We start from the raw sequence: 106,133 nt of genomic DNA on the forward strand, positions 1-106,133 counted from the left end.
GTGGGCCTGATAGGGCCCGCTCTACCCTCGGCAAACATTTTCCTTTGGGTGATGAAGCGTCTCGACAGGAATCTTGGATCGATATTCAAGCAAGTGGACCTAATAGGGCCCGCTCTGCCCTTGGCAAACTTGTTCCTTTGGGTGACGAAGCGTCTCGACAGGAATCTGGACCTGCGCACGGCCATGCCGAACATTCTGCCTCATCGCCGAGCTCAACACTCCCCGGATCGCACAAAATTCAGTCTCCTACCAAAAGGAACCGGGTGCCGCGGTCAAACGAGCAGAAAGACGATGAGACGCGATCCCGGGCAGGGGGACCACTTGACCCAATGCATTCATCAAAGGTATCAAAATCTCAGCTGGCTCAGGCTTCACCCGATGATGCAATATCATCACCCACTCGATCACCCACTCGATCACCCACTCGATCACCCACTCGATCACCCACTCGAGATGGTGCTGTACGCAGGAGCGCACGAATACAGCTTCCCAAGAAGCTACATTGATACTAGAGTGGATGTCAATGCTTGGAGACGTACCGGAAGAATGGGCAGAGCGGGTAAAAGTAATTGTTAGCGAATGCAGAGATCAGATTGAAGGAGGCTCAATTTTATATTGGCTGTTTGAATTGCACTTCGACGGTGAGAGAAAGGCAGACTTTGCCGAGGAAGACATGGATCGGTTGGGCGATCTGTTGACTAGCATGATGGGTTATCGGCATTGATCGGTTGGGAACTCGGGACATTGTGAAGCACGAGTGGTTTCTGAATAACTCTTTGGCCAGTGGTCAATAAAGATAATGTTTGATATTGTCAGTCCGCTTGCGTGGCTGTGTGTTCCAAAAGAAAGCCCAATCTCAGCCGTGTGACCAAAATTGGGTAACATCTCAATGGGGTTGGCGAGTCTGCCGTCAGCTCAGGTCTTCGGAGTCAAAGTTGCAGTGTCTCTGGTCAAAATTAATCCAAGGGCTCCAAATTCATATCTTGACGACGAGGGGAGAAGGTCTCCACGATGTGGTGATGCAGCGTGTATAGCTTTCCAAGCATATTTGTCTGGTCTGCACAAGCTCTTGAACCTGGCACATTCACCGACGGAAAAAGTGTAGGGATAGTCTCTTTCGGGGTCTCTCAATGCAGAGCCCATCGGAATTGTTAGACTCGGCGGTTTCGGATCTGTATCGAAGTCGCGGATCCTAGCATGCTTGAGGGGGCTCTTCAAGGATGGGGAAGGCATTGCTGTTGAATATGGCCAGTCCTGCTGATCAGGGACATTGTCACCATTCCAAAAAATTCGTTAGCGGTGATTGTCCATTGTTGATTTCCCCCCAGACAATCATTCTCCAACGCCGTCTCTGCTTGCTCTGCAAATTCATCTGGAGCAGCATTGTGGAATTCATTTTGATCAAACCACTCTGCAGTGTCGAGGGAGTTCCCTCTCTTAAGTAAAAGTCGTCGAGAATCCTGCTCAGTTCTTCAGGCAAACCATGGACCGTGAAATCAAAGGTGAGACTCACTAAGGAGTCCCATAGGGTACAGAGATTGGATTGAAATCTTCGAGGGGTCGAAAGAAAAAAGGGCGACGAGCGGCGCAGATATTAACGGTGTCCCGAGTATCGTGCAAGAAGCGTAAACTGCGCGACTGCGCGACCGCGCGACCGCGCAACCAACACCGGAAGCTTTGGTCCCAAAAAAGAAAGTAGGCCGATTGCGGTGTCTTGGCGGTAAAGGACGCTCTTTTGCTAATTGCGCCGTGGTTGGAAACCCAGTCGAGTGCCAGTCAAGCCTGTCACAAACCCACTCGCAGGCAGTCGCCCTCTCTTCCTCTTCTTCATGAATGCATGTCATTGCCACGGCACGCCTCGATCCTGGTGATAGCTTGCAGTGTCTGGGGCACGACCACCACCACCACCCCGTCTCCAAGCCCAACGAGGCAAGAAGCGAGCATCACCGCAGCCTTTCAGAGGCAGACCGATTCGCGCGTTGTATTGAAGGACCAAGCAATGATAACTCATTGGCCGGAAAGCTGACAATATACCGTACTGTCGGCCCAGCAAGAAGAGAAGGAGATCTGCTCAGGTGGATCTGGAGACGTCCACGATCTCTTGCCACCGCGATATGATACTTTCTTCCAACCGCCAAAGAACGACTGAACAACTGTCCCAGCAGAAAGCCATGTCTTCTGGAGATTCGTTTGAGCTCGAACTGCAGTGAGCCATCGCCGACATTTTTGGTCTCTCCGTGACCCTTCTGACCTCAGATCCAGATACGGAAAGACAGCCATCCGACGATGTTCACCGCGCGGCCCTTCATCCCCCCAAAATCCCCTTTATCCTGTTCCGTCGACATCAACTGCGACGACTCAAGAGCTGGTGCATGTTATTCAGACCAAACCGCGGGAGAATCGTTTGAACACTTCATGCATCCTTAGCACGAGTGTCGCTTTGTCTCTTTGAGATGCGAAATGAAACACTTTCGTCAAATCAAAGCCCGAAACACTAGAACCTCACCACCACACCAAGACGGCACGCTCAATTGCCAAAACGGTAATTGGACAGCTTTTGAGAGACATCAGTCAGAAACTGTCTGAACCCATCCCAACTCGTTGAGTCACAGACCGTTCTCAATCCGCGGCTATGCCGATCAGATCAATCAAAGCACGATTACGAACTGACTCATTTTTGGAAAAAGGGTTTCGCATGAAACTTTGACTTGGCAAAGCCTCACACAAGACACCAAGATCTCGTCCTGCACCACCAGGATGTCCCAGTGTGACAATCAGTCCTCTCCGCTGTCACTTCCGTCACAAGCACATTCTCAGGACTTTTAGAACGTCACTATTTAGTCCAGCGCAGACATTCAGTACAGTTGTGATCTCGTCCACTGCTTCACCAAAGGAAAGCTCGACCATCGACGATATATGGGCCAGGTGGCCGAGCCACTTTTCATTCAGGCTTGTGCCCGATATCGTATAAGTTGCATGCACGCCTCACAAACCCGTGCGGTTGTCCATCTCGACCTCCCTGCCAGTGGAATCTGTCACACGCCTTAGGTCGTCTTGGAATTCCATCGTCCAGGCGCTACATCTTCAGTACAGTCGCATTTCTTCCGTCCATCGTCAACTATACCTGGAAGGTGGTACATGTTCCATGTCAGACGTCGATGCCTCTCCCGAAAGAACCTGACGAATCAGAAAGTGCAAAAAAATGCGGCAGTCTATGTGTCGTCTTTATCAACCGTGAAGACACTGTGCTCGCAAGACATTGTGCTCACAAGACGCCATGCTCCTATGCCAAAATCACCCACTCCAAGCGTCGTTGTCTAGCCAGGCTACACAAATTGATCTGTGGGATGGGACCAGAGTCCAGATGTGGCCTCACCTGTCCGGGAGGACAATGTCACATCACTCTAGTACTATCACTCCCACCTTGGAGCTATACGACAAGGTGCGGAGTGGCGGTAAGCTGCTTAGTCTTATCAAGGGTCTCAGCACGAAGAAAACAATGCCACGAGGCTCACCAGGATAAGGACCCCGACGAGGCGAGCTGATCATACGCCAGAGCACGCAACGAGGCCACGAATGGATTGGGCGAGGGTAAGGATCTGATGGATTGTTTAATCATCGTGTCCCCCCAGGCCGTCGATCCCTCATCTTCGTCCTTCACTTCTCATCTTGCCTCGCCAATTGACAGCGGCTCTTTCAAAACGTCACCTGGAACGCTTACACGGGAGCAGCTGCTCGGCGAGGTTTATCTCATTATCGCGGGTCCTCCCCTGGGAGACTCATGGGTGTCGAATGTTTCGGAGCTCTTTTTTCAGGCGGAACATGGGCCAGCGTGAAATCTCTGACGACGACCTCAAAGGCATGCTCTCGGATGCTCAAGTTCTCGTGGCCGAGCATCGAAGCGAGATTGAAGTATTGAGAGTCTAGCTTCGGACAGCGAACAGGAAAGAGACGACTCTGAGCAACAACCCCCCGCGTCTAAGACAGTGTTATTTCAGGCTGCCGCCAGTGAGGACAGAACAGACACCGAGCCACTCGATCTATGTCGATAAATGAAGGCGTAAGAGGTCGCTCTCGGACGATTTCAAGCGGGACTCGACCGTGCCGTGGAGGCGCAAACTCTCAATCAAGATATTCTTCGCAAGACAAGGCTCGAGCTACTCGAGAAAGAGGAGGTGTTGAAAATGTGAAAGGAAACAGAAGTTTGCGGTAACCATTGAAGATTTCGGCGCGTTTGAAGCAGGCGGCGATGGCTTGCCATCGTTGACCCAACACCCCATGAGAAGGACCAACCAGAGAAAGCCCAATTCTCCCAGCCCGCCATTTGAGCAATTCCACACACTCTCTCAGAGCACGAGGTAACACCGCAGCATGGAATGGCCATTGGGATTTCGGTCATCCAATAAGCTCAAAGTCTTTTGGATTGGCGCTCTCGTCTGCCGGCCGCCAACTCACTTGTCCCAAATGGCCAGCCGCTTTTGCGCCAAAATGCCTTCATGTATGGAGCGCCTCTCGCAAAGGTACCGATCAGTACGTGAACTGGGTCTCTGACCTACGCAGTACCAGTCCTCCTGAAACTGCGTCTCCAAACGACGTCCACCTTGTCCTGCTAATCCTTCGACTCTCACTTCTCTGCTGACTTCCCTAGATCGATACTAGTACACGTGTCTGTCGTGCCGCGCGACCCTTTATCGAATTCCTCGTTTTCTGTCGACACCATACCATACCGATCTCCTGCGCTCTCTCTCGCTCTCTCTCGCTCTCTCTCGCTCTCGCGCGCGCCGTCTCGACCCGCAATGGCCGAGTCGCCTGATCAAATCCCTCCAAATCGTCCGCTTATTCCCCTTGGATCGCTTTTCAGACTTGGACGTGCTAGTCTTTGGGATGGACACTGACAACCGATGGACTCTGGAGAGTCTGGACAAGGCCTTCTCGAAGCAGAAAACGATCCCGCCGCAGTTTTCCTCGACTCTTTCAGTCGAAAAGTTTTCCGTCATGGAGGAAAGGTCATGAAATATGGCAAAGCTGTGAACATTCAAGAGGCGCAAGTACTGCTGTTCATCCGAGAGTCTGGTCTACGTATACCTCTACCGTAGGTTCACACTGCTCGGGAGCGTGGAGATATCGGTTTTATCCAGATGGATTGGGTGGAAGGAGAAACTCTAGAGATTATATGGAGCGACCTCACGAACGAGGAAAAGATCACCTATGCACAGCAATTGAATGAAATCGTGATTCAATTGTGCTCGCTCGAAAGGGAGTTACACCGGATCACTGGAGCAAGACCCGGCAATTGACTCCCGTTGCAATCGGCACAAAGGAGGCCCCTTCTTGACCGAGGCAGCCTTCAACGACTTTTTGCTGAGCAACACCATATCCACCACTCCACCATCTACCGAAAAATGCTGGAAACCCTTCTCTCTGCAATGGAACACAAAATCTTACTCACACGGCGAACTAAAGCCCAACGAAGATCAACGTGAAGGAGGGTCGAGTCGTGTGTATAACCGATCAGGAGAATGTTGGCTAATATCTTGATATACTGGGAATTTTTCCAGTTCTTCAGACCATTGTCCGCCAACTACCGTGACGATGCCGACATAATATTCAATCAACCCTGCCCTGTCGAGCTTATGACAAACCGCTCTTTAGGACACCTGACCCGCCATTGGACTTGAAATCCATCGGAGGCAAGCTCAGCTTGAGCGAAAGCTACAAGACCGTACATGGCTCCCAGAAAAGCGGCGGATACAAGCAACATGGTCAACACGAGCTTCCCGACACTGCCCTTCGTCTTCCGCGTCACAATGACTTCGGCCATCGAGCCGACCGCGTTGGATTTTGGTGTGACTATTGATCCACTGTGCCCCGACCAGACGTCCAATTGCATCTCCGACCCCGGTTTGGCAATTCCACGAATGCGTGCTGTTGTTGATGGGCGTCGCTGTGATTTTGGTGATCACCTGTCGTTTGATTGGGCTATTGGTGGTTGTTCTGACGAGAATCTTCTTGACGAAAGTTCTGCTCTTGGTCGGATTCTCGTTCTGCCGTCTTTCAAACGAAAAAGAGGCCTGCTGTGCCGGCGAGGTGGAGCAGATCACCGGTCCTTCTGCCGCCTTCACTGATGAAGAGAGCGGTGTATCTGGTTTTCTGCAGGTCAACTGGATCCCCTTTATAGAAAATGGTGTGAAGTCGTGGTGCCCATACTCTAATTGGTACAGATGCATCATTGGAAAGCGCAGAGCCAGAATCTCGAAGTCTCTTCCAGTCTCGTTGGATGGTTGAGGGTGAGACTGCTTTGAAGACTTTCCCAGGACGTGACTTGGCCAAGGATTATACCCCATCGTCCGGTCAAGCTCGCAAGGAAGTATGGGTCAGCCGTCAGGACGAGGTCGACGGCGTCAAATCCTCCAATGGACCGTCCACTGCAGGCAGCGGTTGGAGAATCCAACAGTTACCGCCCCATGGAAACCCCCCTGGGTTCGACCTGGGCCACCGTATTATGTAGATACCGTACCACGCACATGCCGTTGTCCGTATCCGTCCAATGCCAACCCCCACATATCACCGACCCCTTCGTCTTGCTTCACATGGGCTTCTGGGCTCTTGGGAAACATAATGGCATTGATCGAATTCGTGATCCTTCAGGACGCCACGATTCCTTAGTGATGAGAGTGTCTTTTGACTTCCCTTGAGACACCGATGCCGCACGCACTATTCTTTCCAAAATTGTGCAGGAACTGAAGGCTGCAGGGGAGCAGGGCTAGATGACATGGCCTACAGGCGTTCAACTAACCACCTATATAAGCCGCGCAGTGACAGGTGATGGGGGGACTCTTGGATTTTTCAAACGAGATTCGGCGCAAGGTCCCCCCTTCACCACATGCTTTCCCAACACAGGCCCGACGCAGGCGGTTCAGAAACCATCGTTGTTAAGGAATTCTCATAGGGCCTGCGGGAGGGCGGGGACTTGGAAGCGAGACAACATTACCTTGCCGTTAATAGAGATGCGGCTGTGCACACACACACACACACACACACCCCTGGTGCCCAGTGGATGTGCGAGCCTGGATAGTACCTAAGTAGGGAGGGGGTCGGCGGTGTGTTTCGCCCGTCTCTTCCAGGACTGCAACTTGATTTCGTGGACAATGTGGGGGGGGAGAAGATGATTCTTTCCACCCCGCGGCCTTTTGGCGTCTTTGAGTTGCCGGCATATAAGTAAAAGGCCCCAATTGAGACTCTCAAATCACAAAAGCGCAGGTGGCAGGCGAGGCAAGATCAGGATCAAGGAGTGGTGGTGGTGGTGGTGGTGGTGGTGGTGGTATCGAGAGGACACTGAAACGATCTGGCTTGGTTTTTGTTTTTGACAACTCGCTTTTTTCTCCTGGTTTAAAAACCATGTCAACCAATCCATCCCTTGTCTCGCCGATGCAGCAGTGCAGCTGGCGTTGAGGACAGGGTGAATGAGTCTCTCCGCGTGCCAACGAGACCCGTTGCCCGACACTCTTAAGTCGGTCCAGAATCTCCTGCTCACGGGCTTCCCAAGCTTGAGTTGAGCGGTGTAGAGTGTAGAGTGCAGATGCGGGACGTTTGGATCGTCGCCAGGATGGGAAATGGCAAGCCTGAAAAGCATGCGAGCGTGTGGAGTTGACTTGGTGGCCGCAGTCGGTGACACTTCTCAAAGGCCGCAGTGCAAAGCATCTCGTGTCGTGCCAACAAGGCAGCCTCGTAGCCTCGTTTTGTTTCCCTCCACGCCTTCATACTGCACCGCAATGCTGTTCTCGACACCGTTGTTTACCACCCAGCTTTTCACATCCTGGATCTAACCCAGCCACGGGCTGCACTTCTACTACAGAAATCTGTGACACTTGGACAGAGCATGGGAATAGAACGACATTACCACGTATCGAGACAAGCAAGAGCGATTTGGATACTTCAAAAAATTTCATTCTCGACATCTGGAATCCTACTTCCTTCGACGTCGAGTCCCAGCACCGGCCGGGCAACCCCCTTCATCCTGTGAGTGCCAGAAGGGGAGTCCCGGCCTCATAGTGTAAACGTTTTCACCCACCCAGGAGGGGAGCAATAGCTATCTAGAACCCACACCCAGCCTACCTACAAGGCTGGGAGAAACCCAAGACCATTCCCGGACAAGGAACAGGACCACTCCTCCGTGGCCTTAACCCTGTAGTCCTTCCAAGGATACAGGGTCAGGGCAGGGATAACAAATCCCGAGGAGCCAGACCACCACCGGTGGCCTTAACCCTGTAGTCCCTCTCCATGGACACAGGGTTAAGGCAGGGATAACAAATCCCGAGGAGGAGCCAGACCACCACCAGTGGCCTTAACCCTGTAGTCCTTCTCGTGGACACAGGGTTAAAGCACAAAACCATCCCAACGAGGGACGGCAGCACCATCGGTGGCTCTGACCCTGTAGCCCTCCTCCGAGGTTGCAGGGCAGGTCACCCATAATATAAGAGCTCAATCAGTTATGGACTTTAACAGTATGGTAAAGTCCATAACTGATTGAGAAAAACAGCTCCGTGTCCCGCGGCAATTTCGACGACTTGAATCGTCGCGGACGCACTGTCCCCCAGACCAGCAAGGATGATCTCGGTCCCGTGCTAACAGTCATTTGTGGACTGTTTGTTGGAGACCTCGATCAACGTGAGAATGCCGAATCGGTGGCGTCGACGATAAGGGGAGATACCGATTCTTCTATCGAGGAAGAAAGGGCCTCCCAGTCGTCTCGACAATTGACACGGTAAGAACGGACGAGTTCTTGATCGTGCATGGAAAAGCCGTGAAGGACATTGTCGGAGCGGGCGGCCAGAGCAAGGCAGACGGGGTTCGAACGGTTGCTTCGTGTCTAGAGACACGACTCACGATGGGGATGCGTGATCACTGTGATGGTTCTCAGCAGACATCCCAGGCCATATTCTGAGCCGGCACTCACAAGCAACTTCCTTGACAGAATCCGTGGACCAATACAGTCCACGTCTGTCTCTCTCTCTATATATATTCTTAAGCATAATGACCAAACAATTCAGCCATGCACTGGAGGGACTAGCGACGAGATCGTCACTCCAGGCGGCATTGCAGCTCCACAACTGATGAATGTATATATGAAGATCACTTGGGTGCTTCACATAACAGACAGAGGCATCTTGAAAAACCCTCTGATGTGGATATTTGGGGAACAATAAGGGTTGCTTTGGCAGCATGACGGAGGCACAACGTCTTCCCATGTCACACGTGTCAAGTGTGACAGGTACAAGGCGCCGACACTGTCAAAGGGAACAGGACCGGAGAGTAGCCCACATGCATACTCCGCCAAACTGAACACCCGGGTTCAATCGCTCGTTCCTGTTCCATATTCAGTGCAGCGAGAAGACGTGACCATGACTTTCATCCAGCATCTTTCCCATGTCACATGCGTCAAGTGTGACAAGCATCAGGCGCCGACAATCCAACAGGAGACAGGACCGGAGAGTAGCCCACATGCATACTCCGCCAAACTGAACCACCTAGGTTCAATCGCTCGTTCCTGTTCCATGTTCACTCTCCAACAGGACACAGGACCGGAGAGTAGCCAACATGCATACTCCGCTAAACTGAACCACCCAGGTTCAATCGCTCGTTCCTGTTCCATGTTCAAGGTAGCAAGAAGACTTAGACTTAACCTCATCCACCCCGACCGCCAGTAAACGGTCAGGAGGATGGAAACCTCATGTACTTGCAGTACACAAGATTGAGTGGTTTCCGCACCGTGACCGAGTCAACATTCGCATTAGTTCCTTCCTGGCCAAGTAGAAGGAGCGAGAGTCTCGGTAACGGTACAGGGAAACCAGTCGTACAGTAGGGTTGGACCATTGTCCTGTAGCATAGGCCATGGTGCAGTGAAACCAAACGTTGTCATCTCCAACACGGCAGATGTCGACAACCGGCCGTGGCGATGACGCGTAGGTGTTTCGGCGCAACCAGGTGAGGAGCCCATTTTGGGGGCATTGCGGGTGTTGGGCGAGGTCAGCCCGGAGGATAGCTGGAAGCAGCTCGGATCGGTGGCAAAAGTTCTTAAAAGGAGGGGCGACCTCGCCCTTTCGTTCGTAGCGTTCGTAGTGGTGCGTCAACCGACGTCGTGGGCTGTCGTGGTGATGCTCGTCCCACGTCCAGCATGGGCGAGGCTGAATGCAATGTCGCCATCCTCTTGGTCTCTTGCGATGCATCGGCATCGACCGGACCTCAAGGAGATGCGCGAACCTTGCTCGTGTACCACGAAGTCAACGGGAGCGGTGGCTCCGTCCGCAGCGCACTGGCTGAGACGTTTTCAGTATTCGTAATTAGCTAATATCTGTGACGGGCGTCAGATTTTTGTAGCACGGCGATATAGAAGCATGTACTCACATTTGACATTCTGGACGTGGGCATACATAGACTTGGAGAACTACTCCAGACATTGTCGGTAGCAAGTCCCAGGCATGGCTTAAGGAGGTTCAGCGGCTGTTGCCCAAGCGTTTGCGGATTGGATCTTTGCTTGTTGAGGGCTCTAGCTATGGAGCCTCACCACCTCCTCTTGATCATCCCCGTTTATGCTCCCGTGGTGTTTCGTCGAGCGAAGGCCCGCCATCATTCGTGGGACATCATCTGAGCCCAATGGGATCGGAACTCGGTCTGCGGTGCAATATGGTCCTCCTTGATTCGGAACGGCCTTCTATAAAGGCCGCCTTGGATGACAGTCATAAGGAGAGCTCAATATCGCTTGAGAGGAGAAGGCAGAACAGAGGATTGTCGTGGGCCGGGTGTTGTCGACGATGTCCCTTGTCAAGGCAGGCAAGACGGAACGCTCGAGGGTGTACCTGGCCACAAGGCACGTCAGTCAAGCAGCTGAGGAGAGATGGAATGTCTTACCACGTAGAACAGCTACCGAGCTTCATCGTCGTCTTCGTCCCCCAAGTCGTGTAGCCCTCGAAAGGGCGGGAGCGCTCCGACCAGAAGGAAATTTGGATGCAGGGGGGAGACAGACACCGGATATATACCTGCCACCCTCTGCCACTCCCTGCGGCACAGGCACGGGGCGAGTCAGCACGAGCGAGCAAGATGCCGCGCTATTGGTTTAAGAGGCTGAACTTATCGCTGGGGCTTTGTCCGCCGCATGTATGCGTTGGCAAGCCTTGATTGCTTGGGATTTGGTTCATAATAGGCAGGAGGATCATGGCGGATCATGCCAAAGCGGCTTAGGGGGTGACCGAAGGAATTTGGCGTGCATCGAATGAGGTGACATGCACGGCACCCACGCGGGATGGGAATCAGAAGGAGACGAGTCAGACACAGAGGGCGTGGGGGATCGACTTAGGTAGTGATAAGGGCGGCCAGCTAGACCTTCGGGGGTGTGGGGGGCCTAGTGCTAGTGGTGCTCTAGTTCAAGTAACCCCCTATTCAGGCTTCGTTAGGGTGTCCAGGCCGCCTCCCATTACTGCCCATCAGTGCCCATCAGTGCCCATCAGTGCCCCCATCAAGGCCCATCACTGCCCATCACTGCCCCTCACCCCAACCAGACACTGTCAGCGAAAGAAGCACCAACTCATCAGTGATAATAAGTCTTGAACACGCCCTGCTCACACCATTTGCGTTGAATCATCCCTACCTTGCCCAACATGACTATCGGCCACAATACATTAAATCACGCTGCATTGGCACAGTCGCTGGGTGGGAGACTGGGTTGACCGTTGGACCCAAGCCCAAAATATGGGCGCCTGCCGCTTTTGCTGAAGCCCAAGACACAAGCCTGGGGACCGAGTAAAGCTGCCAAGCCTGGGCTTTGGTAGGTACTAGGTAAAGCTCCTGCTGGCTGCTCTATCTCGTACGCCTTTCTTCTGCCGTGGGCGTCATGGCATGCCAATCAGAAATGCAGCAGGTGCTTGCGCGAGAAGGTGGCCGAGGCGAGATTGAGGTGAGGCTTACGGGCTTGAGGCAGTCCGCAGCCGCCGATCGAGCGGACTTCAAGGGAAACAAAACCACCTTTACATCGGAAAATCACCCTTGGTCAACCAGGTCAAAGATGTGGTGGATGCGCTGGATCGAAGCCGGGGCGAAGCCTAAAACCATCACTGCTTCAGGGGCATCTCCTCTCCCGGTCTCAGCTGCCGCCTGCCGAGATGGCTGATATTTGCATTGCCGCCCGTCAATTGTCCACCTCTCCAGACGTTCTCCAAGAGAATACGCAGATATGACCTTGCGCTCAGCGAGAATGGGCCGAAAAGGTTGATCCACGATGTGAGCAGGAGGACTCGAGGGCATGCGGCAGAGAAAGAATCCAGTGCCAAATTCCCAGCGGATGTCGCTCCGCCATGCTTTCATCTATACTCTGTCGGGCACTTCTCAGGGTGCTCGGTCTCTTTATATCGTCACAGATTTCGTTGAGGGGGGCGAGCTGTTTGCGCTGCTCCGGAAGTCCATGCTGAGATTTCATAGCCACAATTCTCATCCTCGCGTCGACTGGGCAGTTCTGCTGACGGCGCGTCACATCCATGGCACGACAGCGGTTCCCGAACTCCGTGGCCAAGTACTACGCCGCCGGAGTCTTTCTTGCTATTGAGTATCTACGATCAAAGGATATCATAGACCGCAGCATCAAGCCCGAGAACATGTCATTGGATCAACACGGGCATGTCAAATTGATAGATTTTGGGGAGGCGAAGCATGTACCGAATGGAACAGGGACGCTGTGCGGAACCCTGGAATACATCGCTCCTGAGATTATCGTGAACAGCAATAAGGGGAAATACACAAAGTGTGCGGACTGGTAAGTGGGTGATGGAGAGTTCGACGATTGCTACGTGGGTTTTGACGATACTGACTGGGTTTCTCGATAGGTGGTCGGGGGGGATCTTGATATTCGAAATGCTCTCCGGCCACACTCCTTTCCAAGCAGGAGACGAGGACTCGCCGATGGAGTTCTACGAAAAGCTTCTGGGAGCCCGTTTCAATTATCCACCTTACATCCACCCTGATGTCGAATACCCGATGCATCAAGTGCTCGTCCCGGATCCGGAGTGCCGGCTAGGAAACAAGCCGGGTGACACCGAGGGAATCAAGAAACATAGATGGTTTGCTGAAGATACTTGGGATCGTCTTCTCCGGAAAGACATCGACGGACCATACATACCGCCGATCCAAGGCGAGAAGGGAGATGCCAGTAAGTTTGACAGGTATGATGAAGAGGATTCGGGTGGAGAAGAGGAGGGCGAGGAGTGAGTGGCCCCGTGTGTGAAGTTTGCATGATGGCATGTTATTCTGACTCGAGCCTCACAGATATGGAGATGTCTTTGCCAACTTCTGAGTAGTGCTGGATATGATGGGGCCGTTGCCTTGCCATCTTGTGACGACAGCCCTCTCTCAAGAGCAAAGGATAACCGTGGAACAGGTTGATTGCTGGCCCAAGTATGGCTCACGGCATGTACCGCTTCGAACAGACGGAATGGTCGCGAATTGACCTCTCCCAATGGGGTATCCGCGCGCAAGACAGCAAATACCATTATACTCAGCGGCGAATCTTAGCCTCTCCCAAATCCATTTCCGCTTTCAGACCTGAGCATCCCGCCATTTGACCTGAGCGATGACTGAGCAGGTTTGAGCCGCGGCTGTGCAAACCTGAGGGCCCTAGAGCGACTTTTCTGGTTGACAACGGATTCGCTGATACCACATTGCTGTCGTGGGCCCAGTGACAGGGAAGGTCGACCAAGCCGCAGACGCTCCTCATGAGACAGATGCTGACGGAACAGAATCCGTTCAAAGTTGCCCAGGCAAGAATACCCCAAGATAGGAGCATTGTATTGTGCAAATGATCCTAGTTGACGCCAAAGGTTTGTCTGAGCGAGGCTGGGAGCTTCTCGCAATTGAGGACGCTCTCCGACCGAGCTTTTTTGGCCACTATTCAAGTCAAGGCTTCGAAGCAATTCAACCAATAGTAGGCAGGCCGTGAGAGCCTTCTGACCGGGCCAGCCATCTGCTCTTGAAGCGCGAGGTTGTGCTTGCGGGCGAACTCTAAGACATGGATACCAAGACATGATCTGGAAGCTTGTGAGTGCTTGTTGACGGGAACGCACGGCTGCACGGCTGCGCACACAGAATGGGGTTCGGAACTCGCTAGCTACCGAGCTACAAGTACGTCTCGAGACCGGTTCGCAGGAGATATTGCAAACGTGGCCAAGCTGCTCACAAGCTTCAACGACACACGGAAGGTTGAGCGCAAAGATTCTAGTCTTGGCTCGAGCTCCCCTTTTGGAGGCGAAAGAATCCCTCGAACCTGAAGGAAGCATGAAAACCGTTGATGCACGGCAGTCAGTTGCCTCCGCCCTCGAGGGAGTGATAAACTTGTTCACGGTGCCTTGCGGCACTTAGACCCCAAGAACGACAAGAGGCAGCGCGTATTTTTCAGGGAGGAAAATCCACTGGCAGGAGCCTTGTTGCACCTAGGACATGTTCTTTCAACAAAATGGCGGTGATATTCCATAGTTCTGCCGGCAGAAGAACTTGGTCGTAACACGTCTCCCTTTGCTCCTCTGCGCCTCGGTCAACCCGTCCGCAAAGGTGGCAAACAGGTCGCTGCGGCATATGGGGTCCTTGATCTCTCGCAACTTCTGCACCGCCCACAATGTGTCTTCCTTGCGTATTGACTCGATTGCATACAGAAAGAGCGGACGCAAGTAGCCAGCGCTCAAATGTCCTTGATCATTGTACAGATTCCACTCATCTGCCGCTTCGACCATCTTTCTGATCTCTGCCATGGCCGACTTTGCTTCGGAGGACGCCAGAGGAGGGTCGGACAACGTCCGACCAGTCTCGATGATCTCGGTGTAATACGCGGCGTTGGCAATGCCGATGGCCGTGATCAATGGTCGAGCAATTTCTTCCGCAAAGTATGCGTAAATATCGGTGGGAGCGAGACGGCAGATGTCAGGCCGGTGATGCCATAGCTGGTACAGCCGATTCTTCAGGGATTGCATCTCGAGAGCCACTTCGTCCTGATCCGCCGGGGTGATGCGAGAGCGATGATAGTGGCTGAGCTCTGCCACTTGGGTTGAAATGGTTTCTAGGTGTACGCGGAAGTCGAACAATGGTGCGCCGAGGTATCTCAACAGCGACTCCCGTGGCCTTGGATCGATGTGTGGTGTTGATGGGATCGTGGCATGGTCTGGAAGATTTCGGAGAAGGCTCTCTGAGAGGAGACCAGGATTGCCGCCACGGCGTCCAGATGCATGCAGTAGTCTCAGCCACGCCGATATCCTCAGATCCTGCGGCTCAAGGAGATGGTGAGTCGCCTTCAATTTCTCCACGAAACGCAACGACATCTCCGGGTCTGTCAGTGTCAGGCCCGTCTCGTCGAACACGAGCATCTCAAACAGGCTTAATAGCAAGGCCACATGAAGTGTCTGCGTGACCGGTTCTGCTTCATCACTTAACATGGTCCGAAAAGCAGCCCTAGCTGCATCGTGCAGGCTATAGACCGCTTTCGACACGGGCACCCCCAGTTTCAGCGCCTTGTAGAGTGCCTGCACGGCTAAGATGGCAGCCGCGATCGTCCTGTGATGGTTTCCAAGACGTGTAGTTTGGGTTTTGAATTCTTGCCAGTTCAGATCATCTATCACAGAAATGGTGGCCGCCGAGACATGGCCGACGAAATAGTCGAACGAAGGCTGTGCACAAGCTTCGGTGGCTGCAAGTCGGTCAATGGTGGTGCACAGATAGATGTCCTGCGATGTCATCAGAGACAATGCTTGGGGTGAGTTCAGTATGTCACGATCCAGCGCAGCGATCCCAGGATTTCGCCCAAGCGATGATGCGGGTATGACGGCGGCGTAGTCGGGTAAGGGTGACGATGGTGAGGAGGCTACCGAGTGGCTTGTGCTTGCAGGAGACGCCGCCAGCCCGGGAGTGGGATGTAGAGACAGTGTTGCACAAGTCTGATGAGTTCCATGGTAATGTCGAGGTGTCGAACGAGGCACGTAGGAACACGTTCGCTGGAGCCTCTGACACCGCCGGCATATGGGCTTCTCCTCGTCACATTTCAGCTTGCTCCGTCGGCACGCCAGACATCCTGTGCGAGTACGACCTCTGGCAAGCGTTGGGTGCAATTTTCGGCTCAGTTCACATCTCGTGTCTGTCATGGATACCTAGGTGCCTGGGTACCTTGTAAGTAACGAGTCTGTGGATTGCGATGCTAAGATGAGGCGCCGATATGAGAGCGATGGGCTGTTCATTATTCGCACCTGAACGCTGCGAGATGGAAGGAGACGAAGATGAATTGACGTCGCGAGGTTACCTACCTAGGTAGGTACCCAGCGGGGAATGTCACGTGGCCGATTGGTGTGCGCCGATTGGGCGGGGGAGTTTTGGGTCACATGACACGGGCTTACCTTCTTCCGTCCCGCCATGTGACTGACAGAGATGCCAAGGTTTGTAAAGACCGTCAAGGCTATTACTGACTAACCGTTTGAGGCCTTCGGCCGAATACCTCCGGAACATGACGGTACGCCTCTGTATATTACCTGGTATATTACCTGGTAGTATATAGTCTGACAGTCCCCGGACCTACCTAGTTGAATTCACCGTGTTCCTCCATCGAGTCACATCCGCGTCATGATCTTTGCACGACCAGGTACCAGGTAAGCAGTCGAAGAATAGGTCAAACACCACGCCACACAAATCATCATGACTCTTCCAACGCTCGATTGCATGCCTACTGATCTGCGCCGAGGTAGAATACCTGCTTGAATGCACACATATCATGGAAAGTACAATACTCTGGAGCCCCGAGCTCGACGTCTCTTGGTAACCTCAACAGCCAACCATCAAGATATGATGTGATGCGAGTTTTGTCCTCCAGGCCCAGAAAGCGCAAGCTATATGCAATGCTGATGTGAAAAGAGTATGTCGCATGGCCGGGGTGCTGCATCGCCAGCTCTCCAGCAATCTTGTCTCGCAGGTCTTGCAATCCGGTCTCTTCCTCTTGAGTCTTGGGGGTCATTTTGAGAGCTATACCGTCGTCGAGCGCCTCCCATCCTGCCACACACATCCTATATGGCGGTCGATGCGGAAGTGCAAAGCTCGCCATCCTCTTGCGAACATGGTCGTTGCACGCCTCGAGGCTGCAATCCAAGGACAAATCACCCGGCCACGATTCTCTTTTGCGGATTTGATCAGAGACGCCCTCAAATATCGTCATGTGCCAGCTTGATGCCGGTAGAAAGACAAAGAGGTTGGCAAAATCTTGTTGCTTCACGTCTTCCTCGAAACCCAGCAGTGATCGGTACAGCGGGGCCTGACGGGGCAGATGGCAGATAACGGTATTGCCAGGAAATGGTAGAACAGTGCCATCCGGCTTGAACTTGTGGCCGATCCATCGCGGATAGTCTGCGTGTGGGAAGTCTTGCTTCGGCACTGGCTCAATGCGGTCGTTGCAAGGGGGTTCAGATTCAATGGCGATGCTTCTGAGGGCGGTCCTGATTGACATACTTTCAGTGATTAACGCGGTTCTTGCTGTGCTTAGATCGGCTACTACGCTGAGTACGATCGACGATAATGGCTATGGCAATCTCCCCTTTTTATAGCCACCTGGGCAACTTGCGGCGCCTACGTGGCGCGAGCATGAGACAACAAGCGAATATCCTGCAACCACGGACACTCCCTCGCCATATTGCGAACGCTACCACTGAATAGGGTGAGAGACCATGCCCCAATGCAAAGAGCCCGCTGGCGCTTCCATTTGGGCCAAGCGCACTCCACGCCCGGCTGGAGATAGCTAAGAGATAACGCAAATTAGGTATAGTTTGAATGTCTCGTCTGCAACAAGTCTGGCGTCGCCGCTTAGAGATAACAGACCGGCACGCGATAAGAGGAGACATCTACCACCGAGACTCCGAGTTTCCATCCTTGCACACACTCCAATGGTGGCCTGGATCTCGAGCACGCCTCTTGTATTGGATGTGGAAGGTCGCCGAAGCCTCCTTGGGCTTGAGGTATGATGCTGATGGCCCACAAAGGTATATTAACGTGGCCTTGAGACACCCAGGATTGCAGCTGTCGCGTCAGAGAGCTCAACACGACAAAACCGAGCAGTCGCAATGGAAAAGCAGAGTTGTCATGAGAAGTTTATCGAGCAGGGACAGCCATTGATGGCTGAGGTGGAGGATGCTACAAATCACGAACATGAGCTGAAGCTTCTGGAAGCCGTTCGGCTGTATCCCAAGGCTGTTGCGTGGAGCGTCATGATGTCCACAGCGCTGATCATGGACGGCTACGACCTCAAGGTAAGTCCGAGCCACGCTATCCATGTCTCTTTCTGACTTGTGTGTGCAGTTGATTGGGTCCTTGTTCGCACAACCGGCCTTCAACGAGACATACGGCGAACTGCGACCGAATGGCAAATACGTGATATCTGCACCGTGGCAGTCTGGCCTGAACAATGGCTCGAATGCTGGCCAGATCATTGGGCTCATGCTATCGGGCTATGTGGTCGAGAGGATTGGTTTTCGATTCACCATGATGATTGCGCTTTCCGTCGTCCTACCTCTCATCTTGATCCAATTCTTCGCCTCCAGTCTCGGAGCTCTCGCAGCGGGACAAGTCTTGATCGGTATTCCTCTTGGCATGTTTCAGACCGTCACCTGCGTCTACGCCATTGAAGTCATGCCAACCTGTCTTCGCGCATATCTCACGAGCTACGTCAATTTGTGCTGGCTCTTCGGACAACTGATTGCGAGCGGCGTTCTTCGTGGAACCTTGCAGCTGTCTGCACCTTGGGCATACCGAGCACCATTTGCTGTACAGTTATTTTGGCCACTTCCGCTCCTGATCGGCGCCTTTCTTGCGCCGGAGAGTCCTTGGTGGCTTGTTCGACAACGGCGCATCGATGAAGCCAAGCTTTCAGTAAAACGCCTGACATCAAAGACATCAGTCAACTTCGATCTGGACAAGCATGTGGCCTTGATCCGCGCCACGACCCAACATGAAAGACGACTCAAGGACGAGACGCACTTCGCCACCTGTTTCAAGAGCACCGACCTTCGCAGGACTATCATTGTGATTGGATGCTACTGCATGCAAGTCATTTCGGGTAGTACACTGCGAGCATACGCAACCTACTTCTTCCAGCAAGCTGGGCTGGCCACGAATCAGGCCTTCAATATGTCGATAGTGGTGTACGCTATCGGCATTGCAGGAGTTGTATCTTCGGTAAGTCCAAGATTGTCACGTAAGCGACGACCGACTGACCGGATAGTGGTTTTTCATGTTCCGCGTTGGTAGACGGACGCTCTTTCTGATCGGCCTGAGCTGTTTGGCTGTTGTGTACTGCATCATCGGCGCACTGGGGATTGCTCAAGCTTCGCATCCATCACCTGGGCAAGCTTGGGGCATTGGAGCGCTGCTGCTCTTGTCGTCGTACGTCGCCAATTCGACGATTGGAGCAGTGTCGTACACATTGGTATCGGAGATGCCTTCGTCATTACTGCGCAGCAAGACGGTGGCAATAGCGAGAGGCTGTTACGCGGTCATCAACATTGGTGCTAATGTCATTACACCGTACATGCTCAACTCGACGGCTTGGAACTGGCAGGCTCAGGCCGGCTGGTTCTGGGGAGGTGCTTGTGGGCTCGGCCTGGCTTTCAGCTATTTCGTCATCCCGGAGTCCAAAGACAGGACGATTGCCGAGCTTGATCTGTTGTTCGAGAGGAAGATATCTGCTCGAAAATTCGCGACTACACAGGTATCAGTCGCCGGATTGACAGGGCATCGTGATTAAGTATCCTAGGCTGAGACCAAGAGTTTGGGAATTGTTGCTCATGGACGACATAGGTCAGCATTGCTCGTCAATCGATAAAATTCCTGGGGATGTAGATGGTCATGTATAAACTTTCTACATCTTCGAAGAGAGGCATATCCAAAGTATAGCGTGAGTGTCCAATAATTAATAGCGGAGCCTAGAAATGGGACAAAAGCACGGCTGATGAGAAGGATGATAAGGGGGTGAGCCGCGGCCTGGACAGGCTGAGCAGCTCTCGCTGTGGCTGAGCCGCCGTCCCAAACGGATGCCACGACCGGGCGCTTTGTCGCCGCGGAATACCTCGTACTGCCAGTGCTATATGACCTACCTTGGTAGTGTCTATCAGGTGGGTCATAGCCATGAATATCGCCTACTACGAGGTAGGTAGTATATAGGGCCGAGAGAGACTCCACCCCGATTCCTATCTGCCCATCTGCCCATCCAAACGCCAACTCACTGCAACCTCCCAACGTTCGCACCGCACGAGCTCTACGACATCGACGATGATTCCGATGCCGTCAACGAATGGCTAGAGCTCCTTTTGCCCCGATCCGAATTCCGATGACCTTGCTCAATATCCACAATCGCGTGTTCCATCCCGACCGAAGAGGACCGGTGGCTTCTCCGCCGACTGAAAAAAAGGGACCCTGAAAGATGCACGACGCGGTGACGATCCCGAAGGCGGCACAAAAAAACTGGTGATGGCAGGAGATTCGAGATCTACAGCCACGTTCGTGTGAAAGGGGCCGAGAAGAGGTTCCAGGACGACACAAGTTCCGAGCCTCTTCTTTATTCACGCCCCCATTCTTTCCCGCTTCAGCACCGGGCTTTTCGGAAAGTGGCGCAGTCTCTGTGCTCCGTGGTGGCGGCCGACACCTGCTGGGGAATCAAATGGCTTCATCTGGCGAACGTCATGCCCCTTTTTCTCTCTTGGAAAATCTCAACTCCCGCAGAATCTAGGGCCGCGCCCCCCACGGCTTGCGCACTGTCACAGCCAGCACAGTCTCTCACAAGAGAAGTAGGGCCTTACAAGTGGCGAGAAACAGAATCCGTTGGCATATGCGGGCAGCAGCCCAAGAGAGGTCATGAAGAAGAAGAAAGAAGAAAGATGAACGCAATCTCTAGAGTCCATCCCGGCCCGCGGAAAAGTCCCCGACTAGACAGAAAGTGAGTCGGAACTATCCAAGATCCTCAATCCAATCGATATGAGTCGCGCGCACGACAACTTTGATGATCGGCACAAACTTGACCACACCAATGGGTGGGCGTCATCCCCTTAGAATTATTGAGCGTGGGCCGTGCCGCGACGATTCCTCACTTCGACTCCTTTCATGATGAGGCTTAGAGACTAGAACGCGACCTATCTCTACAGACTTGGCTGTTATAATCCATCCGCAGTGTATGTCGACCAAATAAGATTTGCCAGCATGACTTGGGGGAGAATGCATGTCACATCATTCCAGGCCAACCGCTTTCATCGGGGTTTGCACTCTACGAAAATGAAGACTGGACTCCCCTTGCTCGGCGTTGGCGGCAACTGGACTTTAAAAATGCATGGGAGATGAGATGCGTGTTATCCCGTTGGCCAACAAGTTTCGGGTCCGGAAGTTTTACTGGGGAGCTTCGTGTTATCCCACGAAGCGTCATTTCCTCTCCCTGAATTTCCTGACATCGTGACAGACTGCTCAGTAGCAGTCCCAACAGAATTGCTGGTACCGGAGTAGGTTGAAGATGTTACCGACTGGTGCTTGGGCTCCGGCATTGTTTCGAAATCGAGTGGTTCGGGTTGAGGTGGCTGTCCCCACGTTTTATTGTCGAGCCGAGTGTTTGATTGTGTGGCCTGGAGAGCGGGCTGCTCCGCAACACTGTCCTTCTTATATGACGATGCCGAATAGCCAGGCTGTACCTTGACGATGACGTGGGAGCGGCAATGGGGACGCTCAACGAATCGCCTGATCCTCGAGTCTGGAAACGAGGATCTATTGTTGGTTGTTCAACCGTCACAAAATCAGCGACATGCACACCTGAGCGCCATCTGCAGGGAGGTGCAATCCAGTAGAGATTTCCAAACTCCTCTTCCAGCAAGGCTCCATCCTATTCCGTCAAGCTACCAACCACTTCGACGTCCGAAATTTCCATCCAGAACAAGGGGGTGATGTCTCTGTCGAGATTTTCATATCTGTACAAGCTTCATTATCAATGCCGGCGTAAATTCGTAGCTGGTCGTTGGAGTGAAGGCAATGCCATGCAGCCAAGAGGAGAATTCTCCAACCAGCAGCATGTGACAAGTGTTGCCAGTAAGCATGTTGGGCCCTGCACGAGACTGAGAAAGTCTTCAAGCGCCGAGCCTCTTTCTCTTTCCTTCTCCTTCCTGTACCCATTCGATGATCTGCCGTATATAATGACGTTTGAATGTCGCTCTTGTGTTTTGAGATAAATCTGCTCATTGCCAAGTTCGAGAAGGTGCCGGTTTCCGGGCGAAAACATAGACTGTGGATTGGTTCGCATTTGATCCCAGAGGTAGGCTTCGGTGACAAAAAGATCACACATCTTCCTCTCTCCATCCGTACTCATCCATGACACTGTGAGATCGAAGGGCTTGGGCAAAAGGGCAAAGCCACCGCGATTGGTTCCAAGGCAATGGCGATCGCCGCTCAAAACATCCTCAAGAGGCAGTCGAAAGTCACCTTTAGCCGCTTAAACCTGCTAATTTTCAAGCAGAGCGTTTCCTGCGATACTCGTTGTTCGCATGCCCGCAATCTTTCACCCTGTAGAAACTTGACACCCTGAAACTAGCAGACACCATAACGTTTGTTTGATGGAAATTGAAAGGATACGGTATCTGGATCACAGCGGTGTCAATTCGAAGGGGAGAAGGTTCTGCTACTGCTGGATTTCGATGGAGAGCACATCAGAGGATCGAGGGAAGGACATTGAGGTCTCGGTATCGGGTCATCTTCGAGGGCGTGGACGTCAATCAATCCCACAGCTGACAGACCGGAACTACTCACCTTGAGCCAAGGGAGACCTGACCGATCCGACGGCCAGATGACGTTTTTTGGGAGACGGAACTTGGTTCATTGTGTTCACACGCTCTCGCGATCTCTTGCGCTTCTTCGACAGTACCCGCTAAGGTGTTCGTATAACAACGATTCCTTTGTGAGCGCTGAAACCCAGGACAATTTTGACCATCAAAGAGAGAGAGTGGGTTAAGGCATGGTAGGCTGCAGTGAGTGTCGTTGCACTGCACTGGATGGCTCGAGCTCATCAAAGAAGGTTGCATGTGAATTGCACTGAACGACACGCCTTCGACGCCTGGGAGTGAAACTGCGCGTCAAATATGTTTACTCCACCGAATATATATTCGTTTCTGGGTGTCTGTGTCTCCGTAGCCAAACCTTCTAAATCTTCTCTGTGAAAGAATGTTCATTGTATCTAGGTAACCAAACAACAACACCGTGCCATACAAAAATACCGTCGTTTCAACTCTCATCTTGAGAGACGACAGTGCCAAGATGGATTCACAACTTGGTTCTGCGCCTCGACAGAATGACGCCGAGAATTGCGCTGCGGATCACTCTAACATGAGCGGCGCCTCACCCTCTCAAGGCACGGAAGTGCGCTACAAGTTCGAGCTGCAAGAGCTTGCCACTTACCTCCGAAACAAACCAGACGCCCATAGAGGCCCCGGCGGTGACATCGTCGAATTCTTCCTTCCCACAGAGCAATTCCAACAATTCGAAGAGGAGCTGGAGCGTTGCGGTGAATTCGCGGGAGCGCGTTGCAAGTAAGTTTACGCCACTTGATCCCCTTCGAGGCCTAGCTCACCATGACGATAGATACGACTATTCCTATCCCAGTGAAACGCTGGCACTCAGAATGGGCAGTGACAAACACGAATTTCTCGTTCAATTTCTCAACAGACGTCTGGTGTATTTCCTCGATCGAGCAGAAAACGACCCAAAATCCTCCGTGTCTGAGTTTGCCGCGTCGGTCGCACCTTTCGGCTCTGCTTTCGTTCGATATCCTTCTAAGGATGGCAAGGGCAGTATCAAGCGTGCACCAGATTTGACTTTCAAAAATATCAACAAGCCTCGATACCCAGTTCTGGTTGGTGAAGTCGCATACTCGCAGACAACAGAAGAGCTACACAAACTTGCTCAAGAATACATCGAGAAGACTGAGGGCCATATCCGAACTGTGATCACAATCGACCTCGATTACCCAACAGGTAAAGGGGTATCTCTCTTGGTATGGAGGGCAAAGTTTAGCGAAGACGGGAAGTTCGAAGGGGTAGCCTGCGACGACGCCGTGGTAAGATAATACCCCTTTCGTTCGTGACATTCCTAATTCTACCAACTAGGAAATTCGAACCAAGGATGGTGGAAAGAACCCCAAACGCCAAGCCGGACTTTCACTCTCACTCGAAGACTTTGCTTGCATTGGAGGAGTTGATGAGGATGCGGATCTTCAATCTGTGACCGTTACCGTGTCTACGGACGATCTGTACAAGGCATTGGAAATTGGGGAGAAAGCGGACGAAGCCACAGCCTTGAGGGCTCAATGACGCGAGAATGGAGGCTATCATTCTGCCCCTTTTCAGATTTGCTGGCACGCTGGCTGGTTGTCAATGAGCCCAAAAGCAAGCTATGGCAGCATGAGCCCAATTGTGTATGAGTCCTTCCGTGGAAGAGATACATTCCTGGACACAAATCTTGACGTCGTCGGACAAATTACCGTTTGACAGCAGACTTGCAGGGCAGCAGAATTGCAGGGCAGCAGACTTGCAGGACCAGATAAAACTAGAAATGGCCAAAAAAAAAGATTTCAGTCAACATCCGCCCTTTTTATTGTCTCTCTTGTTTTCGAAGCCGAGTTCCTTATTCCCCCGACCGCGGCGCCACTGAGCGCGCAACGAAAATTCGTTTCCCTTGCAGTAGTAGGTTTCGAGAATCCCTAGAGTCGATTCCTACCTTGTGGGTAAGCTACCAGCTGAGGTGAGGGGCACCGGCAGATTCTGAGGCTGTCATCAATTTGAGATTCCCAAGTCCCTACCTACTTGACAGGACCGACTCGAATTAGCGGGCGATTTATGATGTGACATCGATCTTCAAAATTCTGGCGACGCATTCAGATGCCCCTGTGTGTATTTTGGCCGGCGCTCGGCGGATAATTGCGCTGCGGCTTCTTTGTTGCATCGCTCAACCACATCAACGCGGCTGGAGATATGTGCTGAGCGGCATAACTTAGCGATCGCCAAGAGGACAGTCCACGGTGCGATCGAGCGAGTCTGGCAGTAGCAAGTAGCCTATCCAATTCCCGCTTCCAGACAACGAAGCCTTACCCCGGACGAGCGGCTTGTCTCGACTGACTTCTGGCAAGAGGACGCCAATTCGATAACTCCAACGCCGAGTCGGTCTCCAACGCCCGAGCAGAGACGTCAGCAGGGACAGAAGGAAGGGCAAAACGAAACGTGTCTCCGTCACAGAGCCTCAAAGAGAAGGAACAGTCCGCACAGGATAACCAAAAGAGCAGAGTAGGCTCGAAGAGATTGGTGACACCGAATGGCATCACCAAGGTAAGAAGCCGACATTGGAACCTAGGTCCCCATTCAGGGATCCCGCGATCGGATTGCAAATACACATCATTGCCTCTGGGAAACGAACTTGTTCATCTGTAAGCACCGCCGTCGAGAGAAGAGATTAAAGAGATGGTCGACTGGAGAGATAAATAACGATCCAGGCCTCGACAGATAAAGTAGGGGGAAATGTTTCTGCCATTATTGAAAGACAAGCACTGGGGGACCACATTGCGTACATCGAAGCACTGGGCAAAGAGGCCACCGCAAGTGAACTGAGAGAGACGCAGCTGCGATGGTCGCCGGACGGGAGGCAGATCATTCATTCGGTCTTCGTCGCTCGCACGATGGGATCTTACTAGGTCAGACAAGGGGGGCAGTGTTTGGACATACATACAGCGCGCAGCCACGCAGCAATGATGGGATCGATCGTGAACCCTGTCTCGGTTTCTCTTAACGGTACTGCCCGGTCAATCTCGGTGGTGCCTCTCCATTCTCGCGATTGGGTTGAATCGAGGCCTTCAAAGTGGAGTCTTAGGAGATACTTCATTCTCGGAGAACTATGCGGCAGACACCCAGGGCACCAGCATTTCGCTCTTGCCTGACGAATTAGTTTTGAGCAAGATTTTCTACCAGGGATTGCCACTGGAGTGCACCAGGCCATTCTTGGACCAGCTGGCCCAGCTTTCCTCATTGTCCCAAATTTGCTGACGCTTACCGATCGTCTGAACTTTGAAGGACAATTGCTGATGAACCGCCAAATCCTTCAATATGCCTTCTACTTTTGGACAGCGGTTGTTGGCAGCTTCAAAGATGACCGACCAAGAGAAACCATCCTTCGAAGATCGCGTATGAGCCGACTGTGGAGCGGCTGATTAGTTGGAATTGTGACGCCTGATTGCGACGCCTGGATTGGACTATATTTCTTCCATGAAGGAACGTGCCAGATCTGCACCGAAAAAGTTGAGGCTGATCCCTTCATCATGTACGCTTAGGAGCTTCATCTTCACCGACATAATGCTGCCGAACCTTCTATACCACGGTCAATTGCTCTCGATGAAGTCGGCGGCGGGGGATGAGAGCAATCTTGTTCTTGCTATCCGACATCAACCCACCGCCGAGAGCCTCCAGCACCTGCTTTGGACCCAAAAAGAGTCGATCGCGGCCATGGTCAGAAACCATCTTCACCTGCACAAAGATGACGGCTACGTGGTTCTCCCACCTGACCTCTGGATATAAGGCGGCTTCAACATTTGTGTCCTTGTCGACGGTACAGTTGTTGGTGGCTCGACAGGACTTGTTTTCCGTTGCCCACGCATCACAAGCTAGCTGAAATCCAGTATCCTGGGACAATTGATGAAAAGGTCCGGTGCGAAGTCGCTCCGGATGCATGGATGCAAGAGTACTGTTCCAATATTCGAATACCGAATCTCTATGCCTTCGATTTCATCGACGGTAGTCAAGTTCGTTCTCTGAGCTCTCTGTCACCACCTTTCATTTTCCTATTCCATTGATTCTCTCCTGTTATCGTGACCCAGTTTACCCGCATTGAGCAAGCGCCCCGTCGACAGCCCAACTAGAAGTGATAGCTAGCCCACAGGCTATAACTCGCACATGAGGAACGAAACTACAGCATAGGATTTGCGACGGTTATGTTCGATATATTACCAGCTATCTCGATGCACTGAGAGGTTTCAGGAATGCTAGGATGTTTGTGGCGCTCTGTCCGGGGTTGTTAGCCATTATATCGCCGGAACAACCTTGGGTGTCTCGTTCAGAGAACGTATCGGAATTTGATATGCCCATCACCTTCGTCCTCCAATGAAGTCGAATAGTGTGGATGGGCGATACCCCTCTGTCTGTAATCCAATTCAATTTCTTCCTTCTTCGCATTCGCACGCTTCATCCACAAATACACTGCAAGGGTGTTGATCAAGCTGAAACTAAGAAAGGCCAACATCACTCCATGCCCTTTTAGATACCTTGGGGGGTCGGTGTAGACTTGCGAAGCCGCAATGGAAAAGCACTGAGCAAAAATACCGGCAACTGCCCATGAAGTTGCTCTCTTGGTATACCCACAGCTGTTGGTATTGGCCCAAGAGAACACCAGAATGATGGCTGGGTAGATTCCGCTGAGCACCAGACAGGTGGCAAAAATGCGACCTGCGTTATTTGTGATGGTCATCAGAATAATATAGCCCACAATAGCAAGCACGAGACTCCCGGCAACAAATATGCCTTTGCGCCGAAATCGATCAGACACAAAGTTGACCGTGACCAAAGACACCGTCGCGCAGGCATATGGAATGACTGTAAAGAGCTGAGAATGGACTGGGTGAGACTTTGTTAGCCCAAGGCAGAAACTTGTTCGGAAAATAATCATACCCGCCGAGTAACCAAACGACTTGATGATAGACGGTAGGAAGTTGCCGACTGCAGCAGATCCCATGCCAACGCCACCATAGATGAAAGCCATCATGTACCTGCAAATGGAAATTAGCGTCATGCATGGGCGGACTAAAGGGAATGCCTGTCAAGAATTGGTCTCACGTTTTCGGCTCCTTGAGAGCACGCAGTACATCTGACCACTTGAGTTTTGCTCCTGCCACGTTATAGGCTGTATTTGCGAGTCAATGGTCCGAGTCATTCATTCTTATCGAATCAAATACGTACCACTCGCCCTGGAGACAGCAAGAGCAACTTCATCCTCGGTGAAAAGCCAGTGTTTTTTCTTCAGTCTGTCTGGAAACTGAGGCAGAAGGAACAAGATCAATATGCCCACCGCAATTGAAGGTATTCCTTCGACCAAGAAGAGCCACTGCCACGCAGACATTCCATGCGTGCCATTGAGATCTTTTTGGACACCATAGGCAATTAGGCCGCTGAAGCATCCGCTAATCGTTGAGGTCGAGTAGTAAATCGCTGCTCAAAAGTCTGTTAGCCATGTTCTGTTTGTCAAGAGACTCGGAGAACCATACCCGCCCGGGTAGCTAGCTCATGCCGGCTATACCATAAGCTCAAATAGAGACCGCCTCCCTGGATGAAGGCTTCTCCACAGCCGACCAGCACTCGAAGGGCCATGACAGAGCCGTAGTTCTTCGCCTGAGATAAGCCGCAAACAATCGCACCGAAGAACACGCAGGCTCCTCCGATGGTTCTGTCAGGTCCCCAGGCTCTGAGAGCCAGATTGCCGGCAAGCATGCACGTAAGATAGCCCACATCTACAGCCTGCGTCAGAAAATATCCATCACAACACCCCAATTGAAGTGAAATCTCGTACAGAAGATGGTAAGACAATTATAAAATTGCTTGCTCGTGAGATGGGTGTCCTTGGTGAAGGTCATGATCTTCGCATTGCCGAGATTATTGCGATCCTGAGCATGCTAATTAGCAGTGGACTTCATGTGCAGTCTCCAAAGATAACAAGCCAGCGGCTCACCATGTAGGCGATCAGATAAGTCAGCGACATGATGGGAAGAATGAGAAAGTCCGACTTGAGTTTCAGAGCCCGCTCGGCCTTCTTGTCTACCACCTCGGCATGTTCGTCGAACGAATGCTTGTCGAACGAATGCTTGTCGGTCACCTCGATGTGGAGGTGCTCCTCCGTAACGGTGGCCTTGTTGTCTGTTTTGAGGTCAACGTCCATGACTGTGTGGTGCAAAGAATAGCTGAAAGGACGTGCCGTCCCTTTCATTTATATTGTTCCTTGACGTTTCCACGAATCGGGGCTCCGGAGTCCAGAATCTGGGGAAACAGGCTGGGGAAACAGTCGGGCGTGGGGCGAGAACTAATTCCGACATCGGCTTCCGCCCTCGGGCGAACCAAGTCAAATTCTGTCTGCAGACTTCGTCCGCTCTCTGTCTCAAGTAGCCAACTACTTGTTCGCCCGCACTCGCATCATCGGCTTAGACTGGCTGTTTTACCATGGCTTATGAGACTCAAGCGGTCGTCCGCGAAGACCAATCCGAACCGCCGCCAGTAAGAGACGCCGCTGAAGTGGCCCAGAGGCCGCGGGCGAAACGGAGACGTCGGGTTTGCATTGAGTGCCATCAAGCAAAGGTGAGGCTCACCTCTCCCAGAACGAGAGTCCAGTCGACATCAGTGATTGTGCCGAAGATGCTGTTGGGGATTCGCTCTCACACTGCCCACAGCTACGCTGCGATGCCCCGGTCTTTCCCTGTTCACGTTGTCGGCGACTCAACCTTCGATGTCAAGTTGATCAACACTATCAGCGGTTCAACAAAAATGCGTAGGTATCTCTATCAATAATCATTGAAAAAAAAGAGAGAGAAATCATTCAAGAAAAAGCGAAAGCAAAGGGACCAAAGCCACTAACGGCAAACATAGCAAAATTCAAGAACTCCAGAAGGAACTTCAGCAATTGCGCCAGAGCAGCCAACAGCGCCCATCAGGCACCGCAAGCATCCTCTCACCTGACCCGATTCTCTCAGCACCAGCCTCAACTCCATCAATGCCTTTGGCCGAATGGAGCTTCACTCCCAGAGACCCTATTGGCCGGGGAAGATCTCCACTTGAGAAGGACGACTTGCTCACAGAGCGACCTGACAAGCAACCTACAGTGGATGAGCAAGACTCTCACCTTTTAGATTTCTCATTGTTGAATGCAGACGACCGATCGCAGCCACCTCCCGATCGAGACCGCGCGACACTTGAAAGATCTATCGACACGGTTCGTCTGTCTCCAGACCAAATTGACCATCTCTTCGAACAGTAGGTGGTTCGGCGAGCCAGCCTTCCTGACGTACCAGGCTGATTGTCTGACGGAAAATAGATACTTCTTCCGATATCACAAATATGTTGAGATTCTTGACCCTACTGCCTCACCAGACCGATATTACCAGGAATCCCCCCTACTGTTCTGGACCGTGATTGCAATTTCTGCTCGCCGTTACGCCGAAGATCTGTCCCTACTATCCTCCCTCTCTGCATCGGTAACAGGGTTAATGTGGTCCGTGATCGCAGTCCGTCCTCACTCCTTGGAGACAATCCAGGCTCTTGTCCTGCAAATCACCTGGCCATTGCCGACGTCATCGCCATTCACGGAGAACATTTATATCCTTAGCGGCATAGCAATTCAAGCGGCCATGCAACTAGGTCTTCATCAGCCCGAAATAATCCAAGACTTCTCGAGGACAAAGTCTGTTCTGTCACAACAGGAGATACATGAGCGGATCAATGTCTGGGCAGCTTGCAACATTGCTGCACAAACGTCAGTTTGATTGCCTTGTAGTGACAGAACCTGCAGAGAGCTGATTGTCAGCAGTACTGCTACTAGCCTTGGCTATCAACCCATTCGTCCGTTTGACTGGCTTGTCGACCGATGTTGTCAGGCCAACACCATTTATTCACCGTCCGAGCGTCTCAGACATAGCCTTATGATCCAGAGGTTCTCAAACAAGATCGAGACCCTGATATCCAACAACGTCATGCGTATCCCGACCGATCAACGCGGACATAATCAGTGCACACTGATCAGCATGCTCGAGGGGGATCTGGACGAGCTCAATACGCAGCTTCGACACGAAATAAGTGGTAATGCATTCCTTTTTCCCATCTGACATCTGCTGACTCTGCTGGCCAGCCGATAACGAAGTCTACATCACAGGTGTTCGCCTCCAATTAGGTTTGCTTTGGTTTTTCGAGCAGGTAGGTGGCCGACTACGCCGCGAAGGTCTACTGGCGGCGTTTTCAAGCGCCTTGGATGTCATCTCAAAGATATCCGAGGCCGACAGCACGTCGGACCTGCTTTCCTTCGCACCTGCTCAGATCTACCATCTGTTGAATCTAGCATGCTTCACCATCACCAAGCTGCTCAACTCCGGCCTTGCCCAATACTTGGATTTTGAGGAAGGTAAGCGCTCGTTCAACAGCGCCGTCGCCTGCCTCCGACGCGCATCGGTCGCCAACAACGACGTTCCTGGCAGGTCTACTGAGGTCCTCACCAAGCTGTGGCGAGGAGTGGAGGGAGCCTCGAGTACTGCCCATGGAGAAGAGCCGGTGCTTAGAATTCGAAGCCGAGGAAGTGCCAGCGTGCTTCACGATGAGACGTGGAGGTTCAGAGAACAGTATTTTGGTCAAGCAAATGCATACCCGACCCCGTCGGTGGGAGGAAGTGAAGCAAACCATTCCGCCAGTGAGATGAATATTGGCTGCATCGACGTCGATCTGGGCTGGTCTTGGGGTTTTGACATCGGCACGGCGCAAGATAAATGAGCGAACTATTACCGACCATTCTGGCTCGTCGGTGGATACTGACGCAGATGGGGCCTTGGACTAGGCTCTGAGACCAAACATTGAAAACAATGCGGAAACTGAGTCGATTGAATTGATAACGATCTATCTGGTATATCAGGATTGGTCCCAGAAAAGATTTTGGTTAGTTTAACCGCCTGCAGTCTCCTCATCGTCTACAAGATATGGCTTTCCCACTCTTATTTGACCCTGTCCCCCACTACTTCTCCGTTGTAGATAGGGTGCCGAAATGCTTTACATGACGACGACTGATCCTCCTTTCTGAGGTTCTACGACAATCACTCTAGGGGCTGCAAATGTACATATTCCAGAAATAAACCGTGACGCTGCAGCCCAAGCAGCTGCGCAGCAAGATTGGGATTAACAGTGTATCAACTGACTTTCTGTAAATCTTCGATGATGTTGGGTAGGCACATGCCGTGGGCTCCATCAGTCTACATCAATGAAGCAGCCTTATAGTCGTCGAGGAGCAGAACCTGTCTAATACGAACGAATCCCAGCCCAAGGCTGATCGAGATAGTATGACGAATCCCTGTCCTCAGCTTCCCTCGTGGAAAATCCGTTGCCCAGGTATTGAAACCGGCTAATCGTCCAGTACGAGAACTCGTAATCCTCATATCTTGGATCATCCAGCACATGGAACCAATGAATGCGGCTTCCAGGATGGAGGCCTACGACCGGCCCATCCGTCATGCCGTTCTTATACCAGCTGCGACATTTGGCGGACCACACGGTGCGCTCCATGAACGCGGAGATATGCTCGTTAAAATCCCGAACAGCATCAGCCTTGGGCACGAAGGTCTTGGTGTTCTGAGTCTGCATCTTCTGGAGCATGTTGATCATGTACTTGGCTGCGTGCTCGGCAATGGGCACCACTGAACCGTGACCGATCGGGCAGTTAGGCCCTAGAAAGTCTGTGCGCCGTCAAGGGTCAGTGGCGGGGGGGAAGTCGCTTTGGAAAAGGGGGAGAAAAGAGGACTAGCCCTTACCAAAGTAGTTTGGAAAGAGCTCCACCGCCAGCGAAAGATATGCCTGTGGCAGTCCCTCGGTCCAGTGTTGCTCTAGCGAGACGCCTCCTCTACCCATGATGGGAAATCTCGGGCGGAAAGAGACATCAAAGCCCGTGGCGCATACCAGAGCGTCGAACTCGACGTGTTCCCCGGTCGAAAGGATCATACTTGTCTTGGTGATGCGTTCGATTGCATCTGTCACGATCATCATATTCGGCGCAACCAATGCCTCCAGGTACGCATTGCCCGGGTAGGAGCGACGGCATCCCACAGGAAAATCCGGGATCAGAGTTTTCACCAAGCGCGCGTCCTTCTGGACTCGCATCTCCATCTCGGTTTTTGAAAAGTCTTTTGCTGCGGCCTGCTCGGGCGTGTCCTTCAGGAGCTATTTCAAAAGGTCAAAATTCATCAGAGAGGATAACGAAAATAACCAAATGCTCTCACAATATTGAACCGTCGGTTCAATTCTGACTTCATGTCTTTGCGGTAGTCGAGATATGCCTTGCGGCCTTCGAATAACCACTTTCTCTGAGTCTCATCATCTAATTGATTATAAGACTTTGTCCTGGGATCGAAAGTAGAAGCATTGTCCCCGGTCACAGGTAAAATTGGCCCCTCCTGGACCAGCAAACTTTTGTGCATACCCCGCAGTGATCCAGGTTGGACTGCTGATGAAAGTTATCAGACTCTTCACATCTTTTTTTGTTTGTCGTTAGCAAGCCTCTGAATGAGAGGGTTTTATTACTTACGGGGCTGAAGAGCTGGGATGATCTGTACGCCTGAAGATCCAGATCCAATAACAGCCACAGTGTTTCCCCGCATATCGTACGCAACGTCCCAACATGCCGAATGCATGAGCTTGCCTTCAAAGTCGTGGAGTCCGGCTATGTCAGGCCATTTCCAATGGCTTGATCGTCTGCATCAACTTGTGGAACCCTGCAAAATCGGGGATGTGTTGGGCACGGGCTCACTTGAGAATTCACGGAGCATTGATAAGGGCATGAGACCAATTGTGAAGACGATTGCCATTGACAAGATCCCGAATCTCGATATTCCAGACCCCCGCGGCTTCGTCCCATTCAGCGCCGACTATCGCATGGTTGAGTCTGATGTTTCTGGGCATCGCTAGGATTCAGATACTCACAATTTGGTCCAGTTGGGGTTCGGCGCCCAGCTGAACTGATAGTTTACCGATGGCAAATCGCACGTGCAACCGGGGTATCTAGGAGTCGAAAAGGGGACCACAGTAAGCGAACTCAAGACGGCCCATGAAAATCAATGGCTTTCTGGCAAATGAACTCCAGCATTTTTCTCAACGGACCTGTTTTCAAACCAAGTGCCTCCAAGCTAATTTTCCAAATATAACTATAAAAGTTGTTACTATAGTTGGAACACCATCATATACATCTGGAGGTCATCAATGAAATGGTGCTGCACCTATTTTAAATAAAAGTCCTACCACCTCAGGATTCTTTTCGTAAACCACATACTCGACGTTTTCCATATGAGTGTCAATCTGACGGGCCATGTTCAATCCACTTGCTCCCGCTCCGACCACGACGACGCGAATCGCGCGAGGCTGTCCTAGCGGAGTCTCGGAGATTGTGTATGGCTGTTCTTTCGACCCGTTTGTCGCTGGCTTGTGTATGCCGTTGAAAAGCTGACTCTCATTCATGCCGTCTCCTCGGTGCGTGCTATGCTTTCCTTCATCTCAAAGCAGATTTCGCAACTGTGATGAGGTATTCAACGCCGGCGTGCGTGGTTCATATCAAAACAACAAACCGTTAACATTATACTAACTGACCTGCCCATCCTATAGTACTTGGTATACTTTACGAGGAACATCTGTAGCCTATCACGGTTCACATTCCAACGCCTGGTTGCATATGGTTAAGCCGGATTCCCCACAATTTCCTTCGGCCGAAGGCTTTTCGCTTCTTTTCCGACGCCCGAAATCGGGAGCCGAGATTTTGCCTGGCGAGGCCGCATTCAGTCACACACACCCGCAGCTGATTGAGATTGAGAGTACCGTCTTATGACTGACATGACCGGCGCCCATAATCACCAATCGCCAGATGTTCCGCTCTTGAACTCTGGCACTGACCCTTCTGCCCTGTTCACCTGCAATCCCCTTCGCGAAGCCTCGTGGCTTGGGCCTGTACAGGCTCGGCGCTATGGATCTGTCGCGGTACTGAAAGCCTGCTGGCCTGGCATCGCCATTAGGCGTTATCATTACCACTGCATGATGCGGTCTCAATGCCTAGCAATGCCTGCGCTACAAATGGACGTCGTCCTCCTCGTTGCACCAGGCAACATCCTACCACAAACATTCTACACCAAGGCTACATAGATCCCAGAGGCTTGCACTCTTTAGAAAATTGGCCCAAGATGACTTCTGCTCTTTCGACCTCACATCCTACACGGCCATGATAAGGGTCTGTATGAAAGCGACAACTAATCAACGGCCTCGTGCACTCCGTGAATCCATCTCCGCTTGTGTACTTCCAACAAAAGATGTCCACGCCGCCACCCCTCCCTCAGGCGGTGGTCCTCGGCCATGCCACGGTTGCGAAATCCTCAATATCCTGCAACAACAGCTCAGGGACTTCGGTCGCTGCGAAATGACCCCCCTACAGATATTGCTTCGTTAGTTTACTTTTGGGTTTCTCTTCTTGCACAATCTTCAGTGGCCCCCACTGTGAACAAAACAACTCACCTTCGAATGCGAACGCGAGAATATCAAGTCGCCCGTCGTGGCAACCCAGCTGACCGGCGCCGGCGCCACCTCTTTCGGAAAATACGAGTACCCGAGCGGTTTCGCCAGGTGCCAACGCGGATCCCCATGTCCCCCGGGATTTTCGGGATGTGTTCTCTTTTCAATCGCGTCTCTGTCAGCGCGGTCTCTTGAAAGAAAACCTCTTTTGGCCTCTATCGTACCGCGCGATATGTGTATAGTGATGTCGGTAGAGTCTCCGTCAGCCAGTAGAGTGTGACTGACTCCAATATCGTATCGATCGGAATATCCTCTCCTGACCATTCGAGAAATTTCTCACCGATCCTTTATCCGGTCAGTGAAGGGACTTTTTGCAGGAGAGGTCGAAGTGAAAAGCATACCACGCCAGCATTGCCAAGGGATTGCTCGTAAGGACTAGGGCGATCGTGCTGGGTCTTGTAGCATGAGTAACGGCATATCCTCGCCCAGAATTGTTGAAAACAGCCATGCGCTCCAGACCCTCTCGTTCCGTTTCAGTCAATTGCGTGGAACCTTTCAGCTGAGCGGGTTCGTTCATTGCGCAAAAGTTTACTTGCGCACACAATGGTCAAAAGCCGAATTGCAACGACCTGATGGTAAGACTCACGATGAATTGCTAGAGATTGTAGGCTGTCAGTCTGAGTGAGAACCGTCCCAAAGCATCATCGTTGACAGACCTTTGCAACCTTCATACCTCTTTGCTAGGATTCTTGCAATCTTACTCCCGACATCGCCTCCTTGGGCAATGTATCCGGAGCCGAATCCAAGCTCCTCCATCAAGGAATGCAACAGCTCTGCGGCCTCCAGCAAAGTGAAGTCTCGATCGAGAGGAGGACGTGATGAAAAGCCGTACCCAGGCAGGGATGGCACGATTACATGGTATGGGAGAGTGTCAGGGGTATACTTGCTTTGTAGCAGGGCCAAAATGGGAAGAAATTCAAGAAAGCTCCCTGAGATCTCAACCATTAGATCCATCTTGCCTGGCGCCCCTCTCTCTCGAACGTGAAAATTCGTACCTGGCCACCCGTGCAGCAACAACAGTGGGATTGCATCCGGCTTGTTTGAGAATAGTCCACAGAAATGGACGGTGCTGCAGCTGTCGTGCGCCAGCACCTGAACGGTAAAATGACGGAATTTATTGATTCCTGCCTCACAGCGCCTCCTTTACGTGCAGTCCACAGTTAGTGCCGAGAACCGTTCCAGACACTGGTGAGCGTCCCGATTTGACAAACCAGTCGAAATCCTCCCATTTTCTCTTCGCCTCCAGAAGCCACTGTCGAGACACCCCAAAGGTGCCGCCCTGGAAGGAATTCTCGTATGTTGGACCAGCAATTTTGGAGCACCGGATTAGAGTCTTTAATTCTTCGATGGCGTCGTCTGGGATGTGTATCTCCAAGGGAAGCAACACGCCCCAGTTTGGTCCCGCAGATGCAGAACTAGTCGCTGCTGGCGACATGTTGAACCCTTTGAGGAGCGTGTTCGGACGTGTGTTGATGCTTGACGGTGTACAAGTCCGGACTTTCTCAAATCGGACATCGGCAGAGACGTGTTCTTGTTTTATCCAGGCCTCATCTAGTCCCGTCCGATGGGGCTCTGGGTTTCGACCCACACAGATCCCAAGCCGACAACAAATTGGCCGACTCCGGATTTGCATCTGCAACATTCGTCAACATGACATCTTCACTGCATAACCCGATCAAAGCCCGATCGGCCTCCTCGCTCTCGTTCCAGATACTTCCTTGCTACTTCTGATTTGTATCGAATGGCTTCTGTGTCAAAGGTCCTTGGAGACAGTAACCGAAAGACTATGCATGATGCCGGCTCACGCTCGACCGAGAGTGTTTTTCGTGACAGGAGGTGCAAACGGGATCGGTCTCGATTTCGTGAAGCTCATGTACGATGAGGGAGCCCAAATAGCCGTCGCCGACCTTGCGAACCAGCGGTAAGCTTTCGACGCGTGGGTGACGTCTCTAAAGGAGCCAGAACGCCTGCACTTCCATGCCTCTGACGTGACGCAATGGGAGAGCATGAAATCCGCCTTTGAGATGACGGTGGTAGAGTTCGGCGCAATCAATGTCGTGGTCACCTGTGCAGGAATCATGGAGACAAAAGCTTTCTTCGACGTCCCAGCGACAGACAGCCAGACTGACGAGCCACCCGAAGAGCCTCTGGAAACACTCCGAGTGGTCGACGTCAACCTCAAGGGTACAATCATAGGTACCGTTGTACATCCATGCCGCAACTACCTTCGCGGGGCAGGGTGAGCACGACTAACTTCTCCCCAGCCCTGAAATTGGCATTTAACTTCATGAGATCGAATGCGCCTGATCCCTCGACCGGCTCCCGCGGATCGATCGTCTTCATCACCTCGCTTTCTGGATACTTCGGCGGCACGTCCGTAGTGGGATACGTAGCCTCAAAGCACGGCGTGGTAGGTCTCCTGCGATCTGCGCAAAAGACGGCCGAAGTGCTGGGCCTTCCATTGAACGCCATTGCGCCCATCCTCACCCCAATCCACATCACTCAATCATACACGGAAAAGTGGATGCAGAGGGGTTTACCATACTGCACCGCGTGGAATGTCGCGCTTCCATCGCACAGGTGGCCCAAAGACACCAGCAAATAGGGGCCTGCTTCGTGGTACGGATGCCATCCTTGGTCTCTCCATGCAACTTCTGTAATTATGCTGATGGCGAAACCTGGTAGGTTTTGGGCGAGACAACCAAAGAAATTGAAGGGCCCAGGGAAGAAATATTCTCTGCTTGGATGGGTCCCGAGATAATGGGCTTTATTGATTCGGGAAAGGGATTGTTCCAAGAAATGGGCGAGTATCCTTTGCCAGGTTCTCAGAGGCAACCCTCTTAGATAAAGACTCTTTGAGGACATTGATCAGCTTCACGCCAACATCACGACAGGAGATATATATCTATATCTATATATGTGCGTGTGCGTGTCCTATCTTTTCATACTCCATTGGTATAAGTGCTGGCACCTGCGGCAAGATCAAAATCTACTGCCTCCTGCATTCCACATACTCCGTAGATCTCTCCAGGACTCGGCACACCACCCTCGAGATACTTGATATCTCCAGTCTCCCTGAGCTCCTTGACAGCCTTCGTCACAGCACCGTAGACACTCTGGACAGCCAAGCCCGGGAAGATGATGATCCTGAACCCCATCTCTTGCGCCTCGGCCACTGATATCGACGGGGTGAGCCCACCATGCGCCATGTTCAACAACACCGGCGCCGGGTAGAGATCCTTGCAGACCTGCCTGGCCTCTTCTTTGGATCGGATGCCTTCGAGGAACGCGACATCCGCGCCAACGGCCAATGCTTTCCTGAGCCGATCGACCGCAGCATCATAGCCGAGCAACTGCATGGCATCGGTCCTCGCAATCACGACAATATCTCTTCCTGTTTGAGCTCGCATCTTGACCGCGGCCTTTATGCGGGAAAGGAAGACTTCTTCCTCGACAACCTGCTTGCCACGCAAATGGCCACAACGTTTGTTCATCACCTGGTCCTCCAAGTGCAGTGCTGCTACCCCGCCGGAAATGTAGGCAGAGACGGTTCGACCGACCATGAGTGGCCCTAGGCGGAGGGAAAAACACAAAAATTTGAGCTTGTCTTCTCCTGCTGCTCAGTACCTCTTTGTGATCACTCACCTCCATAGCCAGTGTCTGCATCGGCAATCAGTGGAATGTCCCTGTCGAGACCCGCAATCATCGAAGCATTGTCGCGCATATCGTTCAGCGTGGCGAGGCCTAGGTCGGGCAGTCCCAGACGCGACATTGTGGTCCCAGCACCTGTCTAACAAAAAAGGAAGCATATATTCCTTTAGCCCTGGGGACGAAATACATCAGGATAGTAGATGGTAGTGCCGGATCAAGGATTATAATTTACCATGTAGAGACATTCGAATCCGGCGGCCAGGGCGATGCGTGCTGTAAATCCATCATATACTCCGGGGCAGACAACGATGTGGCTTTCGTCTGTTAACAGTTGCCTCAACCTCGTGACACCGCCGCTGGCGGCTTGAATTTTCGATTTCGGGAACAAGGCTTCGTCTGTTGGCGCCATTCTGGTGTTTCAGTATGGAGCGGAAGAATATCGATCCATCAACGCCGCAACAGGGAGCTGGCATGCAGAACCCCGCCTCGTATAACACGAGAGATTTCCAGGGTTTAAGGCACGATATGCGTAAGCAGTGAAGGGTTTCGTGGACGCGCGGTGATTTTCGGCACCGTTGCAAAGAGTTGATCTTTGCATAGGGCGTCTGCCGATCCGGACCCGATACAATTCCCGAAAGCGGCTTTTGGAAGCGCGCCACCAAACCTCGATCAGGAAGTTGAAGCATTTGGGCGGCCACACCGGGCTTTATTTTGTCTTCAAATCGTGGTATCACTTACCGTACAAAGGCCGCACGACCGACCTGAGAAGAATGTATTCTTGCTGCTAGCGCAACCAGTTTTCGGATCCTCCAAAAAGCCCACCACATGATGGAGAATTCCACCAACAATTCCATACTGGTCTCGATCCCTCCTGGTCTGGAGGCGTGTCCAGTAGCACGGTTCCTGGCCGAGACTTTTAGAATCCTCCGGGGTTCCCGAAAGATAGAAATCAAAGTCACCGATGCTGCAAGCCCGGATGCGCACAAAATTCGTTCCAGGACTATCATCGAGGGCCTCCAAGAGCTGGCCTCAATCTTGGCAATCGCCGGTCATGGCCCGGAATCGGAAATGCTCGAGGTCGTGTTGGAAAGAGGCCTCGAACGCAAGGAACTGGGTGGCCTTGGCCTCAATCGCTCACAAGGACTGGGAGAAGGAGACATCAAGGAGCTTCTTTTTCTGGTCGAGGCATGGTTAGAGTCGCTCAACTCTCGGGAAAGGACGCGCGAAAGCGTTCAGACGCCACTGCAAACACGGCATGCCACTGTCAGGCCAATGACTCTGGCTGAAAAGATTCTTGTTCATCATGTGGCTGGTGGCGGTCCTGGTCGAGGTGTCCGGGAAGGAGACGTGATCACCGTGGCCGTCGATTGGGTGGTGACATCTGAAGCAGGTTGGTTTGTACGTCCCTTACCCCCCCAAACCCGTCTATTCCTTGAAGAAACTCATCGTTGTCTTGGGAAATCAGGCCATGAGTAAGACATTCGACGAAATGAAGGCGACAGAAATCTGGCGGAACGACAGGTTCTGGATTGCTGGCGACCATGTCGTGGATCCTAGGATCAATCACCTGCCCAACGTCAAGGCTCTGATCGAGGCATCGGAAAAGGCGAAGAACGACTTCAAGCTCACCGAGTATCAGGGCATGAATGTAAAATTCCGAGAACTTTCCCTCCTTAAATGCTTTGCTGATGGCGCTAACTCGTGCCTAGTTCACAATCATGCACACCGAGTTTGTGCGAGAGAGAGCAGAGCCAGGGATGATCGTGATTGGTGCTGATTCTCACACATGCTCGGCTGGAGCGGTCGGCTGCCTTGCAATTGGACTGGGAGTGGCCGATGTCATGATTCCTTTGGTGACTGGACAAACTTGGTTTAAGGTCCCTGAGTCGATCCTTATCAACTTTGTTGGTGCGCCGCGGTTCGGGGTCGGCGGCAAGGACGTTATCCTCCATATCCTCGGGGAACTGAAACGCAACACAGTTGCGGCGGACAGAATCGTTGAGTTTTGCGGGCCGGGGGCTCGATTCTTGTCGATCGATGCCAGGTTTGCGATCTGTAACATGTGCACAGTAAGCGTCTAGCGGAAGACATGAAGTTTTGCTGACTCTCTCTCTTTGTAGGAGTTTGGTGCAATCACAGGTGTCTTTGTCCCCGATGAAATCACCTTGGACTATGTTTCTCGACGAAGGAGGAAGAGAAACAAGTCGAACTCGGTGCATTTCCGACCAGATGAGGGAGCTGTTTACTCTGCCAAGTTCGAGATTGATCTCGCTGCCGTACAGCACACCATAGCGCTGTATCCCAGTCCAGACAACGTGGTGCCGATAGGTGAGCGTCGCGACATGGTCTTCGATGGTGTTTTCCTTGGGGCATGCACCACCACTGAGGAAGACCTGGTGCTCGCTGCTCGTGTACTGCAAGCCGGCCTGAGAAGAGGCCTGAAACCTGTCCGTCGTGGCAAAAGGCATGTTGTGCCTGGATCCTTGCCGATCATGGACAAGCTGCAAAGGCTTGGTTTGCTGGAAATTTATGAAGCCGCCGGATTCACGAGAGGCGTACCAGGATGCAGCTTTTGCGTTGGAATGGGCGCTGATAAAGCTGGACCGGGCGAAACCTGGCTCAGTTCACAAAACAGAAACTTTAAAAATCGCATGGGCCCAGGTGAGAGAAGTTTTCCACCCGACTGTGGGAAGTCGTCTCACAGGCATAAAAGGGTCTTTCGGAAACATCACATCAGCCGCGGTGGTGGCAGCATCGTCGTTCAGCATGAGCTTGACTGACCCGGCACCTCTCCTTGACGACATCGAGCGTGGCATGGATCAGGAGGGTCTTCGACGTGTGGAGGGAATGGAGTTTCCAACTGTCATCTACCAAGAACCCTCGGTTGGCCCGACTTGCAACCAAGGAAATGCCGCGAGCTTGAGTGTAAGCCCGGTGGCCAGTTCAGAAGACGAGGTTGAACAGCGGAGCGACGTTGTCAAAAGCCGCATCATCCGGCTGGGGGATTTTGTGGACACTGACGCGGTACGCTTAAAGAAATTTGTGAAAAGGCCCAAATAAACCCGTCCAAGGCTGACTAAAGGTAAAGCTAGCGCCCGCCGAGTACCTGATGAGCGCAAAGGACGACGAGGAGCTTGGAGATCACTGTATGGAGCACACATACCCGGAATTTCGAGACCGGGTTCGCGGCGGGCAGCAAGTTGTGGTTGGTGGCCACGCGTTTGGCTGTGGTTCGTCAAGGGAACAGGCAGTAAGGGCGTTGAAAGGTATTGTTCCTCTTCCACGAAGTGGCCATTTCGGTACTCGGGAAACTAACACCTTCAAGGCCTTGGAGTCCAGGTTGTAATTGCCAGATCCTTCAGCTTCATATATGGCCGCAACCAACCATCTTTGGGGCTGCTCGGAATCACTCTTGCGGACGACACGTTTTACGCCCTGGCAAAAGACAACGAATCGATCGAGGTTGACATAAAACGTCGAGTGGTCAAGGTGTCGGATACGGAATTCCCCTTCGTCTTGACAGACATCGAGTATCAGCTTACCATCAACAAGGGCTTACAAGAGATGTACAAGGTGTACGGGAAGGACATCTGGAAACAGGCCACGGCCGAAGCATCGCCTGCGAGACAAATGAGTGTTTCGATTGGCGTGGAACGAGCATCCAGCCATATTGGTGGCGGAGGAGAAGCTTTGGCATGGTGATGGTTGAAGCTCAGGCCAACCCAACGAAGTATCGTTGGAGAGCTGTGGAAGCGGAATGCGGTCGGCGACGATGAGCATGTTTGGGAGAAACAATGAATGGATGTTGTGGCTCAACTTCGGCGTTGCGGTGGTAACCAACGCGACGCGCTGAGCCATCGCACGCTGCTCGCGTAGGCACGTGACTGCACCCTATGTCATTGCTACTGGAACTGCTCTCGGTAGACCTTCCATATAGTCGGGACCTTTTACAGTGGTCTTGGCAATATCTAGGCATGCCTATAAGGTCGATTTAGTTAAGAGCTCTAAGCAAATTTAGTTAAAGTTTTCGTTAAACGACCCCCCAAGTTCAATGCCCAGAAACAGGCGCCAGAAGCACTGACTGAAGGGGAGATAGAACCATGACAATGCTTTGAAATCCAGATTTCTCCGCATGAGCAGCAACGGTATAGATCACGGTTTTCCTTCAAGCCTATGCTATGATATGCTATGCTACCTCCAACAACACCGAACGGATCTCAACCCAGATGATTACCAAAAATGCTTCAGTTGAAACAGTACTCGTCAAAGCAGGCCGCACACCCGCCTGGCAGTGTCTCGCCACTCTTCTTCATGATTCCACACCCCAGACAAAGCGGCCAGTTTGCCTCGCCACCACAATTGGCAGTCTGAACACCATTCGCAATCATCGCATCAGTTTGATTGGCATAGTATTGAATCTTGGTGGTCGACGTCCCGCTGTCGAAGGTGTAGTTGTAGTTCGGGATAAAGATGATGGTGAGGGTGTCGTTGCTGTTGCATCCAAAGAATGTTGGCCTTTGATTCAGTGACTCTGACACAAATGTGGCGGGAGGGGGAATGACAGGCATTCTGGTCAAGCCCGCGGCTGTAGCAGCTTGGTAGGTGTGATAGATTTCGGAGCCGTTCGGGAAGTTGCCTGCGGTGTCGGCTGAGTTGTCGTTGACGATGAGCACGTCGACGTTCTCTCGGTGGAGGAATGGCCAGATTGGATTTCCTTGAAAAGCGACCCCAACACCACCGTCGACGAGTTCCAACGTGGGTTGTGCCGACACGAGGGATGACGAAGGAAAATTGTGGAATGGATTCGGGTAGAGACCGAATACTCCGCTTTCAGGGACGCCTGGCTGGCCAGGAGCCGCGAGGGCGGCCAAGTCTTCCACCAGAGTATTAGAGCTGGTACCGGTGCTGTTCACTGCCGGAATCGGACTGCATATTGACCCATACACGTTTGAAGACGTGCCAAGCACATAGCCGAGCTGGTCGTAGTTGGTGATGCAGCTGCCGTTTGGCTGACCGTTGGAGAAAGATGTGCCCAGGTATTCGGAGACGACGAACGCATTCACTCCGTCGTCCCAAGAGCCGAACTCGTAGGGGTGGAACTCGTATTGTGTTGCGTTCGCTTGCGGAATGCATACCCCATTGATGGTCCGGTCGGATCCCAGGGACGTTATGAGCGGATAGGGAGCGTTGTGAGACGTGAAATTTGATAATGAAGCGATGCCTGACAATGTGTCCGCCACGCCACCATCTGCCCCATGAAGTAGTGCGTACGAGAGGAGACGGCCCCACGGGTCGATGACGGTTGTTTGAAAGCCAGCTGCACGCTTTGCCTGGATATCAGCTTCCACGGCAGAGTAGATTGGAGCGGCCTGAGGCGAGAGCAGTATCTCAGGAGCCAAGAGACTGTCTTGAATCGTCGTGTTCCAGAGATTCGATTGCAGAGAACTGATGGTTGGGAAGTTGTTGCCAGCGATGGATGACAGTAACCAGGAGCCGCCTGAAAGACCCGCATGGTACGTGAGAGCTTGGTAGATGCCACTGACGCCAGTCTGGTTCGCTTCACGACTGTCAAAGCCTTTGACGATTCCAGCACCGGCAAGCATGGCGCGGTAACCGCCACCACTGGAGGCCAATGCCAGGACGGGTGCTTTTCCTGTACCCGATCCACCCCAGTCACTCCAGCCGCCATGACCGCCCCAACTGCCTTGACCAGCCTCAAAGGACTCGTCTACGTTCTTGAGCCATGTCCCTAGAGCTTGAGAAGCCTTTTGATATCTTTGAGCAATGTAACTCGCCTCGGAATCAGAAATGCCCGTGGCTGTTCGAACAAGTTGTGTTGAAGGGCAGGTTGCTGGGTATGGGGCGTAACCAGAAACAGCTCGTGGTGTCGGTGAAGATGTACTCAGAGCAATGTAGGACAACAAAGAAGCGGCGATTTTCAATGACGACACCATTCTTGCAGCGGTAGCTGGAAACGCACTGGTACTGTCGAGACGTAGCCTGGGGCTCAACGACGAGACGACGACCTTGTTGGACACTGAGATGCTTCCGTACACATGGCGTTACCACAGAGGAAGCCTGAGCTTGAGTTTTTATAAAGCCCTTTACCGCCCTGGCCCTCAGCCGCTCGCGCTACTAGCTTCATGTAGAAGGTGATGGCACTGGTAGAGCTGTGCCAAGGCAAATTGAGGTACGGTAGGCAGCGCGAGGCAGCTAGGACGTACCTGGAGATGCAAACGAAGTGCGGGGGCGAATTGGAGGGCTGAGCAGCACAAGAGCGGTTCCACGCCCAATGATATGAGCGGGGAAAAGCCAACACGCCATTAAACAGGATTCATGACGATATGATGCAGCCAAAAGCGAGGCCTAGGTATATTTGAGGCGTAGCACTCGTAGATTGGTGACGTGGCGCCATGTGTGCGTTGCCTCACCTCCGGAGTGTTGCAATTGCGGCACCCCTTACCGAGTACTCGTGGGAAACAGATATTATACGAGGCTGCCACTTAAAGTTGACGATAAAAGTATGACAGGATGAGCAGTCGGAGATATCATCCGCAATTAGATTGTTGGAGAATAAGCGTGAAGTAGGTAGAAGAGCATGGGCTGGAAAAAAGCTGAGGCGTGGGTAAGCGGAATGCGGAGGCTGGGGCACCCATGGGGGTTTCGCGGCGGGCCGCAAATCTTCCGGGCTCCGAGTACGAGGTACGAGGTACTGAGTGTTATGTCGGAACAAACTTTTTCCAAGCTTCTTCACCTGCACTTTTGGGATCGCCTTGGCAGGTACCGAGTACTGGGTATCAAGGTCAGATAGATATCTACCTAGGTAGTAGAGAGAACGTTCCGAGGATGGGGCGAGATACATTCTCATCACCGCTAGTAGATGGTCGGGGAGCTGTACCTACCACTGGCAGTGACGGCAGAGACGGGGTGCCTGACTGAGGCGGACATTCCAAGGTTCATTTTCAGGCCACCCACTTGAATTCGGCCACTGCAGGGTTTGTGGCGAAGACCTTGAGGCTGATTTGCACTGTTGCCATCTGGATACTTACGCTCCACCGTTTTGAGGTTATCTTGGGCAAATGACCTCCCGTATTATGGGGAGTGACCGTGGCGCCTTCACGTGAGTCGGGGCCAGTGTCGGCACATATACTAATATTTATGCACAACATACGTGCAGCAGCACACGCAGCAAGACGGAATCACAGGATCAACTATGCCAACTACAGTATGATTAGATTACCGAGGCGATGCTGAGTCTACGAATAAGCGTGGGCGAGCAATTGCCTAGGGCTTCGACCCCTTGTAGTCTGCGTTTGGAGGCGCCTATTGTCTACCGTAGCATCTTGCACACCGCTTCGCCGCGCACGGAGGCCCAGGCCACAAGCCGCCCATTTTTCAGCAAACTTGAAAGTGATCCTTTTCATTGCAAGATATCTTGGCGGATTAGGTGTCAACATCTGGGTAAATCGTCATCATCTGATAGCAGTGATGATTATGCAAAGTGTCTCATGGAAGTATTCTTTGGAAAGACTGGTGATACTAATAAAGTGTTGTGTCTGATCTGTGAACCCGATTTGAACTGGGTACCTAGGTAGTGGGGTGTTCCAGGCGCCTTAGGCGAAGTGTAGGGGCCTTGTAGGCCATGTAGGTACCTACCTAGGCACTGCAGTCAACTAACTCTTGGTGGCCTCGGCCCTGGACCCCGGCTGGTCTTCGGCCAGAACGCCCTTGTGGTGCCCCCAGCCACAACATTCTGTCCAATGCCCAGCAGCTGCGTGGTTCTCGCGGCATTCATCCACAACTAATGCCATCCCCAGGCCACGCGCGTGCACCGAAGCAAACCCTCCTCTAATAATCCATCCCCCTATCGACAGCCAAGCGCAGGCACACAGGCAGGCAGAAAGTCGCAAAAGCATCGCTCTCAGCCGTCCTTGGGCGATATCTCCGCCCCTAGAAGCCACCCACAAACCACACCACAAGAGCCTCCCACCCCGTTCACACCATCATATGCCATCTCCGTGCGGTCCACACGGGCACGGTCACGGGTGTGGGCACGGGTGTAACAACAAAGAGTCACCTGGACAGACTCTTGGGATTGCAGTAATGCGGCGATGCAAGGAACCCTTGGGAAATCCTCGCTGGGCCTTGTGGTAGGCGTGCCGAGGTACTACAGCATGTACCTACCTAGGTACCTTAGGCTGGTACGATAGGGAAGGGCAGCACCTGGGACACCAGCCAAGGCCGCGACCTCAGGCTCCCAACGCCCGCAAAGGCCCCAATCCCCCCGCCCTGCCATAGGCGGGTAAGCACCCCCTGCTGCCTCATCAGTCCTTGGAAGGGGGTTGGTCCCTGCCAACACCGCATTCCTTGACAGAGATTGTTTTCTTTTTGCGTGCTGTCTCATCTTGTCCAACATTCAACACTTCTCCATCAGACAGGATTTCCCACGCACTGTTTACAGCAGAAGAGCATGATGTGCGGTGAGTTAACCGGACCCTATACCGCTGACCTCGCCGCCATGTGCCGTGGGCGCCTCCGTCCTCCTTGCTCTTAATCAGGCCCTCACAACCTGCGACGTCGTGACCTCACCTCTCCAAGAAACTCGTCACAGACATTCGGATGCACTGCTTCCAGAACCAGATCAAGTCGGATGAGCTTAGCCTGGGGCAGAGTTCGGCTCTACCACAGGTTTTGGTCTGCGGACTCGAGCCTATCCAAACCTTTTAGACCTTGGCAAAAGCAGGTCCCCTTGGTTCCAGAACACCCTTTTCTTCAAATGCCTCATACTCGTACCGCTTGATCTGTTCTTCATCATCTTTTCGATTCCCGAGCTCTTATTGACGCATATCTCGAACGGTTCAACAAGCAATGGCCTCCTCCGAGAACCCGACATCGAAACAAGGTCAGGGCTTCAGCCAAGACGAGATCGATCGTCCCAAGCGCGGGTCAATCTTCGAGCCACTCCCGGTCTCCGAAAAAAGTACAGTGTTTGCCGCCACCGATCCGGCTTGCGTTGAAGCTCTGGACTTCATCGGCTTCCACCATATCGAGACGGGCGGTTACCATCATCGACAGCCGCCTCACCACCAACCGGCGGCAGATGGACAATCTGGAGGTCGTTCTGGATGACGGAAAAGGACGGCAAAGGTCGCCTTTATTCGCTTGGGCGTTTACCCCATACATCTGACCTTGTTCGGTCGGAATCCTGTTCCTTCATCGTCAGCACTAGCCCATGAAGGCTCTTCTGCAGTGACGGGAACCCGTGCACAAACCAGTGCGGGAAAGATGAGACTGGAGACCTCCTCTTTGATACGGGGCTGTCAGTTACACCACTGCGCGCTTCACATGGATTTGATAGCCGGAGGGAGCCGCACACTAAGCAGGAGAATGGCCCTTTCTGTCAGAAGTCCCACGCGTGGAAAATTGTGTCGGGTATGGGTGTCGGGTCATTCAGTGGAGGAGGTACATAAGGTTGTCTGAGGGTTGAGTGCTTGGTTGGAGAGATCTTGTCCCGACGTATCGACATCTGATGCCGTTTGGAGTGCTCTGTATTGGCTGTGGCGGGTTGCAGCCAGATAGAGGCGTGCGAGCCACGAGGAGGATGTAGAAGCGGACAGCACAACATTTTCAAATGAATATCCCCCTTTTTCGTACAAACCCGCAGTATTATCAGGGAAAAGCTCCATCCTACCGTGTTTCCATCATCCTCCGCCACCTGATTGCCACGTGTTCCCGACCTTTTCGGGCAAACATCAACCTCCGTGATGCCCACCCTTCATAGGAATAATACCTCTCCGGTCGAGAGCGGTGGAAGAAGTCATCAGACGTTACACGGAATGACTTTCGGAATACCCTGTGTGCCCCCAAAGCGTGTCCGCGGCAATGTTTGAGACAGGACGGGCAGAAAACAGAGCCAGGAGGCCGCGACGGCCCATCCGGTCGTGTCTTCAGCCTCGCGAGAGTGAGCTCGTTGGTGATGGCGTCAAAATCGAAAGTGAGGACGGCACAGGTCCGCTATTTGATCAGCCCTGGCCGCCGCTCTCGATCTTCGCAGCAAGGGCTTGTATGCCAAAGCACCAACTGCTTTCTTGTCCTCTTGTTCACGATCCCACGCGGAAGTAATTGTAAAGCGAGAGGCCAGGGGCATTAAACCAATGATGGTGGCGACGTCCTCGCTCTTGATACTGGCAGCTCACAGTCCTTGAAGTAACCTGAAACCCATTGACAGGGAAACACAAGTCCGTCCAAAGTGCATGTCGAGCGAGGCACGGAACGCAGACGCGAAAGTTACACGGCAGCTCGAGGGAGAAGAACGGCTTCGATCTGATCGCCACATCCCTGGCTCGATCGAAAGAAAACGGAGGAGGAGGATCGAGTTCCAAGGCGGAAGGAGTCAGGTCGATATTGGATTGAGGGGCAGCCGGATGCAGGGTCGGAGGGCCTCCAGATCGGCCCAGTCTTGCAACGAGGCCAAGACGGAGAGGTAGCGTTGCTTCCAGATTGTGGAATTCAGGCTGGCAGGGGAGGGGAGTGTGGTCTCGAGGACCTTGTTGATGGCGATGCCGTTCATGAGATTGTTTATCTCAGGGCGAAAAGCGAGCTGGTAAAACTGCGCCTTCATACTAGTTCCGAAACGGCTTAGTGTGCTTGGGGCGCCGAGTAAGCACCTAGTGTTGCACTAACGGCACTAGTAGCATTAGCTTTGAGCTAGTGGAGCTGGCGCAGCTGCCAAGGCAATGTAATGACAAACGCGCTAGCTGTGAAATTCATCATGCTCTGCCAATCGTCTCACAATTCTCCTGAAAGCGCAGAGTTCTCTCCGTCCATCTAGTCAGCCACCTTCAGCAATGTCATCATTCTCGACTTGGGCTGTTATTTCCTCCGATGGCACATCCTAAGGCAAAAGAGAGACGCCGTCCTCCCCAGAGCTTTGCACCAGGGCCCGCTAGATCTGAGCACGTGTCCTCGCTCCCAGCCACAGGGGTTATTGTCCGGGGCTTAGGGAGGACTTCTCGCAGGCGAAGACACAAATGCCACGGATCTATCTACCAGTCTCATAACTGCCTTGATTGCGACGGCTGTAACATGCAGCCACGTTCCGCAAATACTTTCCCCCTCCAGGTGAGATTCTGAGACGCCTATCAAGAGGTCTGCTAGACAGCGGACGAACGCTTCGAAGAGCCCATTCCGCTTGGCTGGTCAGGACAAAAATCAACAGGTGTTAAACAAGATGATACGCGGGAAGTCTGAGAAGAGGGAGCCGCCCTCACCGCCTGACAGCCTTGTGCCCCGTACCTGTTCCTTCCTTCCCATGTCCGCCCACACGATCTCGATAGGAAGCATCGGGGATTTCAGGAGTGATGGTGGTGTGTCGTGACGGTCTCATACTGAACTGGGATAAGGCCGATAGCCATGGGCATCAACTCGTACGGCGGTAGGCACGGTCTCCCACACAACAACCAACACACCAAAGGGCAAAACGTCTGAGTGGCAAGTTGATTGATTGATTGTCTAAGTTAACTACCAGCACTGTTCAAAGAAAAAGAAGGACCCAAGTCCTACCTCCGTCGCACGCCAGCCAATCAGAGCTAAGTCCGCCACCCTGGACAGTGTACAGCCTCACGTGCCAGCCTACCATCCACCAGCCAAGATCTCCCCATTACAATACAACTCGGTCACCGCATCCGACTCTTTCGAGTGTTTTTCCGCAATCTGAATCCGGCGGAGCACGGCCTTCGTTGTCTTCGGCTTACGCGCAGTCGGGAATGGAATCCCGTCTCGGGACTACTCGCAGAACAAACAGAACACTGGATAGAGCAAGTCGCTGCGGCCTCTGTGGCACACTGCAGCTCTACCAGCGACGGGGACGAGATTCACCATCTGATGGGACAGCCGCAGCACTCGATCCCCACACAACTCGGGCAAATCATGGCCACATACCAAATCCAGCTCCAAATAAAGAGTCGTCAGTCTCCAACGCCTTTCAGCTTGCCAGTTTGACGATGTCCTCGTCCTCCCGGGAAGAAAATAGTGACAGGAATACGGAGCGGACATCTCCGGCAGACAAGCGCCGGCGTGGTTCGTGCGCAGCTCAACCTATGGTCCTTGCGCTTACCAGGACTACGGAGAGGCCCGCATAGCACGATTCAGCACACTCTCCGAGCACAGACCTCGAACAGCCGCGAGGATATTCATGTTTTCCTTCTGATTGCCAAAATCATAGGGGCGGAGATCCGCGTTTTGTCGGCTGCCGATTTATCGGAAGCGAAGCCTTCGGCTCCGGTGAGCGCCGGAGGCGAAATTACCGGCTCCGAGTATATTCGGAAATGAGAACTCGGTTCCCCGATTCGGCTCCGCTCCATCTCGCTTCCGGAAATTATCGGTTCCTTCAATTTCATCGGCTCCGTCCATAGTCGGTTCCGGAATTGGAGCCGATTCCCTCGCTTCCGATAGCCATCGGAGCCGACAAAGCGCGGATTTCAGCCCCTGATTCACCACTTCCATGATGCTTCATGGCCTCATTTGCTTGACTGCGAGGGCTAAGATCTGTCAGGATGCAAGAGGGTCTTAGTCTGCGACGCCCGAAGGCAAAAGAGAGAGCACTCGACGAGCTCCCTGGCGACCACGGATGCAGAATCATCTCCTGGCCCAGTGGGCATGATGCCTTGCTCGAGTGCCCCTTTGAGAGAAAAGAGCCAGTGTGAGTATACCGCTGAGTCTGGGGACGCTGCAAGAGCTGTGTGCATCAGGTGCTTGCTGCCTCTTGTCGCTGCTGTGGACAATACTTTCACTTCTTATAATTTGGGCTCCAAAACACCCGGGCGGAGATGTTCGTCATGTATGAAAAACGCATGCTTGACAGCCAGATGCATTTGATCCTTCCTTATGGGTCTTCAGGGAGTGCGTTCTTTCAAGTTTGGTGGCCGCAGGAGTAAGCCGGGGATGCTCAAGTGAACATGTCGGACAGACTAGCAGTGGCAGACCTGACTGCTCTGTAACGAACTCTGTGACCGAAAAAGAAGATGCTGCTTCCCAGCCGATGCATGAGCAAGTGATTGTCCTTTTCTTCGCTCCTCAGAGCGGCGACAGGCCTGTTGATATCCTCTGAACACCGAGAGGAGGCCCGGCGTGGGCCTATCTCGTGGCCTTGCTCGGAATTGACATCTCGAATCATTCGACAAGGCTCTCACCCGAGTCTCATGAAGGCTCGATACGACTACTAGCGATTCAGACTCGCTAGCACCGCGATCACTGGACGCTCTCAGATGTCGCTCTCGGTGGAACATGTGCAAGGTGACAGTCGAGTGGGGTTGCTACTCTGTGGTCCTGGATGACTGGTATTGTGTGATAAAGCGTGAGCTGTCGCTGGGAGTTCAATTTCCCGTGCCCTAGGCAGAATGGACACATTTCACAACAGATACTGTCGTCACTTTTCGTATAGTTCAAAGGCTCGGATATCCGTTTCTCCTTCAGAGAGGACGTCTTGTGCTGGTGGAAGGCGCAATCGATGGCTTTCATACTAGATACGGTCAGTGTTGTTGTTGTCCGAGCTACTCTTGCGGCCTTGTTCGCTGATAAGATTTCCTTGCCTCGTTCCGGGGTTAGCGTACTCTTGGAGTGTTTCTGAGCACTGCCAATGGAGCCCAGGCTTCTCTTATTCCAAAGTCCTGTCACGACCGTTGCTCTCGAGCCTTACAGTAAATGCCTGCGGGAAAGACAGGAGGTCGTCGTCGGCGCGCGCTCTTGAGGCTGCGCGTCACTGCTGAGCGCGGCTACGTGTGAATCTGATAGGTTCCGTCTTCTCACACGCAAGGATGTTCCCCTCTGGAGTGACATGACACTGGCACCGAGCTGGCTGTTTTGCAACTTGACTGCATCGTGCGCGGGCAGTTGAGCCGATGTTGCCACGAAGTCCAGCTTCCCAGCTTCTGCTAAGCCTAAAGTGGGAATCATCACCCCAGTCACGTCGGATATCTCGGCAGCAACCCTTCGATCGATTAACCGACACCGCGAGCCGAATGCTCGGAGCGTCTAGCCCGCGGACCTGATGGAACAAGGCCCGGTGGTTGGGTCAGAGCTAATGCTGCAAGGCCACTTTTGGCGGAATGGGCTCGTCAACGAGGTCTGCACATCAGTTCGATTACGGATGGAGGAGGGAATCGATATTACAGTTTGATTGATGGTGTTGCTTTGTTGGTTCATTCCGACGCAAAGCGGTCATCCACATCATCCCCAGAGTACTAGTTGGATCTCGAGCCACTCATTGTTTCTACATTGCAGAGTCCTCAGGCTTTGTTCCATCCTGCAACGCCCGGCCGAACATATTTTGGGTAGCACACTTAGACAAAATGTTTCCTGATCTAAACAAACAGCCCGTAGCGCCAAAAGTAATGGTCACAATAAGGCCTGAAGAATACAGCCATGTTGTTGGAGGGAGTCCAAGCAGCAAGAGCGGAGTGCGAAGGAGGGAACTTTGTGCCAGCGTCCTGTTCGGCTCGGCTGTGATTCCTAGATCAGTCACACACCCACCCCATTTCCTTGCCAAATCCAGTGGCGATACACCAGACGATGGCCACAAAAATGTTGAAAGTATATTGGACGATATAACCTGTAGTACCAAGAAATTGATAACATTTGCTTTTTGACAAAAAAGGGTGATTCTGTACCTTGATGGCTGTGTCTCTGAGATCTGTTGTCCCAAAACGTCTCCAGGGACATATTTGTGACTGATCAAGGTCCCTCGACTCAGTATCAGTCTGGTAAATGAGGCAGATCCCGTCCTCACGGCAAAGCAGCCTGGGATCGTTGCTTCTTTTGAGGGTATGTGCTTTCCGGTTCTGCCATGGGTCGTGGATGATTGCGTAGACAGGGTCTTTTGCGCGGCTTCAAGAGAAATTAACGCGGATACGTCCTAGCAACCTCCAACAACCTAGGCAATAGACCGGTAATTGCTGAGCCCAGTCACAGCGGTGCAGGTTTTAGCCGACGGGTGGCCATGATGCGAACGATAGCATCATGTCATTTCTCCCGCAGCAGGCTTGAAGCAATCTGGTCCAGAGGAGGGAAGAACCACTCTCTAACAAGAATGTACGTAGCGCTGGACTCCCAAGGCATCCGAGCGCGCAAGTTGCTGCTGCATCTAGCACACAGCTAAATAACATAAATGTAGCAGCTGATCAGTGTTAGGTAAAGATTTGAGCATAGTCGAGTGCGCAATCGAACTGATTGTTCGCATGGCCTTCGGCCGGGGTATGGTGATGGGGGCGGCGAATCTTCCCTTGCCGGGTATTGTCAGCGCAGCAACAAAACCGGTTAAGAGTTGGTCGTAGGCCTTGTGCTGCTTTTGCAAAATTGTAGAGATATTACAGCACCTCCTCGGAAGAAGGAGGATTGGGAGCTGTGGATAAAGAGCTCATCGTCTGGATTAGAGGATCTGGAATCGGCCGTCACCACTCAGGAGATGGCACGACCACGAGGGGAAAAATTGTCGACCAGATCGTTTAAATTCTGCGTGCCATCCACTTATGCTGGCTAAGATGGCTACCCACCATCGACATTCGGTGTCATCCACTCTGCCAATAGATATGAAACTTCTTTGTCGCCGTTGCCCGGTGATTCTAAGGTGTTGCATGTAGCCCTCTGTCGGGAAAAGCAAATACGATCTTTCTCCGACTCTGCTCTCAACTCGACCAGACGTGCGGAAAGCATATAGGCCCAGCCTAAACAAAAGCAGGCAGGCAGTTTCGCTGCCTGCCACTTTGGCGATACTCCTCAAAGCCCAGCCATTCGGAGGGGAAGTGGTTTGAGATCTGGCAAAAATTGGGGCGATTCGATCCGATGCTGATTTTGTGAATTCCCAATTTCTCATTCTTTCCGGCCAGGCGCCAAACTGAGAATTCCTCCAGGTATATCGACAGGATGTAGCTCTTCAATATCCGAGCGACTTGGGAGGGACAGTGTCTAGTGCAGAAGGTTGTGGACATCGGCACACGAGGAAGGGAGACTCAGAGCGGAAACCGCGGAACGCGGACGAACGCCATTGACGTCACTAGCGTTGGAGGGGGCCGATGGATCGCTCAGGGCTAGGTTGAAGAGGATCGCCCAGTCGGGTATCCATTGACTGAATGGCATGCTGAACACTGGAAGCTGCGCACAGGTTGAAGTACAGATGCAGAGACTTTGATTCTTCAGCTTGACGAGTTGGTTGCTCCGGCTCATTTGTCAGATGCACTTCGTTTCAGGGGAACGAATAGCGCAGCCAGCTCGCCAGGATGCTAAATGTAGCATCGTCGAGCCAGAGCGTTGGAAAGCAGGCTCATTTGTGTCATTGTGTCACCTAACGGGAAGCTTAAAAGGGGACGGAACTTCTTGAGCTCGTTGCATATCTCTCCCTTGGAAACCTGCGAGTGCCTGGCTGCTGGAACCTGGCAACCTCGTAATCTCTAAACCAAGGACCAAGGTGGAAGGGAACGGCAATCCCAAACGAGTCAAATCCAATCTCGAACCCAATCTCGAACCCAATCTAGTGCTAAACCTTATCTCAAACCCATTCCTTAGGCGTCGAGCTGCCCGTCCTTGAGATTGAGACGGAGGATAGTGCTTGCTGACTTCTGTGGGAACCGTCACTGGACCAAGTTATAACTTAAGAACAAAAGTCATATTGAAGAAGAAATGCGCCACGGAAAGAGGAATTGGGGAGTTAGTTATTCTCGCAGAGATTATGGGTGATAATTTGTTGTTGGGACGCGGTCTAGACACCATAGGTTTGGCGAGCCAGACACCTTGAGAAATGATCCAAGGGACACTCAGCCTGCCAGTCAAGCAAACTGGAAAGAAGCGTATCAGTAACAAATTAATGCATTACAAAGCTGGAGACTGGCTATCTATCTATTGATCCTTTCGACCATGATATCCACCTCAGCACCAAGAAGCCATTTTTGCTTGCTTTTGCTTGCTCAACTGCTCGGGCCACAACGCACCGTAGAGGAACCCAGCAAGACGGACAGACGCTTCATTCCCCAACCCCTGACAGACAATGACACAACCAAGCCCCCTGTTGATCTGAGAGCCTGCACCAATCTGATCTATTCTGTTGATATGCCACGATCGGCCGCAGTTGTCCCCTGGTCGTTTAATCTCGGTCTTCCGTGTGCTCTACAGTCATGTGCTGTTTACATTTCCACCTGGTCAAGGGCTTTAGCCCCTTCTGAACTGCTGACCGACCCAAAAGATTCTTCGGCGTGGACGAGACGCTGGTTGGGACTCAAAGATCGCTTGTACATTCCTTCTTGTGAGTTCTTCCTGCTCCGGCTTCACCAGAAGTGCTTGATGAAACATCTGCTTAACCGCAACTCTATCGTCATATCTTCGTCCGTAGTTCCTCCAAACTTCGAAAATCAGCCAGTCCTCCTCCTCAGGGGTTTCACCGATGATCAGGTGCAGGCGGTAATCTGTCTCGCACCAGCGACACTTGAGGAGGACGTCCACGCTGGGTCCTTCAACCACTATGGTGCAGAGAAACCATAACTCCTTGAAGTATTCTTGTGATGTTTTGATTCCAGATCTTATCTCGTTCTGTATCTGTTGAGTGAAATGTAGACACACGTTCGAGGTCTGAGTCGGATATACGAAGTCGCGAAATTGGCTCGGCTGCAACCACGTATCGAGGGCCTTTGCCGCCATTCGGCTATACAGTACAAGCTGGCCGTCGACCACTCGTGCCTCATTTGACTGAGAGACAGGCATTGCAAGATGGATACCTTTATGCCGGATAGTTGAGTTCAGGTAAGTTACAGGCAAGCCGTACTTAGGACCAAGATCGTAAGCTCGCAAGATGAGGTCGACCACTCGAGGCGTTATCGCAACATCCATGTACAACTTTTTGAGGAAAGAAGGTTTGGATACGATATAATCGAGAAACGTGTGACGCTCGACATGCAGGCATTCGAAGGGGCGGCCGACCCTCTTTGCCCAAGGATTCATCACAACGCAGAATGGACATGTCAGATATCTCGGGTAGTCATTTTCCAGAACTCGCAGGAACCGTAGCTTTGCGTCCTTGTTTTCAAGGGTCAAGTCGAGTTTGGAGTGAAGAGCGACATAGAAACGTCGACAGGAGAAAGCCAGAAGGTTCTGCGACTCTTTGTCCAGGTATCCCGCAATTGTTAGGACTAATTCGAGGGGAAGGTCCACGAGCGGATTTGATTGTTGCCCTTTCGTGCTTGGAGGATGTGGTTGATGCTCTTTCGTATTTGTGTCGATGATTCGTGGACGGGAGTAAAGGCTCACGGTTCGAAGTTGCATTTTCTGACGGGAATGTGCACGAGGTAGGCCCAGCAACCTTCGTCTGCTCTTATCTGTCTTGCTGTCCATCTTTTTGCAAAGTTCGGACGTTGATCAGGACTTGACTTTTAGGACGGGCTGAGGAAGAAAAAAGAGGAGACGGGGTGGAAAAGTTTTTCAAGCCCACTAAGACAGCTTCACTGAGGCTGCTCTCCAAGGCACTGCAATTGCTTCCAATGAATGCAGTAGAAATGTCGCGCAATCTATCTTCACGTCTCCTTTCATGCTCCCAGCCTTACAAGCTGCCAGTGAAGTATCAGTCATATGGCATATCCAACTGCGCAGTTCAAGTCGAGTCCTGCGATCTCACAAAGAATCAGGATTGTGTTGATTCGTGTTACATCTTGAGAATACTGTAGATCCTTCTTATCCACAAACAGCACAGTGTACAGAATATCTCTTTCGAATGGGAAATCTTGCAGTATATACAACACTCGCTCGGGTGGCATCTTTGAAGGGGAGGAGTGGGAAAAGGGATCGAATGGCCGATGGCAAGGCCGTCGTAACGCCTAAGCACTCATGCTTTTGTACAGATCCCCCACGCCGATGACAAAAGGACCTTGCCTGCGTCTTCTCTGGGTCGATACGGTGACATAAACATTAATGCGATTTCAGTGCCTCAAACTGACAGAAAGCTTGTAGTAAAGATAGTGACCACACGACCTTTAGGCAGCAACCGCGGGCCAGGTATTTGCCCAAGAGAGGCATATTGTTGACTCCATTGGTGCTCGAATCAATGAGGTCAATAATAGACGTTGAATGATTTCCAAGTGCCAACGTTACGACCATCCGCCAACACTCAGCTGATCTGCACGGCTCCATGAGAGCATCTTGAACGCCGATTTGAGGGCCAGAGGGCGTTTGTGACCGGGAGAACTGGACAGCAGGAAGAGGAGGAAGGGGAGGAGGAGGAGGCGGAGGAAGAGGAAAAGTGCTGGAGCATTCGTCGCGCACACTCTGGCGTACCTTGGAGGCCTGACTGTGATTAACGGGGCGTGTACGATATATCTACCCTATCATGAGATAAGTGGCAAGGTTGGCAAGCAAATCCAACGGAGGGAATATCTCCAAGCGTCAACAGTTCGCCACAAGCCGACGTAGCGTGTCGACACTCGATTTGGTCGAGGGATGACCATCTCCCAAGACGTCTCTCTTGATGGCTGCGACACGACGCAGCACACGCACCGCCTCGCCGTCCCTTCCCTGGTCGACGAGCACGGCCGCGAGGTTGTTCATACTGGCCCAGGTGTCTGGGTGCGCCTCGCCCAACAGATCGATGCTCAGTCTCAGTTCCTCGCGATGTAAGTGTTCGCCTTCTCGATACTTGCCCTGCCTGCTTAACGAAGTGGCTAGGTTGTTGATACTAGTGAGGGTCGCGCGATGATGGGGTCCAAGGAGACTTTGGCTGAGGCGAAGAAGCCGTCGATAGAGCTCTTCGGCGCTCTGGTGGTCGCCGGCTTGTGCGAGTGCGATGGCCTTGTCGTTGAGAGGGACTATTCTGTCGAGATAGACCTTGTCTCTGTTATCGGTCCTTGGGACGAGTAGATGGTGCATGTTGCTGCCAATTCTGTCGTTAATTGATATTCTGAACGGCCTTAATGGTGAGATAGATAGATTGACCAGATGCAAGAGGCGAAAAGCCCTTCTTTTCCCGTTTAGCATGACATTCATTGTTGATTGCTCTCTCAAAGACTTGTTTGCTCGGACAAAGAAGTGCGCTCTGACCTGATCACGCTGATCACGCTGCAAACGGGGCACAAAACACAGAGAGCTCCTTTGTCCTCGCGCTGCATAAACTTCTGCAGTGGAGACAAAGAGATATGGAGCAAGCAAAATAACAACAGCCAAAACACCTTATTTTGGGGCGAATGTGAGTAGATGGGGGGAAAGAAAAGAGTCTGATTACTTAAAGGTTTTTGAAACGCACAAGCTTACTCGCCCTGGGATCGACTACCGGCTTCGTCACGAAGAGGTCTGGGAAAATTGTTCGAAGAATATCTCTAGAGATACCAAACACCATCTTTGGTCGGAAACCGCTTTCCTACCTCGACTCTCAGTCTGAATTTGTATCTTTTGCTAGTTTTCCGCATACGTTGCGCTCCGCTGGATTGGTAGCCGCACCTCTTGCTCTAGGAGCCAGACGCTGTGGTATAACTGGGTCGCCAGGTCGCCAGGTCGCTCACCAGAGGGAGCCAGAATCATTGACAACCAACGCACCCTTCCGGTACAGACGTAGAGTGTGTGGCGTACGCTGTATGAAGCTCAGAATCGACGCTCTGACGAGATTGCGGTTCACCCCATCAAGTTGCAGATCGTGGCTTCGTGGCGCGCACGGTCCAGCTCTGTGCTCTCATGCCGCAGGAACACTGGATGCTGGCCACTCCGTAGACGCTCGACGTGGGTCAGCCGCTCGTTTTCATCGAGTATGCCGAATTGAGTGGAAGTTTGTGCACGCGCGCAGAAACTGTGGGACACTAGGTCGTGCTCGGGGATTCTCGTCGTCGTCTCAAGTGTTGACATTCTTTGTTGTTGGCGCATTCCGTGACATTCTTTGTAACCACACAGAAACATTTCATTGAAATTTGCATCGAATCGAGGATGTTTGTACTCGCACTTTGTCCCTGGAAGAGCGCCAGCGTCTGCAGGCGCCGATCAACCGCAACCCGCAGTGACAGCAACGATGGTCGGGTACAAACTGTGTATTTTCCTCACGTTTTCTTCCGGTCAAGGGTCAAATTTCAGGGAGGTCTGCGCGTGTTAGTGAGACTGACTGATTCGACGGACCAGTGGTCTAGGAGCAATTCCACCACATTGATGAGCTAGCATGGGAAAGCCTGCGTGAAAGGCTCGCATGGACTCCTGCTCTTTTGTGGCGCAGACAAGTCTGCCCTGCTAGGAATCGGTAAGAGGTAAGAGGGAGGCTTCAGTTGTGCTAGTATCTGCCCAAGAATGCTTCTCGTTTCATATATGTCCATCATCTGCTCAATCTATGGGCCTCCGCAGTTTTTCGAACTCTTGTCGCGGGCTCTCTGTTCCATTTGCAAACTCCTTGGCCAGAGTCGACGAAGATCCAGGTGCTCTCTCACCCCATCTGTTATCGCCTGGCCGGATGGACGTAGTTGCTCTCTCACAGGGATGTATTCCAGAACCCACATTCCGCAGTGTAACCAATGATTCTGCCGGGGCATGCTCAAAAGGTTCCGGAAAAAGACCTACTGAAGGCGAAGGATTGGAGGGGAGAAAGAGTGCAGCCGAAGGTCACGTGATGCGTGGACTCGATGTTTTCAGATCAAAACTCAAAGGTTTCGGAATTTACCCACTTTTTTCGGTGGTGGGTTCCGGCGACCTCGAATTCCCTGCCCATGTACTTGGTCGACATGCTCCGCCTGGATTTTCTCATTCTGGTTTTGATGCACATTCTAGAGCGGACACCTCTCGAGCTTGCGCGCTCTGAAACGTACCAGCCTTTGAGTTCCTGGTAAGGAATTGTCAGACCGCTTCTATACCTTTATCCGGAGAGCGATCGGCTTGCGCCTATCCTGCTGGCGTGATGGTGCTGAGGGTTGATGGGTCAACACTGACCGAGTGTTCTCTGCCGAACCTCCTGACGAACCAGGCGTATGTGGAAGCTGAACATTATTTGCAAACCCACTTCAAACTTGTCTTCATAAGTTGGTGGTATTGTTTGGCACTGGCTGACTTCCTTTCCAACAGCGTCGACGAGTGATATGATCTTGGAGAGCCGCAATTTTTGAATTGGAAAGATGATCGGGGCTTTGAGGATGAAGACGGAGCAGAGATGATAGACGAAACAGAAACTGCAGACGGAGCAGGATAAACGAGCGAGGCGTTACCATCCTGTTGGTATTGAATGGGCCAACTTTTGCAATCTTGGTTCTTGTGTAAACCAACGCTTTGCTTTTGGGAAAAATGAGCGTTGACTTTTCACTCAGCAAAGTTTTTAATGAACATGGAATGCATTGAGGGCCATTTACTCACAATATGTGCGAAGGTTGCCCATGTTTCGGCAAGGGGATGTGTACACTTGATGACAAAGATATACAAAGATTTGCGGAAGCTATCCGAGACAACACTACCTGCAGACAACGTGAAGCTGCCTGATATCCTCAAGAAGATCATGACGGAAAGTGTACAACTTGCCGAGGCCATCCACCTCCAGATTCCGTTCTGTAAGTCCAATTTCAACAGGAACATATTATGAAAGTTGGCCGGCCGAGATTCGGCAGGTGAAACAGCGCGACTGAGGTCCCTAAAAATCTTTGAACTGTTCTCATGGGAATGGCAGAGACGACGTGGCGGTCTAAATAGGATCACTCCCTTTGGACTCTGCCAGACCTGGACAAAGTGTCATTTGGCAGAGCTATATTGGCAAACAGTCAAATCTACAGAGACGAAATTCGGGTTGCGCTCTGATATCAGACAATGAATGTGCCTGAAACACCCGTGGACGGAGCGAAAAGGGTTGCAAAATGATTTCGCAGTCACACACCTTCAAGGGCCTTTAGCTATGAAACTCACTTCATACATCTCCCCTGCAATTGCGATAGCAACGAGACCAAAAAGAGATGGATATTATGGGACTCCAACGTCCAAATCCAATCTGTATGTGTAAACAAGACCTCTGTACGGTCATGGAAAGTGATGTACAATCCAGAGGACCGGTCGTAGGTATTTTCTCTGTTTGTGAAGTGGGTCATTGTACATATCGTGCAGCGACAACGGTATACCTAGCAGATCTTGAGAGAATTCACAAAACATTATCCGTGGGGTGGAAGAGAAGTCGAATGGCAACACCGGCTCAAGCAACAAGGCACTTCATGTTGAAGATACAATCTGGCGGCAGGTTTTGTTGGTTGTAGATATGTTTCCAGACTTGAGCAAGCAGAAAGGCTGAGCAGCTTGCACTCGCTGCAAATGTGTGCTTGTATCGAAGCGGACGCGAAGAAGAGAGGATCGGTCATGCACAGGGAAAGACGGCGACCTCGTCTTGAACGGACAAACACCGTGCGAAGAAGTGGTTGGACCTTTGTCCGGTTCCTCTAAGCAGACACTGGACGCAATTGGTTTGACACAAGTAACCACGGTGGTTGGGCTTGCGGTCCGCAGATGCTCAAGGGTAGTCCCATCTGCCTGAACAACTTCAAGCCCGCATTCAAAAAGGCTTTACCATTCGGATAATCGTCTGTGGAGCAGCGCTGGTATCTGAGCCTTTGCGCACGACGCCTGGAAATGCTCCGGGTCCTACAATCACTAAGAATATCCTACAGCGATGCGAAAAGCGACTGCTTTGGACTTCCCGTCTCTACGTCGACGAAATAGCGCTTGTATGACTTTAATCGAGCATACAGATTCACCCCAGACCGGCCGTCCATGATGAAGGGTCTCATCATCTACGGTATCTAAGAATTGCTCAGACAGTGGAACGACGCGATGCTCAAATTACTACGCTTGAATTGTACGTTCATCATCTCCTGGTTTCCTTCCATTTCTGACGGGCTCCTAGGGCGCAGAACCATTGTCCTTTCAATCACCTCAGAAGGCTTTTTGGGACGAGGGAGGAGACGATGTGCGAGGCTTTGCAAAGTTCAGTATACTCTTTTGAAATTCATCTGATTATCTTCTCAGTGCGCGTCATCAATGATAGTTTGTGTCGTACTAATCCCGTTTATGTCCATCTCGCCAACTTCAAAGAACCTTTCTTCCCTTCTCTTTCTTCGATTCTCCCTAGAACCGGGAGTATCGCGCAAATCTGCTCCCTGGATGATCAGCGTTCCTAAGCGTCTGGATAATTTTATAGCGGCGTCCTACACAGACGTGCATAGCTCTGGCCAAAGGATTGCTTCGCTTGTCTCTTCTACAGAGCAAGTCATCGCACAGGTGGTCTTGCATCTTGAGGAGAAAGTCTCAAGCACCAAAACTTCGGCTTTGAATTAAAACAGCGATTTTGGCTTTTGCCTGGTTCCTGGTTCTCAACGCTAGTTCCGGGTTGCTTTTTGCGAGCTATGTTCGAATCTGAAACCCCTTTTCCTCATCAAGTCGAGCAGCTTGTCACCGTTGTAGATAGAGTAGGCCTGAAGGCTCGAATGGTAAAGGCTCGAATGGCAAAGGCTCGAATGGCAAGGCTCAAATGGTTGAGGTGGTCATTGAACGTCAATTCTCCCGGTTTGATTCCATGAAGCTGTCTTCTTATATCGGGCTTTCGTCACCCGGACTTCTCGTATGGTCCTCCCGCCTTCTCCCTGGTTCGCGAATCGCATCGCCTGATGAACATCCCAGTTAGTTTTGCATCTCCACAGACAAGGGCATGGGACACTCGTTGTGGACGTGTATATTGAAGCCCGGGGACTGCCACCACCCCAATCCGGGCGTTCCTCAGCAGAGGCTATTACTCTCAACCCATGCGCTAAGAAAAGGTGAGGTGGTAGAGCTTGAGATACCATCGAAGCGTTTGTGCTACCAAGCAGGATGTCCAAGGCTTTCTCACCGCCGACGATGTTATGGCCAGCTACCTCAGCAAGGGTAACGGTTTTCGGATGGTCTGTTTCTGCTGCAAGCTTGTCTTGGTTACGCCCAACGAGGTTTGAAAATTTCAAGTCATCCCATTGCGCAACTTGTTCGATCGGAACCCAGTCGTCATTGCACGTGAAGCTGGGGGGAGATGAATTGAGAGTGTTTAGATTGATGTTCTGCTGGGTAAGGTATTCGAGCACTGTGTGGCTCCGATTATCCGCTCGTCCGATGAAGCGGGGTTGGTGGAGCGCCGGTGTCCGGGAGGGGCCGGGAGCTTATTTTAGTCGGTCCTGGGGACTGATTCCGAGTGGCTGCGCGGCTCGGCCCTCAATGTGTACGGGCCGCCACGGATAAGCTGACCAAAAGCGCTGAGGGCCGGAAATCTCCCACAGGGAAAGTCCCATCGCAAGAAATAAAATTGGGAAAGTCTGCCGGCTACGTGGGGGGATCTTGGCGATGCGTATCGCGTTGGAGGGTAGGGAGAGTAGAATACATTGACCGTGCGCATTTGCTGTTCATTTTGCCTGCAGACACATTCTCATGGTCCTGGAAGCCTAGACTTTCAGAATGACTCCCCTTCGACTGGGCTGTTGGGAATGATGTCTTGCTTCATTTCTTGCCCTCTGGAGCACTGGGTTCCAGGTGAAGATATCTCGGATGATCTGCCGCTTGTCAAGTTCCTGAATCATCTTCATGGACATGAACAACAGACTGGTCGGCCTTGCGCATTCTCGCCTCAAAACCTGCCTGGCAGGCTGACCTTGTCCAAGATGTATATCTAGGTCTCCTCGATGACTACCTTGTTTCAACGTTGCGTAGACCTGATAATGATCCGACCTCATGAGGCCTTCTTGGATGTCAGATATGGCTTCAATGCTTCTTTTGTCTCTCCAAGGCTGGTAACCAAAGGTATTACGAAGGCCATATATATTTCGGGACTCGACAATGAGAGATGGAAAGGGGACAAGAGACGAATGGGTGGAGACCTCGGCGAGAGAGAGAAGATGGTAGGAGGAAGATAAAGGCAAAGAGAAAGCAGGAGCTTGACGGGGACGGTGTAACAAAATTCAGTCACGTCTACAATATCCCGGGCTTCCACAGGATTCCCTTTGGTGCCCGTAAACTGTTGCTGGCGAGGCCAGGCCCCGCGATACGACCATTCCCCAGGGACATCTCTATGGCAGGGATGTAGGGTTACATTGTGTCTCTCTCGCTTTCTCGTACAACTGGCTCTCTCATGGGCCTCTCTATTCAACAGTCCCTGGCTAATCACAGGCCCCAAGTAGGTACTTCTGGAATTGTAGGTGGTGTTGAAGCAGTGCATCTGCATCATGCTGCGTCGGATTATGAGGCCACACTGGCCTACAAGCTTGCTTTCAATGGAGGTAGTTTCAAGCATGGCAGCTCTTCAAGAGGGTTCTTGATCTGCAGATGCGCCCTGTGCTGCAACAGAAGCTCGATCAATCGGTCCGACGCTGCTAGATGAAGAGGCGTTCAGTTTACCTCTGTTCGTACACGCAGAGCGCGAACTGATGATTGACATGTTCGATGATTATCGGCCCTGACTACGAGTTGTTATGGGTAAACATTTTTTGAGGAGGCACCTTACTCGAGCATTAGTCCCATCACTTCTCTTGCGGCATTTGCCGCTGCGAAGGAAAGCGGATCATCCCTTATGTAGATTCACCATTGGGTCGGCACCATGGTCGAATAGTTGTGTGACGAGCTCTAGGGTCCGACGACAAAGCTGTTTCGGATATTGGAATCAAATACTGATGTGAGAAAGAGAATATGGTCACACGCAAGTGGTGGAAACAGGTCACTCTCTCCCGGATCATTGATGTCATACCTATCCAGCAACATCAGCTCGGGGATAGAAGTGTTGTTCCGTCGGACAGCAGTGGTAAATCGTCTAGCTTCGCTGTGATACCTTGGCGCAGCAAGAGATCCACCATCTCGATATCGTCATTTTCGACTGCGGTACGCATAGCCAGTGTCCTGTCGTCATCGGACTGCTCGTCATTCCCAGTGTTCGACTTGAGTAACAGTTTGACTTGCTCGAAATCGTGTGCCTCGACCGCGATGGTGCGTGGACCGCGATATTCCTCTGCCAAGAAGTCGAAACAGGGCCCCATCTTTACCGAAAAGGAAGGAAAAGGGGAAAACAAAATTTCTGGCGCCAAGAAAAGCTACAGTTGGCAAAGTAGCGGCCAGCCCCCACTCCTCCTCACCCCGCATTTTTCTTGTCGGTTGAACGGCCCGGCCCGTTCAACGCGTTGGGCTTAACCTTCATCTGGCGCTAGAGTCATGGCACCCCTGAGTTTGTGGAAGCCGAAACTTGACCGAGATTACATAAGGGTTTTGATCGTTTAAGAATAATCATTCATCTGGCGAAGGACATGAATAGCTGTTCCAGACTGTTCTTGATCTCCGCCAACGGCTACGATCTCTGTACATCTACCTCCCTACAAGGGCACCAATCCGAACACCCTTTAACTGGGGACATGAAAGAGTTTCTCGTCGAACCATCATGTTGCTCTCGTTTACGCAGGGTTTCACGGCAAGGTGCCTAATCACAAACAGTTCCTCGAGGATTATCTATGGATGTTTAATGTTGGCTTCGCCATGCAAGTCTTCATTGTGAAGGATAAGGGGAAACCTCGAAGCCTGCGACATGGCATTGCACTTGCGGATGGCAGGACAGCAGTCGCGGCCATCCTCTACGTACAGAACAAGAGTACTCTGAGAGTCGTTTAATCCTCTCAGGCGAAAGACAAGGAGCAGACGCCAATCTTGCAAGATCACCACCCCGCCCTGCCATTCCACCTTGCCCAGACAAGTCGCCTCCGAAGCTACTTGGGCTGCTGGGGCTGTTGATGCTGATGCTCGTGCTTCTCGTGCTTCTCGTGCTTCTCGCGCTGCTCGTGCTGCTGCCGCTGGAACAAGCAGATCCCGGGACTCTTATCTCAGCCATAAATCTTCCACACAGCTGCAATGCAGCCCTCAAAGTTACACATGACATCCTCAAGAAACAATCGTTGACGCAAATCCCATCTTTCCACGGCAGATGGCGCCCGAAGCTGGTGCTGCCGGAATGCACAGCTCGAGCGATATTGTATGTTATTGCAAACCAGGCTCCCAACGCAGCTGCAAAGCAACCATCAAGCATGCACAGAAACCCTTGTTTGTTAAAGTATATTCGACGATATAACCTGTAGTACCAGAAATTGGTACAACATTTGCTTTTTTGACATTGTTCACGCCAATCCAATCCCTCAACAGCAGGCTCGGACCGAATGCCCTGCCGGAGCTCCGGAGGAATCCAAGCCTCGTCAGCCGTCAGAACCGCCGAAGCCAGCTAGTGACAATTTTACGTGTATCTAGTCTGGACTTGCTGACTATCACGGCGCAGCCTGATCAGGCTGTCTACAGCTGTCTAGGGTGCAAGTATGATATGAATTCCAGTACGAGGATCTATCTGAAAAGGTCGTCGGCGACCTGCGACAGTGATATCTACTGTGTGCGCTAGTTAACGAGGCTGTGCCGCAGCCTCGTCAATCCTTGGCAATCTCGCTGACTAATGGTAGACCGTGACACCGACAAGGACAGAGAGGATCGAACCATTGACACAGACCGGGGATGGATGTTGGCCAGGGCCAGCAAGTTGCAGCGCGTGGTCAAAGACCGCAAGAGGATCTTGACCTGCAAGAATTTTATGGTATACACTGATCCTTGATATTGGCTTATAAGTAGGATAAGCAGAGTTTGGGGCGCCCGGGTATTGCCCCGCATTTCTAAACAATCAATTCCAGGCGTGATAATCAACGACATATGGAACCCGAAATCAGGTTTTCAATGAGCCCAGAGACGTCTGCACTTCTCCGAGAGGTTTGCAGGATCGGCCGAGTGATGGAATTGTCAAACGCACGTGGGAAACACATTGAAGACAAATATCTCAAGGTATGTGGTTCTGTACACCGATTGGTCGAATATGGCAGATGGCATGGAACTGACTTGATTGTGCTTTACCAACCTATTTTCAGTTCGCCATTGTGCTATTCATTGACCCGCGTCTGCGAACTCACCCCCATCTCTTTGGGGAAAAGCCAGATAAATTGTTCATAGTGATCCGGGCAGAGCTCGCGGCCTACATTTACCGGCGGCCGATCACATCACGATAAAGGGAGCCATGCCGATGCGGAGATCTTGCCAGCTTTCAACTCGTGTGACTTCGTGGATATACTCCATGCTCTCGGCCCTTTCGGTTCCAACCTTCTGTTGTCCGCTGTGATCGGGCCAGAGTGCGAGGCTATCGACCCTTTCACCCGGCAAACGTTGCCCGCTACCGCCGGGAAAGTCATGATCAGGACGGTCGGTGGTGACGGCCCCGGAGAAATCATCAGGACCATCCAGAACGATACGCTGATCCTGCACTCCGCTGGCAACGTCGTTGATGATCGCTTGTTCTCTGGATAAGGTGTTTAAAACGTCCATGAGCTGAAGGTGCCCGTTCTTTCTTAGGGTATTTGAGATACAGAACGTCGCTTGAGAGAGGAATCTCGCTGTCCTTCACACGATCGCAGGCTCCAGGAAGCCGTTTTGAATGCCATCTCTTTCTGCACCATCTCAATGCCTCGTGTCACGAAGAATATTCTGGTCAAGTGTCGGTCCAGCCGTTATGCCACTGGGAATAGAGGTCTCAGGTTCGAGCCAGAAGCGCCGCCGGACCTCGACACGGGGACGGGATGCTCACCGCAGAGTACGGTCAGGTAACGCTGTAAGACCTTGTGATCCAGAAGTCCCTTCTCGCCTGTCACCATGTGACCCGACCATGGCGAGTCGGTCTGGGCGCAGCCCTAGAACAGCCGTCCTCGTTTCGAGATTGTACGTGCCGGGCACACACATGTCATGTAGGCTACGGAGAGTGATCGTCGGTCGTCCTGGTTTGCCCCAACCTTTCCTGCATTCTTTTCATTCGTGGGAGCGGACATTTTGCCGACGAGAAATGGCCATGCTTTGGGCAGCGGAAGAGACGATGATGCCGCCGGCGGTAATATTGGCATGGCTCCCTAACTCTCGGGAGACGTGCCGGCGAGACCACCGCAGAGCCATATACGTGTGCCCCAGTCGGTTTCGATCACCCTTGTTCTGCTCCGGCTCCACCCCTTTCGCATCTGTGTGTCCACTATCCTTCTAATCTTCTTTCTCTCAGACGGCCAGCGGAAGAAATGTGCCCATCGAGTTGGAGCAGAGGATGGGCTCGTAGGTGATGGCTCGAGAATATCGAGCGCGATATAACGAGGTCGAAGGGGAAAAGTGCGGCTTCTCTTACATTTCGCCCTGAGAGATCTATTCGCCCTCGACGCCACAGGCTTCGGCCTTGGTTGGGAACGCCTTTGATCGCCGTGGGATGCTGTGTCGTCTCCAACGCCGGATCCCCTCGCCAAGGAACTGTGCAGTGTTCGGGGGACGTCGCTTTCCTCACCCGCTCCTGATTGCCTCCTCATCCCGGTTATATTTATGTTTCCGCCCCCTGTCCTCTTGCGAAATGATCTTGATCAAAGTGGCGGTGGAAGCAAGTCGGTTCGCAAAAGAGGTTTTGGTATCCTTCCTCAGCCGTTCCCTGCACGACGAAAACAAACAAGTGTAGGCTCCCCGGGGGGGGTGGGGGAGGGGGGGGGGGAGGAGGCAACTGTTGAGGCAAATGCCGGGTTATGGTGCTTGGTTGTGCGTTTCTTCCCGAACCTTCGAATCGCGCAAGGGCATCTGAAATGGTGGCAATAATGGTCAGGCTCGCCATTTGGACAGGCTCTTCCAGACTGAGGACCACCTAAGGCAAAAGGGCAGAAAAGAAGGAGTGTGTAAGATGAAAACTGTGACGGACGCGAGCGAGTTGTCGCGTTACGAGGTGAGATGGTCGGAAGTTGAGACTTAGCTTCGAGTGGACGACTCTCCTCTATCTCACCCTCTTGCTGGAGTGAACGCATTGATGCTCAATTGCCAAGGCCCCGGCTGTTCATTTCCTGCATACCCGCAGAGTACTTCTTGATAAATACTCGGCAGAAGGAAACAGAGCTTCTCGTGATTGCTCCTTCAGGGTTCAGTTCACTCGATCAACCGCTGCAAGGTTTCAGGAACGATACGTTGCTGTCCTTTATGCTGTCCTTTATGCTCTAGCTGAATCAATGAATGGGTTCAGAACAGAGGTGTGTGAATCAGGCAATCCTCACTGTGGTGCGAAGACTCCACCCGATATGGCTAAAAATAGAATCATGGGGTAAACTAGTGTTTCATCATAGTCCACGTGCCGCTGTGCTGAGGGGCTATTGAGGTAAACTAGTGTTTCATCATAGTCCACGCGCCGCTATGTTGATTGGCTCAATGGGCCCTCAGCATCCGATGTTTAACCGATTGCCGAGAAATGTGATCTCCCCGTCTATCACGCTGTGCGCTTGAATTGATGAATTGTAGTACGAAGGACTATCTGAAGGTTTACAGGAGCGGCAGCAATGACATAACCGCAGTGGCGCAGGCAGTGGCTAGCGCGGTCACGTGCCTGCGCATGTGACAACTACCTGCAATCGTGACACCGTCAACACTTCCTTGACTCAGCCTCCTCCCAACCTGCTCGCCTTCAACACATTCGATTGCTACCTATTTTGTTCCCTGGAAACCTGGAGCTGACTCTATGGCTTGTTTAGATGATACCCACAAGGCTGATCGGCCGCTGTCGGCGTCGGCACATCTGCGAAACACACAAAATCTGGTCCAAGGCCACATTTCACTCCTCTGCTTCCTACAGATCTGTTGGCGACATGGAGCTCAGTCCAGACTTCTTCGAATACACGTCTGGTAGATGGCTGTGAGCAATCTAACCGTTGGAGTGAAGCACCACATGACTTGTCACAGGTACAATGAATCCCTTCGACTCCTGGAGCGAAAGCTCGTTTTCAATGTTGGTGAACTCAAGAAAATCGCTGCCAAGTGTCTGCGCCAGCCTGCATCCGAAGTCAAGGAATTCTCCAAGCTTGCAGAGGGTGGCTTCAATCGAGTCTTCCAGATAACCATGAAAGATGGCTCCCAAGTACTCGCCCGCTTGCCCTACCCTTCAACGAAACCCTATCGACTTCCGACAGCCAGCGAAGCTGCGACTTTGGATCTCGTTCGTGCTACCGGCGTACCTGCTCCCAAAGTCTTGTACTACTCGCCAGATGCTCAAACCCTGTGGGGGCCGAGTTTATGATCATGGAGAAACTCCCTGGCCGTCCTATCGGGGATATGTGGTTTGATTTGACTGAGGATCAGCGACTCAAAATCATCTCGGAAGTTGTGCAAGCAGAAGCCAAGCTTTCCAGAATACATCTTCCAGCGTGTGGCAGTGTTTACTACGAGCACGATCTCCCCGCCGACACTTCTCGCGCCGTCATTACGCCAACATCCAACATCAAAGGGTTGTGTATTGGCCCTCACACGAACTTAAGATGGTGGGAAAAGGAGCGTGACTCCATGGAAATCCACCGCGGCCCCCGTAAGTTTTGCTCTACTGGGCGTGATTTTCCCTTCCCTTGGCATCCCCCAACCAAACTCCTGGTGAGGCCTCCAACCACGGAGGATGTTGCCCTCTCTATATTGGTGCGTACGTACGCTCAAAATGCTATCATGGATAGCTTCAAAATCATGCATGCACATGAAATCAATCTGGAATTATGTTCCTCGCTGATGGTTGTCCAGACTTCACTCCCATCCAATTGCTTTCCTGCATCGCAGCCAAAGAGTCGGCGTGGCTCGCAGCGTTCGGGCGTCCACGCCTGCCGTTCGAACGAGCGTACCGTGAATGCCTGAACTACGAGAAGTCCCGACCGGAAGAACACATCGAGAGCTTGGACAAGTATGTGAGGTTAGCTCCATACCTCGTGCCAAGAGAACCAAGGTTCCACAGGCCAATTCTGCGCCACCCTGACCTCCAACCACATAACATCTTCGTTTCTGAGAATCTCGATATTGTCGGGATCATAGATTGGCAGCATTGCTCCGTGCTTCCCCAGTTCCTGGCTGCCGGCATTCCAAAGTACTTCCAAAACTGTCGAGACGAAGCGTCATTGAGTTTCCTTCCGCCAAAACTGCCCGAAAATCTGGCCGAAATGGACGACGAGGAGCGTGCCGAAGCTTTGGAAAGATTTCGACAGCGCCATCTTCATTTCTTCTATCTAGGATTCACGCAGAGGTTTAATGAAGCTCATTTTGAGATTCTCGATAGGCGAACAGATCTACTGACTCGAAAGACCTTCAGCCACGCAGGTGAGCCTTGGCAAGGCAACAACATCCCTCTCAAAGCAGATATCATTTACATAACGCGAATCTGGGAAGAAATCTTGAACGAAAACGGGTACTCTGGAGCGGCCATTCCTTTGTGTCCTGTTTCTTTTACTGAACTCGATGTCCAACGTACCATTAACATCCTGCTGCAACAAGAGGACATGGACACCCAGCTTAAAAAAATCCGGGATGCCATTGGAATCAGCAGAGATGGATGGGCGTCCAATGCAGAGTACGACCAGGTGGTACAACTGGCGAAACTCATCAAAATGCAAGCCCTGGCGAGCCTAGATTCTGAAGAGGAGAAGGAGATGACATTGAAACATTGGCCAGTTGATGATTTTGATGAGGAAGGGTGATAGGCTGGACATTTCCTCGTGGATGAGCCCCCTAACTTGGCAATGGCTATCCCAAATCAATAGGACTGACGAGGTCGGAGGGGCTAAGATTGCTTGTCAGTGGAGACAGTAGTACGATTTCCAAGGTCGTTCTTCGTTACGTGGACGAGTGATGCAATAGCAAGACCTATCGGTTCTACCGTATATCTGCTCAGACGACTTCTAATCTATCTGAAACTTCCCGTCGATGGTGTCTAGGATGGTGGGATCGTGCGTAGGCTGGGAGTAGCTGTATCATGGCTGTCGAATGGTCAGCTCATCACCATGAAGACCGCGTGCAAACCCAGGTTTGTACACCCAGCGCCGTCTTCCCAACATCGCCAAGCCCCAATACCACGATTAGATAACGAATCAGTCGCTCGAGCACGGCCTCCTCCGAGCAGGGAAGATCGGTATTGCACTCAAATCGGTCCGAAGGGCGGGCCAGATCACGAGACGTCCTGTGCCGAAGCTGTTGATAGATGTTTGGTAAAGAACGAGGACGTCTGCAGGCAGAGCGTGACCAGGAGAAAAGGCCACTGGTTTCATACGGCCTGGTCCTCGAGCGCAAGACGCGACGGTTGATCACATCGGGAAGAAGCAACGCTGCGGTGCGGACCAAATCAAGCGTGACGGCTCAGGCACATATTCTATCGCCAAAGTTCAACCGCGTCACACGAGTGAGATCTTGCCTAGTCCATTGACGCCAGCTCTAGGTGCGAGCAATGCAGGAGAAGGGAAGGTATCAACCAGGAGACCCGCCGTCATATCCTACAGCTACTGGCGAGGGCAAGATCCTGGCTGCTGTGATCCTTCCAGTATCAACAACCACACCAGAATCAGGTATGCATCCCTCCTGGAAGGGGTGGTAGATGGGATAAGTCTGACAGAGGCCAGATATCTTTCGAGTTGGTCGACGGATCTCCGGGAGGCCTAAGTCATAGTATGCTTTTACAACAACGCATGTTTATCGGTACGTTCCGTCGTATCCGGTGTCTGGTTTGGGGCCGAATGGATCTTTCCCCACGGAATTGACAGGGCGACTACACGTCGGAAAGCCGTGCTAGGTAGCCTCTCAAGAATTGAGGGCTGAGGAGCGCCCGGTTGGTTCGCTCACAACCTCGTCCATTCGCCCCATGGTCAATCCAGAAAGAGAGGGTTCGCGGTCTCCTTCGCAGCTGATACAAGAGGAGGGTGGTTCAGGCCAGGGGTACATGCTGGAGATCTCCATATGACTGACTACCACATGTGCGATCTGCAATCCCATGGGCAGGCACCGCGCGAGACAAGGCACATACATTCCAGGGTGAATGTTTGGTCCGTTGAGGTTATCAAAATCCTCAAAATTCGTCATGGCTAACAGCGGCGACCCGCCTACTTCGTCGCGGCCCACATCGGAAATGGTGTGGCTCGATCTTTCGGTTGGATCGCTTGTTTTCAAATGAAGCCGTCTAAGATTCCCATGTTCACGCTCAAAAGCTTAAGGAACCAGCCTCTGTTTGGAAGTCGAGCGACCAGACCGTACACATCCCCACCGAGATGAAGCGCAACTACGGCACCGTTCTTGAAGCATCGCGGGGATAGGAAGAGTTGTCATGGGGACGAAGGCACAGCCGACAAGACAGTAGCCGCAATCGTGCAGGCGTGTCTGTGCCGGCCAGGGACGGGGTTTCCCTAGCCACATGCCTCAGCAACTGCATCGCTCAAGGATACTGCCAGGACCTGCGCAACGTCCAGCGGAAGACGTTTGAGAGCACCTAGACCGGTGGCTGCATTGCCTTGCCCTTGACATCAACTCAGGCCGCAAGCTACTCATACTCGACAAGGAGGTGATCAATTCAGCCTTTTGTGTTGCCTGCGTTGAGTATTGAGCAGACTCCATGCGCAAATTCAAGGTCTTTATTTTCTGCTGGGACGCTGATCTTGTCTTGGATAACAATAGCTCGCTCGTCGATTCCGTGGGCACGCTCGTTCCTTTGCCAACGCAAACAGTCTGGAATGCAGCATTGACAGAAATGTCATCGAAGAGAAATCAGACGAGGTCCTGAAGGAGTGACTGCAGTTGAATGGAACTAGTTAAAAAACCTTTTCAAATGGGCTTGATCACATTACAAAGCCGGAAGGCAAGCCCAATCGTTGGATTTCTCAATGGTGACTAAATATGATTGCCACGTCCACTCCACTGGTGGAGTCGCTGGATGTAGGTCCCGCACTCCTCTTTGTCGAGCGTGACCAGTACAAAGACGGGGATGTTGGGATTGTTATTTGTCAATGATGGAAGGACTAGTAGTACGCATGCTGTGAGCCACTACTCCGACCGTTTCAATCTCCGTTTTCAACGGGAATCCGTGATGCAACGATAGAAATGCTGTGATGACAGGCCAACCTGGACCTTTTGTCACTTGTATCTAGGGCAGAGCTCAACCATCCGAGGGTCGAGCACGAAACTTTCCTCCAGTGATGGTTGAGCAGCAGGTGGTCACTTGCAGACGCATGAAGATAGCAATGTCACCACGAGGTAGGAAACCATAGCTGCCAAGAGCGCGTGGGTAACTTGCCAAGAATCGCGAGGCTGTCGCTCAGCCTCGTCAGGCTAGCGCGCACAGTAGGAATGGCCGTCGCACCGCCAGCCACCTTTTCAGATAGATCCTTGTACTGGAAGTCATATCGTACTTGCACCCTAGACAGCTGTGAACAGCCTGATCAGGTTGCGCTATGATACAATGTACCTTCGAAATCGCCCCAACGATGGTTGAATCACTCTCCCCAGTTGATCCGATCTTGCACCACATTCCCATCGTGGTTGCCGACGTCGAGTTACCCGGAATTATTTAAAGTCATAATATTAGCTCGACATTGTCTCACTACCATTTGAAGGCCAAATATAAGTCTCTTCCCATCGTTTGCCCCGATCCTGAAACACGAGGCTCCACTCCCTTTCTCAATCAATCACCCTTCAGAGCACGGCAGCTCAGGGAAAGCAGAACGAACGACAAGTCGGAGGACGTCCCTGATCCCTGAGACATCCATGCAGCCCCTCAATCTAACATTCTGGTCATTCGATGCCCGAACTTCCACTTCATCCAATCCGCCTATGATGAAATTCTGCGAATAATTCACCTGCTCTGAAAACGGACAACAGCGTTGGCAAGACCACACTTTCAAAGACCGCGTGAAGGCTGACCTAATCCCACGACAGCACACCTCACGCTCTGTCCTGTTTTATTCCCCGCCACGGCCGATCTGATGTCCCGCATCACCTTCGAGTACCTGCGAGCGGAACTCGTCTTTTTTGGAATACTGAAAGCCTTACAAACTTGCAACACAAGGTGCAAATGGACATGTTTCTCCCAGGCTCATGAGCGGACGACTACGAGCTTGTGGGATCGACCGTGAAAACAGCCACCACTATGCCCATGTTCGCGCGAAAATGCTGGAACCATAGGCCACATATACACTGGCTGCTCCAGCATGGCTCTTGCCGACATGCAGCAGGTGGAAAATCCGAAAGCTCCAATCCGCTCCCCAAGCTGCCAATTCCAAAATTGACAAATCAGTAGACGAAAATCTATTCATTGTCATTGCCTACAGCCAGAGAGGGCGCTCGCCTGACACCAGCAATTTTCCAAATCATTGCTAAGTGCTTCTATTTTGTGCCTCCCTCGGGATCCTCTCTAGCCCACTGTTGTCACTGCGCAAATTTGATACGCGCTGAAGACTTGGCTGGTGTTGATGGAAGGGTCGGTCTCTCAGAGGTGGTAGACATCTTGGCCCTTGAGGTATTGGCTAGGTGGTAAATTTCACCGCATTCCATCCAGGACACATTGGATTTATTTCAAACGCTGATGATCCAGACCGACGAAAAAGGAAGAGAGCGTGTGTACGTAGGTACACCGTTTGCGTGATGTCCTGTTCATGAAGGTTTTGTCTCACCCATTACTGTTACGTCTCCTACCAAGTACTTTCTGCTTCTCCCCGCCTCATCTTCTCCTTCCTACTCCTGCTGCCGTTCTGTTGCATATATACCTTTGTCTCTGAGGAGGTATGTAGATAGGCGAGTGGAGCTGATCCTCTCTTGCCAGTCAGCCAATCTGGAGCTCACTCATTTCGTTCTGATCTCTGTGGAGCAACTCAACCAAGCATGGAAAACGAATGTCTGTGTATGTGGTGTGATGTTTGGATATATAGTATCTTCCAAGAGAAGAAATGGGAAAAGCCCACTGGGACCGAATGCAGCTCAACCAAACCCAGCATCGAAAACACCACAGACTACGCATCACGCAGCAGCTCGTTGATCACGTAGCCCAGCCAGGTGGAATTACATCGTCCCGCTTAACCCAACCTGCGTGTCCGACGACTGACTTCCGAAGTCTGGTGCATCCCTCCTACCTTCATGGCCGGCCAGGATCATCGTCTATCTATCCCTTTTCCGGTTCTCCCGCATCCCAGCGGTGTAATTGCCCTCAAATCCAGTTTGTATCCATCTCGCCGTCTCTGGGGCAATGTGCTGCACCGTAACTGCACTCAAAACTTCACCGTATTTTGGATAACTAAGCAAGGCTGCACATCACATGGCAGGCTGACTTTCCGCACCACAGCTGATGTTCCACAGACCACACATTGCTGGGTAACGAAAACCCAGATTAGGCAACCAAGTAACCGAAAAGGGAAAAAGATCTCTTGGCAGCGCCCACGCCCCCACAGGCAAAGCCCATGGGTCCCCCCTACACTGCAACACCACCAGACAATAACCCGAAAGCACTGACACACAAGCCAAACACACTCTCTCAACAAGCACTGAAGCCTCCGTAAAGACTCCTCCCCTCGGGCTTCAGCTCATGATACATCCACTCGTAATCAGCAATAGACAGATTGGAATAATGATACGCGGTGGCCCCAACATAGTCAACCGCACTATCAATAACATACTTCCACACAGACATGTACGTACCAACCTCCTCTCGATCAGAGCGTTTCAACTCGCCCCATCGTCAACTTCCAACTCCAGAAGCACTACCAGCGAAATAAACTTACTGCAGCAGCACGCTCGGTCAACTCCTCGACCTCACCTCGAAGACGAGACACTTCCACTTTTTTCCCTTACAGACGCCTCTTTTGCCTTAGCAACAGCCGCAACAACATCGGAAAGGCGACTCTCCAAATCAGACATCGTAGCGCTCGGCATCAACTACCGAGTTGTCGAGCTCTTTGCACTCCCACTCATCGAGCCACCCAAATTGGTTGACTACCGGTCCTTGTCCCGTTCATTTCTCCTTCCCGAGTCGCCGGTCCTCCTCCGTTTCCATCCTCCTCTTCTTCTCCTTGTATTGGTGGCTGGACGCAGGATCCGCACCCATTGAATCCACCGACCCAAGAGGAACGTTCCTCCTGTCCACCAAGGAAGCGGACCCAGTGCGATCCATCCTTTCCGACTGGGGAAGACATGGTGCTGGCTGGTAATAGGCAACTGAAAGTTAATTCCTGGAGGGAGAAAGAAGCGCAGACACGTTGATATAGATCGGGAAATCCATGACAAAGGAAGAGGAAGACCAATGAAGCAGTCGCAAAAAATACAGCACATACATGCAAGCACATGCTACAAAAAACACAAGACAGGAGCCAGGGCCTCTCAGTCGCAGGTTTTGATTTCCGAGTCAGTCAAAACTCAATGAAACACGAAGAGAAGCTTCCACTCTTCTGTCTGGAGCTCCCAGAGTTATTGCAATCCACCATCTACTCTGTTTGTCCCAATGGCGCATTGTAAAGCTCTCTGCCGTCTATCTTGCTTTGTGTATGCGAATACATACACATGGTGCTTGATTGCCGTTGAAAATCTGATCCAACGGACAAGGTCTCGAGCTTCGAATGCTATCCTGCACTTCTCCAGATGGCTGACCTGTTCAAGCGCATCAATTTTCGTAACGAGGCGGTGACTATGGAGAAGCTCCCGGACGCGGAGGCGGAACTCGGTTATCTGTGTCGGCGCTGTTGACGGACGGGGCGAACTCCCTCCCACATCGCCACCGCCACCACACCGACAAAGCGTATGCTGCATAACTGTCTGCGTTGTTGATGGCTTCATGCCCGCCGGCATACTGGGCCGGATTGACCGTGGAGAGGTACTGGAGGATTCGCGCGTAGAAGGCGCCGTAACCAAATGGCGGGACCGGGCCTTCCCAGTCGTCAATTGATCTTTGCCCGGCACTGTCGAACCCGATCAAATTGTCCCAACCCGGGATGTCTTGAAAAAAGTTGGAGTAATGGGTCAGCTCGTGTAGCAGGATTGCACCGGGGAACCACATCAAGTCCGAATCGTGGTCGCCGAGACCATCGCATCCGTACCCAGGCAGTGGGTTCCCATCCGCATCCCGGGCCCAGGCTGGCGGGTTGTTAATCTCTTCTTCATCGGGGAAAGCCCGCATAGTGTATGGGCAGATACACACGCAGGGTTCACCAGTGGTGAGCAAGGTAAAGAAACCGAGGGTGTCATCGTCGTCGTCGCAAAATTGTTGAATTCCGTTTGGGTGATTGTCATATGTGATGAGCAGGTCGATAAGCCGCCGATCTAGGCCGACGTCAGCTCGTTGCTGCATGATCGTTTCGAAGTCGGTAAGTTCCAGGACGGCATCGGGTGGGAAGTTGGCGATTCGGCGGAATACCTGTTCCACAAAGGGCGCGTCGCCGACAGGAAAGTACCGCTGGAACACTGGATCGCAGTCGGCGAAAACGATCGAAACTAAAGTTGCTAGTTTAATGCAGTCCGTAGTTGCCTGTTGCATGCGCCCCAAGACTTCTGGAGGGATGTTGACGAGGATGCCCTTAGTTGAGATGCTTAGTATGGAGAGCGTGAACAAGATAAGGATAAGCCGAAGCAGGTAGGGGGCCATTTTGTGCTGTTGATGTGGTGAAATCTGTTGATTGGAAACTCAAGCTTGTGTTGAAGAGGGACGTCTTTGATGCAGCACGGAGAACGGGGGGATAAAGTGAAGATCCATGAAAGTCGTCATAAAAATGAAGGCGGCGTTGTCATTTTTCTGCAGCGACAGCGACAGTGACATTCACTGCGCCAGTGGAACCAGGCGCTACCTTGGCGGCTTCTTACATTCACCTCGAAGAGAGGGGATCCTATCGCTGATCATGTTTCAGTCGCCAGAAGGGAAGATCGACTCCAGAAAGCAGCACAAGGGATCTGATCGTAGGCAAAAGTGCTTGACCTCGTCGACAGACAATTTCCGACACGTCCGAAAAGTGTCGATTAGCACCGTCAAAAAGGTCTTCACGAGCACCTTCTTGTGCTCACAGCTGTGAACCGCTTCGCACATCAAGGTCTGGTAAAGACAACTGGGTATTTCTCCCAGCTTGCCAACAGCCCACCCCCGTATGTCAAAAGAGAGGTCCGAAGTAGATTCTCCCCAGCGTGCTCCCTGTCGGTACTCACCCATCATCCAGAGATTGTCCTCACCGAGACCGTCATGGCCATCGCCATCACTCTCATCATCCCTTGCAACTCCTTGAAGACCAACAGTCTTACCGCATTTGGCTGAAATCAATGAAAATTCTTTGCGTGGGCTTCCTGCTTTCGCCATCTCGATTTTTCCGTCTACCTGCCGCTTCTTCGTCCGTCGAAATGAGAGTGGAATTGTGGAGGCACAAAGAAGATCTCGAGAATGCTTGCATGACTATCTCCAGAGCGACCGGCGCTCGGCTATCTGTAGGCACCTCGGTGCCAAGGCGCTATCTATCCTCTGCCTAGGCCGTGCCTGCCACAGGAATACAGCAGAAGTTGAAGGACCATGTGTAGGGCTCTCTCGTCTACGAAGGGCAAGGCTGCCGAGGCGTTAGTTGACGTCATGCCATAGTATAGTATAATATACCCACCGAGCTTAAACGGACTTCATCTGGACAGAGGTACCTTTTTGAGCTTGAAGATAGTTTCTATATTTAAGTACTGCAGCTTTTCTCTTTGCGCTTTCGTAACGGTTGTTTTCTCTACCTGAGAGCACCTCTTCCTCCTCAGACACCATCACAGACAGGCCTTCCCTTCTCAATCCACCAGTAGCCACTCGACACCATCAGAGTCGGTATGCGCCTCCCGTATGTTCGGATGAAGCGTCAGTCATGCTGCAGATATTTCTGCGGCTTTTTATTTGGCAATTGCCACGCTCACCCTCCCGAATCTCCTCACTTTATCACGAATATCTGTGCATGAGAAAGAGCAATTGTCACGATAGGTTCGGCACAGGATCTCCTTCATCTGGGCTGTGATGCTCCGGGAGGCGGCGGTGCTGCGGCGAAAGCAAGTCGACTGACAATGACTGACGGTTCGCAAATGCATGAAGGAGCCTCGTGCGTGTCGGGCACTCAACTCTGCTTGAATTTTGCACATCCTCAGTAATCGATCCACAAAGCTTGACCCCGCCACGTTGACATCGATTTTCAAGTGCCGAATGAAAGTCGAGTATCGTCCCAGACGCCTCTGTATGTTGTTCAAAATTACCTCCATGACCCAGGGCTAAAGATTGCAACAGCTCAATGGAATATATAGTGGACCGTCGCGCAGCGATTCTTGTAGTGCGCCTCGCCCGCCAACCATGTCATGCAGCCCCTTACCCTACGCTGAAATGGCTAGGCAAGTCGATCCGCCTCGATATGAACGCTAGTCTTCGTTGTCAAGGATAAGCTGCGGACAGCCTCAGTCCTCCTTCCAATTGACTCGTCTTCAGCAACCAGCTTGCCTCGTCTTCTCAGCAACCACCAGCCCCAATTAGCCCATGTCTGTTCTGTGTCGCCTAGCCTAAATGCGCGTGAAGCATCCGTCTTTGCCATCCGACAATATCTCCCAGTTCGACATTCAGCTTCGCTGCACATAGCTCTTGGCATTTAATTTTCCAACCGACCCTCTCCCAACGCTCCGAGGATTTTTGTGGCGTTTGCCACAGCATTCTCCGATTGCTGTTGAGGCAGGAAGTAGCGGTCCATCTTGCGGTCTGTGTTGACCATCTGATAATTTACCACCTCGCTGAAGATAGAATTTGCCTGGCGGACACGTACTTTTCCATAAAGGTAAAGGTACAGTGCACTCGGCGGTCCCAAGGATATCACCCGGCAGCCACTGGGGACGTCGATCGCAGACGCCATAATCCTCACACGCCCGCAAATGTCCCTAACCCGATATCGGTCGTCGAGGGTGGCTGTCCTATTATTCCCCACCAGTACTCATGTTCACCATTGAACCCCTTCTGGTACAGCAATTTTTCTTCCACGGGGAAACTGGCGTAACACCACACGTACTGTTGCGGATAATACCTGACCAGGAAACACTGTAGGACGTGTGCGCCAGGGAGCCTCGGGGTCATGCGCAGAACCGATTCCGACAGATCGCTAGCCCAGTACGGCTCGTGTGTCCACAGCATCTTCTTCAGTATCTTCATCTTCCCAAACTTGATCATGTCGTCCGTTCGAGCAGAGACCAGAGAAGTCTCAGGACGTTCAAACCACATGTCTTCAGTCATGGTGCTCCTTCTGATTGCGCGATCAGCCGATGAAAGTCGACACAGTAGAGATCAAGTCTCGAACATTTGAATTTCGACACCACGGCATTCTCCAGGTCTTGTATCGAAAGGTCCTTTGGTCGGTCCTTCCGCTTGCCCTTCTGATAGTCGTCCATTTGCGCGTCAAGCTGGGCCTTGATCGCGGACGAGAGCTTTTTGAAGTAATCCCGCAACGAACGCTGGACATTCCGGTTGAGATCCTTGATTATCTCGCCTCCGTATCCTACATTCATGTCGATTGTTTTGCTGGTTTGCTTAGGGAACCACACAACAGTCTCGCTGTCCTCCCACAAGTCTGGATTGAGCCGGACGACAGACAACGCTTCGATTTAGCTCATGGGCTTGCGAAATTAGCCGCAGCCTCTTCAGCCTTGACCTTGGCACCGGTGTGGCGGCCGCCGTCTTGCAGTTGATTCGCCTCCATTTCCCAGTCCTCAGGGGTTTTCTCCAGCGTGATCAGACCTGCTCGTCGGGGTGGGTGCTTGTAAAGAACTTCAGTCGGTACCAGACCTCCGTTCGCTTCCAGGCCTTCGGCCGGACGCCCTCCTGTGAATCTCCAAATTTCGGGTTTGTCAAACAGGTGCGGGTGATTTCGGTGCATGATCGCAATCGGGATCTGGTACGCTGCAATGCCCAATGCGGATGGTGTCGCTGAGACGTGGTTGATCAGCGGCGCACTATGTTGAGGGACTCGGGAGCAAGTCCGTGGGGTCTCGTGCGCTTTGGAGCCCTCCCTTCTCCTCTCATTCCGCTCGTCTAGGGTGTAGTCTTCCACAAGTACCTGTACCTCATACCCCAGCTTCATCTCCACAGGTCCCGCTTCGCGCGCACGGCGTGATACAAAACAAAATCTGTCATCATGCCCGTGATGAACCTCTGTTCTGGGTGGCAGTCGACTAGGACCCACTCCATAACCGGCCTCTGCCGCATCAAAATTGGGCTGCCTTGGGCATCTGCTTCTGTCGTTGCTTGTACTTGCCGCAGATTCGCTGGATATCGCGCAACCGTTGCGTGCTCGACTCGTGTTGGACATAGAAATCCGACCGGGAGCTTTCGATCATATCTCCGTACGTCGATTCCCATTGACCGAGAGCCTTGGATGGGGTGGTGATGGCGAGGATTCCGAAAACTGGAAGTCGTTCACGAGTCGGGGGAGCTTCAGGTACAAACGCACAAGAAGTCGAACGTATCCCGAACTGGATAACGCTCCCCGGACTGGGGATTGACCAAACGCTTTCTTTGTGATCCCGCCAATGCAGCAATTGCGTCGTGAAATGCTTCTTGCCTTCAATCTTGGCAATGGATATTCTGGTCTTGCCTGTTCCAATGACATCCGCGAGGAGACAACCACCCACCTCCGCCTCTTTGTCGAATATCTTGATAACCTCACAAGCTTGCGGCTGAGACAGGCGCTGTGTACATTCTGGCCATTTCGCGTTGTAGGCAAACTTCTCGTCTTCCATCATTCCGTCGTAATGTGCCAGTCGCAGGAGTCGCTGTTTCATCTCCGCCTCTTCCTGTGAAAGCTTCTCGGAGGTCGGGTTGCCATCCTTCAATGCCACGCCGCCGTGCAGAGGTCTGCCAGATAGGAGCTTGCGCGGCATCATCTTTTCACACGAAGCAATGTTTTCATCGTTGGTCGAGTCGTCTTTTACGCCAACATCTTCGGCGGATCCCCCTCTTCCCTTGACATCACCCTCCATCATGTCGGGTTTCGGCCCCCGCATCGACCGAAAGATAATGTTGTCATCAGAGTCATGCGGAGACGGAGAATAGATTGTGTCGCTTTGCAGATTATTGGTATTCTTATGACTGGACGTACAGTGGCTTGCACTGCTCTCTTTCGCTATGTCTCCGGTTTCCTGACTGAGTGACAATCCGCCGTTCAGTTCGCGGTCTGCGCCGGGACCATCTCCGATCTCGCGCCTGTCGTCTTGCATACCTTCCTCTTCCTCTTGTCCGATTCGATAATCATCGTCGCCTCTCTCTTCGCTGTCTCCATGGCTGCCACCACAGTCAAGATTGGAATCCGACTCGTGTCCTCTGTATGTGAGTCGGCATGCTGGTCGCCGAAGAACGAGTCGTCGAAGTCGTCCTCATCCTCCATTGGTGGGAATACCGAGTGTACATGGAGCATTTAGATTGTGATTGTCAACGCGGACGCACCGAAGTGTTGGGAGTCGGCAATGTAAAGCTCAAACATGCCCCAGGCGGACTCCCTTTTTCACGGCACCCACCGACCCCACCGGTACCCCCTTGCCGTCCATGCCAACGAAGAACAGCTTGATCTTGGGCTCGGCCCATGGAAATCCTTTCCCTCGACTGCTTACCGCACCTTTTCGAGGCGCAAGTGCATTGATCCCGGGTCTTCTCGCTTGAACAATGAAAGCATTTGTCCTTGGAAGACAACGCCTGTGGGTCTGCCCCACTGAGCGGTCTCATAGTCGTCTCGCTTGCCGTGGATGTCCCCCGATGGTCCTCTTGTGGTCAGCGTGCCCTTGTGCACGGGACAGAAGGGGTTTTCAGTTATATCTTGGACGTCTAGAACTTTTGACAAGTCGTAATCACTACTTGGTAGAGAAGGGTCTGAAAGATAGAGTGGTGCGGCAAGAGATCCATTCAGCCGGCGAGGATCCCTCCTGGTGTCTGCCCGTCCTTCTTTTAGTTTTGGCATCGTTTTCTTGACAACCTCTGTCCCCGTCACCCAGTTCAGACTGCGTCCGCCTTTTCCGTAGCGTACAACTTGGCGTCATAGCTTTGTACCTTTAGCATTCAGACAACGCTTGCATGTTTCCTCAACCTTTGAGAGATGAGGCCTGTGACACCACCTCAGAGGTATGTGCGTGGCCTCAGCGCTCTTCGAATCTCCCTGCTCTCTTGCTGCGCTCCTCTGGCACACTTCTTTCAGATTTCTTGGCGCAAATGTGTGCTAACCCGTTGGCGCAGATGGTGGGTAAGTAGGTAACGGATTGATGATTGTACCCGAAGGAGCTTGCAAGGCTGTCGAGGGAAAACGTCGGGCTTTGGTTGAAAAGGCCTCTCACCACGCGTCGAGGGCCTCATTATGGTTGTATATCCTGGGGCCCTTCCCCGGACCTCTTGCCCATCGAGCTTGATCAAAGACACGGTGGATCATGTCGGCTCGCAAGAGAGGTCTTAACATCTTCCTCAGTCTTTTCCGACATGGCGAGCGTGGGTAGTTGAACGCTCGAGAGGAGGGTGACTCTCAGAGGAAGATGTTAGGCTGTGCCGCCCAATGTCACAGCCTTGCATGGTACAAGATGTAATAACTTACCGACATACACAGCCTGTGCGCACTCACGTTGTTGCGCGCACTTGTCATATACCCTAGGCACGCGCATCCGCCCTCAGCATTACCAGAACACGGACAATATCGTTGGGGTAGTGAGTGCTCGAGTCGCCAAAAGAATCGGCGGTGTGGCAGTCTCTCGATTCCAATCCTCGCAGCATATGGCCGAAAGCTTTGTCGAAAGCGCCTGTGCAATCCTTTTCCGCTCGTCCACGAAAGAGATCTGCGTCCTACATTTCTTGAAGCGCGATGAGTATGTTCGAGCCAAAGGTCGAAGGAATTGCGGTGAAACAAACCAAGCTGCCGCTTTGGGTCACCGAAGGAACCGGCCGCCCTTGTCACATCCCCCCATTCGACATGTCCGTCCGTTGCCCTTGCAGTGTCGAAATGGAGCAACTCCGCGACCAGGCACGTTTCGACACCAAAGTCTGTGAGTCAATCACTCTGCACATCCGTCAGCTCGCAGCGGACGAGGTCAAGCTCATATGGTGGTACGTCTGCGGCCGTCAGTGAAGGTGAATCGATGGTGAAAAATCTTGAAGAGGATGACAGGATTTTGGTCGTGCTTCTCGGCTTCGCGGGTGCACTCAACAAGTTGACGTTCCCAATGGGTCGGGACATGGCTCAGAGAGCGATTCATCGAGTGTCCAACACAGATGAAAAGTAGCCTCTGTGAATGACATGTATTGAGAGAAGTTGCCAAGGTCTCAATTTATGGTGATCATTAGATCAAAGCAAGCTAAGGCAGATCGAGGAGTTAGTCCTGTCCTCAACCTAGTTGTCTTTCGTCTGTATGTACTTTACGTTGAAGAGTATGAATAGTGGTTGATGGGACGGGTTTCTGGAAGTTTGCTTGGTTTCAATGAGGCCGACTGACACCCACAGATGGACAAATTGTATCTGTCGTGTGCGAACAAGGCTGGGTCCTGCCTGACTCAGGTGCAATCTTGTGGCCTGAACCTTACCGCTACCACAGAGTCGAAACTGGGGATCAGACATTGGCATCTTTGAGGAACGTCGTTGACAATCTTGGATTGTTTCGCCGCGGTGCTGTAAAGGTAACTCCCGGAACTCAATGCTGGCTGCGAAGACGGTCCAAAAATATATGTCAATCGTGGCTGTTTGGTTCCCAGCTACAACATATCTTGCAGTCTACCCCTGCAGCAGGGACTCGGGCGTCTGCGCTTCCACCCCGGTACGTGGTATCACTCCCTGATCTCTGCCGTCTTCTCTTAAGAAATCTTCCAGCCAGTGTGTCGGACAGGGCGGAGTTGGCAGTAAATAAGGAGGCATCGTGTTGTGACTCAGACTAGGCGCAAAGAAGGTCCTGTAGTCATTGATGTTGGAACTAGACATGCTACCGGCACTGGGTTGACAGAAGGCGGAACGACCAATACAAAGAATGTCGATGGTTGTGTTGACGATGAAAACCTCTGTGGGAATCGGCGGTTGGGGAGATCAGGGCATTGAGTATCACAGCGCAACCTGATCACGCTGTTCACAGCTGTCTAGAGTGCAAGTATGATATCAATTTCAGTACAAGGATCTATTTGAAAACGTTGCTGACTAGCCACAGCGATACCTGGTTGTGTGCGCTCAGTCCGACGAGGCTGTGTGGCAGCCTCGTGATCCTTGGCATTTTCGTGTGACTAATGGCAAACCGTGACATTGAGAATCGTATGCCATGCCAGCTTTGCGGTTCGTGGATAAAATCCAGGTAAAAGTCTAATGGCTGCAGCGGTTACGCGGCTACCAACTCCATGGCCAAATATCCTCAACCCGAAACCTCCTTGAAGACCATTGGACACCCACAATGTGAGTGAACCGAGAAGTTCAAAGGCTTTGTCCTGATTTGCTGCACTTTGTTGCCGTAGCTTCAGGTTCTAGCCATTGGGGAGGGAAGCCGTCGAGCAGCGCTAAGTTCCTCCGGATTGATTTCTGGGCCAAACCCCACATCATGAGGAAGCTTCCCGATCATGTCGGCAGGAACTGTGGAGAGGATGAGGGACCGAGATCAGAGCGTCAGTAGGTTAGTTGGTCGAGTCAACAGGTGTCGACTCGCACTATCACCGTTGTGGAAGGGAAGACTGATGCTTGTTCTCAACTTGCAAGGGACCATGACTGACACAGCGCCCCCTGACAACGACCGTTTCGTGGAATGCACCATTCACACACGGCAGGGGACCCTAGCGATGGCCAATCATTGAGGGAGAGACTCTCGAGTCAGAAAGCATCGACGGATCTTTGAGTGCTGGTCCATGTCCGTGCTAGCAATTGGTCCGAGTGTCCATGTCTGCCAGGCAGCGGGCACGAAGCCTCCGTGTCCAAAGGGGAACGGGGGCAGAGCAGCCAACGAGTCAGTGGTGTGCATCGCTGATCTCGGGGACGGAGGTGAAGTGCCAGCGTCGACGTGCTGGAATGCCGGCATGCTGGATTTGGGGTTGGCATGCCAAATCATGTTTTCTTCGCCTTGCATAACTATTTTGTGCAAACATCAGTCGAGTCTTGGTGGAGAACGGGCACTGAAAACACCCCTAGCCACGGCAATCCCTAGATCCGAGGGCTGCACAACTCGGTGGAACTTATGTCGAGGTTCCTTGTTACACAAAGCGCAAAGGACACCACAAAGACACTCGGGGGAGCCTTCGAAGGAGCCACCCCCGATACTGGGAGAGGAGATCGACAGACAGCTCCACAAGAGAACAACGAAGAGTTGACAGAGAAACAATGTAGGGTTAGCAAGAATCGAGGGCCGGAGACTCACCCGACGAGAGGTCACCCGACGACCCGGACCAGTCATAAAGGAGCAAAATGAGTAGCGCAAGAGACGTCGGGGAGCCATTCCGCACATCATTTTGTGTATCGAGAAAGGACTGGACAGTTGCAGAGAACAGCTCATCAATCACAGTGGGGGAGCCATTCGGGGGACGACTCCCACGCAGAAGCGCACCGGAAAGCCATCCGGCCCAATCGTCTCTCCGAAACACCAGCCCACAGTCGGGGGAGATACTCGACGGACCATAATTGTTACACAAACGGGTGCAAAGGACTCACACTGTGTCACAAGGAAGAACAAAGGACAGTGGGCAGCCAATGGACGGTGCAAAGTGCTCGCTGGAGAGCATGTGGAAATCCAAGCGTGTCACGAGGAAGAACAACGGACAGAGGCCAACGCAGAGGCCAACGCAGAGGAGAGGGCGATGGACAGGGCGATGGACAGGGCGATGGACAGGGCGATGGACAGGGCGATGGACAGGGCAAGCATTGGACAGGGCAAGCATTGGGCAGGGCAAGCATTGGGCAGGGCAAGCATTGGGCAGGGCAAGCATTGGGCAGGGCAATGGACAGCGCATCACAAGCAAGGACAACGCACAGTCGGATCATCCCCCTTCGGAATCACCATGCCTCGTAGGTATTTGCAAATCAAGCACTGACTACCCAATCATCTCATCACCTCCAGGCATGGCGACAGGCACCTTATCAGCATCAAGTGATTGGTGGTTCTCGAATGCATTGCTGCCCAACGATGCCGACTGATCCGGCCACCTGCTCGCTGATTGGCAGCAAAAATGCCTCATACATTCGCAGTCCAATGGACGCCTGCATGCAAGCTGCAATCACACATAATCAAATACGAGGAATGCGTGGGGGTGGGTGGCCCGTGCTCAGAATCGTCGGCGACGAGCATCCCCCTCATGCTGGAATCATTTTCTCGACCTCTTTTTCTTCTTTGAAGCATGCAAAGCCTGACCCGTGCTTCTACTGGCTCTGGCCTGTGGGTTCAAGCCAAGTGCCTATCTCCCCTTCCCTCGTTAGGCGCCTTTTGTGTTGCAAGGCATTGGTCGTGGTATCTATTAGGCATGCCTAGAATACATAACGCATACCCTGAAGGGATCTTTAGGCTTACCTATAAATGATCGTTAGGTAAGAGCTTCAAGTAAATTTAGTTAAAGGTTTAGTTAAAGAGACCCCCAAAACACAGTGCTATGAAGAGAGGCACCCAACTGACGGGAGGGGAGAGATGATAGTCGCCCATCTCCTTTCCCTCTCCTCAACCATTCTCCCTCTGACGCCTCTCCTCCCCAGCTTCTACCTAACACCCTTGCAGGACCTTTGAAAGGGCGCAATATCCAGATCCTCCCCAGTCATGGCACACTTTCAACCTCCATTACCTTTCCCTCCACCGCTCTCACATTCATTTCCCATACTCTGTGCAGTTCCGCATGCATTGCGTGCCCTTCTACAATCTCTCTTTATGTGCTTGGGGCATGAGGTGCCTGTTGATTGGCTCAGAGTGTCGTCAAGCCGTTTTCTGAGGCGAACGGCTGGTGGCTTACTTGGTTATAGCCCATCGACAAATAGTTCCCGGCAGTGGAACTCAGGTGTTAGTCGTCATGTCAAAAGATATTTCCTTCCTAGTTGGGGAAAGCCTTTCGCGTTTCGGTCGAATAACATTTCAATGACGGTGACCAGTTTGGAAGATTGGACGATCTCTTCTCCGGAATGCGGATGCGGCGCTTGAGGCCTGCAGCAAGTTCTCGGATCTTTCGCTGAGAGGCGCCTTGTTCCGCCTCCGCAGACGCATTACCCGCCAGCCCGCGAGATCCTCCACAAATTAACCCAAGATGAAGTTTACCGAGATCCTGTGAATCCCCACTTCAGAGGTACCCTCCAAGAACCATGTGCAATGGGGAATCATTGCCACACCAAAGATCTCAGGGCAAGAGCGGATAATGAACAATGCAGGCCGATCACGAACGCAGGCTTGGGATGAGATGCATCTGCACATCTCCTGAATAGAGCGGTCAGACAAGGGAAGGACGGCGGAGGGGAGTTCACATAGTCCCATCTTTCGATTCCTCGGGTCACACGACCAATGAACTCGGAACTCCTTGCTCTTGTGTTCTTCATTCAAGACCACACTCGGTCCTATCATCTTGTTTCCAGAGTAATATGTTGTTGGCGGTGGCTGCAGTGGTGGGATCAACCATCTCAGATGCACTTGAAACCTGCACTTGGCTTTGGTTTCAACGAGCAGGATGAATGCTGATACTGATTCCGTTCTCGGCATTGCTAGCTAAGAGCCTTGTTCCAGTTCAGATAGAAGTTAACTGGGCCCTTTGCTTGTTCTGCCCTGAAAGTTCAGGACCGCACAGCTGTGATTTCAGCTTGATTCAGCTGCGTCAATCATTAACAACTCTTCGCGCTGGTGAACGCCTTGGATTTAGTTGACTTGATCACATTCGTTGGTTGCAGGGCACGCAGGATTCACGATGAATAGCGGGGAACAATGAGGTGAACTCCAACTGCCTTCTTCCCGACCATGTGCTGTGAAATTGTGCGCAAAGAGAAGAGATTCCTGTACCGGCAGGCAAATGTGGTGAAGCCACTATCATTCACTACACAGGCAAATCTCCCCGTACGTGAATAGCACTTCCGCATACGTGTTGTCTATAGCATCACTTCTCTCGCTGTTGTTCTCTCTCATCTCATCAACCACTGTCTCCCCTCCTCTGTCCGAAACTGATCCTCACTATGGATTCCTCTGCTCAGCCTAATGGAGATGACAATACCACTCAAACCCCGCCTGGGTCAATCACCAGCCCTGTCCCCCACCAAGCTTCGGCCTCAGTGAGCGTTGCTGGTGGCATGAACGAGATGAATCCGTCAACAAGTTCAAATGATCACTCTATCGTCCCCCTCATCATCTGCTCTATGCTGACTGATGACACCCGGCCCCGGGTTCATGAGCAGTCCATCTGGACAGAGTACCAAATTGGAGAAAACGACTGGGTCATTCTCAAAAATAGTCTTGCCACAATCTATCGGACACCTCGGTATGCCCGAGTGAGGGAAGGAGTCCAAATTGTGAGTCCTGCTGACCTTGGAGAACAGATTCGACTACTTCTCCCAAACCCATACATTTGCTTACCAAATTCTCTCTGATGCTCACGAGCACTACCTATTCGGCCTCTCCATAGCCTTGCGAAACAAGCTATTCCGTCTGGGCTCTTCCAGGAGGGAACACGCATTTATGCATAACATGCTTTTTTATAACCGGGGCGGGGCGAAGCCACTAGACAGCAACAGTGGGATGCACCAAATGGACGGCTTTCTCAGAAATGACGACTTACCCTCCTATGGTGTCGGCGTGGAGATTGCCTTTTCGCAGAAGCGTGCGAGGCTCCAAGAGCTGGCTGAGTTCCATCTTCTGCAAAGTGAGCAAAGCGTACAATGGCTGCTTGTGATCGACTTCGACCATCCCCGATCCAAGAAGGTCAGTCTCCTTACGTGGAAGCTCTGCAATTGTGATGTTTCTGGCGCCAGAGAGCTGGAAGTTCACGATCAAGTCAGTATATCCCTGCGCCTCTCTGCGACAGCTACTAACCTTTGCCCTTAGGTTATTCGCGACGAGAACGGTGCCCTCATCCCCGGTGACCCACTGGAAATCTCCCTCTTGGATATTGCCCCGTATCATATCGTCCCACCGTCTCTCCGCGAGAAGACCATCGAGTTGTCTGTGGAAGAGATTTTCAAGATCGTGGATGGCAAGGAATCATGAATGATACCGCTTCAAAACCATGCCCCTAAACCCTGCAACTTGAGACCAAGCACTATCACACAGTAACGATCGAGTTCTCACGTTCACTGTGTGAGACTATGCTGGTCAGTGCCGTTAAGCGTCCTCACTGTTTATGTTTCCCAGGGCAGCGGATAGGTTCTCATGACTTTGAACCATTTCATTCAAGGGCTAGCCTGATGGCCTGATAGATGCGAGTCACAGACGCTGTGTAGCAGACTAAGACAGACAAGATACAATAAGAAAAGGCATTGCCACAATTCCATGCCATTATGGCCCCCCTTCCCCCTGCGTGCTCTCCTAGATCTTACCAGCCAGTTCTCTTCCTGTCTGTTCTCGGGACGAGCAGACAGACAGGCGAGATGTCGTTCTAACTAGAGAGAGCGAGGGACGTAAATGTTAATGCAATTCGTTTCATGACCCACGTGTGTAATGTCTCTGTGAAAAATAGCGCATCAAGCTCACCGCCAGCCCACACCGACAAGCGCAAAGCAGAATTATGAATGCGCGGCGACGTTTCGGTCGGGCAAACAGATAAAGCAACGCAATCTGCAAAGACAAATCCATTGAAAGGGAAACGCCATGCCATGGAAACTAGTTTTGATCGGATCGCTGTCTTCAACCTTGAAGGTGCACACTCGCGCTGGATATCCTAGCCCTTACAAAATCTTGGTTGGGGATGGCATTGTATTGAGCATGAAGGAGGACCATACAACGAATGGGTGCTGGGCGAGTCCATCGCCACTGCAAGCCTATATCACCGCCCCGAAGAAAACCAAGGCGCGTCCCAAATGTTCTGGATTGTTAATGCGCGTCATGAGACCACCTAGGTACCATTTTCATCACCCTGCCATCGACTCTGCAGCTTTGTGGTCCAGATGTCTTCCTGTATACGGCTGTTGCGACATGCTGAAACTGGTCAGGCTGCGACTCCACTTTGCTGCATAAGGCTGAAAGGCTGTTGGCGAACACTTTGCAATAGGTCTTGCAACAAGAAATGCCCAGTTGTTGGAGAAGCTCCTATACCATATCCTTGCTCAATTATGGGAAGGAGTTCCTATTGTGTAATTTAGGCATTCCACAGGTCCATCTGGGGACGTAGAGCCACCCGCCTTTGCACCTCACTGGCCACTACAGGAGATCGATCTTGTGAATCCGCATGCTGCGCATTTTGCCATTATGGCTATAGAGAGGTCTTTGGTGACGTACCAAAGGCAGGATAGAGCCCGGGTACGCAGCTGATGGGTCCTCATTGTCTCTATTGAAGATCGAACGACGCGTCAACAATGGATGGCCCAACAGCTTCTTTGTCACTCTCTGCCGAGTTCCATTGAACACCTGTGGGGGCAGTTAGTCTCCCAGTGACTCTTAGAAGCGTCACAGAGAGATAGGCAGTAGTGAATCTCCCAAGGCAGTGAAAACCCCTCCAGCAGTCTTGGTTCGGGACACGCCCACCGCGTCTTTACTTAAGCCGGCTTCTTTCCCCCTTCCACCCTTCTTCCTCCTCATCATCATCAGCACCATCACCCAATACACCTCGCGACTCATTCTTCTCTCCAAGACCCTTGCTTATCATGGCAAGGGTCTTGGAGATACTCGTCAAAGAATCACAAGCAGTGATGATTCATTCAACAGACTTTCTAGTCCACAGCCTTACCCTCAGGTTGAACCTGTTGGATGGACTATTTATTCTTCTTTCCCTTGCTGAGCCTTCCTTCTTCCTGCTCATCTTCAGCATCACCGTTCGACACACTTTGCAAGCATTCCTGCTTCCTGCACTTTTGCTCATCATGGAAACTTTCTCGGCTCATCAAACTTCTCCAACCCCTTCACCACCATCAGGCCAAAAAGCTTGCCAGACCTCCAACCATGATCCACCACTCTAACATCAGCCTCGACACCAGTCTAAATTAGACGGGTGTCGAGGCCAGATCATACCACCAAAGTTCCTCCAAACACACAAGGCACCAACCTGCGTCTTCTCCTCCGACGAACATGAGCTGCAAATTCCAGCTCTCCAACTTTCACCAAAAACCTATATAAATACAGACACATGGGTCTCTCCTCGAGATGTTGCAGACCTTCGCCAGTCTTTCGGGATCGTTCCAAGGTATGATTCCTCCAAGAATCCTGACGCCCAGACAGAGACTGATGCAACCAGCAATGACAATAACGCCAAAGTCTCGGAAGACCAGGATTCAGTGAAGAAAATGAAGGCTCTCTACTGGATCAGGAGCAGAATCAAACTCCACCGCTTTCCTGCTCTTTCGCTGCAGACATTGATCCAGCTCACTTGCCTGGAAGTTTCGCCAACCCCAGCCAGCATGTGATGGGATACTCAGCTTCAAAAGCTCCCTTGCTGCTGTGTCTGACAGCTCGCCTCAACCAAGCTCGATCCCATCCTATTCTGGTGGTGTCGAAACCGAACCCGATCCCACCTGTCCTGGCGGTCGAAACCGAGCCCGATCCCATCCATCCTGGGGTTTGGGTCCAGCGAGTATGTCCATCAAGAAGCACTCTCCAAAAGGTTCTGACTGACCTTGCTTCCAGGATGGACCTGTCTGAGAAAGACGCAGATGCGATCAAGACAAGCGACTACCCCAACCGTCTCCCTGAACGTCGCATCGACGAAGAGCTTGACAGCCCCAAGATGGGTTGCTTGCCTCTATGTATATATATATCATATCGGGAATTGCACCACGCACCAAAGAAGCGTCACTGGTCCCCGACTTCTGCGACGAAACGACCGCATCGCCGGGATTGTGGGCGCAATCATTGCTGATTTGCCGTTCTTCGTCGCCAACAATTGGTGATGGAAGGGTTTTCGGTCGCCTCTCGAAAGAAGCCATCAATCCTGCCCGCGATCGAGTCCGAGCTGAACCACTTATTCTCATCGTGGCTCTGACGATGCTGAAGCCGAAGCCGCGGCTGAAGACGAAGCTGAAGCCGATGAGGTTGCCATCAGCCAACATGCGGCCAGCGATTGGTCTCACGACGCTGCAAAGTACGAATGGAAAGAGGAGTACGATGGCGTCGGTCCGCGGGATGAGAGACTCGAGAAGGACCACTTCGTTAAAAGACACGGAACCAGCAACTGGTCTCACGATGCAGCAACGGGGGCGTCGGTCCACGGGATGAGAGGTTGGAAAAGGATCTCGTCCACGAGATGATCGATTGGAAAAAGACCTCTACCGCGGAGAACATATCAATCGCGCATCTTCGCGATTTCTGGCATGGGGATTCCAGGTGCTTGCAACAGGTTCAGACGATGGTCCATCTTGCTCTTCCTCGAGCAAAGCCATCCACCTCATCTCCCGTCTTAGAACCCTCACTCGCAAACTGTGGATGTCGACCTTCAATGCTCTCTCCTACCGGGAGCTCGATTTGTTGGCCATCCCATCTTCCTCTTCCTCGAGCAAAGCCATCCATCTCGTCTCCCGTCTTAGAACCCTCACTCGCAAACTGTGGATGTCGACATTCAATGCTCTCTCCTACCGGGATCTCGACTTGGTGGCCGTCCAATATTCACCGAAGGCTCAATCGTCCAGCATCTGTCGAAGCTTCGTGACCTCTCGACTCGAAGGCTCGATCGTCCAGCATTTAACTGTTGATATCGACCTTCAATGCTCTCTCCTACCGGGTTCTCGACTTGGTGGTCGTCTCATCTTTACCGAAGGCTCGATCGTTCAGCATCTGGCAGAGCTTGACCTCTCGACTCGAAGGCCTTCCCATAAACTCTGTGACAACAACCTCGATCGTACTCTCCAAGACGAAGCTCCTACACGGTCCGCGGAAGATCTCCTATCAACGCTGTGGTGAACCCAAGAACCGCGATTCCCTCGCTCGGGTCAGAGCAGGCTATGAGAAGAGTCAATCTGAGGGATTGAGAGACTGAGAGAGTGAAGAGGTATCTATATAAAAAGCGAATCTGGGTATTCTGCAGTTCAGTACACGAAGCCGGACAATGAGTGCTGGGGCGGGCGAAGCTGACGCCATATCAACTGACCATCATGTCTTCGAAGCACTATTCATTGGCAAACTCAATCAACCCGGTACTGGACGAACGGGCCTTCAAGATCACCTTGGCTCGCGAATTGGGACAAGCTTAGATAGCTCAACGCAGAGAAATTCATCAACGAAAAACAAGTAGCTCCTCCCTGTTTGAGTGTTTGTGACGTGACACCCTAGAATCACGATAATGACGGCCGTGCAAGTCGATTCCCCTTAAGCCGTTGCAGGCCACATGCGAATCCCAGATACGACTACAATCTTAGAGTCAAGAAACCATGACATGGCTTCATAGGCACATTGCTAGGTTCATTTGTAATGCGTACTGACAGCGAGAATTGACCCAAACAAGTTCTCCGAGGGCCTTTTGTATACAGCGGCGTAGCTGTCGGCGCAGAGACGGTTAGAGCTCTTCCAAAAATGTTCGTGGGTAAGGGTTTCGTAGGGGGTGCATGAGTTCGTTTCAGGTCAGTCACACTCTGACAAGCAAAATAAGAAAGAGCTGGGATTGACCGATGATGGGGGCGAAAGACCATTTCTGAATTGTCTACCTGGAGCTCATGTGGTGGAAAGAGCCTTATTGTTTGGAAATGCGCAAGGCATGCAGGGCTCTATGTTGGTGCTCGAACGATTTGGTCGGTGGCAGAGCACTAAGCCCTTACCTGCCAGTGAGAATCGTTACATGCAGCTCGCCTCAAGAGAACCCTGAGCTCCTCGACTACATTAAGCTCAGTATCAGCCCCATAGCCAAAACCTGTGTTTGAATACTCTCGCTTCCTTCCCACATCTCCCATGGCAATGTGGCTTCGCCCACTAGCTTGACAACACCGTCCAAACACCACCAGTTGCGTCATCTCTCCTGATCTCATTGCAGTTCGTAGCAAACAATGTATGTGTGGGCAGAAGGTTGAGCCTGCGTACACGGCAGCCTCCATGGTTTTGAGCAATCTGACTTGTCGAAGCTCGGGTTTGCCTTGCAAATAGATTGGGGCCAAAGCGCAGAGACTTGAGAAAGACTGCGACCACGCTCGATTTCGATGATGATATGCGGGCTACCCAAATGTTAGTATCGTTCTAGTCTCACTGAATTGATGACCCAGGTTGATTTACCGTTGACACATATGCATCTTTGAAGTCTCTGAGGCAACGACTGAGCCGAATCGAACTTTAGATTTCACATCGATGCGAAGGTCGATCGAGTACGACGTTGGAGATCCGAAAGGAATTCGAGGATAATACGGTGCATGTCGTTCAGCGGAGGTCCTGCCTTGATGGTGACAAGTGAAAGTGAGGCATCGTATGCGACGCAGAGTTCGTTCCTGAAGAAAACATGTCAGTACAAATGTCAGAGAATGAGAGTGGTGACACTTACCTTCCAACGCACAACTCAAGGTTAGGGTCTCCCTGAAGTCGGTGCCAGGAGTCTTGACAAAGAGTAAAGCCCATGACGAGTTCCTGCGGAAGGTGAACCTTGCCAGATGCGACGTCTTCGAGAATTGTCTGAACCTGCAGGAGTTGATCAGATTGAGAGGCTGGCGGTGGGGCGGACTGTGTCGGTGGTTGGTCCACGTCAGGCTGCGCAGGAGCACTGGGCCCTGGGGAATTGCTTGAAGATGATGCGGAGGTTGAATCCATGATGTCTCGATAGAAGTTACACAGTGTTTGACGGGAAGATGGGAGGAAGGACGGAAGAAACAAAAGAACCGGTGATATATATATTGAAAGGAGTGCACGCAATCCGCGTTTGTATCGTTGCCTTGCAAGTCACTGCCGTCTCCTTCTTCACAGCAGTCGAGGCTCTTGGGCAGCTTCCTTTTGCCCCATCACTTCACTGTGTAGCCTTCTGCGTGCTCTTTGTCTTCTTTCTTCCGCTTCCTCATCTCCTCGAGAGGCTCTTCGAAGTGAATTGTCCGTTCTCCAAGGATCATTTGCTCTGCCCTAAGACACTCGCTTGCTGGTACGATTGGTTGACATTCTCTTTGAGTAGCGACGTAGCCAGGAATTGGGAGAACGAGTCCATAAACCTGTTCAGACTATTCTTCTTCTACAAAAAGTGTTGCTAGTAGCGCCATCCTGGTGGGCGGACTGTTGGGAAGATCCATCTTATCTGTGGCGGGCTCCATCGAGTTCACCAGGAATGAGAAACATCTTGAGCTTGGAGGTGCAAAAGGATACACGATCAAATCGGCGCGCCGTCATTGTGCAAGGCTGATGCTTGTCAAGCCTTTCAAGCCGAGCCTTTCAAACCGAGCGTTTCAAGCCGAGCCGACTTGCACAAGGAGAAATGCAAATCTGCACTCCACCATCAATGCACCATGACACAGCAATCCCGGAAAGACAGATCAACTGAAATCATATCCCGGAACGATTCAGAAGGCCTCGGTGTATACAGCCGACGGCTTTGTCTTCCCAGATCCACCTGCACCCCTTTGAAAAACCTTTGCTCTTGATATTCTTGACACCTTTCACAATTTTCTGTTTGATCTCTCACACAAGATCGCGAGCTTTCCTCTCCCTACTTTTACAACAAAATGCTGAAATCTTTGACCTTCCTTCTCAAGCTGCTTCCTCCGAGTATTTTTGAGATCAGTATCCCTACATAACAATCCATTGCACATGCAGGGCGTAATACTCCTGCAAGACAACACATGAAGAAATCGAAGCTATGGCAGGAGAGAATCATGCAAGTGAAGTCCTGGGATGTGGACCTAGATTCCAAAGAAAGCATTCAGGGCGTATTATGCGTGTTTCAATTCGAGCAACGAGCCAACTAAGCATTGACAGCTGTCGCAGGACCGCGCACAACCAACTGGAGAGTGAACGTCCTACGCCCACGCCTCCACTTGTTGATCCAATCACCCCTACTCGCTGGCTAAAAACTTGGTCAACGAAGGACACAACAGCGAATCGATATTGCAGCTTGGAGTTGTTCGGAATGTCGTCGCGCTTGTTGCATTTGCCTTGCACAAAACTCTCACACGCGCAGGCTGCTTGGAGGGGCAGGAATGATCCCAGCAGCGTGGTTCAATCTCCGAAACATCTGACAGGGCGGAAAGATGAAGGGTGCGAGGCCAGGGGCAGGAGATGGAGACCAACACAGCCTGAAGGAACATCGAGAGTCGACAGTGAACCAAAGGAATACCGAAAACACCCAGGGAAGGGATACAGCAGATCTCCTATTCGGAACCGAGACTTGAGCGGGAAAATTCCGAGAAAGCACCGAGTGAATCCCGAAGCAACACCGAGAAAATGCTTCAAGTCCTGTCTGCAACCCTCACCCTTAGCTTCCGACCACCTGGCAGAAAGCGTCGACTGAATTCTGGTACGGCGACTTGCATAACCGTTTCTCGGACCAATTCGTAAGCTGTGGGGTCAAGAGAAAGCAGAAAAGCGCTCGCGCATGTCCATGGATGGTCTCGACATTGGAAATGCGTCGCATTCCAGGTAAACAGGTTGCTGATGGAGAAGAGATTCCAGTTGTAGCAACCTGCACACACTACTCGGTACTGGCAACCTGAATATGACAGACAGGATAACGTGCGAGGCAGGGAGAGGAAAGGTAACAAAGGAGATCGAAGAAAGGCAAGAAAAGACAATGAAGCAAAGAGACATTGGACCACCCTTTACGAGCAAGTGCTTGATTCCAATTTACTACATTTACACAATTTACAAATTCGGGCGGCAAATGGGGAGAGCGAGCGCACTTCACAAGATGGAACAAGAACAAATGGACGATTTGAAAAAGCTGTCATTCCGACCTATGGAGTAGTCCACGCAAGACTCGGCCAAGGGACCTTGATCCTCCACCGAGTCCGTCTTTGACCCCAGTCTCTGCCATGTATCAGTGTTTCCTCAAGCGTGACAATTTCCTGTCCATGCTCTGACTGCGCTCCAGTAGGCTGGCTTGTCTGCGCCTGGAGAGGTGAAGAAGCGAGCCGCGGCTGAAGACGTGAGATTATCGGCGCTTGCGGTGGCTGAGTTGCCTGCGCTTCTGGAGTTTGAGCCATGGGTGCTTTGGTGAAGGCGGACCTATACGGAAGATATGCTGGACTGCGTATTTAGTGCCATGTGTGCTGCCCTTTGACTTGTTCGGGTAATTGACTATCTCAGCGACAGTTTGACCCTCTTGAGCCAAAGGAGACATCTCTTTCACATCAAGTCCCTGGTATTGTCTGTCCAGCACGTGGAGCGTCTTGTGCTCTGCGGTCGCAGCGGATTGGCTGATCTCGTTCGCCGATTGCATATCTGTCAGTGTCTCTAGGAGCTGAATTCCACATTGAAGTGCTGCGGGATCAGAATCATCTTTGCGCTCTGGGCCACGTGCGCAGAAACGATCGTTTTGACGACATTCACTCGGAGATTGTCAAAGCAGCATCGAGCTCGGTGCAATAGATGATGAAGAAGAGGGAGCAGTGTGTTTGGTGTTGCTGCCGCTTCCGCCGGTCTCGCTGCTCCTGCTCCCCCCCTCCTCCTCTTCTTCTGCGCCCGCGCCAGAGACGACTATAATGGAACCCATCGTCGCCGAGGTCTGTGAAGTCAGTCCGTTGACACTGGTCGTAGACAAAACAGGTAGCGCCACGGTGCTGGACATCATATCTCCAATTCGCGGAAGACGATCGAACCGTAGGTAAGTTGGGACTTCAATCGTACCCAGTAGTTGGAAGACGGCTTTGAGAAGTCAGTCGTGTTGTACACTCGAATGAGACACTTTTGCTCTTGGCTTGTCGGATTCTCTGGAGGTATCTTCTCTGTAGCTAGAGGAACAGGGACTGACGAGTAGATTTATATATAAAGCATTTGCCATACGGCGGGATTCGGGTGCTGTTTCGGGTTGGCCAAACTAGTCGCCTCCTTCTGAGGAGGTTGCGGACCAATACCCGCCAATATGTCATCATCGCTTGTAGTAGACGAGCTCTCGATACGATATTGTTTTGTGTCAACCAGTGCGCTCGAGGCTAAAGGCGCAGCGAGCCACTGTTGAGAGGCAAGTAGCGTTTCTGGAGTCTTTTGGGCCTGGATGATACGACGAGTTTCTTGTCAAATTGCGCGTAGGTGGCGGTGAGGCGGTAATACTGATTCGGGTTTGTCGTGTAGGACCTGCTGTCGGCGATTTCAATCTTGTATGAGAGCTCAGGTCTAGCTTGAAGATCTCGCGCCGTCGGAGGAACCTTGTAGGGCACTCGGTGGGACAGGAGTCTTCGCCGTACACCAGCCTGACTGACACCCAATTCTCTGTCCAAATCGTCACACCCACGACTGAGATCACCGTGTCGCCTACGATTGAGTTGTTTCGGGAGGAGTCCACGGAGGAGATTCTGGGAAGGTTGTGCGCGCAATCTGTACGGCTCTATCTTGGTCCAGAGCTGGTCCTACGACCATGCTTTGGCCTCCGACTGAACCTTGAGGATTCTTGTGAAAGCGTCCATTTTCCATAGAATCTGGCGGTCCATGGGCGGTGGCTGCTCTGCGGCGAGTGCTTCGAAGTAATCAATCCTCTGTTGTTGCCAAGCTTGGACCTCGGACCTCTGCACCCTCCCTTGCTGTTGCGCTCGATACGGAAGAAGACATCATTGACTTCCATTTTTGCCTCCGTCGACAAGGACAACGCGTCGGGAGTCTTGGTGTCGCTAGGGGATGTCGCTGGTGGCTTGTCCTTCGTGATGCCTTGCACGTTCGCCATGGTTGTGAGCTGTGGGCTAGGTGAACGTCGGCTGTCGGTGAAGCCAACAGCGAATAGGCCCGTGGACGAGGACCAGACAGGAGCACGATGAGGGGCAGGAGCAGCGACCGGCTAAATGACCCCCCCAGCACCCGCCAAGCCATCGCAAGATCCGATGCAGCAGGCTCCGATATTTTTATATATAGCCAATATCAATGGCTCTGTGGCGTCATCGCCAGGAGTAGTTGAGGTCTGGAGGTGTTGGTGTTGAAGATGTTGTCGTGTTCAAGAAGATGACCCAGATGTTTTGGCCAGATTAGGTTGAGTCGATTTTGTGGTGCATGTGCTGGACTTGCTCATATGGCTAAGTGCAGATAGCGATTGACCAGGATCGTATGTTGTGAAGGGAAGGTGTAGTGTTGATAGAATTTGCAAGACTTCGATGTTGGTAAGTAGGAGCCATGGGACTCTAACAAAGTCCCATGGCTCCTACTTGCCTCTCGCAAGAATTTCGGAGATTGAAGAATAGAGTTGTGAGGAGAGAAGCGAGGAGATGTGGTGGTGTGTGAGAGAGAAAGAGGGAGAGCTGGAGGAGAGGGGAGATATTTATGGAGAGGAAATGGATGGGTCCCAGGCAGTGTCACAAAGGCCGGTGAGCAAGCTGCCCCAGGCAGTGACCTGAGGAAGTGATGGTGAAGTGTTCCAACAGGTTTTCGTCACTGCCATTGTGAAAGGCAGTGCGATTTTCCCCCTTTGTAGCCAGTGAGCTTTTCGAGCAAGTCACATTTTAACAGCACCAGTCACCAGCGAGCCTGTCACCAAACTGCCTCTGATGACTCGATTTCACTGTGCGTGGGAGGAACGGCCTGGGAAGTCAATCATCACACACAATTCGTGGCATTGGTGTACGCAGTCACTACAGTCGTGAGCCTTGGGGGAGTCGATATTGAGAGGACAAACGCCATCAAAGTAGTCAGGAGTATTGTACTGGGGTACACGTACAAAGCCCAAAGACCCCGCGTGATTGGCGGAGAAGTTGACGAGGCTGCGGCATGGACAGAACGCAAGGCTGAGCGTTGGCATACTTGATGGGGATTCATTGCAGACCTTTCTGCAACTCAGACATCGATGTAATCCAATACCCACAGACATGCATGGATACAAACAGCCCAGAGGCACCTTGCAAGTGTTTTCTTTTCACAGAGACTAGTTCAGTTGAGCTTTTAGAGAGCGAATACTAGACAGATCGTTCCTGATCACATCTTGTTCCAGGATAGCCTGCGGCTCATCGACCTTGTCGAATTCATCTTGTTCCTTGATATCCGTGACACGAGCGTGCACCTTCCGTCATGCGCTTTATTCTCTTCTCTCCTTCTGACAGCTACACTTCGCTGTAGCAAAACTCATACCATCTCGGAGCTGTTCAGTATGACAAAGAAAAGAGGAGAAGGTGGTTCACTTTGCAAGTCTTTGCTGTGGCCTACGAATACAGGACGAAAACATCCATTCAGCTAGTCTAAGCTCTTGTATGCGTGCGAAAACCAGGGCCTGGGCTGATCCATACCGACATCTGGGCGCGAGAAACCAAAGAATTTGGTCGTGGTACCCTTTCGGCCAGATCCAGCGATTGCAGGCCTAACTCGTCAAGCCTATATAGACAGCCATCTGGTGCCCCACCCATTGTCGAAGATTTCCACGTCCTTTTCCAGGAGGACCGTTGGCCGTAAATGGGTCAAGTCATACCTGTCTGTGCGGCCGAGCATGCGCGTCGTCCACATGCTGAAAAGTCTTTCAGGGTGAGCAGAAAACCAAGGTGTCATTCAATGACGGAGAATCTATCGAGACACGCTCCTGAAATGAGACATGGTAAAGAAGCAAGAGGTTGGCATAACGGGATATAAACAGAAATGAGCGCAATCTTCGGCGCCTGGAAGGGTGTTCATGCGTCAAGGTGGTTTGCCGCGCTCGCATTCCACTCTCAATATGGTATGTGAAGCTTGGAGTGATACGAAGCACTTTGTTCATCAAGTGGCGTCGGGTTCATTGTTGCGTTGCTGCGGCGCTGGAGTATTCCAGCCTCACCCGTAACATTCTCTTTGAAGGATGTCCAGTATTAGCACTGGCTCTGACGCCAACACCTCTTGATCTTTTGGGCTCGCATTCTGACGACACAAAGTGTTTGGAATTCAGTAATTGTCCGAAGAGAAAGATCAGATGAATCGAAACCTCGGCGATGCAAGAACGAATTGCGGGCAATGTGGTGTGACAACCATTTTGTGTGGCCTTTGCGCTTCTCTGCACAGAAATCAATCTACAGAAGCATAGCATTGGCCATTGCCTGGCTGTATCAAGGGGCTGGAATGCCCTGTGTGATTGATTCGACACCTCCATCAAAGGGAGGAAAGGGAGTCAAGGCGCATACCAAGCTAGTCCCAAAGCGGCAGATCCACTGTCAGTCGCCGTCAGGTCAGAAGCAACTTGCACCAGATTCCACGCTGCAAGTCCAGCTGCTCAAAAAGGCATTTCTGCTCGCTGGAGCGACACCGTGCGCGAATCCGACAACTTCCATACTGGCTGTAAGAATCAGGTGTAGGACTACAGCTCCGTTGTTTGTGTCAGTCGCAGCTGTGGACAGTGTCTGGACCTACACCTATCATGCCGCGGAATTCTGCTTTTTTGCCGAAGGCTGTCAACCGAAAGTACAGACGTGGTTGTCTTGGCGAGGTCGTCATGGCAACACCTTTAATAGCCGAATTCCCACTCTCGGTTCGGCAGGCAATCATCCACGGCAAATTGCATACCGAATCACATGCAAAAAAACCTCGCGAGACACTGGCAAGAGATGAATCTGGAAACATCGGGGACGGACAGAACACAAAGAATGTGATCTCTGCAATACCTCAGGGCTTGCAGGCACGAGACAAGCCTTTGTCAACAAATGCATAGAACGCTGAGGGCGCCTCGAGCCCTGAATGTTTGGCGCCGGCAAGCAATGACAGCCACAAGCAGAAAGGACAGTATCATACTGACCGGTCCAGATCTGCGCGTTCCAGCACAGTCGAAGGCCTTGGAGGTCAGTGTGTGCAATATGGAGCATTTGACTGTGTACGCACATTCTCAGAGAAGCAGCTCAGTGGCCGTAGAATGGCTCCCACTCTTCTACAACCTGGACTTGACAGATCATCGAGGGCGAGCAGGCTGCCCGCAGAAGAAAAACACCATTTTCTCGCTTAGCCATGCAGGCCGTGTTTCAGGAGAGTTTCAGTAAGCGAGCGAGTTTTCATGCTTGTGTCTGTTTCAGATTTGGCTGCATGCCAGGGCCAAACGTCCGTGTCAGTACGTGCTGCGTCCGATCAGGATTCTCTACCTCAGCACCAATTCTTCGTGTCAGGACCCTACCGTGTCAGTACCCTCCCGTGTCAAATTGTCGACGCCACCTCTGGTATGTCATTGTTGTTGTTCCTGCAACCGTTCCAGATAGTCCTTGGTACTATAATTCATCGATTCCATCTCTCAGGACGTGATATCTGTAGCCTCCCACCAACACATGATATCAATCTTCTGCATGGCCCACGACCTTTTTTCTCTTTTGGCTCGGCGCACAATTTCTGGCCTGGTGGACGGCGGGCGTCGACATGGAAATAATTCAATTGTCAGAAAATTCGAGGTCTGCACGTTTGCATTTTGAGTTTCGAGGCAGCCAATCGTACTGAGCAGGGTGAATTCTGCCCGGTCAAATTCCGTCAATCAGAATCGACCAGCTCCCCACCCAGTCCCCCCCACCCCGCTTTCTCCAATTTTCTCCGCACTTGTCGCGGCGACTCGAATGCCCCGTCGATTTCATTTTTCTTCTCTTTTTCTTTCGAGTCTTGCCACTTCAATCACCCTCCATGACCAAGAGTCGCCCGAGAGCGCCCACGGACATGTCCGGAACCCCTCCCCCGGAGTCCCTAATTGCCCTAAGCTTACGAGGTTCTGGGGCATGATGTTAGGCGTCCTCACTCCCTAGCTTAGGCATTTCCAGGCTCGCCTTCTCTAAGTGTTGTCACCCCGAGCCCCTGATTGCCCCGAGTATACGAGGTTCAAGGTATGGATCTTAGGCGTCCTCACTCCCAGTCTTGAGCATTCCAGGCTCCCTGATTGCCTATAACTTTCCATGTTCTGGGGCATGATGTTAGGCTTCCTCGCCCCCAGTCTTGAGTATTTCCAGGCTGGACTTCCAGGTGTTGTCTTCCGTATTTTCATCTTGTCACCGCACTATCCCCTAACAGCCCATCCCCTACAGCCCATCCCCTACAGCCCATCCCCTACAGCCCATCCCCTACAGCCCATCCCCTACAGCCCATCCCCTA

The 106,133-nt window shown here is 52.0% G+C and overlaps 30 protein-coding genes across 30 annotated transcripts; 12 read left to right on the forward strand and 18 right to left on the reverse strand.

Annotated features, from left to right (window-relative positions):
• Positions 1–5,759: 5,759 nt before the first annotated feature.
• Z520_11702 (uncharacterized protein) lies at positions 5,760–6,508 on the forward strand (the record flags this gene model as incomplete). Its single annotated transcript, XM_016782190.1, has 2 exons — positions 5,760–6,030; positions 6,222–6,508. 2 exons carry the CDS (start codon positions 5,760–5,762, stop codon positions 6,506–6,508), a joined length of 558 nt encoding a protein of 185 aa, XP_016626649.1.
• A 6,019-nt stretch (positions 6,509–12,527) lies between these two features.
• Positions 12,528–13,254, forward strand: Z520_11703 (uncharacterized protein; the record flags this gene model as incomplete). The annotated part of the gene is made up of 2 exons (XM_016782191.1): positions 12,528–12,802; positions 12,873–13,254. 2 exons carry the CDS (start codon positions 12,528–12,530, stop codon positions 13,252–13,254), a joined length of 657 nt encoding a protein of 218 aa, XP_016626650.1.
• Positions 13,255–14,486: 1,232 nt separating this feature from the next.
• On the reverse strand, positions 14,487–16,166 carry Z520_11704 (uncharacterized protein; the record flags this gene model as incomplete). Its single annotated transcript, XM_016782192.1, has 1 exon — positions 14,487–16,166. The coding sequence occupies one exon, from the start codon at positions 16,164–16,166 to the stop codon at positions 14,487–14,489; it is 1,680 nt and encodes a 559-aa protein (XP_016626651.1).
• Positions 16,167–16,738: 572 nt separating this feature from the next.
• On the reverse strand, positions 16,739–17,512 carry Z520_11705 (uncharacterized protein; the record flags this gene model as incomplete). Its single annotated transcript, XM_016782193.1, has 1 exon — positions 16,739–17,512. One exon carries the CDS (start codon positions 17,510–17,512, stop codon positions 16,739–16,741), a length of 774 nt encoding a protein of 257 aa, XP_016626652.1.
• A 610-nt stretch (positions 17,513–18,122) lies between these two features.
• Positions 18,123–19,801, forward strand: Z520_11706 (uncharacterized protein; the record flags this gene model as incomplete). Its single annotated transcript, XM_016782194.1, has 3 exons — positions 18,123–18,308; positions 18,358–19,233; positions 19,280–19,801. The coding sequence occupies 3 exons, from the start codon at positions 18,123–18,125 to the stop codon at positions 19,799–19,801; spliced, it is 1,584 nt and encodes a 527-aa protein (XP_016626653.1).
• Positions 19,802–23,337: 3,536 nt separating this feature from the next.
• On the forward strand, positions 23,338–24,389 carry Z520_11707 (uncharacterized protein; the record flags this gene model as incomplete). The annotated part of the gene is made up of 3 exons (XM_016782195.1): positions 23,338–23,609; positions 23,662–24,136; positions 24,186–24,389. The coding sequence occupies 3 exons, from the start codon at positions 23,338–23,340 to the stop codon at positions 24,387–24,389; spliced, it is 951 nt and encodes a 316-aa protein (XP_016626654.1).
• Positions 24,390–27,174: 2,785 nt separating this feature from the next.
• On the reverse strand, positions 27,175–29,046 carry Z520_11708 (uncharacterized protein; the record flags this gene model as incomplete). The annotated part of the gene is made up of 7 exons (XM_016782196.1): positions 27,175–27,731; positions 27,786–27,883; positions 27,951–28,017; positions 28,074–28,322; positions 28,379–28,621; positions 28,681–28,774; positions 28,840–29,046. The coding sequence occupies 7 exons, from the start codon at positions 29,044–29,046 to the stop codon at positions 27,175–27,177; spliced, it is 1,515 nt and encodes a 504-aa protein (XP_016626655.1).
• A 278-nt stretch (positions 29,047–29,324) lies between these two features.
• Positions 29,325–31,634, forward strand: Z520_11709 (uncharacterized protein; the record flags this gene model as incomplete). Its single annotated transcript, XM_016782197.1, has 6 exons — positions 29,325–29,378; positions 29,480–29,649; positions 29,748–30,131; positions 30,193–30,630; positions 30,685–30,953; positions 31,003–31,634. The coding sequence occupies 6 exons, from the start codon at positions 29,325–29,327 to the stop codon at positions 31,632–31,634; spliced, it is 1,947 nt and encodes a 648-aa protein (XP_016626656.1).
• Positions 31,635–32,153: 519 nt separating this feature from the next.
• Positions 32,154–34,358, reverse strand: Z520_11710 (uncharacterized protein; the record flags this gene model as incomplete). Its single annotated transcript, XM_016782198.1, has 9 exons — positions 32,154–32,587; positions 32,663–33,068; positions 33,128–33,184; positions 33,243–33,379; positions 33,433–33,599; positions 33,667–33,798; positions 33,828–33,905; positions 34,005–34,030; positions 34,143–34,358. 9 exons carry the CDS (start codon positions 34,356–34,358, stop codon positions 32,154–32,156), a joined length of 1,653 nt encoding a protein of 550 aa, XP_016626657.1.
• An 862-nt stretch (positions 34,359–35,220) lies between these two features.
• On the reverse strand, positions 35,221–36,891 carry Z520_11711 (uncharacterized protein; the record flags this gene model as incomplete). Its single annotated transcript, XM_016782199.1, has 7 exons — positions 35,221–35,313; positions 35,400–35,555; positions 35,621–35,741; positions 35,798–35,987; positions 36,113–36,385; positions 36,452–36,548; positions 36,604–36,891. The coding sequence occupies 7 exons, from the start codon at positions 36,889–36,891 to the stop codon at positions 35,221–35,223; spliced, it is 1,218 nt and encodes a 405-aa protein (XP_016626658.1).
• A 571-nt stretch (positions 36,892–37,462) lies between these two features.
• Positions 37,463–38,061, forward strand: Z520_11712 (uncharacterized protein; the record flags this gene model as incomplete). Its single annotated transcript, XM_016782200.1, has 2 exons — positions 37,463–37,652; positions 37,721–38,061. The coding sequence occupies 2 exons, from the start codon at positions 37,463–37,465 to the stop codon at positions 38,059–38,061; spliced, it is 531 nt and encodes a 176-aa protein (XP_016626659.1).
• A 337-nt stretch (positions 38,062–38,398) lies between these two features.
• Z520_11713 (uncharacterized protein) lies at positions 38,399–39,516 on the reverse strand (the record flags this gene model as incomplete). The annotated part of the gene is made up of 3 exons (XM_016782201.1): positions 38,399–39,027; positions 39,102–39,246; positions 39,340–39,516. 3 exons carry the CDS (start codon positions 39,514–39,516, stop codon positions 38,399–38,401), a joined length of 951 nt encoding a protein of 316 aa, XP_016626660.1.
• A 419-nt stretch (positions 39,517–39,935) lies between these two features.
• Z520_11714 (uncharacterized protein) lies at positions 39,936–42,809 on the forward strand (the record flags this gene model as incomplete). The annotated part of the gene is made up of 7 exons (XM_016782202.1): positions 39,936–40,505; positions 40,573–40,755; positions 40,817–41,176; positions 41,228–41,768; positions 41,821–42,131; positions 42,196–42,373; positions 42,433–42,809. 7 exons carry the CDS (start codon positions 39,936–39,938, stop codon positions 42,807–42,809), a joined length of 2,520 nt encoding a protein of 839 aa, XP_016626661.1.
• Positions 42,810–43,351: 542 nt separating this feature from the next.
• Z520_11715 (uncharacterized protein) lies at positions 43,352–45,061 on the reverse strand (the record flags this gene model as incomplete). Its single annotated transcript, XM_016782203.1, has 1 exon — positions 43,352–45,061. One exon carries the CDS (start codon positions 45,059–45,061, stop codon positions 43,352–43,354), a length of 1,710 nt encoding a protein of 569 aa, XP_016626662.1.
• Positions 45,062–56,303: 11,242 nt separating this feature from the next.
• Z520_11716 (uncharacterized protein) lies at positions 56,304–57,479 on the reverse strand (the record flags this gene model as incomplete). Its single annotated transcript, XM_016782204.1, has 1 exon — positions 56,304–57,479. The coding sequence occupies one exon, from the start codon at positions 57,477–57,479 to the stop codon at positions 56,304–56,306; it is 1,176 nt and encodes a 391-aa protein (XP_016626663.1).
• Positions 57,480–58,523: 1,044 nt separating this feature from the next.
• Positions 58,524–59,003, reverse strand: Z520_11717 (uncharacterized protein; the record flags this gene model as incomplete). The annotated part of the gene is made up of 1 exon (XM_016782205.1): positions 58,524–59,003. One exon carries the CDS (start codon positions 59,001–59,003, stop codon positions 58,524–58,526), a length of 480 nt encoding a protein of 159 aa, XP_016626664.1.
• Positions 59,004–65,842: 6,839 nt separating this feature from the next.
• Positions 65,843–66,115, reverse strand: Z520_11718 (uncharacterized protein; the record flags this gene model as incomplete). Its single annotated transcript, XM_016782206.1, has 1 exon — positions 65,843–66,115. The coding sequence occupies one exon, from the start codon at positions 66,113–66,115 to the stop codon at positions 65,843–65,845; it is 273 nt and encodes a 90-aa protein (XP_016626665.1).
• Positions 66,116–68,147: 2,032 nt separating this feature from the next.
• Positions 68,148–68,474, reverse strand: Z520_11719 (uncharacterized protein; the record flags this gene model as incomplete). The annotated part of the gene is made up of 1 exon (XM_016782207.1): positions 68,148–68,474. The coding sequence occupies one exon, from the start codon at positions 68,472–68,474 to the stop codon at positions 68,148–68,150; it is 327 nt and encodes a 108-aa protein (XP_016626666.1).
• A 2,321-nt stretch (positions 68,475–70,795) lies between these two features.
• Positions 70,796–71,223, forward strand: Z520_11720 (uncharacterized protein; the record flags this gene model as incomplete). The annotated part of the gene is made up of 2 exons (XM_016782208.1): positions 70,796–70,842; positions 70,890–71,223. 2 exons carry the CDS (start codon positions 70,796–70,798, stop codon positions 71,221–71,223), a joined length of 381 nt encoding a protein of 126 aa, XP_016626667.1.
• A 2-nt stretch (positions 71,224–71,225) lies between these two features.
• Z520_11721 (uncharacterized protein) lies at positions 71,226–72,655 on the forward strand (the record flags this gene model as incomplete). The annotated part of the gene is made up of 2 exons (XM_016782209.1): positions 71,226–71,508; positions 71,712–72,655. 2 exons carry the CDS (start codon positions 71,226–71,228, stop codon positions 72,653–72,655), a joined length of 1,227 nt encoding a protein of 408 aa, XP_016626668.1.
• A 5,951-nt stretch (positions 72,656–78,606) lies between these two features.
• Z520_11722 (uncharacterized protein) lies at positions 78,607–79,560 on the reverse strand (the record flags this gene model as incomplete). The annotated part of the gene is made up of 1 exon (XM_016782210.1): positions 78,607–79,560. The coding sequence occupies one exon, from the start codon at positions 79,558–79,560 to the stop codon at positions 78,607–78,609; it is 954 nt and encodes a 317-aa protein (XP_016626669.1).
• Positions 79,561–81,553: 1,993 nt separating this feature from the next.
• Z520_11723 (uncharacterized protein) lies at positions 81,554–81,811 on the reverse strand (the record flags this gene model as incomplete). Its single annotated transcript, XM_016782211.1, has 1 exon — positions 81,554–81,811. One exon carries the CDS (start codon positions 81,809–81,811, stop codon positions 81,554–81,556), a length of 258 nt encoding a protein of 85 aa, XP_016626670.1.
• Positions 81,812–81,816: 5 nt separating this feature from the next.
• Positions 81,817–82,457, reverse strand: Z520_11724 (uncharacterized protein; the record flags this gene model as incomplete). The annotated part of the gene is made up of 2 exons (XM_016782212.1): positions 81,817–82,175; positions 82,250–82,457. 2 exons carry the CDS (start codon positions 82,455–82,457, stop codon positions 81,817–81,819), a joined length of 567 nt encoding a protein of 188 aa, XP_016626671.1.
• A 101-nt stretch (positions 82,458–82,558) lies between these two features.
• Z520_11725 (uncharacterized protein) lies at positions 82,559–83,029 on the reverse strand (the record flags this gene model as incomplete). The annotated part of the gene is made up of 1 exon (XM_016782213.1): positions 82,559–83,029. One exon carries the CDS (start codon positions 83,027–83,029, stop codon positions 82,559–82,561), a length of 471 nt encoding a protein of 156 aa, XP_016626672.1.
• A 124-nt stretch (positions 83,030–83,153) lies between these two features.
• Z520_11726 (uncharacterized protein) lies at positions 83,154–84,898 on the reverse strand (the record flags this gene model as incomplete). Its single annotated transcript, XM_016782214.1, has 2 exons — positions 83,154–84,267; positions 84,555–84,898. 2 exons carry the CDS (start codon positions 84,896–84,898, stop codon positions 83,154–83,156), a joined length of 1,458 nt encoding a protein of 485 aa, XP_016626673.1.
• Positions 84,899–85,921: 1,023 nt separating this feature from the next.
• On the forward strand, positions 85,922–86,201 carry Z520_11727 (uncharacterized protein; the record flags this gene model as incomplete). Its single annotated transcript, XM_016782215.1, is given in 2 exon segments — positions 85,922–86,025; positions 86,045–86,201. 2 exon segments carry the CDS (start codon positions 85,922–85,924, stop codon positions 86,199–86,201), a joined length of 261 nt encoding a protein of 86 aa, XP_016626674.1.
• Positions 86,202–91,069: 4,868 nt separating this feature from the next.
• On the forward strand, positions 91,070–92,096 carry Z520_11728 (uncharacterized protein; the record flags this gene model as incomplete). The annotated part of the gene is made up of 3 exons (XM_016782216.1): positions 91,070–91,371; positions 91,430–91,883; positions 91,935–92,096. 3 exons carry the CDS (start codon positions 91,070–91,072, stop codon positions 92,094–92,096), a joined length of 918 nt encoding a protein of 305 aa, XP_016626675.1.
• A 2,569-nt stretch (positions 92,097–94,665) lies between these two features.
• Z520_11729 (uncharacterized protein) lies at positions 94,666–95,284 on the forward strand (the record flags this gene model as incomplete). The annotated part of the gene is made up of 2 exons (XM_016782217.1): positions 94,666–94,783; positions 95,031–95,284. 2 exons carry the CDS (start codon positions 94,666–94,668, stop codon positions 95,282–95,284), a joined length of 372 nt encoding a protein of 123 aa, XP_016626676.1.
• A 2,012-nt stretch (positions 95,285–97,296) lies between these two features.
• Positions 97,297–97,757, reverse strand: Z520_11730 (uncharacterized protein; the record flags this gene model as incomplete). The annotated part of the gene is made up of 2 exons (XM_016782218.1): positions 97,297–97,441; positions 97,495–97,757. 2 exons carry the CDS (start codon positions 97,755–97,757, stop codon positions 97,297–97,299), a joined length of 408 nt encoding a protein of 135 aa, XP_016626677.1.
• Positions 97,758–101,077: 3,320 nt separating this feature from the next.
• Positions 101,078–101,802, reverse strand: Z520_11731 (uncharacterized protein; the record flags this gene model as incomplete). The annotated part of the gene is made up of 3 exons (XM_016782219.1): positions 101,078–101,354; positions 101,401–101,598; positions 101,654–101,802. 3 exons carry the CDS (start codon positions 101,800–101,802, stop codon positions 101,078–101,080), a joined length of 624 nt encoding a protein of 207 aa, XP_016626678.1.
• Between the last annotated feature and the right edge of the window lie 4,331 nt (positions 101,803–106,133).

Source organism: Fonsecaea multimorphosa (genome assembly GCF_000836435.1).
Source record: "Fonsecaea multimorphosa CBS 102226 unplaced genomic scaffold supercont1.42, whole genome shotgun sequence".
In the NCBI taxonomy this organism is placed as follows: Eukaryota; Fungi; Ascomycota; class Eurotiomycetes; order Chaetothyriales; family Herpotrichiellaceae; genus Fonsecaea; species Fonsecaea multimorphosa.